The sequence below is a fragment of the Hyalella azteca genome, unplaced genomic scaffold, assembly GCF_000764305.2.
Source record: "Hyalella azteca isolate HAZT.00-mixed unplaced genomic scaffold, Hazt_2.0.2 contig14244, whole genome shotgun sequence".
In the NCBI taxonomy this organism is placed as follows: Eukaryota; Metazoa; Arthropoda; class Malacostraca; order Amphipoda; family Hyalellidae; genus Hyalella; species Hyalella azteca.
This window is the reverse complement of record NW_025944135.1, coordinates 97538-241716: the sequence shown is the minus strand read 5'-3', so window position 1 is coordinate 241716 and position 144179 is coordinate 97538. Positions and strand designations below refer to the sequence as shown.

General features: G+C 36.6%; 4 protein-coding genes across 4 annotated transcripts in view; all 4 read right to left on the bottom strand.

Moving 5' to 3' along the window:
- Nucleotides 1–3960, bottom strand: part of LOC108679965 (glucose dehydrogenase [FAD, quinone]) — a 25624-nt gene extending 21664 nt beyond the window's left edge. The window contains exon 1 of the mRNA XM_018168712.2: nt 3621–3960. Coding sequence (XP_018024201.1) covers nt 3621–3747 — 127 coding nt within the window. The 5' untranslated portion in view covers nt 3748–3960. The remainder of the gene's footprint in view (nt 1–3620) is intronic.
- Nucleotides 3961–10778: 6818 nt separating this feature from the next.
- LOC108679980 (sodium-coupled monocarboxylate transporter 2) lies at nt 10779–24803 on the bottom strand. The gene is made up of 12 exons (XM_018168726.2): nt 24005–24803; nt 23422–23555; nt 22413–22601; nt 20370–20524; nt 19724–19864; nt 17333–17456; nt 17015–17109; nt 16355–16473; nt 13524–13708; nt 12597–12751; nt 12286–12386; nt 10779–11375 (listed from the first exon to the last, which is right to left on the bottom strand). Exons 1-12 carry the CDS (start codon nt 24204–24206, stop codon nt 11173–11175), a joined length of 1803 nt encoding a protein of 600 aa, XP_018024215.1. The 5' UTR covers nt 24207–24803; the 3' UTR covers nt 10779–11172.
- A 7832-nt stretch (nt 24804–32635) lies between these two features.
- LOC108679989 (extensin-2) lies at nt 32636–77304 on the bottom strand. The gene is made up of 7 exons (XM_018168741.2): nt 77250–77304; nt 64502–64555; nt 37516–37905; nt 37018–37134; nt 36231–36353; nt 35319–35687; nt 32636–34851 (listed from the first exon to the last, which is right to left on the bottom strand). The coding sequence occupies exons 2-6, from the start codon at nt 64502–64504 to the stop codon at nt 35352–35354; spliced, it is 969 nt and encodes a 322-aa protein (XP_018024230.1). The 5' UTR covers nt 64505–64555; nt 77250–77304; the 3' UTR covers nt 32636–34851; nt 35319–35351.
- Nucleotides 77305–128310: 51006 nt separating this feature from the next.
- Nucleotides 128311–134003, bottom strand: LOC108679993 (putative ferric-chelate reductase 1 homolog). The gene is made up of 7 exons (XM_018168744.2): nt 133918–134003; nt 133213–133280; nt 132889–132971; nt 132289–132412; nt 129744–129845; nt 129249–129405; nt 128311–128732 (listed from the first exon to the last, which is right to left on the bottom strand). The coding sequence occupies exons 1-7, from the start codon at nt 133940–133942 to the stop codon at nt 128662–128664; spliced, it is 630 nt and encodes a 209-aa protein (XP_018024233.1). The 5' UTR covers nt 133943–134003; the 3' UTR covers nt 128311–128661.
- Between the last annotated feature and the right edge of the window lie 10176 nt (nt 134004–144179).

Here is a 144179-nt window from a genome sequence, read left to right as displayed (position 1 = left end):
ATGGAGCAGAGATTAAAAATTAAATTTAGAAATAAAAGACAATGAACAAGAAGAAAACTACAAAACTTATCTATTTGCAATTGCAGGTGGATAAGAGTAAAAAGCTGATTTCAGACTGAGCCTCTTTTAACATCCATACAAGGATTCAAATGAAGATTTCGAAGTAAAAGAGATGACAATGGGGACATGACTCACAAGGCCGAGAAGGCGCTAATTTTGGCCTTTGTGAAATGCAGTAGAAGCCAATGGGACCTCGTAGAGGAAATACAACGCTCAAAAACTGTTGGACAATCATTTCTTGCTAATTCGGACTGATACGAATCAAAAAGGCAAAATTAACCGACAGTGATCTTAGGCGACTGTATTCAGAGGCTTCTAAAACTGGCGCTATACCTCTATTAAAAACTGGCGCTATATTAACAAATTAGATAGGAGCTAATTCACTGCCCAGCATTATAAATACAGTGTTTGCTTGAGGTGCAGCTCAGTAACCCGCCTGGCGTTGTATGAGGTGGTGCGCATGTAGTCGCTCCCACCATCCTTGAGTGGAATCAAGCTCCATAAACGTTTAGTTTCGTATCCTTGCTACATTGAGTGCCTATTGCGATGCGGGCGGGACTTTGTCGCGCTCTCCTGAACATTCACAGTTATTGTCACGGAAAACCTATCTCCTCCTAGAGTTTTGAAGCTACACCAATGAGACATATACCATTCGATTCGTAAAGTCCATACCTATATAGTAACGAAGCCCCTTTTTTAGATTTGGGCATAGTTCAAATTCAAAATGGGGGAGGGGGAAAATTTGAAGAAAACGGAAAAATGCGTGTGTGAAAAAAAAAAAAACAGGCAAAAATGGATAATCGGGCTTCGTTACTCTACTGGCATGGTCTTTACGCATCGAATGCTATGCATCTCAATGTTGTAGCTTGAAAACCCTTGGAGGAAATAAATTTCTACAGTGCCCTCTTTTTTGTCCGTTTTCTATCAATTTTTCCGAAAAAATCATACGAACAAAATGTTCTTGTATTTTGGTTTTACATATATGTGTGAAGTTTCAGAAAGACCCGTTAGTAAATGCGGAAGTTTTTCTGGAGGGTATAAACAATACCCTCCCCCCTTTAAACAAAAGTTTATTATCAACCGACAATAATTTGCTGAAAAAATGTGCTTATTGGTGAGAGATGGAGCAAGATTATCTTCAGTGATAAAAAAATTCAATCTTGACGGTCCACATGGATAGCAATGCTATTGGCACCACCTGGACCGTGAGCCTGAATTATTTTCCAAGCGGCAATCTGTTTTTCTTTCGGCCATGGCTTGAGGTGCGTTTAGCCGAAAGTGAAAATCGACTCTAGCTATTTTACAAGGGAGAGGAGATTACAAGGCACACGCTATTTCGCCATCCTTTCCCTTTAGCCGATGAGAAACAAGAGGGATTATATGTTTTCCAACAAGACAATGATTCGTTTCACATCTTGCAGTCAGCAAACAAGTGGTTCCAAGAGCAGAATATTTCCCTGTTGCCGTGGCCAGCGCTTAGTCCTGACCTCAACCCAATTGAAAACCTATGGGGCATCATGGCGAGGGATGTTTACCAAAATGAGCGCCAGTTCCAATCTGTGAGTGACCTAAGCACGGCTATCCTTCGTTCGCGGGAGAGCATTTCTCAAAAGACTCAGGTTGATTTGGTAAAATAGCATGGGGAGAAGATGCATTGAGGTACCTAATTGAGGTGAAAGGAGGTAAGATTACCACTTAAAACGAGGGTATGGGATGAACAAACGGATTAACCAATCGTGGTTTAGTAACCATTTCTACCTATATTTTTTAATTTTCTTCAATTCGTTTCAAACAATATATTTAAAAAATAAATTTTCTTAGAGCGTTGAAACCGTTTTTAAACGTAGTTTAACCTCCTATAAACCCGTATTTCTTTATGCAAGAAAAATATTTAGAAAAATACTGTCTGGTCGTATATTTCAATTACCACCTGCGGCATAAGCAAAGAGCAGACGTAACAGATATGCCGTTTTGCCAGAGCAAATTTTTCCAAGATGACCCACTCAGGGCAAGAAGTGTACCTCTATTCGCACAAAATCTCACGGTTACTCATTACTCTGTGTGGGCTCCACAAGTCTCAAGACACTCATTACTCTGTGTGGGCTCCACAAGTCTCAAGACACTCATTACTCTGTGTGGGCTCCACAAGTCTCATGACACTCATTACTCTGTGTGGGCTCCACAAGTCTCAAGACACTCATTACTCTGTGTGGGCTCCACAATCAACATTGCGTGAGCATTGCAACGCGGTATATATGTCGATTTCCGAAATATGGAAAGAAACTTTTTCCATTCTTTGTTGTTTCTACAAGAAAAAAAAGTAATGCATTTTCCAATTCTTTTCTTTTTGTTCTTAAGAGAAATATTTCATGCATTCTACTGGTTATCGTGCTTAATCAAGAGCATCAGAACGGCACACAAAGTTTGCTAAGCACGGGAGTTGTCTTAAAATAACATGTAAATTGGTAGTTTTCTTGCCATCACATGCCACAAGGAAGAACTCTAACCAAATGCCACGTAGGGAAGTTTTTTGCCTCTACTGACAACACGTACAGAAGTTCTGCATCCATGCGTGGCACCTGTTGATCTCCTTGAATTCAAGTTCACATGGTGTCCTTCCTCGTAGAAATCTTTCGTCTACTTTTGAATTCGATTCCTAGCGAAGCCAAATCGCAACTGAATTTTTTTTTAATTCTCTAAAGATTTGAAGCTGTTCACATATTTATGTAGTCATCAGAGTTTACCTAGTAAATCATGTAATCGTTCAAATTTAGGTTTATCTCAGATTGTAAAGCCTGGCATGTATCACGGATGTTATAGATATGGTGTTATAATAATCCACGACGTGCCATTGCATACAGGAAAACAGCAAATCTGCAGGCTGTTGCAACTCCGGCTCATCATGCAATTTGTAGCTTGGATCGAAATTTAACCTATTGTAACTTCAATTTATTTTTTTTGTGAAAATTTCTCATAATTACAATTTTTACTGAAAATACAATATTATTCTTTCAAAGTATCAACAGAAAAAACTTATTTACGATATGATTTCAAAAGTGTCTCTTTCGCTGTTAGCAATTAAATTCCGATTTAGGAGCATTATCTTATACTACCTATGCTTTCCGCTTTTTATTATTATACCCTAAAAACTTGCTTATTAAAGGCCAAGTAGCTTATGCAGTCTAATCACGTGAATCAGAAATTTTGAATTTTCTTCCTTTGAAATTGAGGAATCACGAGGGAAATTTGTCAACTTTTGCACGTTGCGTGCACGGATTCCCCACAGCAGATGACCTTCAATTCTGCAGGTGCACAATCGCGCAGGGTAAAATTTCCAATCGTTCAGTAGCAGTAGACAGTAGTAGAATATGTAGAAATAAATTAAAGTAAATGGATTTTTATGTAGTTAGGAATAAATTTTTACTTATAAAAACGTAAATAATTTTTTTTAATAAATTTATAATTTAATGGTAGAATTAAATTTTTGTATTTATATTTGTATTTTTTTATTTTTTTGTAATAAAGTATTTTGTATAAACCTTACGTGAATTTTAGCTCACCTACGATGAAGTCGACGATTGTATCCTGAGGCATAACACTCGTAGGATAAACTGTTGGCTGCGTGAATATCCCAGCAATAATAGCAGCTAACTTTGTTATGAGACTCATAACTGATAAAGAGCTCATGGTGACGAATTGTGTTGAACACTCTGAACTGATTATATATCTACTGGGCTATACCCTGAAGTTATTGGACCTCCGTTATAAGTTTATTTTATTTTCTTAGTCCAAACAAATGAGTCTATGCAAACTAAAATATATATAAGATATCATTCATAAAACACAGATCTATGCGGCTTCACACGCCTCGTTGCTGACCGTTGCTGTTGCACTCTGTACCACAGCAAGTTTAATTGTGAGCCCATGCAGAAAACGCTGCGGCATAAATACTGGACCTATGGATCCTTGCCTAAGGCAGAGCAGAAGCTAGCCAAAAAGGGGCACTTCAGTGGACAAAAGACAAAAAATCATGTCTTGAGCATTCAAACTAACAACTCGCTTGATCCTCTAACAACATTGCCGGGAAATACGTGCACTACACAGACTTATGCAAGAAAACGTAGGATTTATCAAATTAATTCTTTAAACTCGACTCGACTCGAAAGACGAATTTTTATAAAGTAACGCAACTACCTGAACAACAATAAATAAATCATTGATAGACGGCAGGCATTTGACATTGTTTATGGATCGTTCGATAAAATGACAAAAACAAATCGCAAATAACGTTTTTTAACATTTCTCTTTAACTTCACTTCTTGTTGTTTGTTTGTCTGTCTGACTGCTACAAATCTTATAATCGATGGTTAACACGCTTCTACCTGTCCAATCGATCTGAAATTTGGCACACTTGCATAAAGTTGGAGACAATGCATGAATCAATTGACACAATATATGATTTTAAAAATTGAATTTTTTTCAATATTAAAAAAGTAAAAAAATTTTGTCAGCTACAAATCTTATTATCGATATTTGACACACTTCTACCTGTCCAATAGATCTGAAATTTTGCACACTTCCGTAAAGTTGGAGACGTTGCATTGCATGAATCAATTGACAGAATAAATAATTTTATAAATTAAAAAAAATTTATTATTAAAAAATCTAAAATTATTTCGTCTGCAACAAATCCTATAGTCCATATATGTCACAATTTGACCTGTCCAATCGATTGAAATTTTACACAATTGCATAAAGTCAGAGACAATGCATGAATCAGTTGACAGAATAAATAATTTTAAAAATTGACAAAATTTTGAAATCTTAAAAAAATTTTGAAAAATAATTTTTTGTAATATATGAAAATAAAACTAGAAATCCATTGTACATGTGTAACATCCGAAACACTGGATTCTTCAGAAGTTTAGTCTTCGAAAAGTAATTTTTAAACGCATATTATTATCTTTTTCATCTAACTTCATAGTTTATGAAAAAGTCCTAAAAGTGAAAAAGTTTAAGTCCTACAAATTTTTTAGAAAGGCTCATGGAAGTTACTCCCATCTAACTCATTCATCGAAAATTTGTTTAAAAACTATTCTGCGCACCCTACCTTGCCAGTAATTTGAATAAAAAAGAAATTTCTTGAATTAAATCATTGCTCCTACTGTGTCCTAATTACGTTGTAAGGTTTAGAATTCTAAACAAGATTTTTTCTCTGACGAGGGATACGGTAAAATTATTGAAGAGTAATTTTTATCATACTTATCTTGATTTTTTATGAGACCTGCTACTATTTATAAGGCAACATTGAAGGCACTTCCGTCATATCGCAATAACACGGAGTTATCCCGCCAGTAGAATACATGGAAGAGCTATTGACCTTCCATGCCAATTTTTCAATGCACTAATATTGAGGAGTGTTTGTTGTTGAACGAATTATTTGTTTGTTCTACAAACAGTTATTTCTCTTCATAATAATTAATTTATTCAACTCACCGACTATGAAGTCTAGGATGATATCATCAGGCATGACACTCGAAGGATATCTAACGGGCTGAAAAAAAGTGCCTGCGAGTATGGCCGTGAATTCCGCAAAAAGATTTTTAGAAGAAAATTGGGTCATTTTTGATTCAATAAACACGCCCGATATGAACTACAAAAACGGTTTTCTCGAAAATACCACGTCACCGCAAAATTCAGATTTATACTAATTACTAAAAGGAGATTTTCCGCCGGACTCATACAACCGAAGTAAAGTTCACCAATGTCGCTTGAAGAGCCAAATCGGGCGTGTGGTCTGACGCGCTCCCATAGCCACAAAGGACCAGTCGACAAAAACTTGTTTCCTGCCGAAAGAAGGGAAGTCCTAGGCGCGCAGACTAAATTTTCCTCACAATCGGAATGTCCAGCGTCAGTGTAACGAACCTCTTGCGTACCAGTATTATACGTATATATATATTGGCCAAACTAATGTAAAAATAAGCGTTAGCATACGGGGATATATGTACAGTGAAGGAATTTATTGTTAGGAAATTCAAATGTTACACATTTTAAAATTTTTGAGTGAAATTATTTGAAAAGTCTGCAGAAACATTTATTATCTTTTATAATATAAATAAATTATAATATATAAATAATAATATAATGATATATAAATATATAAAATAATATGTAATTATATAATATATAAATAATAATATAGTAATAATATTTAAATATTATAATAAATTTATAATATATAAATAAATTTGTGCATCTACAGATTATTTTACAATTATTTGTTGGCACTGCTCCATTACGTGTCAGGTTAGAGCCAAGTCTAAATGTAATCATCATTCGATCACGACGTCTGTAAAAGAAACACTTGTATTGCATTGCCTTGTTTATCCAAGCAATCAACTTAATTTGACTATCGCACGGATTCTAATGATAATAAAATGGGAACTTAGTACATAATTCTTCAATAGATCTTTAACTTCGAATGATCCGGAAAACTAAGCACTAACCTGCATACTGTTAAATGCTCGAACAATAACGACCAGTGAAAGAGCTGCATTGTGGTTATTTCATAACCATCAGTGAATGCAATTAAATTTAGATTACAAACAAATCTAGATTATAAATAAATCTGGATGGCAAATCTAAATTTCAAATAAATCTAGATTGCAATTAAAACTGGATTGCTAATGAATCTAGATTGCAAATATATAATACAACGTGAGTTTTGCACCGAATTTCCTCCCTCTTGGGATTTAAGGCTCGAGTAGCCTTTTATTTTTAGCGCTGAGCCCGAGGCACGTATTACCGTGTATATTATACATGTTCAGCCGATACTTTTATCTGAAGACCGATACATAAAAAGTAAACCCATTATCCTCGCTGAGCTGTTTTCTGCAGCAAAAACCGCAACTCTACCATACACGGAGTTTAATGTTCAATTTGCACATTGAAGAAATATGAATGAATTAATGAACCATTCTCTCTGTTTTCATCATCATGCAACTGTTTAATATGCGTTAGATGTTTTATCGTAAGTAACTTGTATGCGATCCGGGTTAACTTCTGCACCAGAAGTTAAATTCGTTTAAATCGATTTTTCGTACATGATGGTGTGTAAAAACAGTATAAGGAACCTATCAACTTCATCGAAGAATAATTTTGTTATATTGTTATTCCTATCACCATACGCGGTAAGCTTCGTTTCGAATGACATTTTTTAGGCTGATGCGAGAAAACCGTTTACAATTTCAGAAATCATTTGACCATCTAAATTAAGGTCGTTCATTTCAAATGTGGCTTTCAAAATTCTATCGTTTAATTCATTTCAACTTATGCCTTGTAAGACTTTTCTCCCGGGTATTTTATTATGAGTGCGTACCTTAATCGCAGTAATGTGCCGCCAACAATTAATTCTTATGATTTAATCTCTTTCGTAAGGCACCTCGGCGGTATTTTACTCGCCTCTCTCTTATGTTCGCTGCAGCTGATCGATGCTGCATCCCCAAACATAATAAAGGTGGTCAGTAAATATATGCGGCTCATTCCACTACCTGCTTGATAGCAGGCACGTAGAACACAAACTTGATATTAAAGAAAATTTACGGATACTCGCATTACTTCCCAAATAAAGATTATTGGAGGAGCACCGATGATTATAGGTGAACATATATAAGTGGAAATTATAAGTGGAGCACCGATGGCGCATCGATACGGCATCTATGTCGTGTCCGGCCTATGTTCCACCTCTAACCTGCCTATGACCACACTCCTCGAAAAACTCTTCTTCCTCAAATAACTACACACTGGCACCGATGGCGCATCGATGAGCCACCGATGGCCGCCTTTAAAATGGAGTCGATAAAAATGTTTCATTTAGCTTCAAATCCGATGCTTTGTATCTACTGATATTGCTCAAGACTATCATATTCTGAGGACTACGTATGCAAATCCACCCTGCCAGTACAAGTAACAATGTCAGACATGTAGCAGGAACAAATCATCATAGTACCATACACACACCTCGTGAGAAATCGACCTGAAGATGAGTCACAGCCTGCAGGATTCCAACTCTTGATCTCTCTCAAGCGAAGCCAAGCCTCTACCGTTGAGCCATCGGAGGGACATGGCAGTCGAGTAATTTTAAAATATTTAATTTAAGTAGTGCAAATATTAATTTCATCAAATGACACAAGTTGATGCTACTACAGTGATGATGATTAGATGGTTCCATCAGCCATTTTATATAAACATGCTTGAAAGATACTTCGTTTATCCATAACGAACGATGGTTCAGCTCAGAGCAAGGGCTGCGGGAAAATGCTTGATAAGTATCGAACTTTAATAATGTGAACATTACACAAATTTTAACAGCGGTTCGATTCGAAATATTTACACCAATAATATTCTTGCGAATTATCCCTCAATGAATTTGAAATGTTAGTCGTAAAATGCCATCCTCGTGCACTTCATGTCACTATTTTTCTCTAGCCTAATGTTTAATATTTTTCGTACGAAAGACACATTCACCGCTTGATTAGAAAAGTAGACGGAAACTCAAAATATTTATGGGACGGTTTAAGAAAATTTCTCCGAAATAATTGAATTCCACTATCGAAATCAGTGATAAAAAATCGAATTTTTACTCGTATCCCTCCGCGTAAAGAGGATACTATTTTGTTAAGCAAATTATCCGGAAAGGAAATATTGCAAGCAGGACGTGTTAAAGATTAATGAGAAAGAAGCTCAACGCCGACGCGCTCCCAACCCAACAGGTATGAACTTGTACACGTGTACCTGCTCGCTGTGCTTTATAAATGATGCCGATCCGCTGTCCACCACGTGTGGCTTTAGATAAATGCGGCAACTTGAGAATAATATAAATATTGTTACACACGCATAATCGAACTAATTAATTTATACCTAATGAGACAATTAATTAGTCTCAATTGAAGGTAATATTTAAAGCACAACAAGTTGGCGCATGCACAAAATTCGCAATAAATTCACGCAATATCTTAAGTGAATATGAAAATTTTGATTCGCCATCATCTTTTGGAAAACGTGGATTCGTAGCAAAAGTTTCCACTGTTCCTCTGACAATTTATATCAGGAGCACTCTGATACATGTCAAGTTGCTTCACTTTAGCATGAAAAATTTGTGAACACCCAATTCATCTATAATCTGTCAGTTTTCCTCGTACCTACCAAATTCACGCTAAATTTTCGCTATATTTACTTGAATCAAAATCTTTCAAGCAATTAAGCACGCCGAACGAAATCAGGGTTTCGTCTGGATCTCGATTGAATCGCAACTCAATAACTCCTTTGTACGTTGGATAAATCACAGTGACAAATCCCTTCGGGCACTGTGCAATTTGGGTAAGCGGTTATCGGTGGGTTACAAGATATTTGCCTGCAATGCGCCATCGATGATTCAGATCCTATAAATCATCGATAATTGATCTGTGAACTGCCACCTATACTCGCCACCCCGTCGATTTTTCGGCAGGTCCGGCCACCCACCGGTACGCTACCAGTAATCTACCATCGCCCTCTATAATCAGTGATGCGCCATCCTAAATTTTTATTTGAGTTATATCCGAATATTATAAATAAGGATTGATGGGTTAATAAAACCGAATCTGAAAAAAATATGACTCCTAAACCTTTCCTTAGAAGAATTTGCCAGGCTACGTGAACAAACTTGGCCTACCGATATTTAGTTGTTGTGCATGTCAATAGAATTAAAACTCGTGTTTGATCGCTAACATTTCAGCCTGTAACATTAAGTGTGCTTCGGTATTTTTTCCACCAATCAACACCATATCGTACCAACCCTGGCATGACATTAGAATTAGAAGAGTATCGAAACTTAAAAATGACAAAGAAAATCGTCTATAGTGTTCTCAGTCGTGCAAGCAGTATAATTCCAGTATTAAAGAGCGAGTTATAGATGAAGAAAGATGAGCGATTATGAAGCTTCCATGTCTTACTTATCGACGACTGGGGTGAGACCTTGAAGAATGATATTATAGTCATGGTTTATACAATATCCAGGATATTTGCTAGAATATGCAACAAGAACCCATACTAGTGGCCACGGTTATGAACTAAACTAACTCCGGTGCTAACAACATTTCTCGCTTCGTATCTCCTATATGTGGAACAGCCTTCTTGCTGACATCGTATGCATGCATGCATTCGGTTATAAACGGATTCAAATAGCGACCAGTCAAAGTTATGCAGACCTATATTTTCGGACCTCAGGTGCCCATCACCAAACGGGTATGGTAAACGTCCAATCGGTATTTGTCTCAACGTTAGTTTGAAAAGATCTGGTCAAATGCAGTTTTTCAGATCTCCCGTGAATAAATCACGAAAATTATATGAATCGGTGACAGTCCAAACTTGGCCTATATTTCAGCAGCAGCGACAATATTATACTCATATACTGTACTGTTTGCGCAAAAAACACAAGAACTTTCATATATACATAGGTAAATTATTAAATATCAATTTTATAGATAACGACATGTCACACCGCTTGTATAATTCCGATGCAACCGTGAATGTTCATCTGTAATCTCCTTATTCCACAAAAAACGATATTCTTGTTCGAAAGTCAAACTCCTGGCAATTTTTAACCATAATATGTATTCTTACCACAGCTGCAGTACTACAGGAACATGCAATATATAAGAGAATAATCAAAATAATACTAAAGGAGAGATATTTATTTTCAACACGCAACTCTTGGTAGCGAAAGCCATTTGGTAAATTCTTCACATGAGCAAAAAAATTGCTGATAAGCTGTGAACATTTCTTGGAAATTCGAGCTCAACATAGCGAAAAAATTTATCGGGAAATTCAATGCACACAAAAGTAATAAATAATACGAATAAACTGAGTTTCATACATAAATAAAACACTTAAGTAATCAGCAGTACAATATGAACAAGAATCATCCGTGAAATCGAATCTAAGATTCTGGTAGTTCTATAAAAATGCTTTGAAGTACATTTAATCCTTATTGGGACATTATAAACTGGCAGTGCATTGAGAAGGTGCCAAGGCATTTTAGCGTATTATGAAAATAGGCATACCTACTTATTTTCAAAGTCGATCAGAAATAATATCTAATTTATCATTATTTCTTGTTGTAGCCATGCCATCTTCTTTGCTATAATTTATATTATTTTTGAGGGACTCAATTCGTATGCAAGAAACACCGTTGTCGACATCGCTTTCTTTCTTCGTGAAACGTCGCACGCAGAAGAGTACGAGCTCGCTAGGAACCGTCCGGGGGTCTTGGTAACCTGGCAGCAAAAAAATACTATAAATTGGCACTTAAATTTACGGTTTTAGGTACAGTTAATAATTAGACCATTATTTATTTGCATTCGGCCGAATGTGCAATATTGAAAAACTTGTTGCAAATGTGAAACGTCATTTGAAGTTTAAGTTGCAACATGTATTGAAACTAATACCTGGAATCTCCACGCAATACGAATTGAGTTTATTTAAAATTAAATAAGTTGATTTTGATCGTTAAACCGCCAATAACGAGAGTAATACTGGTAAGACGATGGACTGAACGAACACGAGAGTTATGTTGAAAATATTTTGTGTAATATGCACAGTAACCAGGTTTACATATCATCTAGCAGCTGTGGGGGTATTTTGACGAATCGAGTAAAAAAATTCCCCTTACTGACATTACATTCTAAAATAATAAAATAAAATAACCTGCATGCCCACTATCCTTCAAGCAGTATGACTTGACACTCGTCTGACCTCAGTGTACGACTTGTGGTTTCCAGGATGAATTGACATTGGATTGAACGCAAACGTAGGCCATGATGATTAATTTGTGTATCATCATGTTTTACCCGCTTCTATCTAAGCTTTTATGCTCTCTCAAAAACACTCGAGATATTTAACGGACAATCTATTCTAAATTTTTGTGTTTAGGTACGTAAAAGTATGATACTAATTCAGTTTCTAGTCTGTCCTTAATGATCGCATGAATCCAGCTAGTTCTATCAATCCAGTAGCCTAGTGCTGGGCATTAGTTGTTGACGTCAAGAGGCTAATATCTTCCACGAATTCATAAGGCATGTGAATTGCGTGCAGGCAGATAAATTTACGATAATTAGGTTTTTGCAGACAGAGTTGGTTGGTCTAGAAAATTCTGTATACAATATCAAACAATATGTATTTGCTTACTTGCAATGATAGAGACGAGAATACCCACGATCAGGCAAGTCGCCAGGCCGATGAAGGGATAGAAGGTGTAGGATATCGAATATAGAATCGAAAACGTTGACCTGCAATAGGCAGTCATTCAGTTTATTATATAAGTGAGTACCTACAGGAAAAACATAAAAAGTATAAAAAAAAAGAGAGAAAAGCCATTAATGCCGTTTCATGAGAACAGTGCAACACAGCAATATTAATACCGAACAGCATATCTGATAATAAAAACGTCACCGTTTGCTGCCGATGTCTAATGAAATGTCAAAAAATGCTCAACGCACCCTGGCGTATTTATGATAGTTTTGTTGGCATCAGCGAGGGATATGAAGGTGGTGACGGTCGAGTTAGCGGGACAGCCCGCTGTGGAGAATGGCAACATCGGCGGCTTGGTAGTGTTAGTCAGGAAGCCTCCCACTGCGATCCAGACGCACAGAATCTGTTAAAATCGCACGTAGTAAAAAATAGGCCACAAGTTCGTAGGGGGCAGCCTTTTTGGAAACAAACAGTGCCCAGCAACGAACGAAATTTGTAGCCCCTTCTTCCAACATTGTCTCTTCCAAAAATTCTGAATTATCGTGCAATCGGTAGCAAGTTTTCATCACCAATTACGAATCCCCTTTCCAACTTACGAATCCGCTGGGGCGGGCGCATGTTGGAGGCCTGCATCACCCAACTTTACTCATGAGTTCATATTCAGTTTCTTGGGTAAGCACGCTAGAGGGCAATTCAGCCAATGAAGTAAAGTGTCTAAAGCCATTACGCCGATTGTCAACACCTACCCCTCAAGCGTGCTCAAGTTAAAGCATGGCTATTGGTCTTACCGCATCTGGCAAAACCTACTCCGGCCTACCTCTTCTGTCCTAACCTATACACGTTGAAACATTTTTTCACGCAGCATCGTCCGCTGAGGCGTGAAATAATAGAACACCAATCGGCAGGTTGTGTAGCATCGAATTCAGCCTCAGCACCGAAAAAGCTCACACACGGTACAAATATTATCTCAATGATAAGGCAATCAAAAAACGCCGTTCAGTACTCAAAATATCCACGAATGACTGAAATCCAAAGTAATTATTTTACCCACTAATTAGTTGAAAAGTTTTATTTTCATGTATAACATTATTGTAATAGATATAGCATATTATCATTAAGGCGATCCTTACATTGCCGGACTGAAGAAAAAAATAAAATTACGGCAAGAGACTTACATAGCTGGACAAGAGACCAGCAAAGGCACCCCGCTTGTTGCAGAAAGGCACCATCAAGCCAAGCAAGTAGACGCCCAGGATGGGACCAGACATCACCCCCACCACCGTGTAACCTGCCTGGATCAGCCCACCCAGCTTCGAGGCCAGAAAAGCCAAGCCGATGATAGTGGCTCCCAACAACACCGCTGTACGGTAAATAAAATAAGTTAAAATTGATCTTATCAGATGAAGTCTGCATTTTTTCATCTTGCACTTACAAAGCAAAAGTGTTTGAAATTTACTCTTATATCGCTAGTTCGAAGTGCAAGACAAGGGATGGTATTGCTGACTTGAATGTAAATCAACGGAAGATATCTTCTGACGAGGGCAAGGCCAATGTTCTAAATCAGTTCTTTAGCAGCGTCTTCACAGATGAGGACTTGAACAGTATTCCAGCTATTAAGGAGCGACCAGTGGACTCGAAGTTAACTAGTTTCGAGATACATGAAGAGGAGGTTCTCAAGCGCCTGGTCTCCCTGAATCCCAACAAGTCATCTGGATCAGACGGTTTCCACCCTAGATTGCTCAACGAATTAGCAACTGTCCTGGCCGGCCCTTTAACAGTATTCTTTCGAAAAACCTTAATCGAAGGGACCTTGCCGGCCGACTGGAAAGAAGCCCAAGTGACACCCCTGTTCAAATGTGAGGTATTCACACAATCGACAGGTAGTTAATTAAAGAAATAATCAAGAAAACTTTTATTTTAATTTCTTCAAAACAGTTTGAGTGACTTTGAATGATTCATCTTCATAGTAAAGGCGAAAATAGTCAATGAGAGCCGAATCCAAAAGTGCAATCTTCAGTATATGGGAACGTGAAGGTGAAGATGGCGGGTTGGTCACTCGAAGAAAGAAAGTAGTGACGAATGCGTTACGTACAAATAAATTAAGGCCAGCCAGTCTCGGGTTCGGATACTGTAAAGAAGTGAATTCAAATTATAAATCTTACGAATGAATCCAAATTATAAATCTTGCGAAACTTTCAACAAAGTTTAGTTTAAATAAATGATCAAAATTTCACTTTTGCACGGAAAACACTACGAACCTGAGGTTTAAATGCCCAGTGTGATTACTTTTTGAAGGTCGAATAATACAGGAAAATAGCGGAAATCAGTTTAAGGGGTGGGAAGTTGGACGTGAAAAATAGCAAGAACAGTCGAAGGTTCTGATGCTTTAGAAATTAGAGAGATAGACTTAAGACTGAGGTTTGAATAATGATCTTCGCATGTCACGTAAAGTAAATAACGCACTTCTAGAGCGAAGAACATCAAAAAAGTAATAGATTTAATTTGAAAGAATTAGCATTTTAATTTAAAGCATGATATTTGAATTTCAATAAATTAATAAATTTGATTGTATCCTTAAACTAGGTCCAACTTCCCAACAGATTTGATAAATGAATTTAATAGAGCAAAAAAATAAACAAAACGAAATTCACACGACATTCATACAAACCAAGGGATAGAGAAACAGGGATCATAGCAAGATGGTAGAAATACTTGAACTTCGGTTGAAGTTACTTGTTCACCGGTTCAAAAACGGCGGTTAAGGTTTTGAATTATGAATAATCAATTTGAACAGACTTTGAACACTGCTTGATGGCGGTATAACTTTGGACTGGCACTGTCGGCAAATATCATTTTTGATGCAATTGATAACTATTGATGATGAAGACTCCTTAGACCCGCGGCCAAACCCCTGATCTCGACTAAATACTTTTTCTTCAGATGAAGTTAGAGAAACGGAATTCTAAGCAATTCCAAGCCAAAAATAGATCCCGTAACTAAACCCTAGCATATACACAAATTGACGGTGGGAAATGAGGAATTTCTCACACAAAAAAGGTGACAGGAGTAACCCAGGTAACTACCGCCCTCAGCGCCCTGTAAGTCTCACAAGTGTTGTGTGTAAGGTGATGGAATCGGTTATGAGGGATAGGATTATAGATCACTTGACTGTTAACCATCTTCTATCAGACTGTTAGCACTGTTAACCATCTTCTATCAGACTGTTAGCATGGCTTTATTGCTGGCAGATCATGCACCACTAATCTCCTGTCTACCTTGAATAATTGGACTCGCCTGCTGGACGAAAGGGAGCCAGTGGATGCACTGTACCTCGATTTTGCCAAGGCATTTGATAGTGTTCCGCATGAGCGACTGTTACGTAAAGTGAATTCTTTGGGAATAGAGGGGAATGTACTCCAATGGATCAGGAATTTCCTAGTAGGCAGAAGACAACGTGTCAGCATTAACGGAACCGTCAGCCTCCCTGAAGATATTGTTGACGCTCCGAGTATGAACGCGTTCAAGAACAGACTAGACAAGGCCATGCAGGAGCATATGTTAAGTCTTAAAATGCCTCGTACCCTACGGAACAACTGATATCTAGAATCGATTTTAAACCTACCGTCCGTTGAAAAGAACTGATCAAAAGGCCAGTCTGGTCAAGAAAAGCACAAGAATCGGCGACAGGCCTATCCAGGCCTATTCTTTAATGCCGAAGATACTATACTATACTATATTGTGTCATAATTTAAGAAGATTGTTTAGGCCCTAAATTTTTGTCAGAACTATTTTACCTTCAACTAACGTTTGTTCAAGTTAGGAGTTTACTAATTAATGCCATTAAATGTTATTAGCTTGCTCACTGAAATACAAAAACCTCACAAACGTAAAGTATATTGGTAGCAGCGGAATCCAAAATGACTAACAATAAAGACAATTACCATTGAGTAATTCAGTTTTTTGAGATTTTCTCGTCAAAACATCCGTTGGAAGTAAATGAACTCACTAAGAACTTTGTTTGCAGTGGCCGCCACAAAGTCAGAGCAGCCCCTGAAGCACGGAGTGTGTGAAAACACGTCACCCCACAGCAAAGTCGCCAGGGTATTTACTCCCGATGACAGTGAGCTGAGATGGAGGATTTATTAGGTAAACCTTAGAGTACTATATGTAAATTATTGCTCAATTCGTCATAATTATCGACCACATTAAGGGAGACATAAATTTTAAGAATGCATGTAGGAGTTCATTTTATATGATCTCAAGCGTTAATAAAAACTGCCATGGTTGAACAGTGGTAGGAATTGTGAATATATAATTGTGGTTCCAAGCCTGTATTATCGTGTACCGGAACGCGAGCGCGTTCTTATGGTTAGGCTAACATTTTCGAGGTCATGAACTATTTCTGAAAAAAAAACATTTTTTTTAATTCAGAGAATTTTTTCTGCCAAACATAAGATATCCTGGAAACGGTTTGCACCTGTTGTTGCACGCAATTCACCAGACCCTGGGGTCCTACAGTTATCGGATATATTCCTTATATTCACAGTGCCTAATTCTGATCATTAATGGTACGCGACAGTGCACTGCTACAACAGGGGATCTCCAAGTTGCATTTAATCACAAAAAGGTTCGAAATCAGATGTCTATACAGTGGACATAAGCCTACCTCAGAGCAGCGCTGAGAAGAGCAGCCACAAAGACGCCCGGAACTCCAGTAAGGTTCTTCAATTTGTCGTTCACAAAATAAACTGATATTTGATCCTGTAATGGAAGGTAAATAAACACTTATTATTGTCTAATCGGAGTGATTGTTAGTCTTTCCATACGTTATGATATCATAGTTTTCTCACGATTCTACATCAAATGGTTTTAATTTTAAACTGGATTCAAGCTTGCTCTCATAATTGTATAGACTGAGTAGAGATAACTTTACTCAATTAATGAAATGACCCGCCCTATAAATAATTTATTACATTTAAGCTACCTTGCTGAAGATGAAGCCCCGAGCAAAAGGATCGCAATCTGCGTAGACCGCGTAGACGCCGAGGCCCATGAAGAACACCAGCAGCATGAAGAGAGTCATGCCAACCACATTATAGTACAACACTCTGCCCATCACACCCGGAGTTAACGCACGTAAAATTAAGACAGATTAGACATTTTTAAAAAAAATAACGAGTTTCTTTTAATGAAGGAACTTTTTTCATCATCTTTTTCAGAGAAATATCGGCAGAAAAAGAAATGCAATGATGAGTCGGGAACAAGTCACATGGCTCTTCCAGGTACACATTTCTCTGTTTGCCAATCACAGCTTTCTCATTTGACGATAGAATGCATTCATTTTGTAAATTCGTAAAGCTTGAGTGCCTCACCTCCAAGCAGACGAGGGACTAGCCACTAATCTGAGTCTCGGTTTGTTGTCTTGAGAATCATTCGCGTATCGTTCTCTTGTAAATTGCCGAAGTTCACCATTGTGCTGTTGCGCTGATACCTAGATTGTGATGAGTTTTGACCATTGAAATTTTCTTCCGATCATAATCTTCGTGAGCAGGCTTGCTAGACTTAAGCCCGGTCCACACGCTCAGTTTTACACAACGATTTGTCTGCGCAGTTCTAATCGTTGCAGATAAAACGTTGCGTGTGGACGGGAAAACTGCGCAGTTTTGGAGCCGGCGGTAAAACTGCGCAGTTCCATCGAAATCTGAGCTTCCGAGCATAGATTTCGATGAAATGCGCAGACAAGTCGGAACGTGTGGACGGTAGCACAGTTTTCCGATTCGATTTGTGCTCAGTTTCAATGATTCTGGCGACCATGGTGGACCTTCGGTAATGTTCTCGGGAATTTATTGCTTTTCTATACGAAAGTTTTTCTTGCATTTGGCAAGTAAAATTCAAGGACTATAGTAACAGGGACAAAAAAGGTGGAGACATACGAGGGCTTAGTAGAAAAATTCAAAGAAATCGATGAAAGCGCAAACACAGAAACAGCTGTAAAATAAGTTGAGCATTTACCGTAAATAATTGTGAATGAATAAAAAAATCGATTCCATCTGGACCTGGAAAATAAGACATCTACAAGCCATCTCTCTTGTATTTTGATTCCTCGCAATCCCTAAATGATCCAATCTCTTTTTTGACAAGGCACAATGCCAAAATTTATGAAAATACTGCCTTCTCCATGGCACATTTCGGATAAATTTACGACCGGACTCGCGGCCGGTCTCCCCAAATTCGATGGGCATGGAATATCTCCCAAAGTAATGAACGTAGCTCGATAAAACTTGGCACACGTATTCATTAGGACTTAACGGTGATGTTTAGCATGTGACAATTTTTTCGATTTTGCCTTCGTTTGCGAGTTATACGGCTTTATCTAATCTAAAAAATTTTCACGAGCTAAACATCGCCGTTGGGAGGTTAGGTTTCTATATTCAACGTTTCGTTCAAATCTGTACAGTAGTTAAGAAGAAATGTCATGCTCACTGCAAATTTCAGCACGTATCGTCATATAACTCACCAATGAAGGTGAAATTCCAAAAATGTTCACGAGCTAAACATCACCGTTAAGTCCTAATGAATACGTGTAACAAGTTTTATCGAGCTACGTTCATTACTTCGGGAGATATTCCATGCTCGCCGAATTTGGGGAGACCGGCCGTAAAATTTGTCCGAGACGTCTCCATGGCGAGATCGCGCAAAACTGAGCAAACTACTCAGATAAGTCGGTACCGTGTGGACGCTCTAAAAATTGCAACGATTTCATTCCGACTTAAAACTGCGCAGACAAATCGTTGTGAAAACTGAGCGTGTGGACCGGGCTTAACGATTGGAGACGCATACTGGCTCACCTTTTAGCATCTGAAGGGCTGGTCAACTAGCCAGACTTCAATGGCTCTGATCGCACAGATGGTCATAGCAACTTAATTAAAGTATGCAGGAGACTATTCATATGGCTAACATGCTGAGAGTAATATGCAATGCTACCTCACCTCTTGGCTTGTGACAGCGTGGCTACTGTTCTTACGCGCTGGCGGTGAAAATAAAATAGGTTTCAGCTTCACGCCATCAACCTCTTGGCCTGTGACTGTGGCCACCGAGCTGACGCGCTGGTACATAGATTGTGGAAAGTTTCGCACTTATTGGCCGGTGACAGTGTGACTACCGAGCAGACCCGCTGGAGTACCTAGATAATGAGTTTCGGCGTCGCGCCACCTCACGTCTTGGCCTGTAAAAGCGTGGCTACTGATCTGATGCGATGGTACCTTAATTGTGAAAATTAAGTACCGCACCTTTTGATCTGTGACAGTGTGGCCACTGAGCTGATCCGATGGTACCTTGATTAATTTTGATAAGTTTCGTCGCCATGTCAACGCACCTCTTGGCCTGTGACAGTGTGGCCACCGAGCTGACGCGCTGGTAGTTGGCTTGCGAGACACTGTAGTGACTGCCCCAGTTCACCAGCGTCATCAGGATTACGTTCCAGACTGTGTGGCGAACCCTTGGGTCTGCGCTTATGCTGTGGAAATGAGAAAATGCTTGGTAGAGATAAAATAAGAGGGCGCTTTAACAGTAAGAATTCTTATTTCTATCGTTACACGTGAGGCGTCGAAAATGAAGATTGTTAAAAACGATCAATCCATATTAATAGTTGCTCGAAAAATTTCTAAAAGATTTTTAAGACTATGTGGAACTCAATTTTTTGTGAAGTTACTCTATATCTACACTGATCGTTTCTTGCCGCTTTTCTTCGGGGTGTGACATGAGAAGTTCTTGATATCACAATTTTTAGGAGATGGCTAGCAGTAATGCGAACACTCGATGAAAATTGAACGTTTCCCAAATTCTGATAAGCGAAACCATGCAGCAATTTTGTGGCCAAAGATATCTATTATAGAGAAATTATTGTAAGAGCCTCTTCATACCCACGATCATGGCAAATAGAAACAAGCCTTGGAAAATATTGAATAATTATAGTGCAAAAGAAGTTTTAGAAGAACCAAAAGTTGAAAGAGTTCACCTACTCGAGTCCTTCAGTTCTTCCTCCTTGGTAGGCAACTTGCCAGACTTTTTGGACACCGCCCACCTCGACGCAAGACATGACCGTCACCAGCAACACTCCTGCAGTCATTAGCAACATTTGGAATGCGTCCGCCCATACTACTGCCTTTAGGCCGCCCTGAAAATCACAATGTTATGGGAACGCGTTAGCTTTTGGCTTGAGCCACCGACTGTAAAAGGCGCTATAGGCATCAGCAAGACTGAGTACAGCTCGACTTAGTGGCGAGCATTACGTGAAATTGGCTAATACCGTTTGTGTCCCTCGGTGTTTCCTAAAATCGTTTTGTCTATTGGCATGATGGTGAGGAGGGGAGGAACCGAGAACAAAGGTGAGTGGTTATTGCAGTCCTATCTAAAAAAAATGTGGAGACAGAAGCTCGACAAATAAAAAGTTACACGAATGGAAAGCCGCTAATATGAAATGTTTAGGGAGAGCGCATGCATCAAGAGATAAACCACATAAGTACCACGGGTAGCTATATGAGTTGGTCGAAAAGGTCGGGTTCTTTTCCTTAAATTTAATGCCAGATGTTACGAGCCTATCCGTGAAGGACTGTTCCAATAGTGAGTATATTGCATAGTTCTTGTAGTGATTGGAAAGTAAAGTCTAACCAGTGAATGTTGGTTAAAAATTTAAGTGCTTGGTTATGCAGTTTAGATTTCGGCGACAGTGTGTTTCGGTATGGTTGAGTAGACATAGTGTTTTATGGTATGGATGAGTAGACTAATGATCGGACGAGGGCCATGTATAAACTGTACGTGTAATTTAGGTGATGAGGAAGGTTGACGAATCTTGAACATTTTGTGATCTTGATCGGGCTATGTTATGACGTGATTAGTGTGTTGTATACAGATGCAGAATTGTGCCTTTGTTTACGCAAGGGGAAATACTCTTCAACAATAAAGATTTCGGTGGCTTTTTTCGATGAATATGGATTATTTTGAAGTTTGTTGCATTGGTTTCTATTTTATACTTCTGTTCATGTGTATTGATCTATTGTATAGTGTGATTTGCTTGGTGAGCTGCGTATTGATGGGAGTGGATTGTCGTTGGCGAGTTATATTGACAGATTTTTTCTTTTATTGAGACGTGTTCTGATGGAGTGATTGCTTCTTGAAGAAGTCTATATGGCGATGTAGTGCTTCCACAACACAACATGTTGTGATGTCGGCGCTGAAGAGTAGGCCTGATGTGGCCTGTCGCCGATTCTTGTACTTCTCGTGACTTGTTCACAGAAGATCTTAAATCGTGTCATTTGACCGGATCTTTTCAGGACTGACGAAAGTTTGAAATAGCTACTAGACTTCTACAGGGTTCGATATGGTGCTAGGCCTTTCAAGTCTGAACATATATTTTTCCATAGCTCTATCTAGCTGGTCTGTTCTTGAACGCGTTCATATACTCGGAGCGCCAACGATGTAATCGGGGAGTCTGTTGTTTCACATGTCGGTGATTCGAAGCGAGAAGAAATGCTGTCGCGTGGACAAGTTGCAGTGCAGTTTTTTTAGTATATAGCCGTGGCCCCTGGTGTTGGTTCTTGTTTCAAATTCTAGTAATCCTTCGGGGATCTTGTATAAACCATGAGTATACTTATATGCTTCAATGAGGTCCCCACGCAGACGTAGGGGACCTCAATCTTCGTAGGGGGAATCTTTCTTCGTAGGACTTGCCCTTCAAGCCTGGAATTATCCTTGTTGCACGTCTTTGAACATTCTCTTAAATTTTTATCCATTGCAAATCTCGGTGACCACGAAACGTCCATGGGCGATGCTAGAGCTTATTCTAAATGAGGTAATGTAGCCTATGCGTGAAGCCACACTGGTGGTTTCTATTGTGATCCACCGTTGTTCAGTGTTAATAGTAATGGCAAGGGGGCCAGGTTGAAAGTTGTTAAGTAATTTGTTTGGAATGAGGCTTTTATAGCTATGAATGCCCAGGAGTTAGGTTAGTTCTCTTTGTTAATTGATTTTTTTTAATTTGGTGATACGAGTTGATTCCAACTTACGAATGAGGAGTAGAGGGTGACCACAACTCCCATTATCCAGATGAAGGTGGTGGACGAGAGGGGAGTGACAGCTGCTAGGGCCAGCGTGGGGGCGTACAGAGCGAGGCCCATGAACACCGTGATGCTCACCAGAGACATGGTCATAGACAACCGCCGTAGCCATGCCGAGCCAAACCGCACCTCCAGGTACTGCCAAAACCATTCACCTTTCAATTATATTGCATTCCAGAAGCATGTAAGCGTTTATGACGGCTTACATTTGAGTATTTTGCAGCAGGCTAGATGAGTACTTTTTTCGTGCATTTATACTAGCCTCGTTTCATTATTGTCGAGCGTGGTCGGATTCTCTCCTGTAATACAAAATAGCGAGTGCAAATTAAAAAATTTTGCAACTGACAACGAGAACGTATTTTTAGCGCATTTTCTCATTTATGGAAAAAATGCACTATTGTGCTCGCCATGTGCGTCTGTCTGTCTGTCCGTCCGTCCGTCTGTCCGTCCGTCCGTGACCTCAAGTTTTCGTCGACGAGAAAATGCGCTCTCTGTCACTCACTGCAGTGAGTACTGAATTATATTTTTTATTGCGGCTTATTGCTACCCCCTAAAGAAGTAATAGATGTCTATCTGTACCTCTCAATTGAATTTTAATGCAGTTACAGAACACCACATACATCCAATGAGTATGTGGTACTTCCAGGTATCCAATTGTATCCAGTACATCCAATTGTATCCAGTACATCCAATTGTATCCAGTACATCCAATTGTATCCAGTACATCCAATTGTATCCAGAAACTGACAGACATTTAGAATGACTTGAAGACAATTTAAAAAAATTTTCTTTCGCCGTTACTAGCCGAAAAACCTACTAAGGAGTGAACTCCTACCGCACACTCTTTTGTCGCTTACCATTACTTTCCTCAACTAAACATATCCCTGACTTGAAACCTGTATTGAAACAAGTATTTGAACTGCTGATCATTTCAATGAACATAAGTTATTTCCTCAACCTGATTCGGGCTGACGAATTTCAGCGGATGCAGGACCGGCAAAACGACCTCTCCAGCGAAGACGATGGCCAAAGCCGTGCCAAGTATCGACCAAGCGAGCACGCTGCCATGGGCGTACACTTCTCCTGAGTAACCTGCAATCCAACAATAAACGTCTTATGTCGTTTTAGTTACAGTTTTATTGCGCAAAGACGCACGTTTTGAAAATCTAAAACCATATTTTTTGGGTGAAAATATCAAATCGTTCAAAAGAAATAAAATAGCGAAAAAATTCCAAGTTTAATAGGCAGTAAAGAAGAATTTTACAGTCTATTTGTCAGATGATAGAATTAGTTTCAACCGAAATTCGTATGGGTCTGATTTTTATATTGGATGTACCTCACCACACCTCGAGGTGTTTCATCGGTGGTTACTGGGCATTTTTTATGACGTTAGTTCAATTTTAAGTTGAAGCAGAGTGAATACAAACATAATGAAATTTAGCATGCTTATAAATAATAAATACTACATATTTTGGATAGGAGCTACATACCCAGAGACAAAAAAATACAGGAAATTATTCATCAGAAGTATTATTCAGTACCGAGAATTGAATTAGCTGAGAGGAACGTTGCAAGTAGAGACAGGGACACCGGGAATGGCGTCATGGAGCGGCTCCCCATGGAGAAATCAACAGCTGTTTTGTTGCCTTTGATGCCGTGATAAACTCCGATGGCCACAGAAGCCAGCATCGTGACTGCCAGCATGCCATAATCAACGGCGCCAAAATGTTCGCCAGCGCCCATGTCGCCAGGGTACAGCGAACGTCAGAGTCAAAGAATCAAAATTCAAACTAAACTCAAAACTCCAATGCTATGCATCAATTCAAGATTGCTTATTTTCGTTTTTATACTGTACTCGAATCTCTGGGAACGTAGAATCATCATTCAAATAAGTTGAATTATATCACGTGTAGTTAATGGAATGTATATAATAATTAAAAGGAAAAATTTAAATAGCAAATCACAACACTCGAGCAGAGATTTCATATAAATAATTTTGAATCCGTTTTCCGATGCAGAGGCCAAGTCCGCTATCGAATTAACACTTCATCCGTTTCGATAACATTACCAAAGCGGTTTTTTTAGTTCCTCCAATTCTAGTTACTGTCAATATTAAAGTAATAATTTAATTTAGGCTGTATTTCGAACTCAAATTGAAGTTGATACTTGATACCGTGAAGCATTGACGATCCCACTCGCCTATGCCACCATGTGTACCTATCGTAACCGAATTACTTGAAGTGGTATTCATTTCGTCCAGTATTTATTTCTCACCACATAAATGTATTACTACAGTTTTTGAGTCAACAAGTTGATTATTTTGAAAAAAAAATTAGTAAATAATATCGTCGTAAAAATTTTAGAATAATGGTTGAATGAAATGCCGCCTTTTGTAAATTAGTACGAATATTTGGAGGGGACTAATATCTAAGGTTACTGGCATTACATTATTTGTATTCTGATTACCTTTCAAAAATAATGGTGAGTTATAATTTAATATATTTTTTGGTGCTCAATAGACTGTGTCTTGCGAAATATTACACTAGACTGAGGCAAAAAAATACATAATAATAATTCCGTGCAATGGCAATAGTTATGAAAACAAACGAGCTAAGGCGGGGTAAGAACGATATTAAATGTTCCGTCTTCCGTATTGCAATTAAGCTCCTCTATTTATCTCCTATAATAACATTCAATCGTTCTTTCTATATAAATTAATGAAAATTTAACATAGATATCGTCATAGCTTTGAGAAATTAAATTTACTTTCGGGCAATTTTGTAAGTAAATCAGCGGGAACTAATATGAAGCTCTTGCATATCGTCCCCTATATTATTATTGGTTATCATAGATTTCATGAAGGAAACCCCTCTGAGGTTGCTCATTCAGTTTCAACTTAATGACGTTAACGATAACATCTCAGGAATCCCTCTAAAATTCTATTATATGAAAAGATTTTCAGAATAACAGTGGATTTTCCGTATTTTTCAAGCAAACAGTCTCTGTTAAAGGACGATAGTTTTGCACTTCCGGGATAGAGCGATAACTGTACACAGTGCTTGCAGGTGCAAGAGCTATAATCAGTAAATTGCTGCGGCGCGTGCTTTTCTGTTGACCTTGACGCTAAATGGGGCAATAATATGATTACAGTTGTTGAGTTAATGCATTTCATGCAAGCGCTTTAAAAGCTTTGTGTAAGGGCAGGTAATTTTACCATTCACTAATCATTAATCAGTAAGGCTAGATTTATGAAATAGCAACGAGAGAATTTAATTCTAAATGCCTTAAAATACATTACTGTCTAATTATGCAATATATTCATGGAGTATTCATTTTAAAATATTTTGTTCGTATCTAGTCAGTTAGTTAAACATGAAATACACCAAGAAATTTTCCTCTCACTGCATTAACTAGTCTCAATGTTGAGCCAAGACGATTTCATTTATTTTGGTATCCATTTACCTCAAATTGCAAGAACCATAGCACCCAAATGAAAATCATTTCTTGCATACACAAAATAAAAAATGTTATCATATATTAACTTGGATTTAAGAAAATGCAAATAAGTAAATTTCGTAGTATCAAACTTTTACAAAATTTAATTTCAATTTAGTATACATGTGTTTTTAGAATATTATTTCTGACAGGTTACTTGCTGCGACAAGGAAAAGTTCAGACCAACACACAAATGTGTGGATTAAAATTAAAACATATATAGAGCTATTTTGTAAGAGATACTTCTAAGCAAAAGTTTTGGATGTGATTTCATGCCAAGACAATGGAAGGTTAACAACGGAGCGTTGCTACGAATAATTTTCAACGATGAATGACGAGCAGTCACGTCTACTCGTCTTTCCGACATGTCTGTACCTTGTGAACTCTGTTTGTAATTTATATTTCCCCTATAATATATTCTGATGGTGACGTTTTTATCCTACGTTCATCTTAGAGATACACGGCTTTGCTTCAGATTTCGTATTACGTGAAATTTTACTCAATAACCATTTAAAGATTATAAAAATGTCTATGCTACACTTCTTCTTCTTACTATTATGCTTCATACATTTAATTTATAACCCTTCACTCCCTAATCAACTTCACAAACAGCTTCACTTCCTACTCAACTGGAGTCTCAATGGCTGTGGTACACATTAGATGGTAGCACTTATTGATTGTTTTTCAACGTAAAGTGTAGATTTTGTAAAGTCATGACAATTTTTAATTTACTAGGCAATCGAGATGAAAGAGGGCTGAAGCTCAGTTTCCAAAGCTGTTGATTTCAAGTTTAAAACACTCGGGAAATTTTTGTATTTTAACGTTTCCAAGCAACAGCTAATTTATAAGCGGTGCGCTTATATATAGGTTCAGTCTGTGAGTTTTGGGGCCTGGGCTTTTAAATACCCAGGAGCCAACCGAGAGCATTTACACGACATTTATCGAATCATATAAGTAGCTGAACCTTGAATCTTGTTTATAGTTTTATTCATGAGGTATTGTAAAATTGAAGATGTGTGAATGAAATGTAAAATTATTTCTTGTTATAATCTATTAGATTCAAGTCTAGTATATATTTAGTATATATTAAAGGATTCCATGTATCGAGATTCTAAACTCTCAGAAAATAGCTATATGACGGGCCAAGCCGGGTTATGCTGCCAGCTTCCAAAGAATATTTGACTATATTGACAAAGAATATTTGGGAAATCCATTTGATTCGCTTCCTCGCAATCATTTTCCTGCGTACCCGCTGCACGCCCACAGCGCGGTACACTTACAATTACGTTGTCGACTTGCCTGTGATTGTCATAATCGTAATATTATGGATAATAACCGCAGCGTAACGGATCCTCGTATGACATTCAATTCAAGTCACTTCATCCTGAAATTAAAGTTCCTTGCAACACAAAAAGCCGGATAGGTCATTCAAGTACGAAAAAATTACATGCTAATTGAACTTAGTTTGTTATGCGTCCAGTTGAACTCTACACAAGGAAATGTAAATTAAAACTATATGAAGACGAAATCGACAGTGATTTGGATGATGTAAACATACATTTGACCTTATTCTATAAAGCGAATCGTCATCAGCCAATATTTTTTTAAAAATAATAATGACCTTTTTTTTATTTATGCATCGAAAATTTGACCAAAGCAAACAATGCAGAGGAAGTTAGGACCTCAAGCACCGACAAGCACAGAGTTCACTGAACTGTAACCCTGGCAAACTGATCACAATGCCGGCGCTGCACGTCTAAGAATGGATAGACGTCGAACCTTTACTGAACGAATGGACTTATTGTAGGCTTACGCTTGACAGCGTTGCGCTGCATGACAACAATTCAATAACATCGTGCCATTCTTCCTCAAGACTTGCACGAAAATAAGAATTCGAGCGCACTATAGTGCTTGAAAAAATGCATTAGTGGCTTTCCGTTCAGCTGAGGTCGGGTTCAGTTTGAATTAATTCCGTGCTTGACGACTTTTGTTTTAATAGAAAAAAGTTAGGCGACTATTTATCAATTTGTGACGGCAGACGTAAATTAGGTGAGCGAATATATGTAATTGAATTCCAAAAACAGCAAACACGCGTTGTACTGTATTGTTACTCCTTGTGTATTCCTGGTGAGACATTTCTATAAATCAATTCACCTACTCTACTTGACTTAAAATAAGTTAATATTTGCCATCACGCTGATATTAAAACTATTGAAAAAGATGTAGATTTCCGAGAAATTGTCAGTTAGTATTATGTGGTGTTCAGATAAATTTTTCTAGGAACTTCATTCAAGCAAGTTTTCGAGGGGAAACCCCTGTGTTGATAAGCATCAACTAAATTCAGGTGAAAAAATTATATCTGGTGAGAATATTCCCTTTACCGAGTCTGCTAACACAGGCAATTAACACATTCGCTGTCTTTTTACGAGAGCATAGTAAAAATATTTAAAATAAGTGGTAAATGGATATAAATATAATATAAATTCTCTAGGATGCATTGAGCTATATGCGCAGCTACTTTCCTGCACTGAAATTACACTTCGACAGAAAAGTTATTCATCATACAATTTTAATGCATGTAAGATGGAATATCCTGAAATTCAACGCTTTACACTAATTTTCAATGTTAAATTGACAATTTATTCCGATTACACTAGTAGAAGCTAACAAATGTATTTATAGGAACTGAGATCAGCCGTCACGAATGGTAACCTACGGAACCGAATTTTCTTCATTCTCTTCTATGCACATTTCCTTAGTATTTAATCGAGAAAAAATTAAGCAGATTCCAGTTACAGAAAACTTATTGGAAAAAACAGAACTCTAACGATAATTCAAGAAGAGTATTAAATAGTGGAATATGCGTCTAAAATGCAAATGCCCTTCCTTCATTACCTCGATCAAATCCGTCTAGGGCTACCAAAATATGAAATAAACCCATCACATTTAACGATTCCTATTCATTCAGTGAAGTTATTTCCCAATTACCTAAAATAAGTTTCGACGGCCCTGTGAGTTAGACAGCCAAGGCTTACGACCACCATACAACAACAGTCACCATTGCGTCGTTGATGTCACTGCATGGTTACACGCTTTATTTAGGTCATATAGTGCATCAGGCAGCGCGTTCTCTATAGCCGCTCGACAGCGGATGCGCGACTTATACGTTTTAAGGCCTTGACTGGACCAAAGAGGGTGGAAAATCCGAAAGTGTTTTCTGTGTTAATTTTGACATTTCGCTTCTGACATTTAGCTTGATTCACTTGCTTTTTTGACCGGATTGCAGACATTAAATATGAAAATAATTTACAATATCGATACTTTCGGTGATTGCGTAATTGATATCTAACTTTGTCCTAGTTTACGTAATGTTTTCACGTGCGACCAGTACTAAGCCTGTATTAACTAATGATAATTGTGCTTAGCAATATGAATTGATGACTGGAATTGAAATTATCGCAAGCTATTGTTTACCCTAAAAGTTTCTCGCAAGTTTGCGTTTTCCCATCCAGTGCGAGTCTGACGTGGCGTTTTCAGTTCGAACCTTTATAAGCGCCCACGGCGCGTTATAATAGTGCTAATAGTTACTTGAGTGCTCTAGCATTACGTGATTTGACGTTGAAGAGCGTTTCGCGGTTTGACGTCCTAACGATAAATTTTTGTTTATTATGTATCATCGTACATTCATTCATATTAATAGTCTGGTCAAGTAAGTTAACTGCTCGCCGATGATGAGTAATTCTATTTTTTAAGACCGAGATTCACTCACGTACGCTTCGAATTTGAAGACCAAAGCACTCCACTAGCGTGAGTTTACAGTTTGGACTTGAAACGAGTGACTTATTCTTTCTATTCACGTGATTCAAAATCTGGATTTGGTGGATAATTATAAATTATAACTCGAAACAATTATCATTTGTATATGTGTTAAAATTTGTTTAATTTTGTATCCCTTCTTCCGTTTTGCCTTGCCTTAATATTCCCCACTATTAATAATAGTCGAGATCCAGGCAATATTCCGACGCGCTTAGAGCCGTGGATACACGCTCGAATAGCTCCTGTATATTTACGAGGTAAGGCTTCGAATAAACCAACACGCATATGCGCTGAGTTTTCCAGCTACAGGAATCATTTTTCTCATGTACATTTCCTAAGCTGTACTTAAGGTGCACTTAGTGTGTGATTTGTCTCTTCCATGTTTTGAGATCGGGTATTATGCACAATGTGTAAAAATATAACTCAGTACTCACTGCAGTGAGTGACAGAGAGCGCATTTTCTCGTCAACGAAAACTTGAGGTCACGGACAGACAGACAGACGGACATGGCGAGCAAAATAGTGCATTTTTTCCATAGATGAGAAAATGCGCTAAAAATCGTGCCTAAAAGTGTTCTTAGTTTTTTGTTGCTTCAACAAACATGATTAAACTATAAGAGACGAAGTCATATTATAGCAAATGACCTGCTATCAGCTAAAACCGAACAATCGATCAACTATTTAAATGTTGAAACATGATTGTAAAACGAGACTTATAAAAAAATACTAACAAGAATTAACGAAAAGGTAATGAGAAGAAATTAATAACAACAACGACACGCTTACTGAAATAAATTCCTGAACAGGAGTTTATTATGTATATATTTTTATATGAATGTAGTATAATTAATCAATTATATTTAATTATGTATTTAATACATATATATTTATGTATTTATTTAGGTATTTAATACATAATTATTTATATGTGTGAATTTAGTAACTAAATAGTCAGTCACAGTCGCACTGCAATTCACGCAACTTGCATGCCGCCAAATCTGCGAGAAGTGGCAGGCGCATCCAGCGCTTCCTAGAAAAAACAAAATCGATTCCTGGAAGTGAGGGAGCAAATTATGCTGCAGACCTTCAAGGTGAACATAGCTGTCTTGTGGCAGGGACCTTATAGGCATAACGATATCTCTGGCAGCAATCGTTGACTGAAAAAAATATGAATATCTTGATGACAATTTTTTAATAATTATCACTACTTTTAAAATTTAGCTGATTAGGAGCTGAATTTGTACGAAAGTATCGACTACTTCAATTGCAAATTATGATTTTGCCTCTACCTAATGCATGTTCTAAAGTAAGATGGCGATCAAGAAGATTCAGAGGATCAAACTCAACCAGCTTGATATATGATATCACTGTTAATTCAGCAAAATGTTCGCAATACATTATCTCGGAAGAGGCCACTCCTTTGTCAAGAAAAAAAAATTACCCCATTTTTGAAAAAACAAAATGCGCCTCTCGAGACAATGTGTTATGTAAATCTTTCCCTGACGTTCCTCTCTGATGGATAACTTTCCACGACGCATTGATGGTCTGGTGACGCTTGCCGCTGCACGAGCTACGCACGGCGAAACTACGTCTACATCTCACACCTGATCCATACTCACACTGAGCCTTCACTGCATGGCCTCCCTTATATACCCGAGCTCACCAATGCAGTTCGACGTAGTGAAGACCCGTTAAATGAACCTCCGTTAGAAATTTGTTCTGCGAACTAATGCGAATTACCAGGAATATAATGAATAAATTCCCATTCATGAATAATGTGAATGCCCAGCAGAAAATTTCGTGGATATTTGAAGGGAAACTAAGCTACTTGCACGCGTTTAAACTAATTAAAATATTTGCATACGAAGTGCTCAAGGTCAGCGCGGACGGATGCCGTAGCTCTGATGGGAAACATAAGTAAGTGTACGCAAAAAAATCCGTCAAACGGCGTGGACGGTGAGTGTTACAGGAAGTCATTACTTTAATCGAGAGTAGATGTGTCGAAGCTTTCATGTTCATTATTCCAGTAGAAGTATAAATATTTATGTTCAAAATAGTTCCATTAAAATTGAATCGTCAACGTCAGCTCTTCATGAAGAAGCAGCATTGATTGATTGATTAAATGACAATTGTATTCTATAGGATGATAACAAATGTAATGGTAGAACGGTTATTGTTGACCAGATATCCTCCTCAGTGACACATACTCGTATATATAAATAATATAATATAGTTTAGCACTACTCCTTCTCAAAACTAATCTTTTCTCTCGCATGACGACCACCGCCCTGTGTGCCACAGGCTTTCAAGATGAAAATCACAATAGAGAATCCGAAGAGATTCTCACAATAGAAAATTCAGATTTCCATTAATGAAGCCTAGATGTAACTAATACATTGAAATAGTCTTGCAATTGACAATGAAAATGTTTTAAAAATACTTACCAGACCTTTGGGATATCTCATTGTGAAAGTGGCAAGGGGTATTTCCAGGAGGCCTTAAGCAATTTTTATCCAGACCACTGAAATATGTTATCATGTGTGATGTATTGAGCTAAAAATAGGCTTGAAGGATGGCATGCGACTACAACCACAGTCGATTTAATCGTATTTTATTTCGAAAATTTATTTTATATTTAACTCGTGACTCCAGTTGGAAATAATATATCGAAGTCGGAATACAATTTCAGGCTGATAATTGAATTCTCGTCGTGTGTTTAATTTATCCTGTATATATCACCAAATAAGATCATTGCACAAACGTGAGACACGACAAACTTATTGTCAGTTAGATGAAAATGTAATTCGGTGGCCGATAAGACACCGCTCACATATAGTTTATATAAGGTTACGAAAAGTGTAATAAGTTGTAGTATTTTATTGGTTTAACATCAAGGACCGCAGTTGATCCATTCATGTACAATTAATTGATTCATGCAATAACGAAAGAAGTCATAAAGCATTTGCGAGGCTGCTTAACTATTATTTAGTGAACTAAAACATGAGAAATAATCCATTCAAATCTTAAATTGATAATTGAATTTGTTGTGCAAAATTTTGTTGGCTGAAACCATTTAACTTTTATCAAAGTTCAAATAGCTTCATACGCTTTGAAATAGTTTTTAACGACAATAATATTTAATGCAAAAAAGGTCGCAACTCGACACAACTAAGACTCGCCAGAGAAGAAATAATCGCGAAACAATAACATAACTGAACATGCGGCGCATTCATTCAACATCATCTGCTCAATAATTTAAAACATTATGTCAACTGGCGACGGGAGAATTATGGGAATGACTGGATTACTATATTACTAAATTTTGGACGCTATATTAAAATTTTTTGTTGTCATTATCGTCATAAGTCAGCATTCAATTTTAAAATTGCATAGCCAAATTTCAGTAGGGCATTCTAAAATTGACCCTAACTTCTATTAACTCTGCAGCTGATACAAATAAATATTCGGATTTGATATCCCATTTAATTGTTTAATATCAATTTCTATGATATGCATAAAACACTAGGGGCAGTGAAACATCGGGTTATTTCATTAATTGATTCAACACGGAAGAACTAACAGAATTTTAACTCATGCTTTACGAGGGTGAATGACGGCCGCGGAAAACGGTCTAGGTTTACACTCGCGCACTCAAACACACTCCCATACATTCAATCTCAAAAAGTATTTACAACAATATAATACAATAGCTCTGAAAACTCGTCAGTAATAGAGCCATGCCTGATATAACAATCGCTAAATTGTGTTTTCAACTGAAGTGAAACTTGTTGCGAATATACTTTGCACAACACAAATTTTTGGTTCTAATTCATAACCAAACGCGTTTACAATAATTACTGTTCGCTAGGAGTAGTTGACATAACAAATTGCAAGCAAATCCTTTGTAAAGTACGTTGACAATTTAAAATAAGATATAACTCTAGACTTATAGCTAAAATCAATGAAAGAAAACGTATAATTCATTTTTGGATACATACAACGGTCAAAAGAAACGTAAGAATAGTTTTTCTGTAAAATTTTCTTATCGCCATCTCATGTTGAAGTTTGCGAAAAAACGCTCCTGCTTAAAGTTCACTATTATAAAGTTCAAATTCTAAAGTTCTTATTTTCAAATTTGAAGAACAAATAAATTTTTAGCGAAAAACTCAAAATGTCTGGAACCCATTTGAAGGGTGAATGTAAATGAATCGACTTTTGGGATCAAATGAAATGCTATAGACAACGTTCGCCCAAACGCTGCCTATATAAATAAAATTTCTTTTGATCCAGAGTCGAGTTAACTTTTCAGAATTGGTGTCAATGAGAGAATCAGCAAGATATAAATAATTATTGGTATCTACATTTTCAATATCTTTGCGAAACTGGCTCAAGTTTGTGGCGTATTATGTTACAATTTCGTAAATTCAGGTAAACTTTCCTTGCAGAAAGGAGAATTCTTGGTAGGGTGATAAACTTCACGTCCAGAAACAAACATAGTATAACAAAACGGGTCAAAATCATCTGACACAGCTTACTAACAACACAATTTCTACTTCGACTGAAATGCAATCAAGTTTCAACAAGCTGCCTTTTATAGTTTACATTTCTCCTTAATCGAAACAGATGCTCTGCCCAAACACCTGTCGTACGCTACCGCCGCCTTAAGATTATTTTCGTTGTACTTTTCGTTCGAAGGAAGGAAAACATCGAACTTTAGGAACAAAAGTTGTTTGACTTAAAAACAAATCTCCCTTAAGTTGACTTTCCATGTAAATACCTATGGGACTGCTAACCCTCGGGTGACTTGTGTGCGTAACAACTGAAGAATACTAGAATGTTTTGAAATTCTTCAAACGCTATTGAGCAAAAATAGGCAAATGCTGAAGATGAGATGCCAATATTCTTACTTGGGCATTGCCGTTCTTGAACAAAAACGTTCAACATCTCAAAACTTTCTAGTAATCTTCCATAATAAAATTAATGTCGTTCGTAACGCTGGGAAGTCCAGCAGAAGATATCACTCGTAAAAATCGTTGAGACATTGGATTTGACTGGAGCCGCCGCGCTGATTTGGTCTCCTGAAATAAGAAGTGGGGCTCAAACGGTGGCGGTGATAACATGCTTTTGCTGATATCAATGAGCAAAAACATAGTAATAATGAAAAACAATGGCTGTGCATGAACGAATTTGTCAAAAATAAAATGCTCTCTCCATTTTTGTGCAAGTAAACAGTTGTCCTTGAATTAAAATAGATGAATCGTTACTGAAGTCAAAAAAGTATTTTTAAGGGAAGAAACCCTGTCAAATATCGTCGAAAAAATAGTTGGGAAAATTTTTCATGCAGCAATGTTTGAAATGCAGTAACCCTAGACGTTGCGTGCCAGTCTCAACTTTAATAGTTTCAAAATGTCAAATGATGTACGGTGAAAATTTATAACTGGTAAATTCTAGTATATGCATATCGAGTGTCGTTTCCCCATTACAAAATTAATGGCAACGAATCATAGTTGGCACCGATTCTAAAATATTCTAAACTAATACTAACCCCGCAGTAGATAAGGAGTATCTCTTAGAGGAGCTAGTAACCCATGCTGCCGTAGCCTGCAGGGGCACCGTAACTGGGCTGGGGAGGCGCGCCATAGCTGGGCTTAGGGGAGCCATAGCTGGGCTTGGGGCACACGGTCTTGTACTCGGGCTTCTTGACGGTGTGTGTGATGGTGGCGTAGCCATGTTGCGTCTCTGTCACTGTCACGTAGACATAGTTTGCCTTAGTGGCGTACTGAGTCTGAGCCACGTAGTGAGGCTCGTCCTCCGTGACAGAGACGTAGTGCTGCTCAATCTTCGTCTCTGTGACGTAGTGTGGCTCTTGAACTGTTTTGTACACGTTCTGTGTCACAGTCACGTAATATGGAACCTGAAAAATTTTAATGTTAGAAAATAAAGTAAAGTTATTATATAATATCAGGTTCATGTGTTACTTTTCCTATACATTTGGGGAAATCTGGATGCGAAAGAATCATTCATTCCCGAAATTTCAGAACACTCTTATCCATGACAAAAGACAATTTCTTTTTGCTGTTAAAAACAACGCTTGATCAATTTCAAACGTAGGAATTTTTGTTTGGAAATCTAAAATGTTTTATCATCAATATTAGGGTCTCATTATTGCTAAACTAAATGAAAAATATTTTGATAGGATGACGGAGAAGTTTCGACTGGAATTCAACGGTCTTTAACACGCCATGATTTTTTTTTCTGTTTGACTAACATCCCTTGTTTAATGACTTGCCTTTTCTTCATAACATTTCAATTTTGCGTAGTAGTGTGACTCGGTGAGTGTCTTGATGACTCACCTGCGCCGTGTGCGTGCAGTAGTATGACTCGGTGAGTGTCTTGATGACTCACCTGCGCCGTGTGCGTGCAGTAGTGTGACTCAGTGAGTGTCTTGATGACTCACCTGCGCCGTGTGCGTGCAGTAGTGTGACTCGGTGAGTGTCTTCATGTAGTAGTGTGTGCCCGGCATGTAGTCTTGCTTGGTCTCAACTTGGATCTTGTTGATTTTGGCGGTATTGTAGGCCACCTGAAAGAAACAAAGCAGTAAAATTCTGAGAAGGCCGAAAGATTTATTTAGGGAAGTCAGAATTGTACAATGCATTATTATTCATGGCAATAATGATAACGTGGACAAATGCCAGGTCTAGTTCAAAACATATATTTTCAATACAGTTAAAGGAGCTGTGATACCAAATTTGAGTACAAGTACGGCAACGAATATTCATCAGTAGAACTTGCTCCTAACTTTCTTTGATCACATTTAGAAGAAACAAATTTGTCCAAAACTTGTTTTATTTTATTATTATTAATTAATTTAATACCGGATACAAACGAAAGTAAGAACAAACTCTCCCAGAATAATTCAAATATAGTGAAAGGGGAAAGGAAACCAACGACTTTTCTGACTTTGACAGAAATATATGTAAATTTATTTTATGAGTTAAGATAACCCTATCTACCGTGAACATATTTTATGATTTAAAATATCAGTATGGAGTTTTTATTCATTTTAGGACTCTTAGCTATCCCTGTTCACCGGATATTTATTTTTTGACTTAACACAACCCCATCCACCGTATAATTATTCTATAACATAACATATCCCTATTCACCATATATTTCTTTCATGACTCAATTCCTATCCACCGTCTCCATGGAGTAATGGAAAGTTAACAGAACTTGCCACTCACTTTGGTCTCGTAGATGACTTGATCAGGCAGCGGCTGAGTGATGAACTCGTACTGCACGACTGTAGTGGGGTAGTACAGCGTCTCAGTCACGTACTTGTACAGAGTGTACGGCACCAGCTGTGATGTAAACACCAATTTTAGCAATCGTACAGACAAGACACAAATTTGATAGTTTTAAAATAATATGTATTTTTACTTAATCAGTCAGATGAATAACCATGAAATTACACTGTTTCACAAACACGCTCAATTAGTATACAGCGCGGTGAATGACTAAAAAAACATATAAACGGATATGCAGATTTGTACTACTGAGTTCCACCTATTTAGGCTTTAAAAATACACAAAATTCTGCATGCAAAATTGGACCTAAAGAGTAAATTCACAATAAATGTTGTGTTCCTAAAATAACAATAACAAATATACATATATATATTTTTTTAAGCAAACCTGGTCGTAACTAAAATAACATTAGAAATTATAATTTTTTAAGCAAACCTGGTCGTATGTGTTCCAGTGTGTGTGATGCTCCATGGCAGTTTTGGTGAGGGTTGTGTAAAAGATTTTGTCGTAGCATTTCTTTGGGCAGGTATTCTTTGGCACTGGAGGAGGTCCGTACGAAGGGACTGGAGGCGCTCCATAAGAAGGCGCTGGTGGAGCGCCATAGCTTGGAGCAGGAGGACCGTATGTTGGAGGGGGGCCGTAGTCGGGGTCTGCATCTGCTTTAGCTTCTGCTTTGGCTTCTGGTTTTGGTTCAGGATTTGGCTCAGCTTTTGGTTCAGGTTTGGGCTCAGCTTTAGGTTCGGGGTTGGCTTCTGCCTTGGCTTCAGCTTTGGCTTCAGCGTGAACAGCAGCCAACACCAACAGCAGGATAAGCACTCGACGCATCTGCCGAGATAAAAACAATTATTCACTAATTATTCCACTAGAACAATATTTCTTGCTGCTCTCTCTCCCCAATATTTCAGTACAGCTTATCATTCGAGAAACTTCGGATTCAGATCAATTCTTTCAATTATTTTAATATCTCATAAAAAGTTCTCATAACATTTGGTACGTATATAGGCGCGTTGCGGGCTAACTTTTGTTATCCCGCACAACTATAACAAGCGTGTTCAATGCAAATTATTTTATCTCAATTTGTTATGAACTTTAATTCCGCTAAGTTATTTATAGTCGTAAAAACCGATAAAACAGCTTAGAGTAAACAACTTGTGTAATACATTAGTGAAATTGATTTATCGAACTAACGGGGCTTTTGAAATAATAGAGATTGAGTAGGTTCCCACTGTAATAAATTTGATTACCCAAAGGTTGAACAAAAATTAATTTCGGGCTCAGACTTATCCAACAAAACGGTTGATTCACAATATTGAATAATTGAACTTTTCAGTCCAGGAACAATTCTCCGAATAAAATTATAAAAAACTCGTTTCCCAATGAAAAAGTCATTTAATCTATTATACTTAAATATATCTGCAAGACTCTTTTATGAGAACTATTGCCTATGCATCACTAAAACACGTTTTAAATACTTTCTTAGAAAAACTGGCAGCCCGCGGCGAATAGAGGCGCATTGGGTGCACCCCTCCCTGGCCTCGATCGCTCGTTCCAGAGATCCGTAGGAGCGACGTTGCTATAGCGTCCCGCCAGCGCTCTAGTAACGCCTTAAATTATGCAGCGCAGTGAGCGTTGCCGCTCAGTTTTATGTCGCGTCATCGTCAGGCGCGGCGCCGCATAAACAGAGTCGCTCTTCTTTGCTGGCCTGGGTCTCACAAGCACGCAAACCCGAAAAGCAGAGTAAATATAGTAGAGAATAGTATAGTTTAGTGTTTTGTGACATTAGGTCAAGTGCAGCGGGAAGTAAAAGGAATCGTTGAATTTTGACGAATAATAATATTGAATATTAAATAATAATAATATTGAATATTCGACGATTATTTATGAAAAATCTCCATTCCCGACTTCAAGTCCGTAAATACTTAAGTTACTTTGGTGGTATTTTTTATATCCTCGTAATATGTCTAGTCATTTACGTCCTACAATTCGGAGCGATTAAATAAATTGGCTATAAATGCAATAACCCATTTTTGCGAAATACAAATGATGGACCAACGCAAAAGAAATCAAATCAAGAGATGAATAAATATAGTCTCGGACGTTACTTTTTAATTCGAATAATTTGCCAAAAGGTGATTTTGAAAGATTTCAAATTTAAAATGTGTAGTGTACACATTTTAATAGACGCTTCTTATGATGAACGATTTTTAAGGTATGAACTACAACAGAACTAGAAACTTTAATTTTATGAACTAGAGGTCCATGTTTGAAAATTAAAGTACAGTGTAAGTACATTTATTGAAAATATTTACAAGCGTATAGTTATATTTTATTATCCATTCTAGTCCATGCCCCGACAGGTACTAACGTAATATTTAAATAAATCTTATGGCAACTATTTTAATGCAGGCAACGCTCCGCCAGTAAGGTTGCTATGGTCGGTCACATGACAGTCGTGAGCCGTCATGGTCCAAATATTCTGTCAATGCTCCAGTCATTCCTCGTGCTTCAGAATTGAGGTTGAAGTTATAAATCTCTGTAGAGAGCGTAATGGTTTGATGTATATGGTGTTCTGATCGTTGAAATGATGATGGTCTTACAGAATATTACAGATATTTTATGGGCTTATAATTTTATTGTATATATGAACACAGTTTAACTGATGAAATTTGATACTATAGAGCTATACTGATAAATTAATAATTAATCAGCTACCAGAAATTTAGGAGTAATTTATCACACGATACCATGAGGAAATTCGGGTAGTGAATTATACGAAGACGGGGCAGGGTTGACCAGTGGTGACAGTTCAGAGTACCATGGATCGGAGCAGAGAGGTGCGGGTACGATCCCAGGCTCTATGCCACAGTTCTGGTCAGTCAGGAATAGGTTCCTTCCACGTAAAGAATTGAACAGATGTTTCTAAGATGGGAATGTAATCAATTCAGTAATTGGTGGGGATGCAGGGCGGTTAAAAGTAAAATTTGAGCAGTGAGTTGCGTGTTCGAGAACACAATAAGCTGCGAATATTCTTGGAGGTTAAGAAACGGCGACAGGCCTACGGCCTAAATATGTACGCTGAAACCGCTACTGTTGTTATTAATTTATTTTTTAAATGGGTAATTCGAATTAAGCAGGTTTCCGAAATATAGAAAGATATGTGGGTTTAGGTAGTAGAGATCGAGTACGGTATTTATTGAAGCGTAGTTTCAAACCATATCGCTTGTTTACCAAAAATGTATTAATTTCATGGATATAAAAATTAATTCTTCTTATTTTTAATAATTTCACTTATTTTGAAAACTTGTCGCCAAATTAAAACTCCACTTATGGAAAAAATTAATAACTTGGAATGTCACTGAAGCTCTGTAATTTATAAGTTTCAACGCAATGTTTCAAATTCAGACTAAAACTTGAGGTCATGTCTGAAGTAAATTGTAACACAGAAACTCTAAGTGAACTCTTGGCTCGCTTTAGAAACTTGGCCACAGCGTTGGCCGCTTTCGCTCTCATCGCGCCACTTTCTGATCGAATAAAAAACCTGCTAATATTATAAGGCCGCTCGGTGGCTGGGCCAAAGCACCGAGAAAGTCTGAGTGTTATGTACAAGTTACAACCCGACTCAGGTTTCTGTTCATTTTATGAAAGAAAATCTTAGCACGTAGACGGCAAATCAAAGCCTTTAGTAGAATTCCGTCTTACACGACCGTGACCTCCGCGACACAAGTCGTTATTGTTTCGTCTCATCCTGAGAAGCAGTGACATTCAGAGATAATTTTTCTCTTAGACAATATATTATACCCTGTACACGTTCATTTTACTCCACAGTCAACTTTTCCTTATTAATAATTTTTAAAAATCTTCCATGGAAGCGTTTAAGAACTTCTGAAGAACATAATAAAATCGATTATAGAACAGAAAAACGATCGCAAAAAGATCAAATAGTTTTCATAATACCTAATTATTTTCGCTTCAGTTCATTTTTGTGTGTCTTGAACTTTCACCTTTTTCATGGATATTCAAGGTTAAACCGCCGAATAAATGAGCCAATGACGTAATTGGTTGCGATATTGGCTATAAAATATTTGATACCGTAAGTGTTGTATTGTGTGGCCTCAAAAAAAAAATAAGACCATAACCAAATGTACCTTCGTTTTCCTTGACCAACATACAAATATCCTGGAAAAGAGCAGTTGTTAATTACTCAGAAACAAACGTTGAAACCATTCAATGTGGTACCAGAATATCTCCATTGGCTGTAACTGCCCCCAGGCTTCCAGCTGTGGACCAATCCACACGTTTCCGGAACTCCAAGAGAAACTCTGCTCGCTCCGCTGCTCCGGCTCACCGGCCACCGAACCGCGCGGAACGCGGCCGGCATCACATTTAAGAACTTTTACGCATGTACTTTGCAAGCAAATGATGTTGAAACAACGTTAATCGCGAGTTGATGCCGTTGAAACAACTTTTAATCAAAGTTATCTTTACGTCAGATGTCGGGTGGGCAGTGAAACCTCGAACACAGAATTCATTTTTTTTCACGACTTGGTACATGGAGCTTGAGATTTATTATTTAATTACAATTTTGAACGAATTATGTCTGTTTTCATGTAAATGAGTGTAGGCAAAGAATCCATTTTATATTTGATTGCAGCCAACGAAATTTCACCCCAAATCACCTGACTTGCTTCAGAAATGAGCAAAACTCTAATATCGTATCAACGAGGCTTGCCTGTTGAGATCCTCAACTTGGATTTATTCCTTGCCACTGATCAATATTTCTTATTGCATTGAGTTGTACTAGAATTTTCCGTGCTTCTCAAGAAATTCATAGACATATCGTGGTCGCAAGAAGCGTTCGCTTGATCGACAACGAGACTGGAGCTGAGCAAAGTGTGTGAATCTACTAGCTCACTTCTTAGCAGGTACCAGCTACATGGGACACTAGTGGCAGGTACAGTGGTGCAGTCAGGGCAGCTACATATATGCAACGGTGCTGCGGCTACCGCTCGTTGAGTTCCAACTGCTCCATGAATCATTTTCACCCTCACCATTAGGATCATCTTCCATGAAAGATGCATCAAAATTTCTTATTCTAATGCCAGTAAATTCATTGTAGTTGACGATCAATTCCATACTATAATTGATCATCATGTCAGAGGTAAATAATGAACAAATCCATGTTGATTAATTCATAATTTCCGGCTGAAAATTTTTAATGCCAAACAGTGCTACGCAACCAATAAATTTTTATTAATAGATTCCTTTTTCATATTCGTGATGATCTGGGGAGGAACCAGGGGCCTGATGAAAACAGGGAAATTAAGGAATCTTCGACCGCCTGCCGCTCAAGAAACTTGAAGGTTTTATAGATTCCAACAACAGGATTATTCGTTCTTTCTTTCAATATTTTCTGGATATTAATTCTCGATAAAGCATCAATTATTAACAGATGTGAAAAAAAAATTAATATAAAAAACTCGACTGCCAACATCTGATTTTTGAAAAGCAATTTATTTTCGAATAAATTAATTTAAAGAAGATACTTCTGCGTGCACTGAGATTCTATTGCCTGGCACTTGCTAACGGGAACCAGTTACAAATATCACAGAGATAAGTTTAGGAGAACGTAAGAGTGAATTAATTATAACATCTTTCATAATCTTTGACGTTTCGCCTGGTCGTGGCTAGGTCGGCCTAAAACGAAAGTTTGTTGCAAGGATATTTGAACACAAAGCACGTAGGGTACAGCTTTCTGCTGCTGAATCTATTTTGAAGTATTTGCTAAAATATACACTGTAATTGCGTCTGCTCTATAGAAGAGGTAATAATTGAACATGATTAGTAAAATTGGCTTCTTTTGGCGCCAACATTCACTAAATAGATGAATGAAAGTGATATTTATGAGCTAAAATCATGATAACACATGTACATTTTGAATCGTACATATTGAAATGACTCATCGTTTTTCTCTATTCGGCAAATTGGGCTTTTCATTGAACAGTATTTCAATAAGAAATACTCTCTTGCCTTCAATGAAACCTTCATTTTGAATACACTAAATTGTACTTACGCAATACGTATTTTAATGACGACGTACATTTCATAATTTTGTTATTATATTACCAGCCGTGATGAATTTCATTACTTACAGATCTATAGTCAGTTTTTTATTAGCCATTCCAACCGACCGCAAAAATCTATCGAAAATAATAAAGTTGGCAAGCACAGGTTCAAAAGATTAAATCTGCCCAAATGCACACAATTTTTCTGGCGTCCGATAAATGAATGAGACATTTTCCAAATAGGTATTCACTTTTTGACTTTGGATCAACCTTCCCTCTTTCAGGCTCAGTAAAAGGGCTTATCAGTGTAACGTGCATTAAGTATGTCACTATTTCTACAATCTGACCCCCATTTAATATCTGACACAGTAGCAGTCCGTCGCTTCCGATGAGTTTTTAAATTGAGATTCTAAATGTTCTCTAAATGCGGCATAGCCTGGCAAGGATAATTTTTCAATCTATTAATTCGATAGCAAGCGATTTTAGGATACCCACACTGAAGCGCTTATGTGAAGCCTGATCTGCTGGTAGCAGAATATACCCTGGCGGCGTCATATATAAGGCCCGGCCTTCCATTGTTCGACGGCCTTCATGCCAGCTTTAATGCCTTCTCTTCTTCTTAATACAGCCTTAATGATGCTGCTCTCTTTGTTGCCTTCTCTCCTTCTTGGTAAGGCGTTCATGTTTGCTTTGATGCATTCTTTCCTTCTTGGTCATCTGCATTGCTAATATAATGAGCTCTACGTAATTGGGTCCTGTTGCTTTCAATTGGTGAAGCTCGCTTTTTCCATAGATGGTGTTGCTCTAGTCAGGTTCAGAGTAGATGCAGAGCAATTGGTGATAAAAATCTTACAGAACAAAAGAAAAGGGATACTAAAGAATAAGGAACACTGTCTATAGCCAAGTCATTGCTCGTCTATGATGAATTCACTGCATCCGATCATCTGTCGACTATGCAATAGATTGTGAACAATTTTCCACAAAAAATTGTGCTAGTTTTATATTTCATGACATGATTGAAGAGTTTGATACAGATAGTGAAAATCAATGTGAGTCGTAGAAAATTAGTTGCATGTATTGAATAGTTTTAGTTGTAGAGTACGGAAATATTTCATCGAAACTAAATATTCAATTAACTGATAACAATATAACAAACGAATAGGGCCATGGAAAATTAAGATAAATATCTTAAGAACAGTGAAAACATTCAATTAATTTCATTAATTCTACAAGTGAAGCACTTCAGCAGAAATGCATAAGTAATATACTTAAAAATTGCAAAAGCAAAGTCTGCTTGCACCGTTCAAGCGCATTAAGTCTAGGGCGTCGCAACAGTTTACGCACATGACGCTTTTCCGAACGCCTTGCATGCGCATGATGCGCTTGCATCAGCGTTTGAGGCGCGTGTATAAAAAGCGTTGAGCCCGCAACCCGAAGCAGTGCGCCCAGCTCCGCGCGAAGCTTATGCTTTCATTTTGACTGTTTCAAGGAGGGCGACACTCGACCGTGCAGCTTACAACTTGGGGTTTGGGGCAAGAGAATTGCCGAGTAAAATGCCGGTAAAAATCAGTGTTGCATAGAACGAAAAATGGTGGAGGTTTGTCACAAATATTATTTGGGTCGGAATGATGACATTAACTGCTAGCGTGATTTTGTTGAAATCTGGAAATAAAATTAGTATATTTGTTTCACATGATTGTCATGTTTAGTAATAATACATTTTTCCATACGAGTCAATCGTACTTTTTTATGCAATATACACCGGAGTTCACTGGGTACGTGAGCCAACGAACCATGAACGAACTCCTATAAACAAAAGCTCGGAAGTGAAAGCAAGACCGCTCATTATATATAACCTCCCACGATCTAAGGCGTTAATTTTTAATTGCTCGTTAAGTCGTGGACACCAGATTTTAAATCACGCACTGCTGTAGAAGCGACCGTAACTAGTTCGTGCTCCTAGGTTTACCATGCGTGGACATGAAACTTCTAAACCTGATATTTTTTGCGGACGGTAGATCAGCACCTACATTAATTAGGGGCCATACTTTCAAAACTCGCTAAGTGAACGTAAGTACTTACGCTCTATTTTCTTGTCTATGATTGGTGGATTTGGCTTGAAAGGCCGTCAATGATTGGCTGACGAACTTACGATCTCTTAACTTTTTTTGAAAGTATGGGTCCTGGCTAACTGACAAAATAAGATATTTATACATAACCTTTATAACAATAATCTAAACGAAATTTGCTTGTATCCAAACTTTATAGTCACCTAAATACGTTAACGAGTGACAAAACTAAAAAAATTATTGAATATTTTACAATTGCATGCCCATGCAATACAGTGTTATTAATTAATCACTTGTTATCAATCACTGCTATTGTTATGTGTGAAAAGCCAAGACCTGAAAGTCGTCGAACTATTTCAAAGAAATACTTGAAAATTTTTCTCAGTCTAAGCGTCAAATATTAGGTTTGAGTTCAAATTGAGACGTCGTGTGGTACTGCCAATGCATGAAGAATTTATTATATGAGGAGAGAAAGTCTGATTCTGGCCATTGCATCATCTATTAGAAGACAAAGGAAAGGAGCCCTCACCAAACCCAATAAATAAAAAAACACTCATTTACATTCAAAAACATGCAGGTTCAATTATGACCCATGAAATAACGATCGTATTCATATTACAGTTACAGATTTATATGTATCTGTATTTTGGAAAAACATTAGATCCTTGCTGATCCTATGTATATATAAATATATATATATAGCAAGATTGAAGACCGAGCGCAGCACAGAGCGGTGACGTAGTTATATACGAGACGATGCAGTTGCAGGCGCCGCGTTTTGCGTATAGAGAAGGTAAGCTGCTCCCGGGTTTTAGGTCGACATCCTGTTGGCAGGGATCCTGACCGAGCGAAAGTCTTCGAGAGCTACACTGACCTGACGCACGCGCCTCTTGTCTTTAGTTTATTTGGTGCTTAAAAGCTAGTAGCGCTCGACACATGAATTTGAACAAACGTCGCACAGCGGTTAAACTGTGGCGAAGAAAAAATCAACCTGAAAACCGTGCGTAAGGTTATGAAAATAAAATTTTACATTTTTCTCTAGTAAAACTGAGAAAAAAATGGAGCAAAAAATCATTACAAATTTCAAGATTCTCTGCTGGAGCGATTGCGCGACCAAAGCTGTTTTAAAAATACAAATCTGGAAGGTATTTTCAGCGGTTAAAATTGGCAGTATAGAGGAGGAAAAGCTACTGAGATGACGAAAATGAAAACGATGAAAAACGATAATCTTTTATATTAAGAACTGATTTTGCTCGCATTACGATTTTAATTCTAATTTACTTTGGTAATTATTGACATGCATACCCATATCTCAGGACGAAGGATCGAATAGCACGTCAATTAGCATAGCGTCACCTCGCCAGGACGGTGGATGATTGTGCCGCTCCAGCGCATTAAGTGAAATTGCGACGCCCGACACTGAACCTTATCTCACTCTGTCCGGAGTTTATGGTACGTGCATGACTGCACATCGATGTGCGACAGCGATATCGTATTACTTTTAAACAGATTTAACTTTCACGTCGATTCGACAAGAACGCAATATTAGTTTATTTATTCATCCCACGCATTTTCAGGTGTATATATGTAGTATCCATGAATACCATAACAAAACTAAGCGAGAAAATATTAACTGTTTTTTTCAAATGTTTTGAATTCATAAACACAAAATAATGCATTATTATATTTATATTATTTTACTATTCGGCAACCCCATTTATAGAATGAAGCCTTTGTATATTTATATATTGCTTCATGCGATATAGATTGACACAATAATCTATTATCTTTATGCATGTGCAGAATATCAAATATATTAACATTCATTGGTGAAATTTTCTGCCAAATTTTAGAAAAGGAGCGTTAAACGCATATGAAATGAGTTTAAACGGCGGAAAATCTTTAAGGTAGTCAATGCTCGCCGACATGAAGTTTGTTCATGAAGCGAAGCATGTACATCTTGCACAGCATGTACAGCATGTACAGTATGTACAGCATGTACAGCGTATACAGCATGTACAGCATGTACCGCATGTACAGCATGTACAGCATGTACAGCATGTACAGCATGTACAGCATGTACAGCGTGTACAGCATGTACAGCATGCATGTACCGCATGCACAGCATGTACAGCATGTACAGCATGTACAGCATGTACAGCGTGTACAGCATGTACAGCGTGTACAGCATGTACAGCATGTACAGCGTGTACAGCATGTACAGCATGTACAGAATGTACAGCATGTACAGCGTGTACAGCATGTACAGCATGTACAGCGTGTACAGCATGTACAGCATGTACAGAATGTACAGCGTGTACAGCATGTACAGCATGTACAGCATGTACAGCATGTACAGCATGTACAGAATGTACAGCGTGTACAGCATGTACAGCTCGTTCTTGCCGTATTTTGCAAGTCACTGCCTTGCCTACCGTAGCCGTGCTAACAGAAATGCAAGCAGCATATAACCCAACAAATTGGCAAACATTTTCTTGTCACTATTGCGTTCACTAAATGTTCTGACTTCTGCCGATTTTAATTTCATCTTATTTTCTCCGTTCATCTTGTAATTAAAGCTTTCCTAACTGAAGCTGAGATTTCCTTGTATTCGTTTACGCTGAATAATGAATGCTACTTTCTTTTCTTTTCATAACAATCTTTTGCAATTTTCTCTGAAAAAATGCACTTCAAACGTTTCTTCTACTCGGAATTCGGCAAACTTTCTAAGAAAATTGCGAAGTCAAAACAGACACCACTATTTCTGCATCCTATGCCCCTTTGAGTCTCCTAAAGAGTGACTGTTCAGTCTTCATCATCTGCTCCCGACTGATGGCGGTTATTGAGAGTCTTGATGAGTGGCTTTGCAGCTGCCATTCCTCCGATGACTGCCATTCTCGAGCGTTCCAAGCCTTGAATAACGCGCTCAACCTTCCGGTAATTGCAACTCGACACCTGCAGAAAGATCGTTGGAAAGTGCACATAGAGGCATTGCACAGCGATGTGTTCAACTACGGAGTACAGGGTGCGTCAGGTATTTACAATAATAGGCGAGCCCGTGCATTCTTAGTGTTCAATAAAGAAAACGATATTTTTTAATGATATTTGCTAACATGACAATGCATAATGCTAACACTCTTAACATAATTGTGCTACAGTCTTAGTCAATAACCAGATAAGCTTTAACAATACAAATGTCCCATTGTGATATTAGAGACACGTTAATGCAAATTTCTAATTGCAGAATGAAAGATCCCGCAATACAAATATTTTATTGCGGAATAAGAGACACAACTGAAGCTAACAAACCCTCCAGAAAATGCCTCAAAGATTCCCTGAAAGTTTTGAGATGTTTTCAAGATTACAAGGGTCACTGAGTACAGCGCTACGCAAACAATCTCTTAGCAGAGTTTAAACAAACAAGCCTCTGAAGGTGCACTAAAATCTAGGTGTGTAGCTTTCAGGTTCTTTTTGTACAGCTTGTACAGCATGTGGTAAACATGCTGTACAAGCTGTATACTCATCTATAAATACTCATCATTAAGAACTGTTTTAATAGAAAAGGTTGTAGGTGGAGTCCCAATCTTAAATTGCAGGTGCCAACTGCACAGTTAACAGGCAGACTGTAATAAAATAAATCAAACAAAGTCCGGTATAACGTTACGAGGCAGATTTTTAAGTTTGCATGCGTAAATAATATTCAGGAACAACAATAAATATAATTGAAAATTTCATTTTCCGCAAGAAGTAATGAAATAGAGTGCAATTTCTTGGAGTCATGCCAAAGACAGGCAATAATGTAAAGTTTTACCGAAAGAATTTTTCCGTAAATCTTTGTTATTGTTCTTCGTCTGTCGCTGTGCACGTGAGATAACTTGCATGCGTACAAGATAAGCAAGCATTCGTGTTGAAGCAAGTGCCATAAAAGGGAAAGCATCGCTTAAAAAACTAAAAAACCTTGTCGAGATTCTTGCGTCTTCCATAAAGAGATAAGTTAGTCAAAGTAAAAGTAAGAGACGATGTACAAGGACCTGGATGCAAGTAGAATTTGTCTTGGGTTTAAAAAAACAAATTTCGCGAAAATCTGTTCGGCAGAAAATTGTTTTTCATACGTACGTTTCTAATTTTTGGATCCACCAACACCTCACAAAAAATGGCGCAATGAAAATCAAAAACGTGTTTATTAGCAGATTAAGAATCACTTTATCTACGCTCTCTGCCAGTCTGATTTCACGGAAATTCATGTGAGTTGGTCTATTTAGCTCCGAAATAACTTTAATAAGCCATAATTTTATCGATCGGTCTGTGAAGTGTACGAAAAGGTAAAAATTTTCACGCTCTTAATTGACAGTTTTGAAATCAATATACTCTTATTCAGAGTATTCCTAGGAATAAGTACAGAGACATAATCACTTCTGATTCGCATTGGAATCATACGCGCAGCAGTTGAATACGAATTCACTAATTTCACCCCCGCTATTTAGAGTGAGAGTTTGAAATATTAAATCTTTGCAGCTTTTACATGTAAAACATGCTTGAACCTTGCAGGAGATTGATGTATAATGTGTATACCATGCACGAGAGCTCGGAAAATAACAGCTTCTGCACGAGCGCCAAGTGAAGAATTTGGCCGTACGAGAAACAGCTAAACCAATTTATCGCCAATTCTTCTTCTCGAATTACGAAATCTATGCAATAGCCATTCGCTAATTTTCTCTGTGCGCACGACGAAACAATGTATAAGTAGAATTGCCTGTTGTCCGCGCGAATATTAGAAAGATCGGCATGTCGTGAGCATCTTTAGATCGGAGCTGGGGCCGGGATAAAGGCAAGATCTTTCTTTCTTTCTTATTTATACTTATAGGAGCATAAACGCAAGATCGTGTCTGCGGATTCTCAGATAATTTCCAGGACGCGTCGCGTCTGATCCGTCCGCTGGATGGATTTTCCAGACACGAATATTTAGGATCTTGTCAAAAAGATTCTACTGCATAACTAGGGAGAAATTTTTGTTCTTTGCGTGGAATGAGAAAACTGGAAAGCCGTCTGTTGTTTTCTGGGTACATTATATGCCATAGTTATACTGAAATAATATTTAGTTGTTCTTCGTATTACAGAAGTGGCCGAGTGCAGTTACACATATATTTTATTCTGATACAACCGAGTTATAAACGGGAGCTGTAATTGTCATCAATGAGATATTTTGCCGATGAGATATGTGCTGTTATTTAAATCTCAGTAGTATTTTTCCGGTAGATTTTACCTGAACGTAAAATTTTTCTTAATTATCTGACCTAGAGGTATTTCTGAAATTAGAAAATGATCGACCGTGGAAACTTTTTTGCAAATTTAGTCGTCACTACTATTTTCAGGAATACCCAACCATTTGCTTAATATCCAACGCAATTAACTAAGTTTTGATCTAATTTCCGGGTTACTTGAGAGCCAAATGCAATGTAATAATTTCTTTTGTTCTGGCTTTCCATTGTCTTTCCTCTAATCGCGAACATACATTTTTATTCTTCCAATTTCCTTAATTATTGGCCACTATAATTTACAGCAATAATGAAATCTTGATAAGATAGACTCCCTCCAATGCTGTTCGACGACTCGTCGAGTTGTGAATGTGAGTTCAGCGCTTGCCTCATAGGAAGAAAGTTTTCTTGTCATTTTGGCTTGCAAAATTTTGAGAAAAACACATGAAAGATGAAAAACTCATCCCGTAACCTAAAGTGCAAAATTAGTGGAGTTCACGTGAATGACAAGAAAGTTATCAGGCATTTTCAGCGCATTTTCTCATTTATGGAAAAAATGCACTATTGTGCTCGCCATGTCCGTCTGTCTGTCTGTCTGTCCGTCCGTCTGTCCGTCCGTCCGTGACCTCAAGTTTTCGTCGACGAGAAAATGCGCTCTCTGTCACTCACTAGCTGCAGTGAGTACTGAGTTATATTTTTTTAAGTGAGTCCGAGTAATAGTACTGCTAACAAAACTAGTAACAGTAACTAAACTAAAAAAAGGTAACAGTAAAAATCAGTTAATTACATAGCATTCTTGGTTCTGACACACGTGACGGTAATTAATAAGTGGCGTGAGAGACGCTGATAACATAAAGCATTTGCGTGACTTGGTAGTCTAGCTCCGCGTGGCCCTTAAAATAACTTTCGCTGCAAATTGCTCATAGCACATCTTTCTCCTCTTAACTACCTACTTCTCCTCCTTCTTTATCTTGAATTAGGACTGCCGTTCGCTGAACATCTCTTCCCAAGATAGTTAGTTATTGGCCAAGACAGCACTCAAGGTCGCTCCAAATTTTCAATCATATAGTCGCACAAGAAGGACATCTTCGGATACATTTATTATTACTATGGGATACTGCTTCACTCAGAATTCCTGTACTATAATCAAGAAATCAAATTCAAGGCAACCCTGTCATCGGGGAAATAAACTTTTTACGAATCATTTTCGTAATGTTCACTGCTGCGGTGCTGCGAAGCATTACTTCTGGTATGTTAGTGCACTATATATACAGATTAAGTCTCGTTAGAGGTTTACTTGACCTATCGTCGCTGTAACGAGAATTTAACTCCTGTAGGAACGTATAAGCAAGGAGTCTTCTTTGTTTCTCAACTGAAGCAATGGTTTTTGCGGGGGTTGCAATATTCCGACGTGTAGACGTGCTGAGCATGAATCTCTGGCGCTCTTAGCAACCGGTTCCTCGTTCCGACCGAGAAAATATATCATAAGAGGCCGACGTCAGTTGACCTTTTGTGATGCGGAAAATGGAAGGTGAACTGTAGCGCTCTGGAATCACAATGGGCTTCGTGTCGGCAAGCATGTCTCGCCACTCGGTGTGATGACGTCGCTGGACAGGCCCAGTCAAACATAATAGTTGCCCTGAAGTGACCTCGGTCCATTCAAAACGAAAGTGAAATGAGAACCAGCATGTCCCTAATATCCTTGAGTAGCCTTACAGGTTAATCGCAGCAAAAAAACTGGACATGGAAGCTCTATTCTCATTGGCTATAAGGCAGAAAATGAGATCATGCAAAGGGCTTAATAACACTTGAACCTCAACTTAATTGGGCCTTTGCATTGAAATGATGTAAATGAGATAATACCGAATTTGTAATCGTTGATTGCACGTCATTCATTTGTTAAATTACATAACACTGTTTTAGGAGTGCATGCCAGTTTTACAAATACAATATTAACACAATACTCTAAAATTACATGGCAGCTTCGCTTAAAAAATTACATTTACATTAAAAACATTCCAGGGAATTAATTCATGTTTGAAACATGGAATACGCTATCCTGAATTGGGCTCAATTGTATTAGAAATCATGACTTTATAACTTCATTGGTTCCATAAGCTTGCTCACAGTAAGTCCCATATTAAGCAAGTATTTGAGAGCAAATAAAATGCAAAATAAATTTCATGTATCTTTGCTGAAAAAATTTTCAATGTACTGTCATTAGTGCTCTCAAATAAGAAATGGTGAACTACTAGGCGTTAAATTTGCGTTTAACTTGCTCAACACTGTAAATCTTGGGAACATAATGTTCATAATCTTGGGAACATGATGTAAATCTTGGTAACATAAATCTTGGAAACATAATGCAATGCTACAGATTCAAATCTAATTTAGTAATAGAAAGATTCTTTCCACATAGAGCGCATTTCAAGGAACCAACGGCACACACACACAATTTTAGAAATTCTTAATGACGCGTAAATTAGGCGGGCATAACTGGCACGAAGCCAGAATGGCCCAGAGGCCAGACCGCGTCTCGGCCTTTCACCTCTCATGAGACGAACTGAGGTGAGACAGAAGGTCTCATGAAACGAGACCCGAGCTTTCTGTTCCGGTTAAATATTTAACTCTAAAATAGCTTTATACTATCTAACAAATCAAAAGAATTAACACGTGTGTTTCAAAATTTGTAGTGTTATTCTCTGTAAATCACATGCACTTCATGCGATAGTTTTGATGCAATAAGAAAAATGAAATACGGAAATGCTTTGTGAAGTTTATTTTAAGTTCACACGTAATACGTTTCTTATTTTAAACTTAAGGAGAAAATAATAAGTTGTGTCTCAAAAAAATGTCCAAACGGATTAGTAGAAAGCATTTCCGATCATGAGCGAAGCAAAACTGAGCAGTGAAAAGAGTACATTTTCAACAAACATAATTTCAGCCTTTTAATTTATTTGCTACAAGATTGCTATGAAATAATAGAAAACAACGAACCTAATTTAAAGTCTTAATTGATTTGACCTAATCACTTTGATGTAAAACTCCATGTCAGTGTCCTTGTCAAAAAAACATACTTTCCTTCAATAATAAATGTTACTTTCATTAGATTCAAATTGTGCGTTTCATGCAGGGCATCATTTGCGGGAAAATTGTGCAATAGAAAGTTCGACTGCCACATTAGAGTCGAACTCTCGAACTCTGCATCGTTATTTGCGTCGTGCAGGCCGTGTGACATCGTATGGTTGTTCATGTGTGTATAATGAGAGACACGTATCGCTGGAATCCAGTCATTAGATGTTATTAGGAATATTTATTTCGACTTTTTCATTTTCTTCTGTGTTCTACGCCGTATTTTTGTATTAAATTTCACTTTACGTCCACTGAAGTATTTACCTCAAAATTTTTTTATTAAATAAAATATAAAACTAGATTTAAAAGTATCGTTTAATCTCATATATGTAAAGGAAAAAAATCAATCAAAAATTCACAATAACTTCAGCAAATAATAACTAATGAATGAATAGAATCCAACTGAGTAGGATTCTAATTCTATATTCTGAGTAGGATCTCTGACTAATTACATCAGATCAAATCGTGACATCCTTCCAACTCCAGGATAATTCAGATACATCACGCACTGTTCTCTGTATAGTGTTTGCTTTTGGACGTGGACTAATATCAGCAGACCATGTACGAAAAACGCACATGTTTGCTTATCGTACTGCTGAGACCAGAGGGTTAGCGACACCTCGTGTGGCAGGGATAAAGGATTTAGATTTTTGTTTGGTTGTAACGTTCCTGGAATCCACCGAAATATATTTATGTAAATAAAAAGCTACGGAACATAGCGGCGAGAAACATCACGGCAGCTATTACCGCCTCACTGCAATTCACGAGAAAAAAGGATATTCTATTTAGAAATAAAATGATATGGTTTGATCTACCTTCGCTTGCCCTAAGTTTTTCTGTACTATAGGCTGATGCGTCTGGCATGACTTCTGGTATACCTAAACTTTCACCGACGTTAATGTCGTATTTTTACAATTATCAAGTAAATTCACGCGTTGTAAGAAAGGTGAAAAGAAAAATAATGCGTAGTCAATAAGATTCTAACCCATCTAGAAGACCAAACGATATAAAGCTTTAGACGTTTATCACACGTATTCTTAGATATAATAAAACTACTCCTTAGCGCGCTCAATGAACAGGTCATTTTTAATAGGTTTTTTGGGCAATGATCATAAGGGTTTATTATTATTAAGATAACAATCATAGCAATAGGACAGAAAATCGGGGAAATAAAACCGTTGATACAAAAGAAAACTATCAGCATAAAAGATTTTTTTGACTTGCGGATACAATGATACATTTATCCATTACAATCATTTAATATGAATAGTGCACTCTTTGAATATCCTCTATTGTTGCTCACATAATGGCTTACTCCTGTAAAGAATTTAATGTTAGTTTATTTGAAGTGTTGATGGAACGCTGATATCATACGTAATGTTTTGTTCAACTTGCTATGAGGTTTCAAGCATATCACCGCAATGTTTCTCAGATAAAAAAATAATTGCTTAAACAGTGAGGTATTAAAAATGTGCGATATAAAATGTTTGTCAGAGGAATCAAAAAAGAGATGCGTTAACCGGTGCTGGCAAATATTGGAGAATGTTTGTCGCCTGGAGTGAATTTATTATAATAAACGGAAGACGATTTATTCAACTTTTGAGCTGATAAACGATGAGCGGGAATGACACTGGGAATTTTTGGAGGAAATTTATCCAGTAGATAAATTCTGCATAAATGTTATCCAGTAGATAAATTCTTAGGCTGATTCGAACAACAGAGCATGAAGTATTTCCATAATTAAGCAGAAACACGTGAAAAAAATCATGTACATTAACGTCACGAACAGCAGCGCTGCAGCATTACTAATTCTAATGGGAGAGAAATTGAACTCCCAAATCCTGAAAATTGGGCTGTTTTTTTTAAATTTTTAGTCAATTTCATGACTTAACAATAAATTCTATTTTTAGCTGAAATTTTTTCTATTTGGGATTTTCTAGCTGCAATGAGGTTTCGTACCGCTGCGTCAGACATGCTTTATTGTTCGGTTCCTCTTGTACCATTTTCTTACCACATACTGGAAAATTATTTTTTGCAAACAAAATTTTCATTAGTATCTCACAAATGTATTCCCTGTCACTCAATATTACCTTTGCACTGGTACCAAAAAGTCTCGTCAGTTTCCAGAACGCACATCGTAAACGCGAAATAATTTGACAGCTCTGTCTTGTCGTATGCCTGGACCTTCGTCACGAAGTATCTTTTGTTTGTTAGTAAGTTGATAAACAGCGGAAATCTCCAGAACTACGAGCCAGCGTTCGACCAGGAGCGAAAGTGTTTGGCGATAACATTACTTTTTTAAGACCAGCATCTGATTACCAAAGAATAATGGCGTCAGCAACGCATTTGGCTTCTTACTTATAGCTGGCTTTCTTTGTGATGCGAAAGTTACGCGCTCCTAACGATCAGTGCAACGAACGTGGTAATGAAATAACAGAGAATGTAAATTATAATTATATTTACGAGGACAGCACCTGCATCACAATTAACATACATATATTGGTTTCATTATCATTCAAATTTCGAAAACCAGGTATAGAAGAAGTTTCGCATACCTGGCTATCAAACACCTTTTTGCATTATTGTTTGTCAGACATTCCAATGCAAACTTGTTTTGAACAACTTATTCGACTGACTTCCATAGTGAGAAATTAGAATTTGGTTCAATTTGCCGGCACCAAAGTATTCCTTTTGTCGCCTTTCTTCTGAGGTCTTCCCTTGTATACGATCAATATATGATCAAACGCGTACACGCTCTGAATGCTACTGAAATTACTGCCTCACAACAATGGTCGTATAATGGACAGCATCCTGTGCTCTATGAGAACAGACAAGGGCCTCAGGTCAACCTCCTTGCTCAAGGTAATAAGCTCAAAGAAACGCAAATTCCGTATCCTCGGAAACACTGAGGTCTTGGAAACTTTTGCTAAAGTATTTGTTCCTTGTATGCTTTCTGTGAGGCTATTTACATCGGTTCATTAATTTATACATTGTCTTGCATGTAACGAAATTTGTAAATAAAATCTAGAGGTTCTAATGCAATCAATAGAAATCCGAAATATTCATGATGAAAATATTATTTTCAATATTAAAAATATTTGTGATGTTTCAATTTTGGAACAAAGTAGATAAAGTCTGATGCATTTTACTGAAACTTTGTGTTAGCCAATTTAATTTGCCTCTGATCTAAATTTATTTCTTAAACATTATGTCTAGGATTGAAGAGTCAATAAAAATTTTATTCCTCTGACATTCAGCTTCATACTAAGACATTGCACGGGATCAAATGACTTTCATAGAAATATCCTCTGTGAAAGATATTTGTTTTATATCAATGTAAATTTATGTGCTCAGATGTACTTCAATGTACTTGATATTAAACAATTTTGATCAAACTGAAAAAAATTGAAACTCAAGAGCAAATACGATGCCCACAGAAGTTTATCATGAAATAACACTGAAGAGATATGACAGTGTGACTGAGGAATGCCAGTAAGTGCGTCGAGTCATCTCTGTAGCGCGTTCACCAATGACGCGGCGGAAGCTTTTATAATTGAATACGCTGACCATGACGTTTAGAGTCTCACAGGCTCCTTGCTTATCTTGACGAGAAAACTAACGAGAATGTTTTTCTGTGTATGTCACGCCTATTGGGAAAGTTGCTTAGGTAACCTGTCACAGAGACCCGATAACTCGGAGAAACAACAGAAATTCTTAGAACGTGTAGGAATTTTTAGGAAAGGTTGTTCTATCAACGGTACATATATGCTCCTATGTCGCCAAATTACAATATCAATTAAGGATATGAAGTGTCACTGGAAGAGGATATTGCCGAATATTTTATAATATTCTACCGCAAAATAAGCACCAACGTACACTTTATCTCACGGCGTTAAATAGACCCTGATTATTTTTCGGCTTGCATATAGGCATTAAAGTATATGAAATGTCATTTGAACTATCATTCTGCCGCAGCCAGTCTCAAGAACACCGAAGCCCTCAGCCTTGCGCTAACATTATTTAGGCTTTAGATTCTTCACGCATGACTCAACAAGTCTGGTGCGGTGACAATTGAGGATCCTCGGTTGTAAAACTGCTTCCTTTATTGCTGCGAATAAAGATTCATAGATAGTGACTTGTGAATTACAAGCAATTGACTGCAGTCACTTAGAAAGTCATAACGAGTTAGGCGGCCTACTCAAATGGCGCTTGTATTACATGACACTCTTTATAAATCAATTTGAACAAAAATTCCTGTACACCTATCTATAGAACTATCTAAAATTTAACGTTTTGATCGATAAATGCATTAATATTGAGGCCTGAGGAAATAGAAAGAAACACAGAACTTTTTAATAAAGTAATAACGGAAAAAAACATTCAAAATTGAATGGATTAAATTACATCAGGCGTAGAACATTCAGTGAGAGCATGAAGTGCCTTTGTAGATTTCACCTAACTTTAATTTATGTCAAGACTTTACTAAATATGTGAAAATTCTAACCTTGCGCTTCTCACTTTAGCTTAGAAATCGGCCCATTTGATCTCTTGTTTAGGCATTTAAATTATCCAACATCTCTATCAAGTATAATATAAAAATGACTCAAACATTTTATATTTTCTTTAAACGATAAACAAAAATGAATTGGATAACTACACGCATCATAACTCATAGAAGGCTAAGAAGGTAACACTTAGCGTCTATTTAGGACGTCAACTTGGAGGCCGCCCCGCGGTAGTAGCGGAAGCTCCTAAGAAAATTCAGCGTCCGCTACAGCGACCAAGGTGATAGTATCGCCACCTCAGCACAAGAATAAAGGGAAAGGTAGTCGATAAATAACCTTTCTAGTATAATTATTCCTCGGTTGATTATAAAGAAAGCTGTGTCGTAATTACGGACATCAATTAACAAGAAAGATCGGACGTACCTTCGCCCAGAAAATCGTGCCGTACGTTCATGTGGAGCTCACGAACAGTCACGCCTCTTCAGCCGTTCGCTCATTTGGTTTTCTTTTGTTTTGCCATGAAATGCTTGGCTCCTTGCCACCTCTTGTTTGGAGTAAAATTATCAATTCTGAGAGTAATTAGATAAATTTAAACTAATCGGGAAAATTTGCGACTTCTTTTTAAATTGTATAAAAAATTTTTGGACGTTAATTGACTGTGTGCTGCTTGAAAAAAGTTGGCTATCCAAGATCAAGAGCCATTCTGCCGGAAATGCGAAGAATTTGAAGAACAAATAAAGGCTTATTCTAGAGAATATTATCAGGATTCCATTACATGTAAGCACAAGCCAACTATTTTAAAATGATAAATACCATTCTCTAATTGAACACCTTTGAACCTATTTCCAGAAAACAGCTAGAGAATGGTCTATCACACTGGTGTTCATAAAAAGATTTAAAATATCATTAAATGATTCAAAAATTATCAATATTTTCGCTGGTTTGCAGGGTCGACCATAATGCGAGTGCGTCATAGCCGAAAATAAGCGTGGTTTAAAAAGTTACGCGTGGATCACGTTGCATGAAAGTCATGCTACGATATAGAGCAGCTCACGGTGAAAGGGCTGAATTAAGTCAGAACCGTAAAAATATAAAAATATTAAGAATAGAAGGGCGTGGGTTTCATATCGCATGAAACTTCTCCTGCACCCATTGTTAGGAGCATCTGATGTCGGGGAGGCTAATTAAACGATGATGATCGTTTTGATATTAGCCACTTTACACTAAACGCTTTTTTGTAACATTCTCAATATAAAATAATTTTCCAAAGTATTCTTATGCTTTAAGTTATGTTTATATTCTATAATAGAGGACGATCTTCATGATACGGGTCACTTCACACCGCGATAACTTATGGTTACCTTTTTAAGATTAAATAATATTCCTATGTATCCTCAAGTTACATTTCCCTTCTTAAATTAAGATACATCCCGAATTTGTATTGAGGTTCATCAAAGAAAATTTTAAATGTAAAACTCGGCCACATTGTAATTAAGGCGCTAGCAAGGGTTACGTATCCTCAAGTTCAAGGCAATATCAAGTTAGTATCCTTGAGATACATTTCCCTTCTTTACTGAAGATGCATCCTGCATTTGTATTGAAGTTCATCGAAGAATATTTTAAATGGAAGGCTTTGCCACATTTTGCTTGTGATTTTTCCAAATGAAAAATTCTACATTGAACAAGAAATTTAGTAAATTCAATGAAATATTTGAAAGAACTCACATACATTTATTTGCCGATTCTGATTTATTTTTCCACTCAATATATCCATTTGGAGCTGGAAGACTCCGATGCTGGTAAACACTTATTCCAATTTACATAACTTTTATTTGTATTGCATAATTTAAGAAATACACGTTATTATTTGATTTTTGATCAATTTTGAAGCCAGAGTATGACGCAATTAATATTTCGTTATAATATTTTAAGCAAATGCCACATATTTGGATTATTAATAAAGCGATCGACTAGAATTTCGCACTACATACACGATCAACTCACCTAATTTAAATTAATTTTTGTTCAAACTATTCGGTATCAAATTAAGTATTTCAGTATCCCTCAAACATTTTGATAAACCCATATCAATGGAAAGTATCTGCACTTTCCAATATTTCCTTTTTCATTTTTTTAAACGAGACCATTGTTCAGCAGTTGCTACCGCAGGCTCGACAACCTAGGACCTCAGCCGCAGCTACTGGTCTCTATAGCAGACAAATGTGCTTTTCGGCAACCGCAAAAGAAAGAGAAAGTTGCTGAAAGTTGCTAATGGGACAAACAGGTGAAAAATTCCGGTGAGCGTCTTTTTAGCTTCTGCCTTGGAACCTACCAGAGGATTATGGCTGATAAACCTAAACCTAGTCATTAAGGTAAATGACTCGTGTGAAATTTTATCACAATTATGAAACATTATTTTTTAAATAAAATAAAAAGTTCTATGTAGAATTTTTGCAAATTTTTACAACTTCCATTATGAAATATCTCAAGCAAATTTTTGGTGCGTCCAGCGAATAAAGAATATCTTTTCCGCACATAGTCAGAAATAAAACAAACGTCATTTCTGCATCCAAAGAATGACAAAATGTCCTTTCTTGTATACTGTATGTAGCATCCTACATTTAAGTGTGAGGTTCACGGAAAACATCGGCACAAAGAGGAAAGTTCAGTCGTGTCATGAAGCCCGTAAGCTCTGCCGACCTCACCGAAAGTTGCCAGTCGAGAGAAAGCTCTTCTTTCCAGCTCTTTCTAAACACTTCAAGTTGGGTCTCAGGTCAGATTTTTCCACTTTGTCTCCTGTTAAAATAGAATTCGTTTCTAACGAGACGATGGAACGCTTTAACTAATAATTATATTGGATTCATCATCAAGCTGAATAATTAATGTATTTATTTTTTGGTTAACGAAACGTATAAAGTTCTAATCTGATTAGCAAGCAGCGAGCAAGGAAAGCCCAAGAGTCTTTTCGTCTCATGTGTTCCGAGATAAGAATGTATTCATTGAGATGAATAAAATTTTCCAAATGAATAAAATTTTTTGGCCCACAGTATTTGCAGTTATCGATAATTCTTAAGAAACAAAATGTATTCCAAGTAAACGAAGGTTTTTTTTTTCAACTGACAGTGTCCACACATTGTTAACCAAATTCTGTTTTCACGCAACGGAAGTCACGAATCAACCTGTTTCACGCATCAACCTGTTCCAACTCAATTATTTCCGTGATAACAAGACCCTTGCTCACATAGCACATATCTCAACTCCAACAACCTATTTCTTACATCTAGATTCTAGCTAGATGTTGCTTTTATCACTCCTTCGTCGTCCTCGATGCAACATCTCACCCTACAACCAGAGCTGGGCAGCGCTACTTTGAAATGTACATGCTCTAAATGTAGCGGGCACTACCGCTACCGCTACAATTGCTTAAATGTAGCGCCGCTACCGCTACATGTAGCGCGCTACTGCCCACTCTGCCTGCATCGTCCTTAAGACAACGCACACGTCATGGCGGAGGCAACAGATGCGTGCACGGCTAACGGTAGCACGTCGCCTTGACCGTCACAGCGTCTCCCCTTCGTCGTGACGTCAACGCCGGCGACCAAGTCCATCACGGCGGCAGATGTCAACGATAAGTTACATATGGCGGTACATGTAAGTGACATAAGCAAAGGAATTGAAAAAACTCTCTCCATTCCACGATATTGGTGGAAATTTGTCTTTATATTGCGTCTATATTCCTCTCTAAACATTTCTCGGAAACTCATTAGCACAAGATAAGTTGAATTTTTTCTAAACCTAAATAAAAAAATATTATATAGAAAAATTTAAACGCTTATGTGAGCTATGAACGTTATTCGCCTGAAAATTGGACGTTTTAATACTGACAAAAAATGCACAGTTTCCAACACTGAGGGCGTCAAGGCAGCAGGTGGCTGCTGCAAACAGCTGGTCCCGTGTATTGTAATTTTAACTAAGAAAATACAAGCAAAAGCAGGTCATTCGAGAGGAAAAAAATGAGTTCTAAGCTTATGGCTCGTAAAGCAGGCACCTGCCAGAGCTCAATTAACCTGTTCGAAATGCTTATTGATGCGGTAATGTTTTCTCTTATTTACGGGTGGAGTGCATAGCTAACTAAAATTGTTCTTGATTTTCTTAAATGAATAAAATAACCTGCATAACATTCAAGAACAGTTTAGGGCGATGGTAATGAACCAGCAGTTTGTTTTGAAAGAAGTTACTATTGTCTTGTTCTACTGCTTTTTTGTATTATATTATACAGAGAATGATACTCTTCATGTAAAAAATCGCTAGTTTCTTCGTGAAAAAGTTCTGTTTTCATATAATTTACGAGTGGTTCAGACTGAATAACTTACAGAACAGAACAAGAAAACAAGAAAGTTATTGAAGACAAAAATCATCCACTCGGCTGACGCTTGCTGTTCAACGCCGCACAGTAAGCATCGCTGCTGCCACGCGTTGCGTGCCAAGTCATTTGGAGTGCATTAAAGTTTTTATCTTGCGTGCTAGAATGACTATACAGGTAAAAAATTTAGTCGTTAGGAGTAATTGCCTAATAATAAAGGACCTTTAACTCCTGTAGTTAATTCGCAACTATCTGGTGGAATAATACTTTTTAGGCCTGTTTATTTTTCATGAATAAAGTTCCAAGTTAATACTTTAATTCAAGACGCCTTTGCTATGTTCCGGAACATAAATCAGAAAATGCCTGATAATTGCCTAATGTTTGCCAAAAAAGGCCGGTGACGATATATGGTGATTTATGCGGAGCGAGATGTCGAATCCATAATTAAACAGTAATAAATTATGCAGAAAATAATGCTCGAGGAACACCATAGAAAAACCGTAACGTTTTTTTTCTTGCTCATTCAATTGGCGGTCTTTAACGTCTGCGCTGAATACGCGACCGCGCTCACGGCGCCATCTGGCCACCGCTGCGGCGTCCGTAGTGTATGTTGACTGCTGTGATCAAACACTCGCATGGCAATTAAGCTATAAGACCTTACAGGTAATATAATGCCGTCTATACAACGGAAACGAAAGCATGGCAATCGAGCTAAGAGAACTCATAGGCGAAAATAATGCCTTCTTTACAACGGACACGGAAGAGGAAATTTGCATTTATGCTTTAGAATTTACCTTGTCAAGATTTCTTATTTATCATGATAAAATTTCTGCAGACCTTCGTGATGTTAATGATTGAGCAATCTGGGTAAAGCATGCATATTTAACTATGATATCATGTAAGCTTGCAAATTATCATCACATATGATGTCTAAATCAAAAGGAACCTAATCGCTTATTATTATTGTTATTATTAAGAATTATTTTGTGTGATTTTGTCTGGCTTGACTTCCTGCAAGAGGACCCTAGCTAATCTCTTAAAAAAAACAAACATCTTCTGTATCAGTTTAGGCTCCCACTCGGTATACAAGATAATCTCTCTTGCCTAGACGGTGTGTTTGCTGAGGTTCATCCGATTAGAAAGTAGGTTCTCCAAACAATCTGCTCACATTAGCTGCACAAGCACACTAAGTAACCACCAGCAGTGGAATGCACAAACGGAAAATCCTGAGCTCCTTAAACACTCCAGAATATCGGGCTCGAAAGTTAGCAGCTGAAGATGTGTCCTCGTAGTGAAGAGTAAGACCGAATTAAATTCTTAGCAAACTACTAATGTATCGCAAGCATTTCTCGTGTACGTCCATACATTATCCGTCCACAATTAACTGCCCGCATATGCTTGAGTGAAAAATTGCTCAAATCATCGTAATCAGAGGATAATCATAGTTATAGACTGCAATTTGATCGCAAAGTCCAATGCTTCCTCGAATGTCACGAGCGTTTCGTTCCATGACCAACAGCGAAATTTATATTTCAACGAAATATCGAAACGATATTTTTCCCTTATTTTTCATACTATATAAAATAATATGTGATGTAAATACATCTAGTATAATTGAATTTTAAGTGCTGATGGCCCTTTCTCAAGCCCTGTATGATCTATGAACACGATACACTAAAAAACCTGACAATAATATTTCTGGAAAACCGCGCACTTCGCCGATTTTCAGCTAGGGGGAACAGTGCTTCGCGGAATTGGTCTTCGACCCTATTGTGAATGTGCTACATTCAAAACTAATGCTTTTGGCTTAAAGATTGACCATCATTAGGATAATGACCCACGTCTTTGAAAGACATCAATTTAGTTCCAATTAGATTCCAGTAAATTAAAGAGAACGGTATGAATGTACGGTGGCTGTGTATTATACAGCGAAACTTTGATCTGAAATATTGTGTATGAAAGACGCCTTTGTTGGATTATTATTAGTATTATTATTGTAGTACTAACGTACAAAAATTAAATGTCTGTTACTCACCATTTTCACTCCAGGTCCCTTGATGGAGCCACCAGACACAGTAGGATGGTAATCCTGAAAAAAATATATATACACATTACTTTTACGTTTTTTAATTTACATTAAAGTATTTGAATACCCTTAAACTGAAATTGCAAGAACCAAGTAAGTATTATTTCTAAATATTGCTAAATTTAGAGTTTACTAAGAAGCTTATGAATCCAAGAGACTGGAGGAAAAGGACCTGAAGCGTCTGTGGGATTGTCGGTAGTTAACCAAAAGTCTGCTGCATAGAACTCTTCTTAAATAGTAGCTACTCTTCTATTTAATAACATAAATTTAATACTCCAAATCGGGCATCGAAAATCAGGAAATTGAAAGAAGTGTGAGTATCATTTTCATCATTCAGTATCTTTTCTCAATCTCTGTTGTTTTTTTCATATCCGTAAAGTTGTCCCACGTGTTTGCTGAGTAGGTTTACAACCCGACCGTCCAACCCTCATTCGAGCAATTAAGTGTTTCTTTTGCAGGAAACAACTTCAACTAATTTTATTAGACCTGTTTTTACCTCGATTGAAAATTCATTGATTTCCGGTGCACTGTCTGAGTATTTTTTTTATTGAAAACCTGCAACATAGTATTGTGATTTTCTAATACTTAAAGCATAAGTGGCATTAGGCTAGCACCCCATGATTATGCTACGGTTTAATAATAAACTTAAACATTTAACATATAGTTTTTTTCAATTACCATTCTGAGCAGTTTTTCGTCGAAGGAAATGTTTATTGCACGCGAAAAATTTCCGTCTTTTTGTGACCTCGATTTTTAATCCTATAAAATGTCATCTGATTTTTTTGCTTGGAAGTCCCTCTTCACATTTTAAATTACTGGCAGCAAACTTTGTCTTTGCTTTTTATAATATGCGCGTCTCAACGCATACACTGAGAGAACAAAGAGCCCGTCCAGCTGTTGCAAAAATGTACTCAATGTAACGCACTTAATCTTTTGAATATTACGATAATGTCCGAGCACAATATACTTGCTCTCTCAGAATATTGTTCACTCATGACAATCAATAAAAGGTCATTGTAACAATTAATTAATGCGATGTTTGCCAGTACAGCTTCAGGGTAACTTAAATTAATTCACATATAGCAATGTAACAGATAAATCGTTTATTGAAAATATTCCTCAAAAAGTCAATGCCTATTCGATGACATCATATGCAACTGACGATAATAAATTGTATCAGGAGGAATAATTTTTTAGTGATCTGCACTCATAGGAACATATAAAAATAAATTACCCTGATTAAAATTAACGAAAATCTGATAGATTATATTTTTTAACATCATTATATTCTCGCCAGACACGTTTCTCTGAAGATCTTAATCTTCAATAAGGCAGAAAATAAGAGAAAACAACACTCCTAACATTGAACTAGACGAGAGAATAACTGCTACGTGAGAGAGGACCTAATTACCGCATGGTTAATTTATAATCATTAGGACCGTGTTAAGAGAGACGTTTTACTGAGCGCGGCGCACCTGCAGCAGCAGCCGAGAAAGCCGGCACTCCGATGTCTCCGGAGGATGTAGAGCAACAAATAAATGTCCCGTGACGATGTTTAGTGACAGCAGATAAGCATTATTAAGAAGAAGAAAGAGGTAAGCGAGAGATATTAATTAAGGTATCATTTACGACCGGAAACTGCTCAATTTGGAATCAGTGTACATAAATAAGAGAACAGAGTCATATAGAAGAGTTCGTTTCATGCCTCATGTTGAGCTGGAGCTTCGGAAACAAAATTATTACAAGCGAGCAGGTAGGAATTTTGTCATGACTTGGCAGCTCTGGTGATCATATACAATCTATCAGACTCCAATTTTATCGATTTATAATTTTCATCATGATCCGTTACACCAGATGAAACACTATATAACGCCATATTTTGAACATGTTCATATACATTAACAACTTTCTCCAACTTAATTGTCATGCGAGATGTTTTATATCAAAAGTCAAGATGCATTGAGCTAGATATGTCATTAAAAATAGAGCTAAGAGATTGAATAGTATACAGATGAATAATTGGAAAGAAAATGTTCATATTCAACGTAAGAGTTTGCTTAAATATAAACGATAACATGACTATTAAGCTTGAATATGGTAAAGCCCGAGTCACTGGACATCCTTTCAGTTGAAGCAGCAATTGCGTAATTAGAAAGCTTTCGGCCTTCCAAAGTGGAAGTTAAGGCTAGGTCACCGATCTGAAAGTCCGTAAGAGCGATCAGAGCTGAAGAGCTTCTTGCTGCTCTGCATTATAAAATCCTTGGTGAGGGTGAAAGTATCCTACGCACACTGACCGACCATGCCTGATTCTGTACTGTGTGACCGGAGTAAAGTGGTTGAAGACCTCGAATAGTAGAGCTGTCCTGCTTGGTATGTAGATAGTGCCTTTCCCCTTACTCCTCTTCACTGTGGACATGTGCCTGAGTGCTGACCATGTTATGAAAATGTGCCAGGATTTCGTACGTGCAGCATGAAATACATTCTTGGGCTAACTAATTAACCTATTGTCTTTTTCGCAATGGAGTTAAAAATTCCCCTTAAATGGTAAAGACCTCGAACGATTGTGCTATCGTGCATGGTATGCAGATACAGTGTCTTTCCCTTACTCCCTCTCCACTTAACATGTACCCATACGGAGCTTGTGCAGAGTTGAAAAGACATACATGGTTCTAGTAAAATAAATTCAATCTATTGTTCGCTAAGTAAGGCAACAAAAAATATGCGGTGAATACTGATTGATGTTAAATTTATTTAACACAGGATTCCGCGAAACTCACAATAGTTTTCAAAGTTTTGCAAAGCCCAACTTTTAGCAAACCAGCAATCCATTTCAAATTATAGAAATATAAAAATTACCGAACATTTTTAATGAACAGATACTATAACAACAATACAATCAGATGAGAATCTGCTTACCTTAACAATTTTTTTTGAACGCTTCGATTTTTTCTCTCTTTGTTCTCGCGACTGTAAAATGTTATTTCATTTATTTCCCTTCAGATAATAAACTCTTTGAAATAAACCGTTTAGGAATATCATTTTATTATATTGTTGAGAATTTTGGCAGTGTTCCTTATCAAGTCATTTGGGTAATTTAGCTATGCAAATAGAGCTATGTATGCAAATTAAGTACATTATACATTTAAATAACGAACCTCACGCCCTTTGTGGCATACCATAGTTTCTTTTAATCCATGAAGTGAGAAAACTGAATAATTCATGAGAAGGAGATTAAGGGAGTAGCCACTGAGCTTTGAAATAATGAAACGTGCGAGAAGTTATTCTAAGTGTCTCCGCAGCTACAAGTTTTATCAATTTTTTGTCATAAGTAAATGATAAATTAATAATTTATTTATCGTTATTTATAATCTTTATCATGATCATTTAATTCATTTAGTGTCATTTGAAACTATTCAAATGTATGGAATTGAAAGAAAAGTTATCGTCATAACTGAAATTGCAAAACGCGACGATGTGTAAAGATCATTCTACCGATAAAACAGATATCATATTATTGCTATTATTTACCTCAACGTCTTGTTCTAAATTCCAATTTTGTAACAATATTTTTCATCAACATTTAATTTTGGCAAATTGTTTCGAGATAATTAACTTTTTCAAGTTCTTTTTAAAACAAACTTCTCTATTTATGCTCTGTTGTAGGCTCTCATGATTCGTGTACTAAAAAGAATGAGTGGCTCATATTGTACAAATCGTAATCTACGCGTAAATTTGCCCAAACTGTGTCAGGATGACCCACACAAGGTCAACAAGTGCGTAGCTATCTGGAAAAAGCCTAAGTCATTTGTATGAGAGTATTCTCAAGGTGTGTCAAGTAAAAAAATGAACAAAAATTTCAATAGGTCCTGTTTGTTTTACAGCGCCTGTTGTCGGAGATGTAACCACGGCAATGGGAGGATGAGAACGTCAGCGGGTTTCCCTCTCATCAATTGTGACGAGCAGCAAACCCAGCGCGGGCAGCTGTACGTGTCAGACGGAGATTAATGTCAACACGGCGCGAGTTGGCGCTGCTGTGGGCAGTCAATGGCTAATTATAACACGATTATTGCACTTATTAAAATCTTCAATATATTTTTTCAAATCATAAAATCATGTAAGCATTTCTGTAATCATGTAAGCATCAGTTTATTACAAAATTTTTGTTCGCATTTAGTGCGTATAGGGTAAAATAATGCAGCTACTGATGGGGCAGCTGTTAAACAGTGATTTAATTCTATTTTTTGTGTTATTTTCTCTTTCCTAAAATATTATTTTAGGAGCAGATAATCCCTTTTCATTAATTTACTTTTTGTAAAAAATTTCTTCAATCATTTATGTAATACGAGGAAAATTATCAAATAATCGCCGTACATAATTAGGTTCACTGGAAACCCTAAAAGTTAAAGAGAAGCATACAGGTTACCTCTAGTCGGACAATAAACGTTTGTTAAGCTCAATTCATTTAACATTGCACGACATATTACCATGAAGCATCAGAGGTACGGCCCCCAAATCAAATAAATTTTCACTTATTAATCGGGTCAAAACCTCGTACGCTTTTATAAGACGACTTCTTTCGAACGACGATTGTGAATATATATTCATTTGAAAATAGTCAATATGTTATAATCCGTCACATGATATTTAGTTTTCCTCTGTTCGATAGGCAAAAGTTATACTATATGTCCTTTAAAAATCCCAAAGCCATCGAGGGAGGAATCGCTGTTCTTAATAAAAGAAAATAATCACCAAAGCCAATTAGATTTCGCTGCAAATTTTGAGAAGTTTTCTTCGACTGGAAAATTCGAGAAACAATCCTGGTATAAAGAAGCCCATGTGATCAATTACCCCCTTTTTTATTTTGGTGTGAACGAAATAATTCAGAAATTTTCAGAAATGTGGACGTAAGAGCTCGTAGCATTTCGAATCAAATATGTTTTCATTTAAGCCAAAAATCTGTATTGCAACATGAGGTTCAATACGGACTATGCCTATTAAGGGCAACACGAGCACGTTAATACTTATGACCGTTATTTACCGTTTGGGAGTTGACGTAGCAGTCAATATTTTTAACATTAATGAGACGTGGTTGAAATTTACCAATCAGTTAAGTTTTTCAGAAGATAATGTAATATCCTTCAAATTTTATGTTTCTGAAAAAGTTTTGACAATTTAAAGGAGAATATTTTTATTTTAATTCGCCAGATAATATCATAATTAATTCACAAATTTTAAAGGAACAGCACTTGCATCCATCAATAAACATGTTTCACTGTAAGAATTGGTAATCTACACGACGCTTTTCTAAAGAAACGTAAACAAACTAGAAATAAATATACTTAGTCTAAATATGCCTGATGCACAAAAAAGCCACACATGAAAATGTTTATAACAAAATATCTCGCTCTCTACATTTCTCCCAACCAATTCCAATAACGCACCAACATTTCACCTAGCTTTAATCACTGGTTTCCTTGAAAGAAGTGCAGTCGCTGAACGAAATTTCAGCGCTCAGCTCATGAGAGTGCGTTTAGTGGCAAATATTCGCACCGCTGTGAAGTGGTGAACCGTTTCAGTGGCTTTAACAGTTACTAGAAACAGTTTGTCTGAGTTAGGTGTTATGGCTTCTGCCAAAATGTTAATTTCTCGTTAGCTTGAAGCTGTTAATGATAAAAACTTCAAGGTTCTAGGCTCATTAAGCAACCAGGTATCGGTAAACATATGCTAAGCCCCGTCGTGAAAGCGCTGCCTGCCACGGTACCGTGCTTCCGGAAGTCATCGGTGTCGCTCGTTATATTCTAGACGGCGTCGTCAAGCAGGCAAGCTCTTCATCGACGTTATTATCAACTGTGATTTCCCTGACTACAATGAACTGAATGTTTCGCCTTGTGCTTTGGCTCTTTACGAGGAAGAGCAGGAACTTCTTCGTTAGTTTTCGTTCGATCCTATGTTGTGTTCACCAGATCTTAACTTTGAAGACGGAATAGTGTGCTTTGCAGCCAATAAAGCACAGTTATGGAGGGCGAGAGCAACAAACAAAATAGCTGTCTTAACGTAATGTTTACATTATTTTCATATGTTTTGTAAACACATTCATGTGTGTCAGACAAGTGACTTGATTCGAGCAACACGGAATATATTCTTCTTGTTATATATTGTACAGGCATATAGTAAATTCGAACTACCCCTTGCTTTTGTTACCGTGGACACATTCCCATTGCATCATAAATTAATTGTCCGAGTTACACGGAAGATTGTTCCTTTAAAATCAGGAAATGGACTAGATGATGCACCAAAAACAGTTTTCCCAGTATTGGCTATCGTTCTCATGAGCAATTAAAGCAAAAGTAAAAACTTGTAATTACTGCAAGCAGCGGAGTTTCTCACACGGGATTGTCAGTAATAAGGTCGACAAGGAGTGATTCCTCGGAGCGAAAGTAACGCTTCCGGACGCTCGTTGCAGTTGTTATACACGGGGTTTCAATTTAATCTAGTTTCACCTGAAGTTATTCTTAAATCACCGTTGCTAAAAAATTGTTAATGTTGAATGTGCTAAGAATATTCGTGGTTAAGTTTATCAAAAACTGATTTTTGCGTTTTAGGTTGATAAACTGTTGATATAATGCGTCCATCACAATAAGAATGATTATTTACTACGTTATTGTAGACTACAATGTATCTACTGAACTACATTGCTTTCTATTAAACGTCATAGCTGTGGTTCATTATTTATACCTCTTCACGCGATTTAAAAAATTTTTAATCCTAATGTCAAAATTCCAGGCAGAATCGGATATTAGGAGTTTAAGTCGAGCCAGAAAAAATTGCAGAATTTTTTGAATATTTTCCCAACAATTTTCTCTTTATCGATCTGAAAGCAGAAAAAATGACAAAACCTACTGTGATGTGAACCACACTTCAAAGTTAACAAAAGTAAACCCATCAATCAATTATATGTTTATGTTAGGACAACAGATACCAACCATTCCTGAGCGTTCAATTTAAGAACAACGATATTTTTGACTAGAAATCTTATTATGCAAAGATGAGTGTAATAATGTGTTTTTTTCGTGTCAAACTCTGAAGAAACCTGTAACTAATACGTGCAATATAATGTTCTTCTTGTACTTTATAAATATCGAAAAACAGAAATTTTAAAATAGCAAAATAATAATTACACTCACACTGAAAGACCTTCTAGCCGTTCATTATGCATACGAGTACAAACTGCCCAGTGCAATGGACAAGACAGAACTGAGCTGCGATTCAAATGCTGCTATTGTAAGTCCGACAGATACACGGTGAGATAATATATCAAGCGGCCTCATGGCTGCCCATGGCAAATGTGTTGCACAATGTCTCTTATTGTACCGAAGGTGAACTTTAATAGGTTCTGCCTGTGACAAAAAATAAAACATGCCATAACAATCGCATATTCTAAGCATAATAAGAACCCATTGCAGAAGTAATATTCGTGGTTGCTACATTGGATTGATCGCTACACTACTTCTACACATTGGATTAATCGCTATACATCGCTACACTAAATCTCTAGAATTATGAGCAAGTAAAGACAAAAAATTACCTAATTCGTTTTCATTTCGAAGTCTATATAGTGACTTTTAGAAAATTCATATATTGAATGATTTATCTCATACTGATTGGATTCCATCTTAAATATAATTTATATTATATATTTCTGACTTTATGCTTCCCTTTGTGTGTATACGGATATATTTCAGTGCATCAAATAAATGTAAAACCATCTGCACTCAATGACGTCTTAAGAATGCTGCAAGCACCAACAGCAGAAACAGCAGGACGTCGATCTCTCCTCTTCTCTCCCAGACGCATTGCACTTTTACCACGTGTTTGTAATCCAGATATTCTGACAGCAATGACAACGATTGCTCCAATTCCCAGTGCAATTTCACCGCCTGGGCTGGATATGGAACAACGGCGGCCGCAGCAAAGTTTGACAAGCGTCCTTTACAAACACGCACTGCCGTCTTCGCTGGGGCTTTCCTCACAAGCTTGGCGTCCAGAGAACATATCATCATTTCGAAAGCGGCAACGAGTATTGTCTTTGTAAACGTAAACGAGCAAACGCTAGTGAGGAAAAATATTTATAAACTGTTTCCCATTCGAGCGCGCACTGTGCTTCAGGTTTGAATTGCAGGTCCGTGACTCCAATGAAGAAAATGGGAACGATTATTTCGTTTCATTCGTCAGATGGATTAATATTGAAGAGAACCAAGGACATGATCAGCGAACCATGATTTTTTAAGTAAGTGAAAAAAATAAAAAAATTACTTCGTCGAAGGCTTCATTGTTAAAATAAATGCAAAAAAAACGGAAAATTTGACACAAATCAAAATCGTGATCACTGTTGGCATGCTAGAGAAAATTAATTAATAGCATTTTTGGTGATAGAGCTGCACATACGTCAAGTTTAGAGTTACACTCCAAAGATCGTAGCTCCATAGTTATTTTACTTATATAGTTTCAGTAGATAATTTTTATTTACATTTAAGAATTTTTTAAATTTATGAAATATTATTAAATTTCAAAATTTATCAATTCATAAAACATCCACATATATTTCGTCACTGCAAAAAAACCAAATGCATGACAAAACTTCAGTTTTCTCGATCAGATCGCAGCCATGATCGAACACGCATTTTAGCTAGTCAAGCAAGCTGAGTTTCAAAGCAAGTCCCAGTCAGTCCATGTCCAATTGGCTAGCCTTTGTCCGTGCAATTAAGGCAACATTTTCCTGAAAAAATGAGCTATACACATCGATAAAGTAACATAGTCACTTAATCTTCTGCAACGCCAATTCGAAAAGTGAACTCTCCCTACTGAAAAAATAACGCACGACATATTACCTTAAAATTGACAATAATATTATTTTTCTATTGCTTGGCCTGTAATTCAAGTCTCTCTTGAAAGAATTATCAAAAGAAGTCTGATTTCCGTCAAAAACCATGGGCTTCTTTTCTATAAAACATTACATGGTTTCTGAGTCTCACAAAAAAGAGAATCAATGGGAATTTATTATAATTTATTTCCTAATCTAGTTCGATGAAGGTGAACAACAAATTAACTGAAATAACTTTATGCAAACTAATATTTATTAATGTTATAAAACGGACGTTTCTCATCGCAGGGCTGTCGTTCCTGAGGACAGGCATTAGTAAATAATTGCCCGTAACATATTGAGTAAGCATCTCACAAGAAAGGCCCATAAAGTGAGGGAAATATGGGACTGCAAATTTTCTGAGCTTTATCTCTTTCAACTTCTTTGAAACAGGAAAACCATCAAAGAAATGCCCATGAAAGAGTCATTAGAACAGCCATAAATTGCCTGCCCTGTTATGTTAATAATGAACATATTGAGTCAAAATTCCTTTGAGACACTGAGAGCGGAGAAATCTGAGTGGACGCTGATCTGCTTGTATGGTTGGCACATATGAGCGAGCAGCAGCCGCACTGTCTTGAGTTTTTTCTTTTATGGAAGAGTGAGGAACAGATTTCACTCCTTGATTAAAAAACTCGTCAAGCTTCATCGCCGCATGGTCGGAATTTTGGGCCGGCAGGAACGCTGCTCTGGTCTCTAGCCAGGCGCTGGGTGCTCACTCTCTCCAGGACATTTGCCTTCAAATATCATCATTGCACAGGGCATTGAAACTACTGAATTTAAACTGAGTTTTGTCTCCTAAATAAATATATAATTGACTAGAGTGAGATTGTCCACAATATTCTAAAATATTCTAACGAAATATTTTAGAGATCGGGTGGGTTCGATTCATCACTATGAAGGAAATGCTTATGTGAGAAAATCTGCCTTTCAAATACACTGCCGAATACTACTTACAAGTTTCACCTACGTTTAACTGCGATTTCGTTGAGTATATTTGAACAGTTATTAATGCCTACATAGCGAAATTGAACACTCCATTTGGCCAATGTCAATATCCAGCCCAGAACCTGGAAAGTCAGTTCAACCTCGTGTCCATCTTATCTTTTGAAGCTTTGTAGGATAAAAACTTCTGTTAACGCCCAGACTTTGGATCCGAGCAACATCTCTGGATCAGCGAGTTTTGGTACCACCGAGTTATTCACCAGAAGCTAAAAAAATATTATCCCCAGACATATGTGACCAAATGAACTTGCACTTTAATCGAGAATACAAAAACTTCTTCAGCACTAACTTGTCAATTGTTTTTAATGGGGCATTGCTCATATTTATTCCATCGTCTAGTCATGACTTTGAAGTTTGTTTGACCCACACTTTTGGAGAAATTCAAAGTACCTGACGCTAAAAAATACAACTTTGATCTATCATTCACCATATACACTTGTTACTTAAAACCAGAGATTCTGAGCGAAGACAGCAATCTAAGCAATAACTTTAAATCGCAACTTTGATATTTTGTATGAAGATTTGAAGTTGATAATCACTTATATTAATGTGGAAGGACATGGACTAAGAAAAGTTCTGTATGCAAACTTCCATACACTTGCTGATGTAGGCGTACTTGATGCATAGGACGGTTAGTCAATTTTAGGTTTGAGGTGCCGCAGCCGCAGCTGCGGAGAAACTTAGTCAAAAAAGTTGCCGAACTACAGACCCGCCCTAGGCATCATCAAGTAGGCAAGTGGAGCATAGGTGCTCGTACCTCGAATCTTTCAGTTTTGTGTATCTCTGGTACACTCAGGAGGACCGAACCCTACACCATGTAAGGAGCCAATTTACCATGCGGTACTACAATATTTTCCACCGTAATTTGACCTATAAAATTTAAAGTAATTACTACACAAAAGGTTTACAAATTTGCGCCCGTGTAAGAACTATCATTCAGTAAAAAATTTTATTAGTTGTTGAAACCATCTACAGGACCAATAAGCGCAAAAAAGAGCCCAATATAAGGCGTTATTCGCAGGTTCATGTACGTGTGCTCCACCGTAACATAATCTAGCTCAGTTTGATGAATGACACACACACAGACAAAGCCTGATCCTCGACCTGCCATAAAGATAGCGCTGAGTTGTGACACTCATCCACCATGTCTTGAAAAGTTTAAGTGGTGAGCAGCAGACACGAAAACTTCTCAGAATTAAATTCTTGTTATATGAAGTACTAGAAGTCTGAATATTATATGTTTACATAAAGTGCTAGACGTCTTGATATTGTAAGGATATTCAACTTCCAAGAAATCCAGAACGCGTGTAATTTGTTTCGAAATTATATTGTTTGTAGTAAGGCTATAAATTACCCGTAATTGAAAAAAAAAATCTAATTTAAAGGAGACATAGCGTCTTTAGATGTATCTCTTAGCTGAACACAATAATAATAGATTAATTAAACATCAAGTATAAATAGATAGAGCCCATTTTTTCTAAGAAATCTCAGGCTAACAAACCGACAGAAAAATAGAAATGTTAAAACAGCAAACAAATTGCACATTAAGATTCATATACGATGTACATTGTACATTAATCTGTGCATTGTTTACATTGTTTAGTACGTGAGCGTCCAGAGACTTGAACGCACGCACAATGAATACTTATCTATGCGCTCGGATTGGAGATTGCAATGCACAATACTGAATAATCTACATGAATCCATTAATAATGTACAGTGTAAAATTACCAGCTATATATGTTCTGAAGACTATATTGTGCAATATAAAGTGTGTTTATTAAAAAACTATAATAAAATAATGCACAAACTCATATCTTTGATTATAGAAGAAAGATATATAAATCATTAGCTTAATACTGCATAAATAATACACAAAAAACAAGATCTTAGCACCACTATCGTTGAGGACTCCGGAGCGTCCCGTAATTTAAAAATCCATCTTCCACTTCCACGTTGCACGTTGATTTCGGTTCATTTAATGACACTGTCATGTTCATTAGTCATGAACACTTTCATTTGCGATTTAATTCGTATCACTGTCTCACTTCACGTTCACTGGTCGCACTCATTTTTCACTGTTTGCCATTTTCACTTCCGATCTCGTCTTTCTTATTGCCGTTAGTTAGCAAGCGATGACGATGACCTGGAAAGCTATAGACTAGTGGCAGAGGTACTAGTGTAACTAATGACACCAGTGGCTTCTTTCAACAAGAAGATGTAAGTGGGAAGAAGGATTAAGCATTCAGAGCGCTGTCTTCCTAGACCTAGACTAATGACCGCCCTCAATGGCCACGGACCGTGCGCTGCTCAGCTCTCCCGTTACCATGTGACGCTTCGCTCATGTGAAGAGTAAAACGCTTTGCTCATGTGATGAGCCAAACGCGTTGCTCATGTGATGAGCAAAACTCAAGTGATGAGCCAAACGCTTTGCTCATGTGATGAACCAAACGCTTCGCTCATGTGATGAGCAAAACGCGTCGCTCATGTGATGAGCCAAATCCTTTTGTCATTATCATCAGTTACAGGTCAACCGGCTGAATATTTAAATCTTATGTAAGTTGCATTCTTGAGTAATAATTTCCAACGAAATTTTGAAAATATGTCACGCCTGAACTTGCTTGCACATTTTTTTTTTGTGACAAAAAGAGATTTATTTACGATTTTCTCCAATTCACGAGCGCCCAGCACAGTAATCCGGCAGAGAGGAGGTCACGTCGTTTGAAAGGTGATGACACAGCAAGCGTGTAGCGCAAACCGGCTCCTGCTTACCTGATAAGCGAAGCTCCGTACCACACGACGGCAGACGGCGAACTGATGCGTGCATTTGCCGCGACGGGGGTTTTATATGGAGGACTTTCATCGGGGGCGGCCTTCTGTTGTGTGGATACTCAGGCCTCCGGAGTATGTAACTCTTTTAGGACCGTGATGCCTATGATTAGTTTAGACGGTTAACATTTTTAAACCGGATCCATTAAACGTCGTCAAGGTTATTCGTATCTAAAGGCTTTGGGAGTAGAGTTATCCTAAGAACCTACAAATAGGCGGGTATCTTCATCAAGAAGACGCCAAGGTTGATCAAAAGTTTTCCAGAGCAAACAAAAATAAATAGACGGTAAACTCCACTCCCGATATACATAGATGACATGAAAACGCCTGTCTTGCCTCAATTCACAATTAGGCCTAGACTCGGATGAATCGTTGTTGTTTGTAAGTACGTCTTTATTACAATGTGATATAAATTACGATTAACACTTTTATTGAATCTTACTAATCGCATGAGGAGTATTCAAGATTTTACATTACTGTTATATAAAAATAAACAGCTTGTCTATCTCTTAACTATAGTTCCTTTTATAAACCTGTATAATAACAAAATAACTTATAAAAATAATTAACTACTTGAAATGGCTTGTTAGTTATAGTCTCAATTAAACGACATATTACCATCATAAGCTCAATTAGATAAAGAAAAGCTTGACTAAAAACTTCGAACTCAAACGGAGGTCAAGCATTTGGCCGCGCCTGAAGTGCCATGTGACGAAAGGTCTGACCGAACAAGAACTCTCCTCCAACCGATCTCCACCTGCATCTACTGGAATCATGCAGATCTCCAACAGCATCAACCTGAATCCACCCGATCTCCCACAGCATCAACCTGATTCCAACCGATATCCACCAGCATCAACCGGAATTCGAGTGATTTTCACCAGCATCAACCGGAATCCAACCCATTCATACCAGCATGAACCTGAAACCAGCCGATTCGTACCAGCAGCATCAACCGGAATTCCGCTGATTCTCACCAGCGCCTCAATCGGACCTCAATTAACCGATTCCCACCAGCATCAAACGAAATCCAGCCAATTCCCAGCTTCAACCTTCAACCATGCAGCTGATGCGGCATCAATGAACCGATCGCAGCAGTTAAGTAATTGTACATTATATGTTGGATAAGTTATTTGATGCAAATTATTTATTAAAAAGAATTAGCCGCAAGACAAATTAGAAAATCCACGTACATCTCGTACGGTAACAGGTAACAGAGATAAGTTTCCATTGAACACGAACAGTCTGACGCAAATTTGAAAATTATTCACAAATGTACATAAACGTTTAATGATTTGCATAATTCTTCGCTGGGAATTCTCTGAGCAAACAAACACCAAATAAATTATTAATTTGACAGCCTGAGCTCACATAGCATAATGTATGCATCCGAATATAAAATAATTTATGTAGCGTTAAATCAAGAGTAATGCAGTTGCGTGGAAGATTCGTAACAGAAGCACTTTTATGAGCACTTTTCTTTCGATCTATTCCTGTTTATACTTTTTAACATATTTTTCTTCGAAGCCAACATGTATTCCCTTACGAAACAGTGACTAAAAATGATAATTTGCACACTGAGTCACATATTTAATAAAAAATTTTCAGCTAATACTTCAATGTTTGTTCTCAATTGACCCTACACGAGCCTCAACTACATTCTGATAAACAAAGTTAATATATAAGAATTTATATTGTGCAAACATTTGAGACTACGAATGCATAAGCGAAAAATTAGTTTTCTCATTGCAGATTTTTAGTTCCATTTTGATCATCTATGAATAGCTAAGAATAGAATGCACATTCATTATTTCACAATTTTGCATAGCGTGCTTTTTAAAATCTTGAATGCATAACAATTAGTATCTCTCAAATTACTAGTCATGCGCTATTCACAATGAAACATGACTCTTACTATATAATAACACGCATGGGAGAGCGTGGTTCTTCTTCAATGCTACTTCAGATCAATTCACGTTGTTTCTCAACACACTTGAAGCGACTATAATTTATTCACAAGTTTGCGGTTGGCGTTCACACCATCTGGCGGTCAGTGCAAGCAAGTGTGAAGTAGAACATCACACGTTGGCAGAAGGCCATTATATGCATGCGAAATTTCGCACGCTCCTGTTTGCTTTCCATACGCGAAGAGCCTACAGGCAATATGATGCAACATTCTCCTTCGCCATAACATTCCTGAACAAAATATTCCACCAGGAAGTTAGGGAAATGAGAATCGTTCATCAACCTGACGTCGATCTTTAATGGACTTTCGAAGTTCATTGCTATCAGATGAAAGTATTTTTTGCGGAGATGATTGCTCACGCTGTGTGCAGCTCACAGATGACATCTGATATCACGCGTATGTGAAATGACTCAAAACGGTAAAAGAAGAATAATTGCCATGTGGTTTCTTTATCTTGATCGTTAGTGAGACATTCATCCATTCCTTAGTGAGACATTCATTCATCTCCTCGAATGAAGGAATGTGCATTCGATGGAATAGCGAGGATATCTTCTTCAAATCGCCAACTCGACGGAAAAGCTATCTTCCTGATCAGACTTATCCATATAGGTTAGCATCATTTCCAGATCGGTGGTCTGAATCGTAAAAAAAAGATTCAATACAAACTCCAACAAAATTGATTTCAATCGAGAGAGAATTGATATTTTATTTCGAGAATAATAAATCCTAACTCTTTCATGGAATTTGTATATTTAAATACTTCTACCTATAGCCTTATGACTGTGACAGAAATATTTTCACACATTTATACATAGTATCTATACAGGTCCTTTATATTAAATAGGTCCAGTCGAAATATATGGTATATCGAATACACGCTATTTTAGATATTAATAACCGAATTCTTTTCCAATTTGCTCCCAGTTCTTGCCAATGCTGAGCGACAAACGCGCGTCAAGTCATGTCTTTATTTGCAATTAACTCTTGGATCTACCGACTTTCAAACTAAGGTTGAATTGAGCCTTCTTTCACCGCCAGTATAAATGGTCTTAATCGGCCCCTGATAATTGTACTTTTGAATAACCAATGATAAAAGAAGGCTAAGGATTGCGAGCTACTTCAAATCTATGAAACACTTAACAAATATACCAAGAACGTCCCTGAAATACTGTTAACGGAGGAGTTATATATCCACAAGAATTAACACATCGCGAATTAATAGAGTTAGAGGATAATGAAGCAAGAAGTGTTTTAGGTCAACACGCATCTGCACATTACAAATGAGTAGATTTTGAGGTGGATGAAGCAAGCCCTGTGACTCGGCCAGATATGACCTCGAGAGCCGGAACTGCCGTTAATTGCTCTCTTGTCTCGTAACAGAGATTCATGGCAAAGTTTAACACACATTGTCATTTGTTCACAGCGAGTTACTCGGGTGTTGAATTTAAAAAAATATTTTTCAGTGGACTCTGATTAATGGCTGACATTTAGAAAGCTCGATGCAATGTTGCCAACTGATGAAGATGGAACTTTTAAGACTCACTATAGTAGAATCTCAAGACTCACTATAGTAGAACCTCGTTTCCCAAATCATGATGTAATCAATCAACTATTCGAAAATGAGCAAAAATTTTAGAGTCGTTCACAATGATAAAATTATATTAAATATTTCCAGTGCTTGAGAATTGATTATCTTCGTTATTCCATAAGCAATATATATTTACAAATTCAAACTGTTATGCAACTTTCATTATATATTCAAGCTCGCCGGGGACAGTGCAGAGAAATGGTGGGAAATTCAACATATCGAGATCGAAACTAAGCCAATGTACGTGCCTATACTCGACGTAATATAGAATGTAATATTTAATAAATGAATAATAATGATAATATTGGTAAGGAAAAACGAAGGAATACAATAATAATAATAATATTACTGAGAAAAAATTAATGAAGATAATAATAATAATATTGTCAAGAAAAAATTAAGGAAAGATAGCAGAAATTTAAAGCGTACGTATTGCTTACACTACCCATGTCAGCTGAACAAAGTACAATGTTGCTACTTTCAGCGAGCGAGCGCCACAAGATATGAGCGAGTACGAAAGTCAGCTCACTGTATCTCTGTTGCTGGTACTGAGGGCACTTGATAACATTTTTCATTTACTTTGTGTACGTAAGATCCAGTGACACAAGACCAAGAAAAGGGACGCCTCTGAAAGTGAACGAGGCTCTGTCGTCTTCCGTTGACATGCGGTCAATGAATGACCTACGCCAATATTTGCATGACGAGCGTATCACTCTGCCACGCGCTGCTATTAAGAAGCTATTTGCGTCACCATCATTTTTTGCTTGTTATGACTGTAAGAAATTCTTAGTCTGTTGTGCAAGCAAGAGACGCATTTTTTTTGCAAGGGCAGAAACTCAACGTAGAATATTAATGCTCTAGGAAGTATATTTTATGAAAATATTTGTGCAAAAATAGCTTGAAATACATTACGAAAAAAATGAGTTTCAAAAAGTTTCCTGGATTCAAATATTCAAAGATAAATTTATTTATGCACAGATCTTTCATTTGCACATTAAAAATGAATGAAAAATTCATTGTAGTAATATTTCCCATTTGCATCTGTATTTTGGTGCGGAGTACTGCACCGATTAGCGCATCACAGCGAGTTAGCAGCAGATTTTTGCACCTGTGCCTCTTTGCAGCAAGTTCGCAGAAAATTTGAAACCAATAGGTTGATGAAAGCGATCGATTCGCAGCAGGAATTGCATGTTCTAAATAGGCTTCAAAACAAAACATGCCTGCCTTGTACCTGCTCCCCAACAGCATCTATCCTATTTTGCGCGGTGCCGCCAGGAATTGAACCCAGCTTCGCATTTGAAGATGGGAAACGCGGCATAATTTGGGAATCATTAAGGCTCATGTACCGCCATTCCAATCAATATGTATCTAATGGCGTGAATCTTATTAAATGTTGCACTTGCGATTATTAATGGTTCATGTACAATATAGTACAATTTGGTACTTAATTCTTAGTAATTACGAACATTAGTTATCAGTAGACGCAACAGTGATCTTGCATAATCGTCTTCGACTAGTATTGAGTGTGGCCCACTATCTCTGTCCCTGGCCAAAGTGATGGTTCTTCGAGGTGCACAGCGGAGAATGCCAAGTTAGGTTAGGTGAGTGGCAGCATAGTACCTTAATTACAGCTGACCAATTAAACACGCACGGAAGGTAGACAAGAAGGTCGTTGAGAAGCGATAGATCTTGGTGAATGGAAGCTTTGTTTATTCCGAGGCTGGTTGCATGTGAGTAGACGCGAAGACAAATCACCGACCACTGCCTTTGCCAGGGAGACATTAAGCGTGCCATTTGTAGGATCAAACCTTTTGCTCAGTGTAATTAGGTTATGAACTTGTTCTTCAAATTGGAATCATTAAATTTTAACTGTCATTATGCATTCTTAAATTTCATATTTACCATTAAAATATAAGTTTCAGTAATAAACTTGTTTGCCCATGGGCGCAAAAGTTGCAGGTATACGAATAATTTGCTAAAGTACGAAAATAATACCATTGAGACTATTTAGAACGAAATTAAATTTTATGCTGTTTTCGTGACCATAATTTCGTTTACTACACCAAAACACTCCAAAACTACGATTGTGTGGCCATAATTTATCATGGAACTAAAGTATTTTCAGCATTAGTTCGGATATATATGGACAAACTAAAAATTATACAAGCAAATACGACCTTCGTTTTGCTGATGCTTTAGCTTCAAAAACCAACTTGTTACAATTTGATTTCATCATTGATCGGTTAGAGGTTTCAGATACTTTCCTTTCAAAGCCGCTGAAGTTTTACTTCAATCATAGTCCTGCAGTTCTGAAAGAATCCTCACTGGAAGAGCGGGTCAAAGTGAGGTTCCTAAGCACTTCATGTCGCCCCTTTCGACCACATTTTTCCTCCTTTCGCTCATACGCAGCCAGCCTTCCCGTGCATTCTCACACTGCTGAGGAAGACGCAAGTAACTTCAATGCTGAGGGCTTTCCCTGCGTGCCACTTACGTGTGTTTTGAAGTGGACCACGGATGCCCGTATAAGCTGAGTCTGACCGATGGCCAGAAACTGGAAAATGAAAGCAAGGTCTTAAATCCCTTCTTGCTTATTCAGATTTAGATCATAAAATTCGAAATTCTGTCAGATAAATAGAAAATAGGATTACAGAAGGATTAGCAAAGGCAACTTGTTCTTTGTTAAATTGGTATTAAATAGTTGTTCTCTGATCGCGCTTTCCAATAAAATAATTAACACTGCTACTTCATTTATTTTTAATTAGGCTTTCTAATTCATAATTGAAATTATATCCTATGTGTAAAACAATAATTATATGACCATGTGAGTTAATTTTATAATTCACCTGGGGAATGGGAAATTATCTTCTAAAAAAACTCTGAAGTATCTCAGCTGTGGCCGTTGCACAGGGTGACACGACCAATAATTATTGATGCATTCTTCGCAGGATTTTCTTGGCTTTAACTAAAAATCTCATATTTTAGTTTAGACTTTATTGATGTTCAGCATAAATCTTGCACCTCTGACGCAGTCAAATCTGTCCGACATTGATTACACTGAAAATCAACTCCGGAGAACTCTGACGCTTGGCTTAGAATTAAGAAGCCCAACTTGCACGGGCTTTTACCCTGACTGACTATTTGATATAATAGCTAGAATTTCATCACAGATATATAGACAATTTCTTATCCAAACCTGTCAATAATTTCCTGTCCTTTTCAAAACTCGAACAGTATCGCTCTTATTGAGTTTTCCTGTAGTCGCCGGTTAATAGAAGGTAGTAGGCGCCGTTAAGGTAAATATGTAGAAGGTATTCCAACCATTGACTCAACAAACTATTTTCTAATCAAGCTGCTTTATGCTCTCACAGTGAACACAACAGTCGCTATATTGGCTAAACATCTGCTATTATCAGCACAAAGGTTGGCCGCATTCCCAAAAGTTTTCAGCCGCCGCCGAAAGCACAACAGTTGCGGCTACCTCTCGCGTTTGCAAGCAATAGCAGTTGTCTCAGTAGTAACTGCAAGCTCATCAGTTAGCCCAGCAGTTGGCTTAGCAGTCTTTGCTTTCTCTTAACTGTTTCTTCACTTCACCAGTTGCTGACGAAGGCACGAAGTCTGCGGCAACAGGAAGATACTGAAGCCTTCAGCAGCCTTTATTAGCCTCGCAGTCTTTTGCTGCTGAGCGCCCTTGTGCTTTCACAAGCTTCATGTCTTCTATCTTTGTTCGTTCTTCTTAAGTATTAATAAACGTCAATCATCTCATAACTCTATTATATAACGAAAAATTGTAAGGAACTTCGTTTATCTTGGTCCATATAATTTCCCATGTGCTGTAAAACTTTGCAAACAATAATAAAATATCTTATCCATAAACACCTACCTGTGCTTTACCAAAGTACTAAACTAATCTTCCGAAGAAAAAAAAATCCTAAAGGACACAATTGAAACGCACCACGAGTTTCAAAAATTTTAATAGTCTAAAATGAATACGAAGAAACCATAATATCAATAAAGCGTTGCATAACCATAGCTCACATTCACAATCTGCAACCATCACCTTCTCTACCAGACTAGTCGCGCGTGTCGCTCACAAAATCGGGGGCACTCGAGGGCTTTCTTAGTGCTTGGGTTTCAGCTTCATTAATAATTCTACAATATTTCTAATTTGAGAGGATAATTAATCATCTTAATTAATCAATTAAGAGTAAATATCAATAACAATAAAAATACTAAGATATTATGAGTCAAAACTCGGGTTCAATTCTAATCCATGATTATGGGTGTGTTCTTAATCTGTTGACTAATTTGTCTTCATTTGAGCGTAGCCTTAATAAAACATGTTTATTCAGAATAAGCATGATAATCGAAATTCTCATATCAGATGAAAACAACATATGCTTTACTGATTAAGTGATTGACCGATTTTGCCTAAAAATAATCCATATCTATCCATTGTCGAAATGTCAGATGATTCAATATCTTTTCTCAACGTGATTCAAACATACCCAACCTTTCAGTACGTACCCAAGATCCATACAATTAGCATAATTGTTGTTCGCATAAAATATTCAAAATTTTTCTTCACGTAGGACTGGTATTTACTTCTTCTGGATTATATATCAGTCTTTTTACTGCCGAAATGATAACAATCATTTCATATAAGATCAAGTATTGCTTTTCACCGATGAACTCTTTTCGAAATCAAAAACCGAATAAATTCATCCACTTAAGTTCAAATAATAGAGGATCTAAACACACAATGCAATTTCCAATCTTTTCCCAATCATCAATTCAAGAAAAGCTTCTCAAATTAATCACATTTGAAAAATAATTAACCAAAGCAATTAGGTTGCTTGGCCAGCGATTGTGCAGTCACTCAACCAACTTTGCAGAGTCAACCACAGCTTCAGTCTCTTTACCAACCTCTATCAGTGGTTGAACCAGTCATACAGACTGAGCAGCTAAGACGCACGGTAGAGGTTCAACTAACCCAGCTGATCAAACGTCTCAACCAGCCATTAAAGTGGCTCAAACTTTGCCCAAGTCAACGGTGCGGTTTGCGCTGCCTATTCACAATAAATACAAATATTGTGAATAGGCCGCGCAAATACAATAAATACAAGTTAATTGTGGCGGACACAAGACGGAATATAAATCTTTTAATGCTCTGCACGAATTTTTCGTAGTGGTGACGCAAGATATAGAACGGTCGGCAACATGATCAAACATGATGTCTCGCAACATGATCGAGCATGATGTCTCGCAACATGATCGAGCATGATGTCTCGCAACATGATCGAACATGATGTCTCGCAACATGATCGAGCATGATGTCGTGCAACATGATCGAACATGATTATGATGTCTCAGACCAACCAAGGGTCGGCAAAGAGTGAGCTAATGACCGCCTCCATGTAATGTTGCTTCCAATAAACATTCTTCGGTACTTCGTTCTGAACATGTCGCCATAGTTTAATGTTTCTTGGTATTACTCAATATGTAAAATATTGACACTTGGCCATATTAAGACTCACAGTTCTGAAAAAGCTAAATTAAGTAGGAACAAAAAATTATAAACAAAATTCACTTGACATGGTCAGTGAAATCTTCAATGATCTCTCGAAAATATGGGCGTCGAATTTTTCAGTTCGTATTTGACGAATGGAACAGCGAGAATTGGACCGACTATCCAAAGCATCTATCCAAATTTTTAAAATAAAAAAATATGTTTAGTTTTCTCGTCTCATTATTTTTGAAGAATAAACTATGAATAAGAAATCAAATCACAGAAAGTAAACATTTCTGTTCAATGATAAATGCGAAATTGCCACGTGGTGAAAAAAAGTTAAAGAAGAAAATAATAAAAATAATTAAATAAAGCTTTTGCAATTTTGTAAATTAAAACATATGAAATTGTCACTTCAGAATAAATTTTTTCGTCAATTTCTTGACCTCTCAAAAGTGAAAAGTGAAGGTTCACAATTATTTAGAGAAAGGAGCGGGATTTCTTCAAGGACGATTCTGTCATCTGACATCAACGTACGTGGGAGCGCATGTGTAATAAAGAAACGAAACATCATCGAATATAATGAATTTTTGGTGAATACTATTAAAAATGGAATTAACTGAAAATTTACTTTCATTTATTTATCAGAAACTTTGTGAAAGAAAATTGTGCGCATTTTAACACATTTGATTAAGGAACGTTGTATCATTGCAATAATACAAACCAATGATAACTTCTGGGCACAAAAATGTTTTTGCAGTTCAGAAAAAAAAAACAAGATGTTGTTCAGCTACCGTAATAAATTCAGCTACTGGAATAAAATACACATCGAGTAGGAGGACCTCGTACGTACAAAAAGCAGCGATGCCTTGGAGGAGGAAGCTTTGTGTGCCCTTCTCTTGCACAAGTCCGTCCTCAGGCAAGGCTGTTCACTGGACGCCAGCGCAGCATTTCCTGCTTCAACCAAGAAAAAAGCAGGCCACTTTCTAGCCGTCAACAGGAATAGCGTTCTGCTCTTAACGCTCTAGGTGGGCGGACCCCTGCGTTACACCTGAGACGGGGGCCATGCCCCGGCTCACGGAATTTTGCAATCATATGAGGTCACTAAGAGACTTTCAAACATTAGGAAAGTTATTCTCTGCTCCCCAATTGGCTGCGTAGTCTTCTAGTTTTGTGTTAAATTATCACTTATTATTGGCAATTAGTTACTCTAGCATTAATTGTATTGCAGATACCGTTAAGATCGTCATTGTAAATAATTCAAGGGTACTGTCAGAGAGACAAGTGTGTGCGGCTACTTATTTCTGTAAAATTTTACACTTAATAGATTTAATTTATTGCCGTCAAAACTTTCACTCTTTTTCCAGATGCATCTAAATTCTCGAAGGTGGTTTTCTACGTGGTTAGGCTACATGATGGCATCGAATAGACGATAATCATGTTAAACAGAATAAAAATTCATTCTATTCATTCCGTGATTAAACGCTGTCGATTCCCGAAGCTTAGTATAGAATATAAATGATCAAACTAAGCTAGGCTTGACCAGGATTGTTAAAAAAATTGAATGGCTTAAAGGGAAGGAAAAATCTTCACGGAAGCGAAATTGAACAAAGCAATTTCATTGATTGTTATGAGCAAAACCAAACGAAAGTTAGACGAATTGCCCAACCGAATACATGAGGAAGTTGATGTAATATCTATTTTATGGACGTTAACACCTCGGACTAGCAGCATTAAAGGCGATCCGGCAATTTTCATGCAAGTAATCAATTTGGACCGACACGCCGACAATCTATAGCATGTTCGTCCTGCAGTCACGAGGAAGAGATTGCGGCTATATTTTTTATAACATTGCTCCTATTTGTGGCGAAATTACGAGCTTCATAAATATTGTAATTGCATCAGCCTTGCAATGCTACAACTTGCATCATCTGCCGGGATTGCAGAGTTCGAGCCGAACTAGAGCTTCATGCTTTATGATATCTAGATTATGAGAATTCGTCGTTAACATGACGAAAAATTACGAATAATAATCATTTTATTCATAGTTTATATATATTTTGGTAATTTTTCCTCATATTTTCGATGAACTAATTAAAATAATTTCCTACGAGCATTTCAAATATATAAAGCCGAATTCATTCTATCGAAATTGAGGGGAAATTACAGTTAAGTGCAGAATGTATTCAATCAAAACCCAATCATCGTTTTGCTGATCCTAGACTTTTACTCTACTACAGGTTCTTCATTACTATAAAATAGGCTTTTTATGTAACCGCTCTCTCTTCTCCAGCTTGGAGAATATTCTGGTCCTTCACTATACGATGTTTATCACCACTGTGAACGCATGGTGACAACTTCTATCTCGTCAATTACGCGTGATTCCCTTCACTTAACTTTCTAGAGCGTATCGATCATTGCTGAACCTTCCCGCTGCGTTGCCGATATCTTCCCATCCTTGCGAAAGAAAATGATAATGCTAATGAAGTGTGTGTGCTAAGTCAAAAATTTTCCCAGACTACGGTATTACGGCTAATTATTTTGAATAACCATTTTTCAAAGCTGTATTACGACATAAAAATAACTTCTATGAATGTTTTGATAAATGAAATTGCGTTCAAGTTGGACGTTTTGAAACGTGAGTTCAGGCTTCAGCGTTAGACCAAAAGCCAATGGAGAAAGTGGAAAATTACGAAAAATGCAATTGCAATTTAGAATGCGACTATATAGTACAACACTTCGATTGTATGTCAAAAATAATATTGGACTTCATGAATACCTATTGACATTTTTATTTTTCTCAATTTATTATCAACTTGTGGTTTCGGCATACTATATTAAATTTGAGTTTAATGTCTTCAAAATTAATAAATATATCGAAAAAATTACACTAACAGACACAGCTTTGCTGAATTAATTTGATTTGAGTGTATGGTATGATTTGTTATCGTGGTTTTCATGTCTCTATTTCAATATTTTAGTCCATTTGATTCTCACACGTGCACGATATAACGACATATAGCGTTTCTACACGCCGCTACTATTGGATTCGGGCTACAGGCCATTAATGAACTTTTTACTCGCCTGCCTTATTTTTTTCTTGCTTTTTTACTTCGGATGGAAATTGCTATTCTATAATGTCGATTCATTAAATCATGAACATTTTTTCATAAATTTTTATGTAATTCACTTAATTTAATTCACATGTTGGAGAAATATTACCGCATTCTCAGTGGTTAACATTCATTCATTTTTAGCGCATTTTCTCATTTATGGAAAAAATGCACTATTGTGCTCGCCATGTCCGTCTGTCTGTCTGTCCGTCCGTCTGTCCGTCCATCCGTAACCTCAAGTTTTCGTTGACGAGAAAATGCGCTCTCTGTCACTCACTGCAGTGAGTACTGAGTTATATTTTTCCTTTCTTATTTAAGCACAAAATGGCCTTATCATTTTGTCGATTCATGAAATCCTAATACTGATTTGATAGGAATGAACAATTTTTCTGTGGACAGAGAAATAGCACTGGAATGTTATTGGCTGGTATTCATTGATAGAAGAACATTCCCATTTGAACAGGACGAACTTGTGTAGCAAACACTGTATATCCGCTGAGCTGCACATTCATGGCACGACGCAGCTGTGTACAACAGCTGAATATTGCGAGACTGGCCCATCCATTTAAAATAATATTTTACGCTCGCATACTTTGGTGAATTATTTTACTTATTATATTTTATTACTCTTTCATCTATCATTTTACGCACCCTTGCTTTGTAATATTATTTTACACCCCCGGCCCTTTAAATATTATTTCACTCTCCCATTCCTTCATAAATTATTCTACGCATTCATACTTTCAAATATTATCTAACGCAGCAATACTTTTAAATATCATCTCCCGCTTTGTATGCATTTATTCCGGTCGAAATCGCTGGGTTGATTTAGTTGAGTTGATTGATACTTTGAGTTGGTATCAAGGTATAACTCGAATCGAGTGAGACAGCTTATTTGTGGAATAACTGGGTAGGAATACAATTAACTATACGTACGTAATCAATTAGAAAAAAATTATGTGCGAAGCTCAACGCCAAATGTTTACTAAAGTTGTGCAAATTTTGAAATCTATAATTAATGTTTCTCTACATCCATGAACTCTGACGACTCTGATTACTTGTGATATAATGTAAAATTAATATACTATAAATAAATTTATTAATAACTTTTACATAGCCTAGGAAAAGACATATAAAGTGAAATAAATATGATTTCATGAGGTCATTTGATATATGTTATATAAAAAGGTATATATATGAAAAATACTTGGTTATATTTTTTCCAGTGAAAATAATGTTTTGACCGAATTATTACCCGTCTGGCGATTCCTGTTCCTTTAAAAAAAACGTTCATTTTTTCAATCTAATCTCAAAATATCAAAAACCGGCTCTTAAGAGCACAATTGATTTACTTATCTTTCATTGAAGTAAATCATAAAATAATGTTTTTTGTCGTTACAACTGCTTTAATTTTCGTGGTCATTGTTCCTGGTATTTTCCAGCGCTTCAATACGTACAATATTCTAGCCCCGCTCTACCACCAGCGTATGCCGGCAAGATCGCTCGTTCTATTTGGACGCCACCGGACAAAGATCGACTAATTAAATGAGGTGTAATAATATTATATTATTTATTAATATTAAAGGGAGCACGTCATGATCGTCCTAAGCTAGGATTAATTTAGTTCTTGAACTAAAAATGCGCAAATCAAAGTTGCAGACATGGAAACATGAACTCTTTTTGTAATTGCACGTAGCACGTTTCTAGCTTTTTTCCCAAATTAGATGAAACAATAAGGTGCTAAAAAAATTAATGTTCTTGAACATTCAACATTGCCAAATTTTTGATGATTTTCTTAAAAGACAACAATATAATTTTTTTTCACACATCTTTTTATATTGATTGGGAATTTATCTAGATGCATTCAGCATCTCATTTATTATTTAATAAGATAAGAGACTTTAAAATCGACCCACTTGACATAGACATTTGAATTCACCACTATTTATTGAAATCCCTGCTTCAAATAATTTTTTCATGCAGTTAATGTCACAAGATATTGTTAACAGCCTATCAGAAAGGAATCACAAAAAAGCTTTCAGCTTTGTGTTGCAATTAGCTTCATGTTTTTTCTAATTGATCCAAGATGTTGTCCGGTGTATCGCATTTACGAGTATTAAAATAAGGTATTGAGTATAATATATTGTGTGTCAGCTTATGAGATATATTAGAAAGAATTTGCTTCTTGGTTTTAGAGATGTATTTCATATAAAATCTCTTAGCTGTTTTTAGTGACTTCACTTTTTACAAAAAGACAAATAAGTAGTTGAATTGACGTCTAAAATAATTTAAGTATTATTAACGTTGAATACGGTAAAAATATTGGGGTCTGATAAATGAAATGAACACAAATAAATAAATACTGACGTAAACATTTTTTGAACAATTCTGTGCATGTGCACACATGGAATCTTATCCTATTTTCCGCGTGAATAGCATTGCAATATTAGAATAAGAGAGCAATAAAGTAATGTACACCCCTATGCTTAAAGTGCACGCCACAGATTCTTACCCTCACTACATGCAGCATCGCATACATCACATGTTCACCACAGCACCACATGCACCACATGATCACCACAGCACCTCATCACATGATCACCACAGCACCGCATGCATCACATGATCACCACAGCACCGCTTACATCACATGATCACCACAGCACCGCATGCACCACATGATCACCACAGCACTGCATACATCACATGATCACCACAGCACCACATGTACCACATGATCACCACAGCACCACATACATCACATGATCACCACAGCACCGCATACATCACATGATCACCACAGCACCGCATGCATCATCTGATCACAGCAGCACCACATGTACCACATGATCACCACAGCACCACATACATCACATGATCACCACAGCACCGCATACATCACATGATCACCACAGCACCACATGCACCACATGATCACCACAGCACCACATGCACTATCTGATCACAGCAGCACCACATGCAGCTCATCATCATGATGACAGCACCGCCCACGGCCATCCAGTGCTGCGGTGGCAGCAGGATGCTGCAACTTTCACTGCGGTGATACAAATGCTGTACTCGTATGTGTCTCACGCTGCGCCGGCGTTTTGACGCAGCTGCAGCAGCAAGGTTGCTCAAAGTATCGATCGATGAATGCATCTGATTTACTAAGTCAACTCAAACCTTCCTCGATATTGCCTGGTTTTTTAATGTTTGATGAATTCATGTGTGAAGGATTTGATGGGATCGAAGTAGAAAAATTATTTTTCTGGGATCCTGTTCAATAAATGTTAATTGAACCAATAAGACACGTGTTGAGAACTCAACGTATAACTTGTAACACACTTATACCATGAACGCCTGTAATAAGAACACAACTTATATCTGGAGCGTATTTTTATCAAATGATGAAAAGACTTTGATGGCAGTACAGATCGGTGGGGCAGGATATTAGCTCGCTATTAACATGACCTATTTTGACAGGACTTCTATCCTGTTCACCGATACTTTTTCCCTGAGCCAAATTAAACTATGCCTAAAAATATGACCTGTAGTAATTATGTAATGGATCGTTGAATTGATCAGTTTCTGTGCCCCATCCAGCTACAACTTTAAAAAACATCATTTTTTCTTATTCTCTTCCATATTTTATCTCGTTTCAGTCTACTAAAATCGCAGAATACGCAATTGGGAGTATGCAAGTTTTCTAGGTATGCTAGAAAGAAATATCGAGAAAATATCTAGAAGATGGGAATATAATAGCAAAGAAGTAAAAAATATCACTAGAATTAGAAAGTTGTTAGCAGTGGGCGGAATTCCAAAGGCATTTGATGCATATAGAAGTATGGCGTCTCGAGGCTAAGTAATTTTAAACCATTTGAGGACAATTGAGTGATTGGTTTCATTGCTGTCGGGCACAATATATAGCACAATCCATAATAATACAAATATTTTTAGTAATATACAAATTGTTACAAATAGATAGATTAATGGGGGCCAAGGAATAGGCCTAGACCTAAATTAGAGAATTCGTTAATAGTAACCGAACATGTGAATATGAAATGGAATTATCAGAATTTATCTACAAGTATTATGAATTGTGAATTAATTAAATCAGCGAAAATATAGCAATTGCCATGATTCTTCTTGTCTTATACTAAGGATTTCTCTTTTTTTCGCAAGCACTGAATTAAAAAAATATTATATTGGAGATGGGTCGGAAAAATAAAATTATTAGAGAAATAATCTTAACAGTACTGTTGTAGGAGAAATAAGATTATTGGAAAAAGTTAGCACCATTTGCCTGAAAAACGCGTTTGGGAACAGCAAATCCCAGCGTAACACAGGACCCCATGCAGTTGAGCTGGCCGTGAAGTCGTCTCGTGTACAATTAAACTTGACATCCATGATACAATGAACCTCTTCTTGTACGCGGTCATCTTTGTCTGTCCAGCGTCAAGCAGAGACTGAGTTTCCATCTCATTAATCATAGAAATGATCGGCTCCCAAACTTTCCATGACCTAATGGAAAAATAATAAATAAACTCTTAACAATGTTTCACATTAATATGTTCCTTGCATTTTAAAGGGAAAGTTGAAGTTGAGAGTCTACAGTTAATGTTTAAAATGCTTGAATTCTTGTGACTAATCTACACGCTCAGTAAAACGTGATCCAATTTGCATTGTTTAATGTATTATACAATTTTCCTTCCAATCAGTTAGAGAACCAGTGTGTAAGAACCATGGCGTGGGCTAGATAGAACACTTTGCTCTGCTTAATTGACGCATAAAATTATAGTTAATTGTAAAGTTTTTCAGTTTCAGATTCAGTAGGAGATAGGAAATTCCCAGTGATTTACAAAAGGTTTTAATTTCATTCTTTACACCTAATTAGCTGCTGTATCACACCTGAGTGCATCGTGCCGTGTAGAACATCCATCCAGGAATGTTGATCGTGCTACTGTAATTGTTTTTTTGTTATGCATCGCACAGACCCGCTAGTTGGGCGGTGTAAATGCAGGTCGTATGGTCCCATTCGTCGCATTCTTTTTGCAGGGTTTGCCGCCACAGCAAGACTTTCCCTCACAACTGCGATCACAGGGAAAGGTTCCTATGCCTGGGGCCTGGAGTTTGTTGCTCGGCTTGTGGCAACCAAACCGGCAATTGCCGATCCATTTGGCGAGCCTCAACTTGCGCGGGACAGCAACCCTTCCTTCAAGTCTCGGTTGTGAAGGCAAAAGCACACGCAATGCTTCTGGTTCTTGAGTAGTGACGGTGAACTGTGGTGAGTGTAATGGTTCGCGAATATGCACTTATTTGCTATATAATTATTCGAATATGAGGAACTATGATTTAGGAATGTTTCTCGAATAGTTTAACAGAATACATTATTAATGCAAGCCGGAGGCAATAAAAAATTTGTTTCTTTGTGTAAAAGGAACCCATTAACGAGGTTTTATAAACAGATTCAATAAGCTTAATTTAACAAGCCGCTTTAGAAATTTAAGTGGCCATCAAAGTGTTCCCTCTAAATGATAATTGAAATACTGATCGGCGTTCTCATAGTATTTATATTACTATGTAAATTAATATATACCAGAAATATACCACGCCATTTCGATCTCATTTATACCTGAGATTTTTTGAACGACTTTGCAATTAGACAACACTAATTTAAAGCAAACAATAATTTTTTAAAACAATCAAGATTTGAACGGCATTTCTACTTTATTTGTGCTAAGTTTCTGAAACAAGTGGAAGGTGTGACTACAGTTTAAATCCAGTGGGCAGCTGTTTATTGTACGGGTCGTTGACATTTCATTAGTCATTTACAGACGAGACTTCCAAGACCAAAGTTCCATTTTATTTATTTCAATAATCTAATAATTGTTCGTAGTTGCAGTAACATTTGTGTTGAAGTTTCAACCAAGTTTTCAGTGCCGCTCAAAAATGAGTGGCTTCAATTCGCAGTTGTCACTGCAGTGATGGGTCTATACGGACAATATTTGTGTTGCTATACTGAACGCACAAGCAAGAACAGCGGTTTCTTGGTCGGCTCATGGTCTCTAATGTTAAATTTTTCGACTACCGGGAAGTGGCACTGGTTGAAATGAACGAAAGAGAGATTCTAGCTATTTTTCCATTGCATTCATTTTCAATTTGTGTACAGTCTCTTGACGAAATGTCACTAAAAAGTACTGCAAGAAAAATCTACGAATGTCGTGCTTGCCAAACTGGCTCGTAAGTTAGTATGTTTGAGTATACCATCAATTGGGCAGGTGATGTGAGTTTCTCATGCATGCTTTCAGCAAAACTATCTGGTGTTTAAAGTTCATCAATTGTTGTTGTAGTGAATGTTTGCATTGGATAGAAAACGCCCGTAGGATAGGGCTCAAGCTTTCCAGACACCTAAACCGATATGCGCAAGTTGAAGAACATCTTTATATTTTTTATCTAGGCTATTCTCTCGCAAAATTAAACATTCGAATGTAAATCGTATTCCGAAATTGTAAAACGTTGAGATACCATATAAGCCATTTCATTTTTGTGTCGGTCCATAGACACATTTGAATGCATTGAGCTTCGGGGAGTTAATTTTTGAATTAAAATGAGGGATTTTTTTTTCCTCTGCAAAAAAAGTATGAAATAAGTGTCAATTCTGTTATGAAATTGGGTCTCATTGACTGCCAGTTCCACGAATTCAGTTTCTGCTTTGCAGATTATTCGAATGAATGATTTGTGCAGAAGATGTTAAAATTGACACCAATGAATATCTATAACGAGAAAACAAATGCCATTAAAAGATATTTACAAACATTTCGAAGATAAATTGACGAAGCCTTGCTTGAGTCGTGCATGTCTACTCAGAGTCACAAGTGGTAAACTTGTCCCAAACCCTAGAACTTTCGTCAGCTTGTGATTATTTACTGCTACATATTTGCATTCCACGCACAGTGAACCGTGCGATGAGTAACGAAGGTTGAGTCGCGTGGATTTATTGCTGTGTAGTCGAGGGTGAATGATTGCTGCTCAGGTTGTAGAAGTTGTGGGAAGAAATTCATTGAACGACAGATCCTCACCTTCAATATTGCTGTTCCTTTCGCATAATATGAATTTCGCATTATTCAGTGTCTTTTTAATGTAACTATTTCAAATTATATTATTTCTGTGAAATCAGTGCTGCGCAATTCACAACAGTAATTATATTCAATCTGGATATGGAAAATCACGTTCGCGTATATTTTTGTGCTATATTTATTCCGTTTTCTTGAGAAATAATTCACTAATTTAGTGTAAATATTCATTTTGCCGCAGTCTCGGTTCAGCAAGGATTCTGAAGCATTTAGCGGAGCCTGGATTTCAGTTTAATATTTATGTTCGCTGCCTTACACTGATAATCAAATTTATAGTACATCCCAGGCGTCAGCTGAAACGCTATCATTACTCGTAGAAAATACAATTTAGTATCACAGCACGCCCTACAGGCACAAATAATACATTGAAAGCCATACACTATATCTCAATTAATACAATTACAATTATAACTTCAGTTAATTCAAAAGTTGCGTCTACTCCTATTTCACTAAAAAAACTAGTAACTAGTGGAAGCCCTTCGAATTCAAACAACGACTAACTTGAGACCGCATTTTCGTTGTATCTTTTACCATCTTCTTGAATTTTTCACGTTAGTTATGAATTATTAAAATCTAATTATATCGGTAACATTTATTTCCAATCTCATTCATCCTAGTTCTTTTCTAAAAGCAAGCAAAAAAATCACCCGGATTGCAGATGTGTATTATATGTTGTAAATGAAAAAAAAATTAAAAGCTTCCAAGTAGAGCAGTTCGAGCTGAAGAACAATGAAGTTCTAATGTTACAAAGAAAAACTCACGTAATCTCCTTTCACTTTTACTCTCGCCTGGCGACGACTGGTCAACTTTCCACTTAAGTTGGGCAGCTCACGCTGCTTGTGCCGCAGCTGCACGGCACGAATAAGCTGGAGCCCACGCTGTCGGTGCCACAGCTGCACGGCACGAATAAGCTGGAGCTCACGCTGCTGGTGCCGCAGCTGCACGGCACGAATAAGCTGGAGCTCACGCTGCTGGTGCCGCAGCTGCACGGCACGAATAAGCTGGAGCTCACGCTGCTGGTGCCGCAGCTGCACGGCACGAATAAGCTGGAGCTCACGCTGCTGGTGCCGCAGCTGCACGGCACGAATAAGCTGGAGCTCACGCTGCTGGTGCTACAGCTGCACGGTACGAATAAGTTGGAGCTCACGCTGCCGGTGCCGCAGCTGCACGGCACGAATAACTTAGTACTTGCGCTGTTAAAAAAGTGTCATATGCGGTAGCCACATAAGTAATTTTGTTCGACAAGCATGCCTGCAACACGTTACGACCATCAGCTTCTACTATTTTCTTTGAAAATTAAGCCGTAGCCGGAATTATGTGCACATGCCTCATGCCATTCGAATTTGTTCTGTTAAAAGGAGTGGCCCGTTAAAAAATATTCCCTTTTAACATTGAGAAATTTGTATGAATTTCTCTAATACGACGTTTCAATAAAAATGTTTCCGTAATGGATAGGAGCGGAATTTCATGCCATCACAAAATGAAGTAAAATTTGTGAGCAGCTCTGCCGCTGAGGCGTCACAGAAGATTGTTCATCAGAGCCCAATATCTTCTTGCTCTCTACTAAGAGCTCGTCAATAGAAGCATAAGCTATAAAAAATTATTTTAACACGAGTTCTCTTGAGAATTAAATTAAAATGCGATAAGACGAAAAATTTCTAGACATTCAACAGGAAATTTACGAATAGCAAATAAAGAACTAAATGCAATGTACTTGTATTTCTTTGTGGTTGTAAAATGATTCGTAAATCACTTATTGCAATGTTAAATTTGTAAATTTGGACCGCATTTTAAAATTTATTAGCGAAGATGTCGCGCCACTAACATAATCAAACATGAGACTATCCCAGTCTTCGCTGCAAATAGTACACTGAAGATTTTTACCAGATCATAATTGGTATATTGACTGCACTGCTTCCTGCTTGCAGCTCTCACGCATTTGCTTCTGTTTCTTCTGTCAGTTATTGCAAGTAAGCGTCGGTGGTGGCTTTCCCATGCGCCATTTCAGACGGAGGAAAAAGGGCTCATTATTGGCGCGATGTTTCATAGCGTCCCGACAACGTATAATCGAAGGAGAATGCTTGCGCCAGGCCACGCTGGTGGGATCTTTCTAAATTTTACTTTTGTGGTAAATGCAAGTGATGCAAGTCCAGGAATTAGTATCAGTTTTATTCCAGGTTTTATTTCTGTCATAAACTGCATAACTAAAATTGGTGTGTTTCGAATTTTGCTCTCTGGGTCGCTTATTCTAGATCTGGCGTTGATAGAAAACATAACTGCATTTTGTTAATTTTTTAGCTATTCATAACACGTCGCTAAGTTTCATACTGAAATCCTGCCGGTGCTTAATATGTATTAAAAGTCGATTTTGTATGGAAGTTTTTAAACCTTAGTGCGATACTCTTATGTAGATCAATTAATCATACATAAGGCCGATGAAAAGACTTCGAAGGAATAAATAATAATAATAATAATAAAATTGACGAGCCTGAACAGTAACTAGATTTATATTCTTACAAAACTTAGGATTAGGTAAAAACCCATAAGCTTTATGTTTTAGCACGGCCCAAATCTAAATTTAAAACACTTCCTTCATGTATTCCATTTGCAATTCTCATTTGGCTAACGAGAAACTTTACTTATAGGAAAATCCGTAAAGTGTTAATAGAATGACAAATTAAAAATACTTTAATCTTGTATGCTCACACGGAAATTTTAAAAGCGATATGGAGATCAATTCTACTTTTTTCTTTGCATTAGCTTGAAATTCTCAGCTGAATTAATTGAGTTAACCCCTTAGAAATGCTTATCGCTTTGGGACTTAAATTCCATGAAATGCTTAACCGATTGGATTCCGTTCCATTTTACAACACTTCTCTTTAACTTCACTTCTTGTTTGTCTGTCTGTTTGTCTGTCTGTCTGCTACAAATCTTGTAATCTAAATTTAATACACTTCTACTTATCCTATCGATCTGAAATTTTGCACACTTGTGTAAAGTTGGAGACAATGCATGAATCAAATGTCAAAATAAAAGATTTTAAAAATTAAAAAAAAAATTTTTTTTTCAATATTAAAAAAATTGAAAAAATAATTTTGTCAGCTCCAAATCTTATAACTGATATCTGACACACTTTTATACGTCTGATTGATCTGAAATTTTGCACACTTGTGTGGAGTCAGAGGCAATACAGGAATCAATTAATAGAATAAATAATTTTGAAAAAAATTAATATATTAAAAAATTTATATATTAAAAAAAATTGAAAAACTAACTTTTTTAATATTCGAAAATTAAATGAGAAATTCATTGTACATTTGTAAGATTGGAGACACTGGATTCTTTGGAAGTGTTGTCTTAAAAATTAATTTTTAAACGCATATTATTTAGAGGACAGTAACCAAAAAAATTCGAGTCCTAGTATTGAATAACTGCAATCATTTCCTACAAATGTTTCTGATCGGCATCCCTTATGTTTCTGATTGGCATAATGTTTCAGATTCCTCACGGAATGAACAGAGTTGAAACTAATTCAACGCTGTAAAACTCACTCGCGTTGCACCGTTTAACTTCAAGAACTGTTGTTTATTTATTTCTTTTGCAGCATGCAGATGACTATAAGTAGGCAGTATCCAATAATTCTCTGAAACTCTCATGCAACTTCAACCATGCAGTTAGACTTTCGAATGATTTTCGAATCTGGTTTTTCTTATATGATGTACAACAATAAAAATTATGTCGAGATATCAGTTGCCATATAACAAATTGTTGTCAATAATATTTAAGAGCCATTGAAAAAAAATCAAGCTAAAATTCCACACATTTGCTGAATAAGATTTGAAGTATGTCGTTTCTCTTTACCGTGCATAAATCATTGACTGAAAATTCCAGACTGGGATGCATCAAATGACTTGACCGGCATCAGAAGCTCGTATATGGTTTGAACGCAGGAGAGAGTATCCTGCTTATATAGAACGGCTTGGTGGCATCTTCACAGTTAAACCTCATTACTATAACATCTAAGTGAAAAAATAATTGTCTCTAAATTGGGACGTCGATAATATTATTAATACAATATTATTATCATATTATAGATATATTTACTAGTTGTTATATACATATTACAGATACTTTACTAATTTCACGTTGACAAAAACAAGTTACAAGGCATGCATATGCATGAAATTGGATGCACAAATGCAGAAATTCGAATTAAAATATTAGTCATTATTTTCTTTATTCTGGTAACGTATTCGTTAGTGGAAATGATGCAACTAGCAAACTTGTCGATAATAATGGTTTACATTTCCATCACGTCAGTTGAATGTAATAGATTTTGCTTTAAATATTCAATGGAGTATTTATTAGTGTTCTATTGTTGGCAGCACAGCAGTGATCTTTTTTATTGGTTACCCGTCGAATGTGCGTGCCTTTAATTTGTGAAGGCAAGTGTTCAATATACATAGAATGTGAGGCAAACATCTCTGTCGTGAGGACCGCTCAGTAACACCATCACTTATCTATAATGATGCATAATTAATGAAGAATCATGTATTACTCTACCATTGTGAATATGATGCATTAAAAATAAATAGAAAACATTTGACAAATTGGAATAGTGACCATGTGTCGCAATGCTGTTCTCTTGATACAGTTTATAATAATTCTTTACGCGAATACTTCGAAAACACATGTTTTTGTTGTGGTGAACTCAAAGCCTTGTCTTTGAATCAGCATGGAAGCGATCAAACGTACATGAACTGTTGTTCCCATCGGTGTGAATTGCATCGCTAAGCTCCATCATTAACCTGAGTGCTGGACGATGACAAACCGTCACACACGTCAGGACAAACGACCAGCAGCAGTCAAGTTTAAGATTGAAATGATCTTTGTTAAATAATATATTCGGTCAAGTAATTCTATGAACAAAATTAGGAGTAATAGTGGTATCAATCAAGCCTTTCACGTGTCGGAATTCCTAAGATTAATAAAGGCCCAACGGTGAAAATTTCACACTATACATATTTAAACAACATCAACAAGCAACACATCCTAACCTCGATCACTGCGTAGAATATTGGCTCTTGTATACTAGTTACTTACTTGCATTTTCCGTCAATTGGGCCACTCACAGATGAGCTGAAAGTGAAAGCAAACCTGTCTTCAAGTAGTGCGGGAGGAACTATAGCTTTGGATTGCTATCGATTAGAAATTCGATGTTAGCGTTTTGGTATGCACTTACGATATCAGACAAGAGTTTCCTGCTTTCGATGATTAATGGTAACTCAACATTATTTATTGTCGCATACGTTGTTTTTATATGTCGGTTACTTGCGCGTTAGCAATCTTGTAATCGCTACTCATCTCAATCATTCAGCGCACATTCGCATTGTCGAGGCTAACGGCCTCTACAGCAAACACTCTTATTAAAGTGGCGCAATAGGCAGAAATATCACATGAGTAGGCGAGATGCCGCTGTTGAAGGCGCATTTTCCAAGCTTATTTAACGCTGTAATTGTGATGCAAACTCGTGAGAACGTCCCGTTTGTCATAAGGTTGATTTCACGCCGTGACTGCATCAAGATCTCTTCATGAAGCCGGTAAATACTTAATGTGCTAAAACATGTCGGAGTTCCAACTGCACTCCAACATCAACACTTAACTGCGTACTATTGGTGTTTGTTAAATTCAGCTCCTTCAACTTTAATTTGTATTACAAAATAATTTCAAAATTCGTTGAGTCTTCTTATAATCGGGTTTTAACGCATCTAAAGTACTGAACATTTGATGCATTAATGTACACAGCATTTAGCTGAAAAGGAGCATACGTAAATGCGAATTAATAACTTGAACCTTTTCCAAGATATGAGTTTTTTCCGCGCATAAAAATGATTTTTGAATTTGCATATCGAGTATTTGAAAGTAGTAAAAGAGTTAGACGGCTGAGTTCAACTGGAGATATGAGGCTGGAATTGAAAGGGAATGCGGCCTTCTGACACCGTTCAGTGAGATCTGGACAACTCGTCGTTCATCTAGGCTGAAGCTACAGGCCGAGATGAGGAGCAAAAACGTCTACTTGAGGCTCCTGCTTTGCATATAAATTAATACTCATATGTCCTAGTATGAATATTCTTCTTTCTTTGATAATTAGTTGTGATCCAACAATGTGTGCATGATAATAACGTTCTTGACTATTTTCTGTAAGCTCATATTTGTGAACACTAATGAGGGTCGACGTATATGGATGGTGTAGGGTTATTACGAAGAAAATAAAATTTCCCGGCAAGATTAACGGTGGCTCATGGCATGTTTATAGCAAATTCCTGCCTATGACCAACGGGCGAACAGTGCAATCAAAGCTAGCAAAATTTGCTTCGCTCAGCTCGCAACAAACGGAGGGAAAATTCGACTCCATCGCGAACGGATGAAGATGTTACGTACACTGTTGGTGCCTTAAGGGCGCAATCTCTTGACCTCTTGTGGCAAAGCTAAAAACTGCGATGCGGCACTTGGATTGTGCAGCCCAGGAAGGTACAATAAATCAACATAATTCGATTGTAAATCAAAATTTGATCGTGCCGATCATGGTGTTGGTAGTTTCAATTAAACTGTTAGGGAAAATCAACGCGGTTAAATTCAATAATTATTTATCCTATCTTTGCAAAATGCACTTATGAAGACCAAACGAACCTCCCATGAGCTCTACCAGAATTCACTTAAAAAGCATTCTCTGAACAGCACTAAAACGACTTACATTAGTACCCATAAGTCACAAGTACAAAGTACCCAGAAGTCTCCTCGGAAAGAAATATTTGTCGAAACGGAGAAATTTTGAAAGACGTTGTTTGGGCTCCCAAACCCAACTAAACTGCATGTTCATATATGTTTAAATCCAGTGAATAATCATAACTAAAACATTTTATTGCATCCCATTTTCAGATAAACAAATGATCAACGTTATGTAAACTTTCAATAATGAATAAACGCTCGTAACCGTTAACACTTTGGTGCATGCTTTCCTCCTAGGATGCTTCTTGGATTAAAGACTTGAGATTTGAATCTTGACCTATGAGCTCCGGTCATGGGCTTTGAGACTTTTTAAAAAAAGTAACATAAACTAATCAAATGAACATATCCATAAGCATGAAACCGAAGTATTCACAAAAACTATTCCACAACTATTATTTATTAATTGGCAACGCATCCTAGTACAACACATACCTCTGCTCTGCATGGCTTCCCACGTACGCAACAATAATAATCGAACCTTAGCATTCCGCACATTTCTTCCGCGGGTAACTCTAATCTAAAATAACAAACAAATTTTTTAATAATAAACCATTTTTTAACCAATTTTATCGTCTCGCATTACATTGAAAATTATAAACGATTTCTATCCCTTACAACGTGCCGGAGAAATTACATGTAACTTGAGTGAAATGATCATCATTTATGGTGCTTATGGACCTGCTGTAGCAGCAAAAGAGCTCGGAAGAAACCAGTTGTGGGTCTCACATCGAGAACCTTGTCTTCTAGCTGAGGTATAATTGCGCCACCAGTTTGGCAGGAAAGGCATTAGGAGATGAATGTTCCAGAGCTGGTCGACCGGCTAATTTGCATATATCCAGGCTGGGCGTCCAGCAATGGGTGCCATTGAGGGAGCTGGGGTTAGCTGAATGTCGGACGGAATATTTAAATGATGTGAAACACATCAGTTCTTGAAAACGGGTGCAACGCATGTAGGTTATTGTTTATAAATTTGCTTAATATGCGGATTATTATAACAAACTAATTTCAGGAAAGTTTAATAAAGCAATAAATACGAACGTGCAACTTGCCATGTGCATCGCAGATGGCCACTGAATTCTTTCTAATTTTTTATTAAAATACATTTTTTCCTATTTATACAGTGAGAATTAATAAAAATATACATTTGTGAATTCAAAATTGAAAAAAACTCAGAAATTATTAATTTAGTTTTATTAGTAGCTCTACAGTTTAATGTTTGTTTATCAGTTGTTAGGATGTGATCAGGGCGGGGTCTCACTCTAGTGTGAAAGATTAGAGGTGAGATCATAAGCGGTGCATCTCAACATTAGCGGGCATTAGGTCTGGATATTTTTGTCAATCCTTCTAGTAGAAACTATACGTATCTTGAAATTTTTCCTTAATGTTTGCTTAAATGTAACCTTTATGACATGTGCACTATATGTGTTATATATTTAATGCAGTCTAACATCCACACTTGAAAATGTGTACGTACCAAAAGCTGCAGTCCATCATAGACATTTAGTTATGTATGTACCAAATAAGTACGATAAGCAGCCATCCAAAATTCATGTTTAATAAAATATTTAATTAATAACACCATTCAAACAAAGCATATTCATAATTGATTTTCTTAAATTCTATTTAAGAAAATCTGAGATCCATTCAATAGCGTTCTTAACAATAGCTACTGGCCAAAAGATTAAATATAGCCTTTTGATTCCTGTGACTTGATGCTCTACGAGATATTAATAAATCAATATAAAATACTGAATTCGTGATGATAAAGTAATCGCAGCTACGGTTATTCTAAGTGATGTTAAATTTTACGTCTCCACAATGCTTACTAGTCTCCACACTGCATCGCTTCGTTAAGCTGCTCAAGCAACTCCAACGAAGGAATGTAAAATGCAAAATGGTTTAAAATAATTTGTACGAAGCTATATCATGTCAGAATAAATATAATCTCCGCAATGCAGCCTGTCTTATTTCCATTAAATTTATTTTTTATCCAGAAAATTATTATACCGTTACTTCCGTTAATAATTATAATCCGTTATAATAAAACCAGTCACGTATCAATCACGAATTAATAAGTGAAGCAAACGGAAATTTAATTGGGTTCAAGTTTATTCTGACTAAAGTTGGTAAGGTAGGGTAACATGGGGCAGCGAGCCCACTGCGGGTCACGGGCCTATAGCGGGTTTCTCGCTAAGTATGGCAGATATTGGTCCGTGTTCTCTACCGCCTTTCGACAGTTTCACTGGGATGAAGTGTACGGATTTACGTTTTGCTAAGTGATTGCGTTATTAAGTTCTTTGCGAATAACTGTTTTAGTCCAGATAAAAATTTTTTTGCCGCTAAATAAAGTTTTTTTCGATTACTATAGATGAAGCTTTTGAAATTACTGTGAATTATTTTTTCAAAGTAATATTTATAGGGTGCAATGGGCCCATTTTGACACTTTTTGCAAAACAGTGTTTCATTAAAAATTGAATGAACATATAGGCGTCTAATTCACATCATACATTCCTCATTAGTTGTACCTTTAAACAAAACAAAGAACCACCGCGTATCAATTGAAACTTCATCAAAAATTTAGTTTAAAAAAAGGGGGGGGGGCGCGCTGCCCCATGTTGCCCTATATATTTGATTAAGACGAAATTTTGCAATTAAATAAGGAAAAGCCAGAATCAAGCATTAATAATTCTCCTATCCTCCTCAAGTGCAACCGCACACATACCGCGCGCCAAAAGTTTTGTAATGAGCGTGTCACCGCATCCGTACTTTGTTTATACTTTGTAACATGTATAGATCAATTTCCACTTTATCGATATCAACGTGGAATGAAATGTTGAAAATTGATTATTGCACGCTTGTGCTATGATCTTGGAATAATTTTGTGGGGGCGAAAATTCATCACTGATTGTACAAAAAATGAAATAGAGGCTAATATATCGGCAGGTGCATCTGAAATTAGTTATGCAGCACAATTACAAAATTAGTCAAAACAACACAAAATCAAGATTAAATGCTAAAAAAGTAAAGAAAAAACAACAGGGATTTGAAATTTTGAAGGGGAGTAGAGAAACCCATTATTAAATTTCGAACTGAAATTTGTATTAGCTTCCATTTGAAAATAAAAATTTTTGAATTTGTGGTAATGGATTTTTTCTTTCAAACTGAGCAAAGCTCACCTTGGCAATCTAGTTAAAAACAGAAATGCCGTGGCGATATGCAGATAAATCTGGGCGATGTGAGTCAATTACTTGAAATAGCTTAATTCTAACCTAGAAATGTGTACTTTGGATCAGGGGTTAGAGTAGATCGCTTTAAAATAGTAACAGCTTTAATTCAGCTCTAGCAATGCATGATTTGGATGATGGGCAGAGGTAATTGCTTTAATTAATAATTTAATAGCTTCAATTTAGTCTGAGAAATGTGTGCTTTGGAAGATAGACAGAGGTGATCGTTTTACTAATTTAATAGCCTAACTTCAGCCCTAGAAATTTGTGCTGTGGATGAGAGGGGTAGAAGTGATCAATTTAATAATTAAATAACTTTACTTCAGCCATAGAAATTTGTGCTGCGGATGAGGAGGCAGAAGTGATCAATTTAATAATTAAATAACTTTACTTCAGCCATAGAAATTTGTGCTGCGGATGAGGGGGTAGAGGTGACCACCATGCGACTCTCCTAACCACTTTCTCGTGCCTGAGTCTGACCGGCCAACATGGCAGTGGCTAGGCTTGGATCTCAGCTGGCTACATGACTTTCAGTTTTATTACGCACACTAAACAATGAATGCCTCGGTAATGATGCGTTTTGTGAATGATTTATGACTTTAATTGTGGTGGATATTTGCTTGTTTTTGAAGTTGGTTATTTGATGCTAATGAATTGATGTATTTTCGGTGTATTTTTCAGCCTGATACACACACAACATTTTGTATCGTTTAAATGACAATGAAAATAAATACCGTTACCTATTTGAATTACACAGGTTCTTTTTTTAATAAGGTTTATGAGAAGCTATAACTTGAATAACAATGTTAATAATAATAACCAGAACAATTAAACAACTTTTGCTAGTTTCATAATATTTCTTTGAAGAAGAGGAGTCAAAATTGTACGAAAATTTAAATTCCTAGCTTTCAGGATTGAGATATTCATCACTTACGAGGCGCGCTTCAAAATTTAATTAAAAATAAATAAAATTTTTATGTAAAGCGTGTTCAGCCATTTCCGACGTTCAACGAAATAACTTAGGATAATCCATTTTATATTCATTTAAATACTTGTTTGATTGTTCGAATAAAAAACGTAATCATTATGTTAACTTATAATGTTGTCACAAACCAGGATGCGACAAAGACCAACTCGGTCTCGTCACGATAATTAATTTTTAATCATTTACGAAGCTATACATATATGAGACTAGTTGGCACGGTGCAATTTAGATGTATAAACTTAAACTAGAATAGGATTACATGGTCATTTATATTGAAAATAAATTTCCCTCAATGAGAAATTAAATCAGTTATATAAAGCCGTATCATTATTCTTCCATTTCTTACAAATTCTATCCCGTAAGCACTGGCGTAACCTTTAACTCCGTGCAAAAAATCAAATTAAATTAACGTCTCTAATTTACTTTTTATTCATATCAAAGTCGTGCTACGGAAAATTCGTACTTAATAGCATGAAACCTTTCGTTGTATTGTATTATAATAAATTATATAATATTATATTACATTATATTATATTATTTATATTATATTATTGTTCACTATACGATTTGAGTTCATACATGCTAAATATTTAGTGCCAAAATCCAAGCCGTTTCATTAGAGCTCGATGTACAACTTAAAATGTGCGAAGAAATAAGCTCTACTTTTATACAACGAAAGCTATATTTAATGAAGTCAAACTTTTCGTCGGGTAATCATGAGAAATATAAAAAATTCTAACGCTGGAAAGAAATTCTAACGCTGGCCAACACAAGTAAAAGTTGTGGCGAGTTACGTGCTGCGCCACAGGCAACCTCAACTAAAAAGTTAACAGAGAAAAAACTAAATTTAAAATGCCCACTCGTCAGCGAACCCAAAGAATATTCAATGTGCCAAGAATGCAGAGTCCCTCGCTTCCAAATTCTGTTTTACGAAATCTTCATAAACATTTCATATTTTTCCCAACTTATTTTCTGTTATATAATTTTAATCCTTTGAAACGTGCGATACATTTACTGCTGATTAAAAAATTTACGATCAGTGTTGGAAGTACAAACAAATATTTTAAAATGTCTTGAATAAAGCCTAGTTACTCATAGCATCTTCATTGGCCTTCGTCAATCTAACGCAATCCATCAACGTCTTTGTCGGCAGATAATGCGGTCATGCACGACTATGTCCGCGGCTCCGACACCGGCAGTTCCTTCCTCCGAGATTGCGATCAGAAAAGCCTGACTTGGTCGTTAATCACGAGATCAGTGTAGCCACGCTTGCACTTCATTATATCGGCCCATTGCACGACGTGAGTTACGTCGTATTGGCTGTTGCATTACCAGAAAAAATCCCACTACAGTGAAGTGGAAAGATTCCGGAAGAAAATGTAATTATCATATATTAAATTCTGAGTATGACCCAGATAATTTACCTATGGTATTATTTGAACGAGTCTAGCCTTTTCATTACTAAGGTTGTGTTTTGATTGACGTCGATAGTGATTCGATAAAAAAAATCCTCTCAAAATACGCTGTAAATTCATTAAAAGATAAGAATGGCATTACAGCGTCGAGATATTCGTCCTAACTTTGTACCTAATGCCTGAACAAGACCCGTAGCAAAAAAAGCTGGGGGATTGCTGTTAAACTAGAGCTTTGGATTGCTGTCAGAACAAAAGCTTTAGATTACTGACAGAACAATAGCTCTGGATTACTGTCAGAACAGTTCGGGTTTCCTGTCAGAACGTCAGCTCTGGATTGCTGTCAGTGCTGTCAGAACAACAGCTCTCGATTGCTGTCGATGAAGAACAGCTCTGGATTACTGTCAGAACTACAGCTCTGGATTACCGTCAGAACAATAGCTATTATATTAGATATATAACTATGGATTGTCAGAAGAATTGTCAAAAAATATCGTATATCCTAAGCTAACTCTAACAAGAGAATAGTTACAGGAGTCTGCGGCAGGCGTCTCACTCACTGTAGTTATGATCAACACATCAGTTGTACAGGCCACTGATCGTACGGATCAATAAGTGCGACCATATCATCTATATAAGTTGTACGGGGATCTTTATATGTTTTGAGATTATTTATATAAGTTCTAAAACCTCTAATAGAAAGTGAATCAGCAATAAGATAGCATAGTTTAAATACCTTTACCGAGAATTTGATGCAAGAAGACCTTACCAATTGGTCGCTTCATGTAAAGACAATAGAAAAATATACTGAGGATGCACTTGGATTATGGTGATGTATCGCCATCCCTCTTATTTAGTAATGACGTATTACTAGCAAATCATCTAAATTAGCTACAGTAACTAAAGTCTAAAAAAATTTTAACCGCGAGCAGCAGCTAAGAGAGATTTAAGTATGCCCTTTAAACATTCTTTGAATTTAAAATGATTGACATATTTCACAGCAAAAGGGATCCAAAAATGAAATATGGTCAGAAATTTCTTCTTTGTTAAATTTTTTTTTAATTGTGCTCGAATTTTGATAAAGCAATAAAAAATTCAATGGTTCGGCAGATAATATGCAGATTTTTATCATCTAATGGTAATATAAATATTAAAATGAAATTATCAATAAGAATGCATATCCATATTATTCGAGAAAAAGTTGACATCAATATCATTCAAAACACAATAGTTCCTTAATTTCTCCACACATATAGAATTTGAAGCAGAACTAATAAAATATTTCTAGTAAATCTCATTCACAAATGAAGGTATTGGATTTAATAATGCTTAGCTGCGATTTAGAAGCTGCAGCAAGAAAAATTCCTAGCTTTCTTCCTAATGATATTAAGAACTGGATATTAAATTCAAAGTTAAATTTACTGATATCAATTATTAATTTCTCTTTGGATCAAGCAATGTATATCTACAAACGGCGAAGGTTTTTCATAAAAAATTTGTATATGCTTTAAAATTTAAATTTCCGCGTATTGTGTAATCCCGCATCGATATCGGAAAATTATTAGAAATAACTACAGATTTTGTGTTTTTTGGAAACAAAATGAACGTATAATAACTTATAAATAAATATATTGCTCTTAAGGCCAAATCAAGACGATGAAAAATAACGTTAATTGTCACATCGTATTATCGCTCGTGTACTGATGAAACGCAATGCATCGTTAAAGTTCAATAACACATGAAATATTTTTCGTAAAACATGAAACGTCCAGAATATAAAACCTAAGTTCTTTTTAACATTTGGTTCTTTCTCAACCTCGTGTGATGGAGTTTAATGAGGTAGACATCCCTGTGCTAGGATAAGGAACAGGTCCTAATATCAGGACAAGGCATTTAGTCCAGGATTCCTTACCTTTTTTTATATTCAGGAGCGCTAACACTGGCTGATCGAAATGAATAAAGAAGATACCACCGAAAATTATTGAAACGGCTGCAAAAAAACATTATCGCCACTTCAACTATTCCACTTTTTCCAGGTGTGACAAATTTAGTTGTAGAGTTTGCTCCGATGAAAGTTTTTCCTACCTGCCTTGCCGGATGAAGTAAAATCTTCGTGATGGCAATAATGTAATAAATCTTGATCAAATTAACGATGCTTCACAGCACACTATATAAGACGGTTGTGCATTTCAATATTATGCTTATAAATTAGAGTAAATATTCTTTACAACAGTATGGGTATCTTCTCGGTAATTTAATCATGAATCATATTTATTAGCGTGTCTGAACTAAAAATGAGCGAAAAATCAATGAAAATGAATGCCGTAAAATATTTCTGCTTTATCAACAGTCTCTCAATATCGCAGAACATTACATTGAAGGCTGAAATTATTGACAAAGTTTCAAATAATATAACAAAATTCTGAAATTTATAGGTCTCTTTGAATGCATTAAGATAAAAACCACAGTTCGGGGAGATATTTAAACGCTATTAATCAAGCTGATATTTTTTTGTTAAATGGTTGCCACGTCCAAGTATTTCAAAGCTTTGTATCACTGTGCATGCTTAAAACGTCATAAATCATTAAGCTTTTAAACTCAAGTAGTCAACATCAGCTCCTGCGCCTGCATCGTCCAAAACTCGTCCCTCCGGCATGCCGTTCAGTCAGTGAGTCATGGCTTTATGCAGATGCATCTTTCCGAACATATTTATTGACGGTATGATACATAAAAGTTTCAAGAGGCAACGACATGGTGATTCCCTTATTTTAACATAATTGTAAAAATATAAATAATACATTTCTTATGAAAGATTCGCCAGCAGACAAGGTTTCAGCTACTGCTGTGATGGATAACTAAAGAAGTTGTGTTTTCTATAGAGGCTGCAATGCACTGCACAAGCAGGCAGCTGGGCCACAAAACTGGCGGTCTTCCTTTACCTGAACTTCGACCCTCCAGACAGTGCATGGCTTCAGCCGCAGAGATAAAGAAAGGGCCTGCTTGCAGGCACGACATTGCGGCCTGCGCATGGAAAACTCCTGCCTTTTGTGTCTCAATGTTTGGCACTCGAAACATGTCGAAATTGAAAGCTGTGCAACGCATTCGTAAGTATACGCCTATTCTTTGAAAGACCAATGTAGTGAAGCTAAGCGAAAATTGTCAATATGGTTTAGTAAGTGATACTCAGACTTTTTGGGCCAAAATTATATATGTCATGATATGACCTAGGAAGCTAGTTTACCTGCTCTCTGAATTGCGTTTCTATATACAAATTCATGAAAGTAGGCATGAGTTCTCTCATTATAATTAGGACTGACATCGCTAATTTTTGAGTAAATTTAATTCTCAGAATATTTCATTAAGATGTTCAGCGTTGAATTCAATCAGTCAGTCATGACGGCTTGAACATGTACAAATCGTGAGTACGAAATTTTACAGAATGAATGGCTACAGCACTTTAGAGTTTAATTTATTTAAGCCCATTCCATTAGCCATAGATCACCAATTTTAGAGACTTAGTTTCAAATAATTGCCAATTTGACTTAGTAATGACCTTAAAGAGTAATTCTAAACTTAAAGCAACCTATAGTCTTATAGTGACTCGAATAGTTTATTTTTGTTAACCCGGTCATTTGTTTAGAACTATAACCAATGTTGATGATGTTGCGGATTTGTTATGAGTAAAAATTAAAAAAAATGAGTGTAAGTATTCCATCCTATTTCACTATCGGCTTAAATGCGTTGCCACAATCATCACTTCAGCCTTTGAGGGGAGGAATTGAAATAACGATTTTTTCTAACGCAGTTTATAATTTCATTGCCTGTTAAGTCGATGTTGTATTCCCTTTGTAACTCGACGCTTTCCTTTTACGTATGGAAGCCGCAGGGTTTTCGAGTTCAACTGGTAGACCCAGGGAACTTTCCTCGTGGCTCGTAATAAGCTGGCAGCGCACAGCATACCAATGCAGGTAGGCTCGTAACATGCACGTGCTCTTATACTTTCTCTACGGCTTACGCAGGCCTACGGTATACACGATGTCCCGAGTTTAAACTTCGTCGATGCATAATAAACAAAATTGAAATAATTATATATGTGAATCCAATAAGAATATCGGTTGCGTACAAAGTAAAATGTCTTAGAACATGAAAGATTATTAAATTCGGTTTTAACCATGTTCAAAGTGGAGTTGCAAATGCAGATAGCTGGTGAAGCTTCTCTAGTGCTTAATGCTAAGTATCCTACAGCAGGAAGCGAACTGAATTTTCGAACGAAAATGACAGCCGGCAAAAAATTGCCATCCTGGAAAAACTCGCTGTAAAAAAGTGCCTACATATACTGCTGATAGTGTAATAGCTCGTCTATTAATTTTATTAACGAAAAAAATTCGTTTATCACTAGTGACGAAGTCCTAGAGCAACGAGTGAGCCAATACATCGAATGAACAACCATAACTCCTGCACTCGTAAGCCGTATTTATAATCTGAAGCCGGTATAAAATTCGATGGTCTTGTACTGTAATTACTGTAGGAGAAAGCAAAGAAAAGTTGTTCATCAAATCAGAAAAGTTCCAAGACATTAAACATTTCACAACGTCCCGTACGAGAATCTTATTATAAAAATGAATTAGCATTTGAGACATCATTATACCTCATATATTTCTGTGTACAAGCATCATTATTCCAAGCGATATCTCACCCATTCTCAGCATGTTTAATTTTTCTTTGTGGAGCCCTATTATCACAAGACTTAAAATAAAACTGTTGTGCCTAGTATTTCACATCTTGCCTGAAATTCCAGCCGCTGTTATCAGTGTAAGTTGCTTCTAAGGATCTTTTTACCTTCTAATGAGCGCATTATAATCGTGATGCATGCGCTCGAACATGCCAGTGATAAAGAGTCCTCGAAGCTCCTATAAATGACAAGAAAAAAAAACAACTTTGTCCACTATGACTCCGGCCAGTGTTGTGCAACATAGTGCTGAATTCATCATAGCTTTCTAATAGTGTGGAAGTAACAAAAGGAAAGCAGTGGCAATGCCGTCCAATTTTTTCACGTCTGCCATCTAAGTAAAACAAAGTTAACTAGTTGTTATTCAAAACATCTACGTTTTATTAAAAATGTATTAATTTTCGATTTTTTGAACGAAAAATGATCAAACATGGGACTCATTATCCCTAAACTTAATATCACAAATAAAATAATATAAATATAACTGTCGATAATTTTGCTCCACTAAAAATGGAGTATAGGCCTCGAGTTCTATATCTTTAAATGTTCATGATCGAATCAAATATCGAGCGTGAATATCAACAGTCACACTCGAACGTTGACTGTCGCATTTAAACAACAACCGTAAAATCTACTCCTCGGAAAGTTGTTAGTAGGCGAGAAAAACCATTTGTTTGGTTTTATGAAAAATTAACCCAAACAAATTTGAGGGTTAACAATCCGCGCGACACGTTTTTTTGCGACATGCAATAAAGGCTTGCAGGGATCGTCAGTGTTTCTTTCCCTCACGGAATGCCATATAATCGCTGCCGAAAATGTCACGTGAATAAGGTGATAAAAATTGCAAAATTCAGTAGTTCTGAAAGCACTTCGGTAACTGTGAGAGATTTTACCGAGTTATCGGCGTTCAGTAAAATTGTGAGGAATGTTCAATAACTCAATAATTGGATATATTTTTCCTTAAATTTCAAGTTGTGTTTGATTTGGAATATTAATATTTTCATTGAGCCCTTCACTTTATTAGCTAAAGTTTGGTGGAAGCAAAGAACAAATTTCACACCTATGTATATTTACGCGTTCCCAGAGAGATACTTAATTCCGGTTAATTTTATATATCTTACTGAAAAATATTTCTTCACGGTCGTCATAACTGAGGCTTAAAAGTTTTTCACTATAATTTTAGGGTGAAACCAACTTTTTTTGCTGCAACAACCCTGTATTGTATGTAGTATTTACCGTTATAAAGGCGAACGGCGCACCAACGCAAAGACGAACCAAGTCTGATGCAATCGAACATCTCTCCCGGCATCCACAAATGATGCGTCCTAGTCTAACAAGATTAATAATGTGTGATCGTCTCTTTCAATCAATATAAACGAAATGCGTGATGGATGATCATGCTTTTCAATCAACATGAACGAGATGTGTTATGTGTGTAAGTGCCTTCTAACAATTTTTGTCTTTGGCAAACTTCATGATCGAGTGCGTTTTACTATTTTAAGCTAAATCCTAAAAGAGGGATGTTTAATTTAATTAAACGTACATCAAATGATGAAATTTAACTAGCGTGACACTCGACGTTGGTTTTGTTCGAATTTCTGAAAGCCTAGCAAACATTTTGGATCTTGATAAGAATTAGCACTCCAGACGTTGCTGGTGTGCGTATTCTTAACAAGGCTAATTGAATGAATAATACCAACAAATTAGGTCTATTTAAACATTATTTTTAAGAACTACAAATAAAATTAAAAAACACTTTGCAAAACGTTAAATCCCAAATACAAAGATCTACTAGGGTGCGTTTTCTCAACAAGGTCATACTGGGGTGCTTATTCTTAACAAAATCCAAAATCCTTTTTTCTTGTATAAATATTATTATTTCCTCATGTGGATGAAAATTGTATTTTTTTTAAATCAATGGAATGGTAACTTCGTAAACAAGCGTTCCATGTAATTCAATTTAAATACATGAGATGAAAGTCATATCGCTGTTCATTACCTAAGAATAAATGGCAAAGATTGCGGAATAATTTTTTTATTTCTAATCAAGGATTTGATCCTCTTATTACTTAGTCGCCTAGTGAAGTGAAAAGAAGCCTATGATAGTCGCTGAACTCTTAACAGCAGGCCGAAGAGGCCAAGAATATGCACTAGAATTTATTATTATAATGAACCAAATTAAATTTAATAGAATTCATAACTGATTAATTAAGCTCCTATTTACTATTCCGATTAAAATTGCTTTAGGAGAAGTTCTACTAAGAAACTCTCATTTTTGTTCCAGCTGGAACAGAACTGAAGCGTCTAAACTTATTAATCCGATTTAAGTTGTTCCGATGATTGAATTTATTCATTATTACATGTTGTTGGCATATTTCCATTTCTGTATCAAGAAGTGAAAGGTTTTAACGATCACCTCGATCTTCAAATGAACAATAAAAATTACTCTGTTTTTTTTTGCCTTGTGAGCCAAAGAGACTGAAACCAACACTAGGCGTTGGGTGCGAGTGACTACTACTTCGAGAGAGAAAGCTTTTTGCTCGACCGTCTCTTCAAACACCACCAAATCTTCCTTAACCCTGCTCCCTTCAATAAGTGTTGACTTAGGCAGGACTTTTGAAAGGATTTTTCATACCATGGTTCAAGGTACAGCATTGGAAAATTCAAATCCATTGGTAATTTTGATTGCTTACGCCCTTTCACATGCACCATACATGCTGGGAAACACTTCCTTATTGTAGTGCGCTAAGATGACGCTCAACTTTTATTTTTATCGCATAAAAACTGCTTTTTGTGCAGACAAGCGTCAGGTGCCCTAGTTTTAAATATCTCATGTAAGAATATTTGCGTCTGCGCTCCTTTTATACGCTTTAGAGCTTCCTAAACACATGCCTAAAACTGCAAGCTAGTGACCCTTTGGCAAGTGTGATGGCTTCGCCCCATATTGTTTTTACGGTAAACTATTTTTACCGCTCATACAGCAATCCGAATATTGTGAACTTGCACAATCATAACATGAGCGCCAAATCACTTCCTTATTATCCAACCTTAACACAGTATCACCGAGTATAATAATTTCTAATAAATTGCATCATTGATGAAAATAATCGCATTGTAAGCATTCGCAATTGTTATTAACAAAAACACGCACAGATCTCCGCCACCAAACTCATCTAACCTAGTGTGCAATCTGCGAAGGATAATCACACAGTTTGTTCAAAGTTAACGCCCTAGGCAGGGGTGCAGATGTTACTTCTGTTGGCAGTGGCTGAAGCTTTTGACTGGTGCAGATGTTACTTCTATTGGCAGTGGCTGAAGCTTTTGAAAGTTACTGGCATGAAGACCTGATGAAGAGGCAGAGGAGGAGCAGCGGCCATGGCAGGTCATCGTATAGCCTTCCTCTTAAGCAACTGCCACCGGCGCTCTAGTATAATAATAGCTTGTTTACGTCGTGCATTTACAGCACGGCGGTGGCAAGGTTGTCTTGGCAGCACTTGGGCTCCAGTGAAAGTGAAGCGCCTGGCAAATCTCTTCGTGGAGGGCCTCGGTTTTGGCCCCAAGGGTTTACAGCCTTCGCTCTAGTAATATTCAATTAACGCATAACTATTTTTGCCCAGAAAAACGTGAAGCACTTTCCACGCGTTCTTGTGTTGCGATGCTGTTCCTTGCTTGATCGAAAGTATCGTGAAAAATGAATAGCAATAAATAATGTTTTCGCTTATTTCTTACTATCTGTCAAATTTAGTTGACGGCAGTGACAAAAAATTGGTAATAGCACATTTTTTAGACGAGGAGTTTACATGCCAACTATATGCCATTTTTTAAATAATCAAGATCATAAGCTCAAAGTTCTGGAAGTTTTCAAAGACGTAATAGTAAATAATTATTATCTCATCAAAAAGCGATATATAAATCATAATTTTCGTCTGTGGCGCGAGGCAAAGCCTTTTAGTTTTAATTTGGGGTTCTAATTCGTCAAAAAAAATTTACTCTTTGAAATATCATTGTTATTTTTGTAAAAATCTATCAGAAATTATCAATTATAACTTATGAGGCAAGGTTCCATCACCGCACCAAATCATTTTCCGAGTTCATTAATATTTAAGTCTGTAGTCTGAGATGGGATTAATATGTACAGCGAATCTGTGCCTATGAAAAAGAATATCAAACTAGTCCTCCAATTTCAATTAAATTTACATATGGCCAAATCTGATTCATTATAACAGTTATACATGATAATAGGACATGTGACCAGCCTTAAAATTTCAAAATGATTAATAACTGCCCATATCTGAAACATAATAACATACATAACCTGTGGTTTCATTGGCTTCAATGCCTATAATTAGGTTTGTACATCCAAATCTATTTCAACGACGCGGTCCGTGAGCTTATTTATCCTAAATGTGATTGTGTCGCCGATGTTTCGCTTTCCTTCCGCAACCCCCACGGAGACTGACGCAATTGATCGTGCAATTTGTACGGTCGAGCGCCGCTCAGTTTGGTCACGTACCGAGACGTGCGTTGCAGTTGCGGCGGAGGCTGAAACTTGAACTTACAGATTGGTTACAATTAATTGAACTTTCAAAAGACACAAGCTCATAAATTTAATATTATTCAGACAAGAGGCTTCAAGTTCGCCCAGCGTGGACACCCTCAGAAGAAGATCTTTCCAATCAGAAGCGGTGAAATTTAACATTTTAATTTGGAATAAGCTAGAAGCGAAAAGTTGTTTATGTTCGACGCAATAGCTGGTGGCAATCGTGCAATATTTTTATATCTTATCTTAATATCTATCTTATACATTAGATAGGATATATTTACCGTTGATTAGTCAGATAATTTGAGTAAATAATATTCACAGTCCCGGATCATTGTGAGATGCTTTGAGGCAAGTAATCCTGTATAGTTAAAAGAAAATGTAAGATTTGACATAAATAAATATAACACTAATTTCGAAAATATGACACTTTACTTGCTAAGGACATACAACCCGTAATTTCAACGAACGAAACCTGCAATAAATAAAGCTCCTGTTAATAAACATGGATTTGATAGTTCATGGAAAAAAAATGTTTTATTTACTTCATTAATATATTGACCAACTTCTTGTTCAATGTCCGCCAAGATAATGTTAACCGTTCACGGATTTGTAGTCGACATATTAAATCATATTTTATTACAGCATTTGAAACCGCATCAACCAATTTAGAGTGGAGGTCCTTAATAGCTGGTCTAATAGTGGATTATCTCTTGCCGATCATTGCGTTCTCATCACAATTCAGGGCGGTGTTTTGCATTGGACATCTGGCATAAATTTGCAAGACAATATTTCCTCAGCATCTAAAGGCTTTCACTCCTTATGTTTGTGTCGCTTGATTAATATGAATAAGGGTCATTATTCGTGTGGATTTACATAAAATGTTGGGGTTTTTTAAATAAAGTGAAGCTCAAGGATGTCTGCAAATTGTACAGCTTGCCAAGACGCCAAAGAATGTTGAGAAATAATTTTTTAAATTTTTATTATTCTATGTTGTTGGTGTCTGAGGGCAAATGGAATTTGAAGTTGTCGGTATATACGAGTTCGGGAGGTATGTTAATTTTATTAGGGTACTCAGACATAAGTGATTCTAAGCTTTAGTCACCAAGCATGATTTGATTTTTATGCAAATTAGGGGCATTGAACGACACAATAGAGACTGTCACAAATTCTATCGATAAATATCACTCGTTTCGGTAACTGAGTGCAAAATTTTCCAGTTGAAAAGAATATAAAATGTATAGAGTTGTCCATAGCGTGGTAAAGCGGGCTCATAACAATCTGTGATGGTTAACGCCACATGCAGTTTATAAACGCTGGCAAGATAAACATATTACTGATGCGATAAATGTCTTGAGTATTCAGAAGCAAGTCATTTAAAGCTATTTATTTATATTTGCGAAGGGCCAGTAAAAATGTCAAAACGGTTCTGTACTCCATAAGCGAAGTAGTAAAAATGTGTTGATTTTCAATTTTATACAGTGTTTGAATAAACTAGTCAGAGTTGCAGTCCATTGCTGTAAAAAGTTTTATCATTAATGCGGGCTAGTTAATAAAAATAAATAAATAAATAAACATTTATTGATTTTTTTAAACTCTACGGAAATGAGGTCATAATTGGAATGAATAAGTCTTGCTCTATATATAAGAAAGAAGAATAGCTAACGTCACTTTCACTATGGATGGAAAGTAAGTCCATTTCAAGTGAGGGCACTCTAACGATTAATTAATATTGTTATAATTGGGCAAGCTGATTCCCAATCAAAGATGGGTGGGCATAAACGAAAAAAATATAACTCGGTACTCACTGCAGTGAGTGACAGAGAGCGCATTTTCTCGTCGACGAAAACTTGAGGTCACGGACAGACGGACGGACAGACGGACAGACAGACAGACGGACGGACGGACATGGCGAGCACAATAGCGCCTTTTACCCATAAATGAGAAAATGCGCTAAAAAGGATCTACGGAATTGTAATGAACTTCTTGTTCCATGTTTTTTGGCTCTAGATTTTCAGGATGCTAGACAACAAAAAGACCTATAATCGCATGACACGGTCAGAATGTGCAATCCAGAGAGCTGTTATTATTCCAAATATTGTTTCATGCTTCGTTACGTGTGAAAAACTCGGATCAGTAAACTCACTTTAGATCAGTCATAAATAACTCATCATTTTACTTGCAACATACACGAACGGATGATGAGAACTTGCTGGTGTACTAAGCCATTTGTGACTTTTATATTATATTATATTATATTATATTATATTATATTATATTATATTATATTACATTATATTATATTATATATATTATATTTAGTGTGGATCCTTCATAATGCTAGTCAAAACGATGATAAACAGTTCGAAGGTAAACCGATGCGTTAAAGTATATTGGCATTTTGGCTTTCATTTAAATAATACCGGAACTTAAGACACGCTGCTTATAATTTTGTTGTTTATCGAAATATTATCAAGAAGGTTATTTATAGCGGTCGAATCCGTCCGGGTAGACCGGTCCGTCCGGTCTGAATACGGTTATTCAAACCGGTCGAATCCGTCCAAACACATTCATCAATGCGGAAGACAATCTTTGCAGTTTCGAAAGCAAACGATACATGCTGCCTCGAATGATGGTTAAGTCCGTTATCATTAGGCACGCAACAATAACTTATGTCATTTTTGCTTTGAGAACATAAAAGATAAAACTCAAAATTGTACACAAAGGATTATAAATACGCTTCCGAAAATTTCATTATTTGATAAACGCACTTTAAATGCTACGATATCATTTTGGGTTTAAGCTTACAACTTGTGCGCAAGCTAACAACGAGTAAAAAGCTCATCAATTACTAAGAAACAAATTAAATATTTACAATAAACGGAACATTCAAATTTGAAAAATTAATAAGTTTAATCAGCGCTAAAACTTTGTATGGAATTTTTCATTAGAGAAGACAACTTATCTAAAATCAGCCAATCAGTAATCAGTTGCATTTCATAATAAATTGACCATCGAAAACCAAATCCTGAATAAATAGAATATGTACGCTTAAATTTTGTAAAGAAACGCCTCTTAATTTTTTTTTGTCTCAACAAGGCTTATCTATAGATACTATAGGTCAATCATGCCACGGATGTGATTGATTTAGTTAGACTTTCATAGTTGCCAAGACTCCCTTCCTAGTGATATCATGATGACAATTTTTATTGGCACCTGAAGGTGTGTTTGATGAGGTTCGATTTGGTTTAATGTGCAATAAAAGTCCCTGCCCCTCAATATGCGAGGTGTCTCACCGCACCGATCGCAGCCCCAGAAATGTACAAGCGTTGTAGCCAAGGAAAGTAACTTGGAAGTTCAATAACCTTTCCGAGCTGCAGCTTCATACCTGTGCCTAGTATATGAAGCCCTTCACCTTAATTTTGTGATTGACTCTGCAGTCAAACATTTCAAAACTCCGCAAATGAATTAGCGTTATTACATTTCACTAGTAAAATTAAACAGAGAATAGAGGGCAAAATTTGATGTAATTTTATGCTCATTCATATCTTATTTTACATATAAATCTCTCAATTTTCATGTGTAAAATCAATGTTTGAATGAAAACTTGAAAATTCCCAACTCACTGCTCACTTTTAATCAGAATAAAATATACTATATAATAATTGTCACAAATTCAAAACATTCATGACAAAGTTGATGTCACAACTTATGATACACGATTTATCGTTTTACACACGTTATGCATCTTACAAGATATAATTTCTTCAATGATAGTTTTTTACCTAAATCTTGTCTCTTTAAACCTACCAGGATAGAATTCACACTTCGAAATTCATCGAGTCTACGTCTAATTTCTTCATTGTCTCTAGATGACGAAAGAATTCAATTATGAATTGTTGCGCTAAACTGGGTGGCCTCTTCGCTTGCCACGTTTTATGCACTGTATGTGCCCATATAAATATCTCAACGTCATTTTCTGGTACTGATGCTCTCAGTATAATCATCACTGACTATCATATTTACCAAATTATGTGGTTTGTGTTATTAAAATGACATTTCATTGTCATTGAAAATGCTAATAAGTCAGCAATTTAGGCCATTTCAGTTAAACGCTTAATTCAATATACATGCATCTTGATAATTCGAAAGCTATAACTAAATGGTTGTAACTTTTGTATTGCTTGATTCGCAAATTGGTCAAGCGTTTTTTTAAGGTCAAAATTGTGAATGAATTTCGTATTCGTTGCCTGAATTTCATTAATGATGTCTTATGGCATGCCGTACTCTGGAAAGATTGATGAAGTTCATTAATAAAATTGAGAGACGTTCTAAGAAGGATATGCAGCAAAAATAATGTCCGCAGATTAGTACTGGAGATGCGTTGCAGTCTCAAGGAAAAAGGATTATAAATGCTCTGAAGTAAAAGAAAAATTTATTATCCAATTAATAGCATTTTATTATAACCTCATTATACAAGCAACCATCTTGACGTTACTCTTTTAATTATATATTCATTTGTTTATGTTTTTTCACCTCAGGATTGTTCAATTTGATAATTTATAATTTAATTAATAACCAATTATCAATATAATATAAAATATTTAATCGGCCTTAATTATAATTTGGAATTTCAAAGTCGGAGATACATCTGAACTTGCAATTGTAAAGATCATTTTTTCTAATCGTTCCAAAATTAACGATAAATAATTTAGACAACAGAGCAAAAATCTTCGATTTTTCGAGCAAAAGATCTTGGGTTACATAAATCAGAATTGGCGGCCATGTTATTCTCTTAAATTATTCGCCTCCACTTATGATGCATGGGACCTCTTTAACAATATACAGGCTCGTTTTAATTATTAGTTTCGTGCTGCTAAAAAATTATATCTTTTTAATGAGTAATAAATGTTGATATACAGTATGTGAAGTACGCATGGTAGTAGTCAGATAAAAACTTTCTTTTCTAGTCATCTTGACCAAAGTAGCTGTGAACTTGGCAAGTCCACGCTCGATCTGGAGACATCAGGAAAATGAAAGCGGCAGCTCACATCTTTTTGTTTGACCTCCCGCAAACGTTTTAAGGCCCGCTTCTTATATGATTTCTTTTGAGATGCAATTCTGCAATTAATTAGCTTGTGTTACGCTGGTATTATAGCTCCACATAATTTGTTCCCATTGAATGCAAGGTGAATTTATTGCTTTTTAGGTCAAAACTCAAATATTTCATTATTAATATGACTATCTACCGAGTACTTCAAATATCTATATAAAATTAACGCCCTTCAAAAAATTCAGTATATTTTCTCTGCGTTCAGAAACACTTAAACAACAACATTTCATACTTGTTGGATGACTTCACAATTGCACCAAGATTATGTTAATTTTTGTAGCGTTGAAAGCCAAACCAAGACTTCGATATATTAAACAGGTTCAATTATACAATATTTCCATTTTACTTCGTTGCAAATAATTACGCAAATGGTAAAAATTTCCATGCCCTGTTCATTAAATTGAAAATGTTTAATATCATCGCTAAACGAATGACAAAAGAAATAGGATTCTTGTCAAATTTTAATCTTTGTAGTTGTTGCAGTTGCTCGCATTTTAATTAAAAAAAATCCAATCACCTAAGTGATGAATGTATTGGTGGCAGGAATAAAAAATTAAAGTTTCCTCTCCTATATGAATATACTTTTCTCTTTAGATATTCTCATTCTATCCAGCAGCAACAGTCGTAATGGACGGCGATGATTTATTATTTTTTTAGTAACCGATAAAGTGAAATTTTGAAACATATTCTTTCGTTGATGACTTGAGTTTCCAAGTTTTGCTGTCTCACTTTCTAACTCCTTTCCTGTGACCCTCAAATTATAACCAGAAAAATTAAATTTTCCAGCAATGGAATTTTAATTGAATAATTTAATTAGAGGGCCGATATTCCCTTCATTCAAGTCTTACAATTATTGTGCCTTTGGTGGGGACACTTATGTTCTACTGTCGTTTTTTAATTTCTTTTAAAAAAATTCCCAAACCCCAATCTTAGTTCTACTAAAATCAAATTTCCATAATATTATTGTTCATTATTTTTGGAAAAATATAAATGAAAATTTTATCTTTATAACTTCAAGTTATATGTTTATTTAGATAAGCCTCATCTCAAGGAAATTTAATTGATTTTTCATTCTTAACAGATTGCAATAGTGCAATGTTGCTTTGTACACAAAGTACGTAATTTCTTATTCCCAAATAAAGACACGAAGATATTTCAGATCGAGAAGGCGTTAAAAGGATTAAGATATGGAGCCCAAGTTATCACGAGAGGGCAGCAGGGGGCCGTGGGTTCATCACTTCACCCTGAATACAAAAGCATTAAACAAAAACTAGTTAAGTTACCCAACGAATCAAAGCATGGCTCTCCCTTCTCCCTCACGCAGCAACTCCTTTTTTTATCGACCAGTTCCTCGAGTTGTTCTTTCACTGCAGTGGACGTGATGCCCAAACGTCCGACTGCTAAGGCCACAACCTTCACTTTCCCTCTCTTCTTCGCCGCTACCATCGACAGTAATCAGCGCCTTAGGTCCAGAACAAACTTTCTCGGTCGCTGCTTCTTCAGGTTGCGTGAGCTTGCATCCAGACTTACCGTCTAATTAAAATGTCCACATTAATTTCCATCTTTTATTTATTACTCACGAGGAATTTCTTATAGCAGAGCTATACATTTTCGAAATTTATTAGACGCAGTTGCGTCAATTATTATCTAGTAATTGTTTTTCAGGATGGTTTCTCTTGTCGATCACTTGTCTTCAATGAAATGTTTTTTTTTTATGTTTAGAACACGCGCATTTCTCTTCATAAATAAAAACATTTTCAGCATCGCAATTGGAATCAGATAAATAGCTAAATTTTCCTTCTTTACTATTAGTTGAGTAAATACTCATTTCAATGTACCTCAGAAATTTTAAATTATTCTTTAACGACTGCATGTCGTTCACGCAAGTTGGTTGAAGAAGATTCAATACCTAAACCTGTTGAAAGTTGCTCAAACGCTAAAGGCAATCTTAAACATTTTCAAGACGGTATGCAACTCATATACTTTGATGGAATTCTTGCATCTTCTTATCTGAAGAGGTCAAAAGTTTTGCGATTATGTACAAGGGCATCGTTATTTGCTAGACAAGCAGCATGAATCAGATCAAGTTTTGTCCACTCATTGAAATAAAATAACATAAAAATTGCTATGAAATAACATAATTGCTCATTGCTATGAAATTACTGGATATTGTTATGCTTGTATAGCTCATGCAAACAAATATACGACAATGTATTATCTGGAACAAGATTGTATGTTTGAGAGAGTTTACGTGCCATAAAATCATTTATGAATCTTCATACAAAAAAATTAATAAAAATAACTCGTCGCCTATTCTCTCCTTTGCCATATTCGGCTTGTTGCACCAATATGATTCCAAACTCAATATTCCTGGTTCAGTCTACGCAATGTGTGTCTATAACTCTAGTTATTGCTCTATCTCTGGTTCAGTCCCCGCGTTCTACGTCTATTAAACTAGCGATTGCTCTATCTCTGGTTCAATCGGTGTACGTCTATTAAACTAGTGATTGCTCTATCCCCGTTTCAGTGTACGCGATGTATGTCTATTAAACTAATGATTGCTCTATCTCTGGTTCATTTTACGTGGTGTACATATGTTACACTAGTGATTGCTCTATTTTTGGTTCGAGCTACGCGATGTAAGTCTATAAAACTAGTGATTTTTTTTATCCCCGGTACAGTATGCGCGATGTACGACTATCACGCTCCGGAGAGCACCAAAAGCCATTTGTAACTCCGGCCTGAGAGCCGCTGCAAGATTACATAAAGATGAGGCAAAAACCTTGCAAAATGATCTCCCGCAGAGCCTTGACGGATGTTAGAGGCAAGTGCAGCGGCTTCCCTGACGTAATGCTGTCTAACAAATTGTTCACTGAAGCTTGCATCAGTCGTGCAGTGCGTCTTTCTCTTATTAGTGGCAGCCGGCAAGCGAAGAGATGCTTGTGTTGACGAACTTATGTTATGGACATTCACTCATGTTGCTTTCAAGCCTCTAACTTCCATACAAATATTCACATCCGTTCAAGGTATTTTCCCGACCTGCGTTCAAATGAGACTAATATATAAGATTCCCCATAAGATATTCTTATTCAATTCAATGATTTCCGAATGAAGAATACTCATACCCCCATCCGTCCATGTTATGAACCAAAGTGATAATCCATTAAATTCACGCTTAAATCTTACGTTGGACATTGCATCTGCTTATTAGAAAGTAAAAGGATTTTAATCTCTTCGAAAACATTTGAAGTGATGAGTTGCTGTCAATTTCATGAGGCTAATCTGAGTCGTGATGCATTTTACGCTATACAAGCGTGAAGAGCCGCTGAGTGCGCATCGTCAACTACAACCTATAACTAGCTACAGGGAAGCTCACGTCGGTTCCACTGTATATGTACAAATGAAATACCACAGAAGCATTTTTTCTGTTAACGAAACTCACGATTCATAAATGCACTCAATGTATGTTCACGTTGCCTCGATTTATTTTTCATGTTTAGGAAGTTTGGTCATTTCCCAAATAATATTTTGGTCTATTTGGACTAAACTTCATAGAACATTTATTTAAATTTAAAAAGCATGTTAATGCAGCATTACATTTTTCAAAATCATTCATTCTCATCAAAGTATGAAATCCGTGCCTTACATGTAACAAAATTTTATCATTATTCTTTGAATTAGTTAACAATTTTAGAGCTCCCTGAAAGTTTCTCGCTGTTATTCCAGCCAGTTTATTTTAAGGACGTTTAAGGCGTCATGGCTTGTGTAATTATTGCGAATTCCTTCACACAGTCCCGTCTTATGTTGTGTCATCCTCGCCGTAATGACCACAGGCAGCTTGTGTGCGACGATGATGGACGCGCAGAGGAGCTGTCACGGTCAGAACCGAAACCTCTTTAACGGCCTTCCTCGACAAAATAATAATAATAATATTAATAATAATAATAATAATAATAATAATAATATTAATAATAATAACAATATTAATAATAATAATATTAATAATAATAGTAATAGTAATAATAATAATAATAATAGCGGTTTCAGCGTTTAGTAGGCCGTAGGCCTGTCACCGATTCTTAACATCGCAGAACTTTCACAGCTTGTTGCGTTCATGACGCCACCAAGTAAATTAGAACTCGACGACAAAACTATACTGATCTATACGCGAGTTATTTGATACCTTCTCTTCAAAATTCTCGAGCGGTTCAAAATGTTTCTTACACGATGGAGATTTCGAAATCGTTTTGATTAATTTAAAAATATATCCTGAGGAAAATTGCTTTAGCAATTAGATCAATATAATATATTTTGAGATTATAGTGCGCCCTGCCAATAAGTCATACGGAGTAACGAAATTTTATACGCCAGCAGTAAGGTCACTGTAGCTTTAAATTGTTGAAGCACACTTAAGCTAGTAACATTATTGTGCGAAAAAATCGTGTGAATTGCGAAAAAAGTATCAACCAACGCTGCTATATCCATAAAAATTAGCTGTTCATTATTAGTACTATAAATTCATTCAGAAATAACATGAAATCAGACATAATGTGATCCAGTCTTGCGCCGTTGCATCATAACCATTGTTTCAAATGTCACTATTCGCTATCTTTGTACTTCAGTATTATTTTGCATTATTAACCTAAGTATAATAAGGTGTTTTTTGTAGTTTGGCTGAGTTTTTTCACGCACGATATCAGTATAGGTGTTGGTATTTTCTTATAACGGTGTCGGCACGGTTTTTCTTTAATGCAGATTACTCATATATAAAAGAGTTATTGATATCTGACAACAAATTGCATTCATGGTGGAGCGAATATTGGTACCTTTCAACTACTGCAAACATTCGGGATATATTCTAATTTTCCTGTGGAGTTCAACACTTAGGCATGATGGAAAAATTGCGTCGCATTGGGTTGAATTTTATTCGGATTGCATTGCTGGCAAACTTGAATAGAATTAACGATGCAAATTCTGTGCAATGCAACAACGTGTCAGTGGGAAGGCTTTAAAAAAAAGCAGTTCAAATTTCAGTGAGCGAACTAAGACGGCTTAATGAATTGCCATATACACTTTGAGGAGAAGGGCATGGATATTGTAAAAAATAAATCAAACAGTATTCGCATTAAATTTATTTTGCATAATCTTTTAAAGATTTATGAAAATTTTTGCTTGACCCATGTCCATGTTAACGGCTGATAGTGAAAAATTAGAAGTCAGTATCTAGCCGGTATCTGCAGTATTACAGTCTGAGTCTTCATGGGAAATCTCCAAGCGAGACGGCGTCGGGTGAAACGGCTTTATTCGTGTGGTGAGTCAGGGCTCCGGCTGAAAAAACAGATAACACGTCGTTAAATGCCACGAATTCTGCTGAAATAAAAAAAAACAGTCGCTTGATACCCTGAGTTCTGCTGGAAGAAATAACACTCGTTATATCTCATTAGTTCTCCTGAAAAATAACACGTCGTTGTACATTATATCTTTAGTTCAGCTAAAAAATAAAACTTCGATATATTCGTGAGTTAGGCTGGAAAAAGTTAGGGCGGTTGTAGAATCATAGAACCCCGGCTGAGAGAGCTGGATCTAATGATAATAACTGTCATCACCAGGAGTTCGAGTTGCAATTATTGTTGAAGGGAATCCCTCGCACTGCTATCGGAAATTCTTGAAAGCTAAACCCATCACTAAGAGATATATAATAACATGAATAGTATGTGTAATAATAAGTTGTCTAGGGCAGTATTTATCTACCTTAAGATTAATTAATTTGAAATAATGAAAGCTGTATAAATTATGGTATAAAAATCCAGCCACTTGGAAAATGGACTTCATTTTTTTACTCACTTATGGCAAGGTCGCCTTTAGCCACTTCGAGGTAGAAGACATCGTTGTCCAGGTCGAATGTAAGTCCCTCGATTTCCAGACTGGCCTCGCGCGTAAATGAGCAGTAAAGCTCGTCGTCAACATGCGAGGCGGTGACGTTGGACAGTCCGAGCATCGGCTGTTGAACAGGTCAGAATTAATGAGCCATCATGCAAATCTCCGTTTCAATTTTCAAATTGATTGTCATCATGCAAATGTCCGTTGAAAATTTCAAATTGATTATAAAACATGGACACAAAAATACTCTACAATATTCTACCTACTTCCCGACGTAACCCCTTGAATTTGACAAACAAAAATTGAAATAATGCAACAACGATAAGATTGTGAGTATGTATAATGTCTCTTTCCTATCTATATATTTTATGAATATTTCCGAGTGAAAAGCGTTGAAGCGTTCAGAACGTTTAAATAAGTAATCTAATAATGGGTAATAATAATAATTTAATTAATCACATCAGAAAGAACGTGGTTGGCGTGCCCCTTGTCATTGAAGGCCTGGACGACATCCACGTGCACTCCTCTGTAGTTCCTGCACGCAGTTACGCTCGTGTATTCCTGCGATTACACAAAGAATTAATAAAATTAGTACTTAAAACATAAGTCTTTTAGTAATATAAAATTAATGCATACAATATAGCATATTATTCGTGAAATTAGTTCATTAAGCATCGCTATTATTATTGAAATTAGTGCATATGAGCCAAAAGAAAATTGATACATAAAACTAAGTCTGCTGTTTAATAAAAGTCAATATGGTGCATGAGTTGGTCTGCTTATGGGAAATAGTAAAATCTATGAACAATTCGAATTCATAGGGAAAAGTTTTTGGTTAAATTTAACAAAAACTTAAATTTATGATTTTTAGGTGTCGCTGCTTATGAGGCTATAATTCTTGATACCAAAAGAATAACTGGAATCCAGTGGGGCAAAATATTATTAGAGGCTTAAACGGCTACATGTATCCAGTTAAAATATGATTTACTGGCATGCAAGAAAATTTACCATAAAAAAAAAACATTTTCACGCCAAAATTATCGAAAGAGAGAGAAGAATCCCTCCCCGCTCTCTGCCTTAATTTAGAATCAAAATTCGCAGCCTCACTTTGCAGTTATTTCTAAGAGCCATCACGCAGAACATACGATTTAGCAAAGATGTAATACTTTCCTTTAAATACAATTCTACAATTCACGTGAATCTGAAGTCGGAGTAGAGAAATAAATTCCGCCTAATTTCTGAATTATATGGATTTCGATATAGGTTTTTATAATGTTCAAACCAAGTTAACGTCGAATGACATACCACGCTACACAGTATTCAGTTATCCTCTAAACATACAGTCTCCCATGATGATGTCAAATGACATATTACTCTAGAATTTAGATAATTATAATAATGCCATAAGCATAAAGCCTCCTATGTTGGTATCGAATGACGTAACACTAAATTCAGGAAATAATAAATTTCAAAGATTGCACAAAATAATGCAGCAAATCACATGCAGTCACAATATGTTTAGAGGAAATTCACCGAGCACGGCAGTCTTCCATTTGTCATGCGCGCCACGTCAGCAGATACTTAACAGATACGTAGATTAGTAGACGTAGGTTGTCTTTTCGTCCATTACTTCGTTGAAACTCGCGGGAGGTGACACACCCTCTGCTGCCAGGGGCCATACTTTCAAAATTTGCTAAGTAAACGTACTTAGTACGAAACTAAGTACTTACACTCTATTTTCTTGCCTGTGGTTGGTGGATTTTGCTTGAAAGGCCGTCAATGATTGCTGATGAACTTACGATCTCTTAACTTTTTTTGAAAGTATAGGCCCTGGTCTCCACTCTCTGGTAAGTTAAAGTTACGCACAGTTTTAAAGTCAACCTTCAATCTAAATTCACGTCTATAGGCTAGATTAGCGCTGATGCGTGATAGTATTCTTGACAAATCAACAATTTATTCGCCTTGGCTCCACACTAGATACTTGCCATTTGAATGTCAATAACTATAGAACAGAGCTTTTTTAACCCTCGCGCTTCGTGCTGTAGATAGACCTCCTGACTGGCTACCAAGGAGGGCTAATTAACCATGAGTAACACGTACTGGCTTTTCATCTTCCCAACCTGGTGCACTAAGCTCTTAACTCAGTCGCACCACATACCGGCATCGCGTTAAAACCTCGCAACCTGGTGGAATCTTGCATCCTGGTGGAACCTTGCAACCTTGTGCAACCTTGCAACCTTAACCTGGTGGAACCTTGCAACCGTGTGGAACCTTGCAACCCGGTGGAACCTTGCACCCGGCGACCTCACTACCCACGCTGCTTCAGTACACCATGACCCGGCTTCATTTTAATTTTTCTCCCTCGATTTCTATTGTTACTTAAATGCCAAGTAAGTTACGCGTGTTTCGATTTGCATCTCGTGACAAGGCCCGGTTGCGTTAGTGCGTCCACTGTAGATTCAATAGCTGGGCTTACTCTGGACCGTAATTGGGATTTTCCAGTTTCTCTGGATTACGGTTGGAGCAGTAATGCTGAATTCCTTTACGCCATGTCATCGTCTAGCAATCTTGCAAGAAATGCCCTAAGATTCGACGTAGTCTCATCACGTTGGTGTCCGGAGCCTCGCTAGGAAGAATGCCTTTAGATCCAATGTGGTCTCGCCGCATTTGCCTCTATGAGCATCGCTAGAACAGCCATTAGATATAATTTTTTTCGTATCACATTTACATCTATGAGCCTCGCTAGAATTGCTTTTAGATCCGATATAGTCTCATAACGTTTGCTTCTATGAACCTCGTTTGTAATGCCCTTGTAGATCAAACGTAATTTTACCATCTTGGCGTCTGAGCGACTTTCTCAAGAAACGCCCTTAGACGCGACATATTCTCCCCTTCTTGGCGTCATAAGAACCTTGCTAGAAATGTCTTCAGACCGAACATAGGGTAACAATGTTAGCGTCTAGGTAATTCTCTTGAAATTGCCCCAGATCCAACATTGACTCACCATTTTCGTGTCGAAGGAGAGACCGCCTGCGATGTACACGTCGTTTACGCCGGCAGCGACGACGCCGAAGATCTCCATGGCGTACCCAGTGTCGGCTTTCGCGTATGTGATCACAGCCAGACAACTACAGACAATTATAATAAGTAAAACGAGCTATATGGTAATTTTATTTCAGTTATATTCAATATTTTACGAATCTATTTTCATTCTAATATTTTGATCAAACGCACACTCATGCTCCTGCTACTCTTGAAAATAGTTTACAAAGCCTTAGGCCGGTTTGTCTCCAATAAAAAGCTGGGTCATTCGTGATATAAATCAATCTTCTTTCTCTGGGGTGGGAGGTTCATTTTAAATTTTAAAAGGAATTCTTTATATTATGGTGCTTGATACATGGTCTAGACTCTAGAACCTTCGCCGCAAGATTTTGATGCTGAAATTTGCTGAAATTTAATTTGGCTTCGACTTGTTGCGTTAGGCAGACATAGTTAAAACCAGGAAGGCATTTAGCAGAGTGATTTAAAATGCGCCAATTATTTTACGGTAACTTGTTTTCCAAAGTAAATTATTCAGTTTAATACAGTGCAATTCCTGACATACTCGCGAGTTTCAAGGCAGCGAGACGGAGTACCGAAGCAGCCCTTGGTCACTCCACAGCCATCATAGGACGCGCGCAGGTCTTTCTGGGGAACAAAATCCAGCTAAATGATAATTTATTTATATATCTGTATTTTAATGCGACTTAATTTATCCGGAAGATAAATTAAGTCGCATGATTCTCAGAGGAGGAGTATTTTACAAAACAAACTGTAAACAATGTTGACGAGATGAAATTCATGACATGTAGTAGCAAGTTTTATTCTCCCTTGCATTGTTAGCGCCACCTTCAAAATATGGACATTAGAAATGTGTGAAATTTGTTACCTTTGCTGGGCTAGCCTCAGCTGTCGACGCTGCGAGAGCCACCATCACTACTGCCAACGCAGCCATTCCTGAACAATGTGTAATATAATGAGATTACAAACGACCCTTAATTTCTGTTGCTCATTTGGAAATTTCGGATTAAACTTATGCTTTGAATAAGTCAAGATATTCGAGAGGCGTGAGCCGAAGTATCAATCTCATAGGTAAATACTGAATTCGCTCGAAATATTCAAGTCGCAAATCGTTCAGGCACGGATTTCTACAAGTTCATTACATTAAGTCTGCGAAATTCAGGGAACTGAAAAATATGTAAACGACTTTTATTGTTATCTTTGATACCAAATTTAACAACTATGGTGCAGGGTACTTTGTATATGTAATCCCTATATATATATAATTATGAAATATATCAAGTTCATTCGTAACTCATTCAAGGGCTCATTCATTCCATCACTCAATGCGCCTTTTAACTTGATAATGAATGATAGAAACATTCGAAACGTCGTTGAAGAAATAAAAATGTACTTCGCTAATCTGATTTTCGATTTACCAGTGCAAACGAAAAATCTTGTTCGATCTATTGAAAAAACTAATAAGAAAATTGTCAATAAAATGAATTCTCTGGTCTTCAATGAAACCTGCTGAAAAGTTATTCTATGAGTGTACCAACTTTCCGATGAATAATTAATTTTAAATAACTCTCACCGGTAAAGTTGATGAAACTCTTCATTACTGTTTGTATATTGTCTTGATCTTCTTCGTAGTCTTGCCGCCGACTATTGCAGTCATAGGTTCTGCCGGCCGTCTTATACGCGATGCAGACCTCAAGCGATGTGGGAATTCGTCACCTGGTGAGACTGGCAAAAATTCTCGGTCTGGCCTTCAATGTAGCATTAATATCCAACGTATCGACATGACGCTGAAATTTTTAAGGTTGGTTGATTGGAATAAAGGTCACAAAAGATTACAAATAAAAGTAATTTAGATGTCAATTTCTTAATCTCACTGGCGCCACAAAAATAATTAGCGTATTTACATTCCTTTAATTACTGAATAATTTTATTAATAATCATAATGAATAATTAGAAAAATCGTCCAAGTAGGCACAAATTTCGCTCAATACGTCTCAGAAAATTAAATTGCTTGGATCGAGAAAGTCTTGTGGGCTTGTTGCATGACAGAAGCTCAGACAAGCCAGATTACATGCATCGGTATAAAAAAGTTAATTTTAATGTGGCCCTTGATTTTCCAGTGGTTTGAGCAGTGACTTCTCTAGATGTATAAGCAGTAATTTTCTTCGACAATATTGACGGGATTGTGACCCAACACTTGTGAAAGACTTCCTGCACAGGTTCAAATTACTGAATTATTTCGGACATACTGAGAAAATACATAAGTATCAAGCATAATAATATTGTTTTTTTGGTACCTGATGTTAATAGTTTAGAGCGGGGCGGTCAAATTAAATTGATTCAAGACAGAAACGCAGTAACAATATCTAAAAATTCCTAGTATTCGTCACTGAAACAAGCTTTTAATAGAACGATAACGTACTGTCATTATATCTTAAATTATCGGCATCTTTAAATAGTGATAAGATTATTCCAATCGCTCTTCTAGAAGGATGACATAATTGAACGCAACATTGTAGATTGCCAGAAAAAATTAGTTACATAACGTGGGACTCGAGCCTATAGTTACAGCTGATAAAACACAAACCGTACGTGATGTCTGAGGGTCAATAGCAGCTTAATCAGCACAGCCTTCACGTTATCAGTCTCCGAAAATGCCCTGCCACTGTCCAACTTTGAATTATAGTCATAAAATATATAAGTAATCATGCTTCAGATGCGTGCCATCTTCTGACTTGATGAAGATTTCCCCACGCAAGTGGATGCTAATTAATATAGGCTTTAATTTTTTCAGGAAATATTAAGATATGTTCAAGAGATTTTAGACATACATGTTAGAATAATTTTGCTGGCGTAATACTATTAATCCAAAAGAACATGCCCTTTTTTATTTTTCTACGTGAAAGACAGTGAAGGAGCATTTTTGATAGTATTTATAAGTTGCTTGAAGCGTTAAAACTTCTACTCTAGCTGTGATGACTGTTAGCTTCTCACAGAGTAGCTGACGATCACAGTTGAGCGTAAAAAGTTCTGTATGTAAAGAATTAACGAAATCAGTTGATTCGCCTACGATTAACTTCTATTCCGAATACTCATGAGGTTATAGTTATTTCTTGCACACGACAGTAAACCTATAGCTGCCAAGTTTTCCTACACCGATTTTCTGTATATTTCTGACTCTAAAATCCTTATAAATTTAAATGAGCGAAAACTCGGTTCAATTTCAACATGGTTTTGCTTCAAGTGAATTCTTAACAAACCATCAAATTACTAAATTTCCAGCGTTTTAGTTCAGGCTGAACTAACTAAATATAATATATATATAATATTTTGAAAAATAATATGGTGTAAGTCAACATTGTTTCGACTTTTCGTCTTAGTTGTATTTATTTTTTTTAGGTAGGGTTGTTACTGCCTTTGTTGAATATCATTTTTAGTCGCCATGCTAGTTATTCTTATATCAGTTTTACTAAAGGTTAGTTTTTTATCAGGTGGTTTTCAATTTAGTCACTTTCTGTTCCCTTTTGTCTTATCCCATCGTCATTATATGTTATTGTCTTTCGATTGTAATATCGCTAATGTCGCCTGTTAAGCTTTTTAGCTTATATATGGGCATTCGCATGGAAGCATTTTGTATTTTTTTCGCCAAATTTTTGCTATTTTCTTTTTATGAATTTTTTTGTATGCTCCTGCGTGAATAAAGAATAAAGAAAGAAGAATGAAGAATGACGGTATTGATAAATGTGATACATGTATGGTTTAGTATGATTCTGATTCTGGGTGTTATGTTACAGCGGCATTACTGTTGCTACTTTTCCATGTAGATAATAATACATTAATAACTCAAAACGCAAAGCTCTTTCACTGAGAGTAGCATCTTGGTGCATAAGAAAATTATTACTGGTCCAACTTATAACTATTATTTCTTCATGAGAAATAATCATTATTATATTATCTATTATTATTATTATTTTATCCGTTGTTCCTGTTAATTACCCCTATGACGGATAGAGCCGCTAGGGCGAAGAAATATATTTTTCAGTAAATATAAACTTTTCAAAACAGTGTTCGACAGTTCAATTGAAATTGAATTTTGAGTATTGCTCGATTGCCTAGCCGGGGCACAGTCACAACCGCAAAATAAGAAAAAACTAAGCAAAGATTTGAGGAACTGAATTAAAATCTATGCAGCTTCTTGACATATATCTTTTGATCCCGAAAGTGGGCAATACTTTGCAATGCAAACGAAATGCATTGCATTAGATGCAACAGACTCTTATGTGACAATAAATTTAAAATTTCAGAACATTTGGACCTCTGTAAAATTAGTTAAATATTCACAAATACCATGATTACATCAAGATACCCACTTATAAAAATTTGGTCACTGTAACAATAGATGAAATATTATGAGACCTTGAATAATAAATATTACAAATGTTCAACCTTGATACCCTCAATTTAGGAAATCTCCCAGCAAGACCGCGCCCGCCAATTCTACTTCGTCCGTATGATGGGTGAGAGCTCCAGGAATAACTGTGAAATTTATTCGGGTTCAATAAGAATTCTATTAATCATCTTAATTCAGCTGCGTGGAGATATTACCACTGTAATAAATAACATCTCCGCAATCAGGTAACACCAAATTTCTTTATAGTGAATTCATTATTATATATTATTGAATTCATATTATTGTGAATTCAACACAAAAATATTAGTACTTCAGTTCGCATGCAAGTTATTGATTTGCGATGTATGTTACTGGTCAATATTTTCGGCAGATGGGAAAGTTAACGTTTTTGTGTCAAGATTAAACAGTGACACAGCGAGTCACTTCTTTAGAGGTCACCACAAGCAACTTCGAGAAGGAAGACATCGTTGTTCAGGTGGAATAGAAATTAAACAGTGACACAGCGAGTCACTGCTTTAGAGGTCGTCCCAAGCAAATTCGTGATGGAAGACATCGTTGTTCAGGTCGAGTATATAGAAAACCATCAATTTCCAGACTCGCCTCGCGCGTAAATGAGCAGTATAAAGCTCGCCGTCAACCTGCGTGAGCCGGTGACGTCGGACAACCCGAGCAGCGGCTGTCGAGGTGTAGGTAAGAAAACAAAAAAATACAACGAATCAATTCTATCGGTCCACATAATTCAGTATGATCATGATTCTGTAAGTTGTGTAGAATTAGAAAAGAAACATGAAAAACGTAGCTATAAAGAAACAATAATGCAGCTGGAATAGTCAAACAGGGTAAAAACATGGAGCTGAATCTTCCAAAATGGTAGGCATTTATAAACGATAAAAGAAAGGACTGTGCCAAAAATACAAGTAAACAGGTGCACACTAGTATTTTGAAAATCGTTCTTGAAGAACACAACGGATATAAAGGTGGAATTTTAAATAATTTAGCTTACATAGCAGTATACGATATGCATAATGCAATTGAATGTAAGAAACTTTCAAAATTTGAAGGTGTGTTCGTCGAAATGTAAAAACCTTTCACATCAATATGGGCTGTGAGGGATAAGTCATTTATGTCAGTAAAAGATTTTTACCTCTGACTGGTGTGCCTCAGACGCTAACTCGGCATGAGCGAGCAACAGCCGTGACAATGCAGTTCATCCTTGAAATGGAAGTGTTGCTATGAGTAATTTTTAATTGCACATCATTTTTGTGAAGATTATACGCATTTTGCTAACTGGTGTTTGGACTCCGTTGTGCTTACCTGCAAGCCCCTGGCTTATAGATTTAATATTGTCGAAAGAGATGCATTACTTAGATAAATTTAAATTGGTACAAGAGCCAGTTGCAATACTATTGTTAATAACATAACATCATCATTCTTGTTAATTAAAAACTTTTTTGAATTTCTCGGAGGTCTTTTTCTGACGTTTGAATTTTATATAGAAAATATCGATGGAACAGTTGGTGGCGAAATTAACATTAATTGTGGCCTTTATGTGCAATAACTTGAGCTTCTTTTATATGAGCGCACCAGTTTTCTCAAAAATTAATAATTTTAAAATCATCCGCCACCATTACTCTAGGTGTATTTCCCTGCCAAACACAATTCATCCTGGTATCTTCACTACCGCTTATAGTCGTCATGGGCTCTGTTGCGTGATGCAAGGGTCAAGTGATGAGGGAATATAGTCTCCTGATAAGATATATTTAATTAGTTCGCCAGCCGATTATGCATTATCAACCAACGCACGGCAACATAGGCTGTTGTCGATAAGTGAATTTAAGTTGCTTTTACTCATCATAAACTGCATCTTGTAGGGTTTTTTTTATTTTTAAGAAAGCCATTATGACATAATTAAGTAAGTAATGTTTTTAAGATATTAATTTGTTGTAGCACTAAAAGGAACAGCTATCTAATAATACCAGATGTGTAGCGCGCTCCTTATTCCCATAGCCTCGGCTCATTGCCACGTCTTGGTTCGCATGCACAGCTGTACATGTTCCTTCCCTACCTTTTACCACGCAGGGAAAATGTTGAGTAGATATATTTTCTGCTGCTAATTAAGTCGTTTGCTATATTTAGTTGCAAAACTGTAATTTTTATAAATATTCTTTTTCTTCATCATTCATTCCTACAAGAATTACTAAATTGATAAATGGACTTGTGTTGATACCTATAACTTCATGCATTGATTTCGTAGTAAAATGAACTTGTAACATGGATATTTGTGTCTGCCTTTGCATGTAAATTTGTGGGGCGCATTAGCAATCTTTATATTAAAATAAGAGAATGAAATTTGAAATACCTCATCTTATTGTGATCTTAATTAAAATATGGTAGTAAGATAAATGAGTTAAATAGCAAAAAGATATTACTTTCATTAATTCTGGTGACAATATTTTCAGTTTGTGAATAAATTGTTTATTTTAGATTCGAAAATAATTATCACATTAGTGATGATGTTGTGATCTGTTTTCGCACCATACCTTCTGATGATTATCTAATGGAAATAATTAGTTCTACTTATATATGATTACTTAAGATATTTTTAGCAAAATATAGAACTATATTTCGCTCTGAAAATGTTATAGAAGGGTAAAAAAAATAAATGCTATATAAGGGTAAATAATAGTAAATATCACCAGGAAGAAAGCGCGAACTGGAGGAAATTTTATATATTGAATGTGAATTCAACTTTATTCGAGTACATCGGTAGGAATATTTATATACTAGTCTATATTTATCACGCTCATTACTTATTGTAAAAAGAAGGATCATGGATATTGTTCGTAAGCAAGAATATATTATTATGATCACACCAAAGTAATTCACAACCACTTTGATCATCATATTCAATTGTAGAATTTTAATTTTTGTATTACATATCTTATGCTTTCATTTGCCATGAGCCTCGAGAGGCTGGAAATGCGTTGTTCCAACGAAACATTAAAAATGGCTATCCTGCTTACATGTACAAATCTGCTTCTTCCACACATAAAATGTGCACTTTAATAACTGATTGACGTCATGCATGATTAAATTCAATTATCTCAAGAATACTAGCTGGACGTCAATAATATGCAACACTATGCCACGTTGCATTGCAATGACCTTCTTTTACCGTATCAATTAATTGGAAGATGTTGTTGAATTTAATATTCCTTTTACGATCAATGACCGATTAGAATCGTCTATAAAATTCTGAAACCTAAAATTTTCTATTATCGACGAATTAATAAAATAATTTTAATCTGATTTTTACGAATACATTATCTAATTTCTTAAAAATTTCCTGAGATATATCATTCTTTTGATAAATTATTTAAATTGCTGCTGCAATTGTAGCGTCAGTCAAAATTCTGCAGCGTATTTTGACGCCGTATGAAGAAAAACTTTTTCATGGTGCCAACGTCAACGCTTCTCGAAGAAATAGTTCGGGCGTTTCAGATGACACGTTGCTAAATGCGAGACCTTTATTTTTCAGTAAATATCGTGTGTGGAGTACAGGTACCTAATCTCTATGCTCCTAAATAGAGTTGACTTATTTCGCTTACGCAATGTAATAAAAAATCAACTTCCATTATTTCATATGAAAATCCAAATTACAATAAAGAGAACAATATTATAGAGTAATTTTAATATTTTCCTGAGTATTCAAACATTTTCTCAGTGATGACATGAGTCTGCTCATTTGGTAGCTATAATGAACAAGGTTGAGCAACTAAGTTATGGATGGAAAGATTATTGACGAAGTACCCGCAGATACTAATACATAAACATATTGAATTGAAATGCTATTTAACTGAACTTGGCATCTCGTTTCTAAAGATAATTATTACTGGTCCTTGATATAACTAATATTTCGTATTATTTTCATGTTTTATTCCATTAATTGCTCTGTGACAAATAGAGCTACTTATGCGAAGAAAGAACTAATGTGTTCATACCTCAGTACATGGAAAACTATCAAAAACAGTATAGAATTTAAATTAAATTTTGCGGATTACATCACTGTATTCATACCTCAGTTACTGGAAAACTATCAATAATAGTATTGAATTTAAATTAAATTATGCGTATTGCCTAACTGTGTTCATGTCTCAGTAACTGGAAAACTATTAATAACAGTTTTGAATTGAAATTAAATTATGAGTATTGTCTCAGTGTGTTCATACATCAGTTACTGGAAAACTATTTTAAAATTAAAGATATATTGAATTAAAGTTGAATTATGAGTATTACTCGTCAAGCGATTGTACATTCGCGCCCGAGAAATGAAAAAAATGCAAATAAGTTTTTAAGGAATTGAATTAAAAACAATGCAGCTTCTTGAAATATATATTGATCCTTAAAATGAGCAATTCTTTGATTCATTCTTTGATTCGGTTGCAAAAACCTCTTGACAATGAATTTAAAGTTTGTTGTTCGTGTGGAAAAGATGGTAAAATTCAATTGGACTATCTGTAAAATTACTAAAATATCCACAAATAACATGATAACATCAAGAACTTTACTCATAAAAAGGTCAGACGCAGTGACCATTGAAGAAATATTGTAGTTCAACGTTCAACTATATATAATTAAGGAGACCCTCAAGAGAAGTCCCCGTCGCCGGATTCCTCTTTTTACAAGTGTGGTGCGAAGAAAACTACATGGGTAACTGTAACATTTAATAATATTTAATGAAGTTTAAATGCATCATTTAAATTCAGCTACGTGTATATGTGGATGACAAATAAACGACACCTTCGCGATAAGTTACTGGTCTATTTTATGTGAAAACCAAGATATTCATTCACAAATCCTCTTTATTAAATGAAATGAACTATTTAAGAGAATTCTGTGCTCTCCATTACATTACTCGATATCTCCGGAGTTTTCTTAATTATGATTTTATTTTGTAATTAATTATGAGTGCGTGAAATTTCAATCCTAGAAATTTCCATCAATATATACTTCAAATGTCCATTAAAAAAAGATATCAGTAAAAACTATAAGGAACATGGTCCATAAGCTTCGTGTTGTCTGCGCCCTAGCTACTCATGACAAAAAAGTGTTTTTTTTTTTTCATTGTATGGTTTCATAAGATTTTGCTAATGATGTTCTCGAATCAACATCAGAAACAGGTTTCTATCAAAAATTTAAATCTGCATTCCCCCCATCTTCATCAATCATTCGTGATTACGCGATTTGAAGTCGCATTTAAATTAGAATTAATGACACGTAGAGGATCAACAACATAACTCGACAGAAATGACGAGTAGAGATGAGGCTAGTATTACCAAAATTACTTGGCGAGGATTTATTAATGTGGAGCCTAATCTTAAAGGTAATTTATTACATTATACATCTGTAAATAGTATCCCATGATCGCAGGCATTATTTATAATTAACCTGTAGTATTGTAAGCCCATTCCGTACTACTGACAGGCATGCAACCTTTCTTTGAGCCTAGTCATAGAATTAGAAGCACTTCGTCCTGTATGTCCCTGCGAGGTGGTCTGAGCTACTTAGGCTGCAGAGCACGACTCTAAGGGCACAGCGGAGTCCTTCTCCTCTCGCGACTCCTCTCATTACGTCGCTACTCTCATTATTGCTCTCAGATAACTCTTATGCACCACTATGCTTAATAGTTAGGATAATTAGACTTGTAAAGATCTTTTGTTTATTGAACCTTGAGATAACAATCTCACATAACCCAATCATTGTATCGTTCATAAATGTCTTTTTTGTCGATATATTTTATATTGCTTATATTTCAGTTTTACATTTTTTATGGAGATATCACATTTTATTTCTCAGTTATTGTGTAGTTCCAATGCACCTGTACATCGTCAAAGATGAAATTTCGCTTTCAGAACATCATTGAGCGTAAATATAACTTTTGCAAGATTTTCTTACTACCGTCTAATTAAAGACATTATGAACTCCTGTTCCAGATGCAAATTCGCACAACTTTTGTGTTGTGATGTATGGGCAGGAAAGATTTAATCCAATCCCTTTTCTCGTTAGCAGTCACTGACAACGACAAACGGCTGTAAATAAGTGATTATATAGGTATTTTATGAAAGGGTTTAATATATGTTATATGATCCTTAATATGTATATTTGTGTGCCTATTTCTCATTAGGAACCGAAATTCTGGACAAAAGAGTGCCTACATTACAAAAAAAATACAAACGTAAATAAAATTTGGGCTCTAAAGAGCCCGAAGTCGTCGACAGCTGCCAGCGTAATTAGCGCGACTTCTAGTCACGTAGACTCATGTTTTCACTATCGGTTCGAGCTTGATATTACATAAGCAATAATGATTTGGGAATTCTTTATCGTTCCCTTAATAAACACCAAGGAAAATGATTACAGCCACTCTGAGCACACTGTGACCCTGCTGACAAAATTATACCAGTGATTAGTAAAATATGTTCAGGTTCCATCTATTCCTTCCCAATATATTTGAAAACTCTCATACATAAAGGGCGTCTCATGACACTCGGAAACTGTGCATTTTAACAACAAAAGACCCAGGGTACCAATCACAATTTAATATAGAATCCATTGATGCACAACAGTAATACAAAATTTACCAAAAAGTTTTGTTTATTCCTGTGTAGTAGTTGGCCGAGGGTGTGATATTTACGCACATGTGATCCGCGTAAAAGTTTCTTTCAATCGCTGCACTTTTCTCAAGGTGACCAGCGATCGTTATTGGAGAGATAGGGTGTGAGGCAAAAAATTATATTATCAAGTTTTTTTATAACTTCATATTTTTCAGAACGTATTTCTGTAAGTTATCTCGTGATCATTCATTAACATTTATAAATACAAGTAATAATCGAAATACATCCGTTTACTCGTATTATTGGCCGATCTTTTTCTTCACACTTGCATTGAAAATTTTCTAGCACCTCAATTCTCTCACATGATTTGTTGGCACCAAGCTCCTATAAAAGTTACACAAACAATAGAGTGAGTGAATGAGATTTTTTTCGTATCGATTAATGATTCACTAAAGGCTAAAGCATCGTTGATCACAAGACTAGCTTGCCATAATGGCCTGTGGCACAAGTTTTTCGATATGGACTTATTGGACTAACAACACCTGCATTCTTCGTCTTACCAATTGTACACCTGAAGTTCACCTCCACGCTGCACATGTAGGTTGTAGCCAGTGGTGGGCACAGCTAATCTAAAAGTTAGCTTCGATAACCGCTAATCCGCTAACTGAAAAGTTAGCTTCGATAACGCTAAACCGATAAATCACCAAAAAATGTAGCGGAATTTTTCAGAGATTTTTAAACATTTTTAGCGGACTTCCAGTTAGCGGAACTAAATTTAGCGGAAGCTAATTGGTCCGCTAAAGGTTTTCAAAG

What these genes read in the sequence shown, in the direction of transcription:
- LOC108679980 (XM_018168726.2), bottom strand. Translation starts at nt 24,206, where the DNA reads ATGGGCGCTGGCGAACATTTTGGCGCCGTTGATTATGGCATGCTGGCA. An exon ending in TCACCCTCTACTCCTCATTC is followed by an intron (nt 20,525 to 22,412) that starts GTAAGTTGGAAT and finishes TGTGATTTTCAG; the next exon opens with GGCGGCCTAAAGGCAGTAGT. An exon ending in CTGGTCTCTTGTCCAGCTAT is followed by an intron (nt 12,752 to 13,523) that starts GTAAGTCTCTTG and finishes CGATTTTAACAG; the next exon opens with ATTCTGTGCGTCTGGATCGC.
- LOC108679993 (XM_018168744.2), bottom strand. Translation starts at nt 133,942, where the DNA reads ATGAAGAGTTTCATCAACTTTACCG. An exon ending in TCTCCTTCGACACGAAAATG is followed by an intron (nt 129,846 to 132,288) that starts GTGAGTCAATGT and finishes GTGTAATCGCAG; the next exon opens with GAATACACGAGCGTAACTGC. An exon ending in TAAAGGCGACCTTGCCATAA is followed by an intron (nt 128,733 to 129,248) that starts GTGAGTAAAAAA and finishes CTGTTTTTTCAG; the next exon opens with CCGGAGCCCTGACTCACCAC.
- LOC108679989 (XM_018168741.2), bottom strand. An exon ending in ACTGGAACACATACGACCAG is followed by an intron (nt 37,135 to 37,515) that starts GTTTGCTTAAAA and finishes TTTACATCACAG; the next exon opens with CTGGTGCCGTACACTCTGTA. An exon ending in ACTGCACGCACACGGCGCAG is followed by an intron (nt 35,688 to 36,230) that starts GTGAGTCATCAA and finishes AAAATTTTTCAG; the next exon opens with GTTCCATATTACGTGACTGT.